The sequence below is a fragment of the Gossypium arboreum genome, chromosome 11 (assembly GCF_025698485.1).
Source record: "Gossypium arboreum isolate Shixiya-1 chromosome 11, ASM2569848v2, whole genome shotgun sequence".
NCBI classification, from domain to species: Eukaryota; Viridiplantae; Streptophyta; class Magnoliopsida; order Malvales; family Malvaceae; genus Gossypium; species Gossypium arboreum.
Window position 1 is genome coordinate 5,378,522 of NC_069080.1, and position 101,705 is coordinate 5,480,226.

The window sequence follows — 101,705 nt, forward strand, 5'->3', positions numbered from 1 at the left end:
TGGTTTGATGGAAGTGCCAGTTTTTGCATGTTACTGAGCTTAGTGTTAGTGATACTTGTGGTGGGTGATCAATGATCTAGAGACAAAATTGTGTTGTTGATTTATGAAGCTTTCAGCTAGCCACATCCACGTTGATGTTCTAGATGGAAATAGATGGCGACTAGCGGAATTTTATGGCAATCTTGAAAAAAGAAGATGACATAATCGAAATGAACAAAATTGAAAATGTGGTTTAGGTATGAGATTGGTTATAGTATCCACCAATTGCATTTGCGTTGGTAAGACAGTATTTGTTGTATGTAATGTAAACTTGTACTAATGATTTTAAAGGATAAAACATCGTTAATCAACATGTGGTGGCTTTAATTTTGGAATTGATTGGAAGATTCTCTTTATAGGCGATGTGTTTATTTATGATTAGCATAAAAATAATAATAACGATGATATTACATATTATAAAAATAAGATAAAAAAATTAAAACATTCCCTAAAAAATAAATGTCTATCAAAAAAATCCTAAAATATAAAGTAGTGGATCACTTTAATTTTAGATTTGGGTTTTAATTGGATAGAGGACATATGACTAAGTGAAAATGATTGAAACAATTGAAATGATGTATGGTTTTGATTTGAATGATGCAAATGTAAAAAGAAGAAGAAGCAGGGGCGTAGTTAAGGGGGGTTGCATGGGCCTCGACCCCCTTAAAATGTAAAATTACATTTTAAGCCCTTAAATTTTTTTAAAAATTTTAAATTAGTAAAGGTAAAATTATACTTTGGCCCCCCTAAAATTATAAAAATTTAATTTAATCTTTTACAAATTATAAAGATATAAACTATAAAAAATTAAAATTTCTTACATCCCTCTAAAAAAAATTTTTTGGGTTCACGCTTGAGAAGAAGAAGAAGAAGTTGGAATAAATAATGGCTAACTGCTTATGCTATTGAATAATGCAGTGCAATGATCCACAGGAATGCCATTTGGCAAATGATGAAGATGCATATGCATACAATGACGGGATGTATAATAATAGTTATAATAATAATTTATATCAAAATAGCTTACAAAGGCCGATCACAGCCGGTGGCCCACTATAAACTGGATCCAGCCTAATGCTAAGACAGACAATATTACAGTAATCGAAAAGAGAAAAAAAAGTAAAAATTCTCGAACAAAGAATAGAACCGCCAACAAAAATAAATTTCCAGTGTGCTCTTGCAATTTCAAGCTTTAGAGGTAGAAAAGAGATATTTGGAAATTCTATTTCACCCTTTAATTTTATGAAATTATTATTTTAGTTTTTTACTTAATTTTAGTTTTTTTTTTAAATTTGTATTATTTATCAAATCGTTCAAAATGAATAAAATTAATGTTTATTAATTTTACTGACGTGACATTCACGGAGTAATCTACGTGTATGTCATGTTAACAAATAATTAATCTTTTAAAAATTAAAAAATATATTTGAAAATTAAAAAATAATTAATTATTAATATGACATTCACATGACAATCCAAGTAAATATTAATAAACATTAATTTTCATTCACTTTGAGGTAATTTGACAAACAACACAAGTTTAAAGGTTAATAGAAGAGAAAAATTAAATAAAAACCAAAATATTTTTTTTGTAAAAATTAGAAAACTAAATAAATCATCATATCTTTTAAAATAAAATTTATTTTGTTCAACCCACAATATTATTTAAAAATAATAAAATATAATTTATATAAATGTTTATATGTATTGTAATTAAATTTAAATAAAATATTTAAAAAAAATCAAATTGTTTAAATGTAGATCAATGCACAATAATTCGATACCAGATCTGATCTGGTCAACTTATGATAATTCAAATTAGCGTGTTAAACTTAGAAAAATATTTGTAAACCCTTAGAGAGTAGGGCACAATATTTCCAACATTTTGTATACATAAATATAAAAATAATGGTTCAATCGTTTTAGAGATCCCATGGTTTGTGAGCCCCTTATTTTAGGATTTATATGCCTTTATTGGTTTTTTGCGGAGATCGTGCCCTCACTTTCTCATGTCCATGGGCTTCGCCGCGTTGGGTTCCTACATAACTCCTTTTTGCTTCCTCTCATTAATCAGGCGCATCTCTTTTATTATTAAAAATAGGTTAAAATATGGAAATAGTCCTTATATTTTTGAAACTATGGAATTTAGTCTTTATATTTATATTTTTAGATTTTAAATTTAGGTCTAACTATTAATATTTTTATTTTATTTTGTTAAGTTTAGGTTAATTATATCATATTTTTAATTACACGACTATTAAGTGGATAGTTTTTTAATTTTAAAATATCATTGCAACAAATTTAATAAAAAATAACACTGTTAATAATTAAATTTAAATTTTAAAATCTGAAAGCGAAAAGATTAAATTCTTAGAATTTAAAAAGTATACGAAACATTTTATGTTTAAAAAATAAATAGATATCTATAATAATAATTCAACTAAAAGATGATTCCAAATTACAATCTTATAGGAATTAAATTAAGGATGAGGAAATGGATGAAGCAATACGTATCTTCATAATTAACTCAAAAGTTATTATATATTATTATTTTATTTAATCCTATTTTTACCAAATTTATACTATGGATGGAATGATGTCGGTTTTATCTTATTTCAGACAAGACCACAATGTCAATGCCAATGAATTATCAAATCAAAAGTCAAAAGTTAGCTTCATGTATGGAACCGGAATTATAATTTATTTGGATAGCGGATATTTTCTTTCTTTTTTAATATAGTAATAAATTAATGTGGGTTTTCGCAGTTGATTTTGGTAAGCTTCCCACAGCAAAAAGAGAACCTTTAGTTTATAAATAACCATGTTCCCTTTCCTTCATTTTCTCCTTTAGTAAGCTAACACGCCATTAGAAAACAGCGATTGTTTTATCTTTTTGATGGGTGGGAAAATGGAGTTAGAGCAACCCGTGGTTATAGAAACAAGTGAAGCAGTCACTAAAGTGAAGCCTGCAAATGATCATAGTAAGAATATGTCGTCGTCACCATCAGCATCAGCATGGTCCCATGTTTCAAGCAGATTGTGCCATGGCTCGGAATCATTCAGGAACCTAGAGATGGGGGTACCTAAAGTTAACTCAAATGACAAGAAGCTGTCATGGTTACGATCCCAAATCATTGGTGGCGATGCCGAGTTTGAATCTCCTTTTGGAACCAGGAAACTCACTTACGCTGATAACACTGCATCGGGTCGTTGTCTTCACTATATCGAAAATTTCATCATTAACAATGTTCTTCCCTTTTACGGTAATAAAGAGATCTCTCCAGTTTTTGTTTTTTTTTTTTTAGTGATTTGATGATAAGTGATGGAAGCTTTTGTCGTGTGTTTTTAGGCAATATCCATACGTGTGACAGCTATGTGGGGCAAAGGACGACTAAAATGGTGCATGAAGCATCGAACTACATAAAAAGATGCATGGGAGGCGGCGAAGATGATGCAATCCTGTTTTGTGGGTCAGGAACTACGGCGGCCATTAAGAAGCTACAAGAAGTTATGGGCATTACAGTGCCATCAATTATGAGGGACAAAGTAATAAAGTGCTTAAGCAATGAGGAGAGATTGGTGGTTTTCGTTGGGCCATATGAACACCACTCCAACTTGCTCTCATGGCGTCAAAGCCTTGCTGAAGTTGTGGAGATTGGTTTAAACGAGGATGGGTTGATCGATATTGAATCACTAAAACAACAGCTCGAGTTGTTTAAATACAGGAATAGGCCTTTGCTTGGTACCTTTTCAGCTTGCAGTAATGTCACTGGGATTCAATCAAATACACGAGAGATTGCTAAACTTATGCACCAATATGGAGGTTTTGTTTGCTTTGATTTTGCCGCAAGGTGACTACAACTCGCCATTAATTTTTATAAATTAATCAATTGAATTAAATTTTGAATATTTGGTTATTTATGAATAGTGGTCCATACGTGGCAATGGATATGAAGTCGGGGGAGATTGATGGATATGATGGTATGTTCCTAGGCCCACATAAGTTTATAGGTGGACCTGGATCACCAGGCATCCTTTTAATGAGCAAAGCTCTGTACCAGCTGGGAAATTCTCCTCCATCAACTTGTGGGGGTGGAACTGTTGATTATGTCAATGGTTTTGATGAAAAGGTACTTGATTGATTACTCTTCTATTGCCTTTTAAATTCATGTTTAATTATATATATCCATTGAAGGAGATGAGGAGGGTTTGACAGGCTAATCCATTAGGCATTTTTCTTGGCTCATAATTTAGAGGTACACTGCTGGTTTACATCTTTGATACTGACTACCGAGTGAATGGAAAAGTGTCGTTAAAATGGACAGATTTTTATGTATTTATGCCACGTGCTATATGATAAAATTTTATTTATGGGATATCGATGTGAACCAACCGAGAGCAGACCATTTTATTCCTTTAAAATAATTTTAATTTATATACAGTTCTAGACATTTATATAGTCTTGATTTAAAAAAGAAAAAAGAAAAGGTAATTTAATATAATGTTTTCATTATTAAGTGCAGGTTTGATGACATGATCAAATTTAATGTTTAGAATGTGAATTTTAAAGATAATATTTTCATAAATTTAATGTTTAGAAAGTGAAAGTTATTTAAAATGATTATAAAATCAAAATTTAATATTTATAAAAAAATAAAAATCTTGTATTTAATACTTGGAATGTATTTAGCAACATTGCCATCAAATGAAGACAAAAGCTTTTGAAACAGTTAAGTTTAGAGTTTATTTTATTATTATAAAGCGAAAAGGGAATGACGGCGTTTGAATTTGTATTATCTAGATGAGAATTCTAATAATTCTTTCAAATAATTTTGACTATTATAAGAATTATTAATAAATTGTTGAAATTAATATTCATCATTTAGTTATTACATGTAATGCGTGTAATAAATAGATCTCTTTTTTACTAAATATGATTAAGTTATTAAGTATGTGACAAATGCAGGACACATTATATTTAAGTGACATAGAAGAAAGGGAAAATGGAGGGACTCCTCAAATAATACAGATGATAAGAGCAGCCTTGGCATTTTGGGTGAAAGAATATATTGGTTATCAAGTGATTGCAAAGCAAGAGAAGTCATACATACAACAAGCTTTAAACAGGCTTCTCCCCAATCAAAACATAAAGGTTTTAGGGAATACAAGCAGCCACACAAAGAGACAAGCCATTTTGTCTTTCCTCATTTACTCCACAACCAACTCTGCCCCCATTAGTAACCAAGAAGATGAGCTTTTCATGTGGGGTGAGACTGGGAATAAGAGGGATAAGCCCCTCCATGGACCATTTGTTGCCACTCTCCTAAATGACCTTTTTGGCATCCAAGCTCGAGGTGGGTGTGCTTGTGCTGGACCTTATGGTCACTGCTTGCTTGGTATCGACCAGACTCAGTCCCTTGCCATTAGAGAAGCTATTAAAAAGGTATTTCTACTCTGCACTCAACACCCCCCATTGGGGTTTAAGTACTATAACATTGATTAGGTTCATAATCACTATAAATACGATGCAACTGAAAATGCGTTGACTTTTTCTAAGAGACTGCGATATTTGATTTTGCAGGGCTATGTTGGAGCAAAACCTGGGTATACAAGAGTTGGGTTTCCTTACTACATGTCAAATGAGGAGTTTGAATACATTGTAGCTGCATTGGAGTTTGTCGCCTTGTATGGGCAACGATTTCTTCCTCTTTACCATTTTGACCTAAGAACAGGCAACTGGACATTCAAGAACAAGGCACTCATCAAGGACACCTGTGATGATGGCATCCCTGTCCTAGATTTGGCTACTGCTTTTCAGGCGATAAACACGGATCGTGAGAGAGACAAAATCGATGCCAGAAAAAAGGACAATTCTTCTATCGTTCTCAAGTATGCATCGTATTTGGAAAGTGCTAAAAGGATTGCTGCTTTACTTCCCAAGTTTCCATCTCAACGGAGGTTTCACGAAGACTTTGACGTTGAACTCTATTTCAGGGTTTAGTATGTAAACCCTGAACCATACTAATTAAAGAATTCATTCCACTTCATAATCATATACTATTACTTAATTTTTATCTCACGATGTAATGGAATGTTCTCACAACGCATATGCAGAAAATAAAATTAAATTATTGCTCAAACATGGTGTCGTAACCATTTTTTGAAATAAAAAACGGGAATCGACTTGGATTTTGAAAATAAAAGAAGCGGAGTCATACGATCCTTTTGACGAGGTATGATCGGGTCACCTCATAAAAGTGGTTGTTTTAATAAATAGTTTGGTTTATTTAAACAACAATTTTGGTCTCGAGAATCAAGAAAAGCAGGTTCGAGTCGGTTACATACGAGGAAGGATTAGCACCCTCGTCGCCCAAAATTGGTACCTAGTTGATTAATTAGTGTCTTAGTGTCGAAAATTAAAAAAATTTGAAAGAATTTTAAAATACGATCCTTCTTTATAAAAAGCTCAAGTGTTAAAGACCCTCTCGTCTCAAAATATAAAATGTCACACCCAGTAAGTTAGGACACGACATCTTAAATTTTCGAGAGCGAGCTTGCCTTTTATGAAATCTGTGTATTTTATTAAAAGGGTATTCGATTATTTAGAATAACGAGAGAAGTCGAAACCCAGTAAGTTAGGGCACGTTTTCTCGAATTCTCAAACACCGAATATTGCCTTTATTTCTAAACAAAATTCTTATTTCGAGATGACAAAATATCATACCCGGTAAGTTATGGCACAACACTTCAAATCTTCGAGAATAAGCATTTTTCAAAACTCGTATAATGATTTAAAAAGAATATATTCCGTTATTTAGGTTAAATGAGAAAAGTCGAAACCCAGTAAGTTAGGGCACGATTATCTCGAATTACCTAATAACGGGTTTTGCTTTTATGAAAGAATTGTTATCGGGTAGGATAAAACCTAAATTTGTAATGAAACGAAATAATAAAGAATGCATAACAAATAAAGATTGACAACCATAACAGGATAAACATAAACACAAATGGGAATGATAACGATAAAAATGAAGATAAAATAAATGCGTCAAATGAATAATAAGAAAGGGAAATAATAAACAAGCTAAATGTTTGAAATTATTTTTTAAGAAAAACTATAGATAAAATAGATGATGAAATAATAATAATAAGAGTAAATGATAAATAAATAAAATAAATGTGCTAAAATACATATATATTAAATTAGTTAATGTAAAAATAATAACATATAATAAATAAAAAGGAAATATAATAATAATAATAATAATAATAATAATAATAATGATAATAATACAATAGTAATAATAATAAAGAGGTATCGTAATATAATAATAATAATAATGATAGTAGTGATAATAATAATAATAATGGAAAATACTAGTACCTTAATAATAACATTTGTTGATAACAATAATAATATATAAAGAATAGGAAATAATAATGTGGTAAAAAGGAATAATATGCTAACAAAATAATAGTAGTAGTAATAATAATTAATGGTAATAAAAATACATAATAATAATAATAATAATAATAATAATAATAATAATGTAAATAAATACAAAAGAAAATATATATATATATAGTGATAATAGTAAAGTTAAAATAACAATGCTAAATTAGTGAAAGTGAAAAATAATAAATAATAATAATTTAGTATAAAAATATTCGATGAAAAAAAAATTATGGTATATAAAAATAATATAGTAGGTCTATTAATAATTATTAAAAATTTAGCGAAAATATATATATATATATAAATTTTGGGGTAATTTGAAAGTATTTAAAGAAAACAAAAAGGACTTGATTGAACGTAGGCACACAGGACAGGGACTAATCGTGAGAATTTCCCATTTAAAAGAAATGTGCACATTTCCATCCCTTGAATGCACGGTCAGCTTTTCCCTTCCCCAGGCTCTACTTTTGAGGGAAAAAAACAAATGAAGCCTACTTTTGTTTTTATTTTTAAAACATTGAACACCCTTTTTGAAAACCAAAAAAATATTTACCCATCATCTCTCTTATTTTCCTTAAAGAAAAACAGAGAAAGCTCTCAAATTTTCTCTTAGGCCTGCGCCACCCTCATCGAGGTCCGGCGAGCCGAGGTCGCGAGTTCGTCGGTAAGTCCCTCTCTCCCTCTCTTTTTTTTTTGCCCACTTTCGTTTAATAGATTTGTAAACAAAATAAAAAGAAATAAAAAAAACTAAAGAACAAAATGAAAACCAAGAGAATACGATCGAGAATCAACCTTTTTTATTTATTTTTTCTGAAAATCCTCGGTACAAGAATGGGGATCCCTCCTTTTACAATTTCTTTCGACCTCTATTTTTAGCCAAAAAATCAGATCGAATCCAAAATCCCCTCTATTTACAATCGGTTCCCCTACAAATGAGAAGGTTCCCCTTTTAAAGCCAAGTTACAAGACTTTTATTTCTATGTTTTTGTCATTTTCTTGTTGTTTGCTTCTTTGTTGTTTGCTACTTGCGTGCGAATCTTTCTTTGCGGTGATGTCGACGCGTGAAGGAGCCATGGTGGTGTCTTGGTGCACATGGGAGAAGCGGCGGTGGAGAGGAGGCTAGGTTTTTGTGTCTGCTGAAATTTTTTTTTTTTTAGGTAGCGGGCTTGGGTTGTTAGGGTCTGTAAATTGGGTCATTTGGTTTTGGGTTTGGGTCATTCAATTGGGCCAGGCGATTTGGGTCCCTACAATTTGCCCTCTTTGCTTCGTTAATCGTGTAACGAGAATGGAGCAAAGACTATAAAAGGACCTATTTTGCCCGGGCTTGAGTTCTTGATCCTTGATCTTCTTTAAATGGCCTCTTGATGGCTTCAATCGCTTCTTCTTGCAACTTAGAAAAGCGATATTTGCTATCTTTGATCTGCTCCCGTCTATCTGAGACGCCAAATCATCATCTTTGATCTGCTCTCTGTCAACACAGAGACGCGTAAATCTGTTTTGATCGCTCTCTCGCAACTTGGAGAGATAAGATCCGTAATTTAGCTTTAATCCATTCCACTGCAACTTTAGGGATATAAGATTTGCTATCTTGATCTGCTCTCTCGCTTTCTCTGCAACTTCGGAGAGATAAGATCTTTTGATCTTCTTCCGTTGAAACTTCAAGGAAATCTCATTGTGGCTTTTAGCCGCTCCAACGCCATTTAGGGAAAAGAGATTTGATTTCTAGCTGTTACCCTACTACTTTGGGGTTAAGGCCCATCGTATTCGATCGCTTCCCTACTACTTAGGGTGATAAGATATGTGAATTTAACCTGTTACCCTACTGCTTAAGGGTTTAAGGTTCTTCGTCTTCAATTATCTCCACTGATGCTTAGGGAGACAAGATCTGTAAATTCAACCTGTTACCCTATTGGTTAGGGGGTTAAGATCTGTAAATCTTCAGCCTGTTACCCTACTGCTTAGGGGGTTAAGGCTTGTAAATTTGGCTTGTTACCCTACTGCTTAGGGGGTTAAAGGCCATCATCTTCAATCTGTTTCCCTCTTGCTTAGGGGTTAAGATCTTCATCTTGATCTCTTTCCCTACTTGCTTGGGAGATAAGATCTGCAATTGATGCATTACCCTACCGATTAGGGGTTTAAGACCTTCGTCTTCGATCTGTTTCCCTCTTGCTTAGGGGTTAAGATCTGTAAATCTTGACTGTTACCCTACTTGCTTGGGGGTTAAGGCTTGTAAATTGGCTTGTTACCCTCTGCTAGGGAAGCCCATCATCTTCGATCTGTTTCCCTCTCGCTAGGGGTTAAGATCTTCATCTTCGATCTCTTTCCCTCTTGCTTAGGAGATAAGATCTGCAATTCGATCTGTTACCCTACCGATTAGGGGTTTAAGACCTTCGATCTGTTTCCCTCTTGCTTAGGGGTTAAGATCTGTAAATCTTCAGCCTGTTACCCTCTTGCTTGGGGGGTTAAGGCTTGTAAATTTGGCTTGTTACCCTACTGCTTAGGAGAAGCCCATCATCTTCGATCTGTTTCCCTCTTGCTAGGGGTTAAGATCTTCATCTTCGATCTCTTTCCTCTGCTTAGAGAGATAAGATCGCAATTGATCTCATTACCCTACCGATTAGGGGTTTAAGACCCTTCGTCTTCGATCTGCTTCCCTACTGCTTAGGGGTTAAGATCGTAAATCTTCACTGTTACCCTACTTGCTTGGGGGTTAAGGCTTGTAAATTTGGCTTGTTACCCTCTTGCTTGGGGGTTAAAGCCCATCATCTTCGATCTGTTTCCCTCTTGCTTAGGGGTTAAGATCTTCATCTTGATCTCTTTCCTACCGCTTGGGAGATAAGATCTGCAATTGATCTGTTACCTACCGATTAGGGTTTAAGACCCTTCGTCTTCGATCTGTTTCCCTCTTGCTTAGGGGTTAAGATCAGTAAATCTTCACTGTTACCCTCTTGCTTAGGGGTTTAAGGCTTGTGAATTCATCGATTCTAGGGACATCACCGTAGAATCGGTTCCATGTATCTATGCTTATGTCAAATGATTAGGATGCTATGATCGAAATGAATCAAATGCTCCTAACTAAATGTGATGTTTTATGTCAACTAATTAGGATGTTATGAAATGAATCAAATGCTCCTAACTAGATGTGTTATTATATGAATGTAGAAATGTCATGAGCCCTTTTTTTTTAAAAAGGCTTAAGGTATCATCGTTCGTTGTTCATTAGGACATTATCGCTGATGTATTACTGCGGCATCTTGTTGGTGATATTCTTGACAGAAAAGTCAAAGAAACAATCACATTTTGCTCAGCAAGCTTGCCCCGCTGTAATTTCAGAGTCCCTTTCACTGTACCTTTTGGGACATAAAGTTTGTGCCTCCTACTGCAATTTCAGAGGAATAACATTTGGTTTCTTCCATACATTCCACTACAACTCAAAGGCATAGGATTTGTATCATCTTCAATCAGTTTGATCTGTTACACTATTCCCTGGGTGTAATGACCAGATGTATATGAATGCAAAGTATCATTTCTTTCCTCGAGAATAACCCTCTTTTACACTTAGGTTGACATTACTCGTCATTTGTCGAGGTTATATCACTGACGAAATGTCTTGTCTTTTGGTTCAACCAATAAAGAGTCCAAAGAGATAATATTTCCAACCCTTAGGCTTGGTGAGTTCTAAACCATAGTCCTGTTTCAGGTTCTTGTATTATTTAGAAACTTCCAGAGTAATATGCAAAACTTCTTTTGTGGAAGTGTTATTAGTCCATTAATCATTATTTCAATGCAAAATGCTTGAAAAAGATCAAAATATGACAAGAAAGAAATTGGGAAATTGATTAGGAGCATAACTCAAAATGAATAAATTAATCAAAGATTGCAAATGCCATAAGAAAGAAATTAACTCAATAAGTTAATCAAAGATAGCAATGCAATGAGAACAAAATTTATTCGGACATATCTTGAAAAGAATCAAAGATAACAAATTCAAGATGGGCAAAATGGAAGCTAGATGCCCCAGATATCGCAGCTTGAGCTTCTCTGTACCAACTTCTTGAGGACCTTTCTGAGCTCAATATGTGCTTAGGAGATCCGGAGTACTTTGTCGATGCCCCAAGATGTAGCATACTTCTTCATTGTTAATTCCGGCATGGCAAGAACGCCCCCACTTTGATCCAAATTTGAGCCGCCTTTTCGGTTTTCAACTCAAATCCCTTTGGTCTCAAAGCGCCATTCTTTGGCTTTCGCCTTGGCCTCTCCTTTTTCTTCTCTTTTTTTTTTTTTTTTTTGGGAAAATTTTTTGACTGAACTTGAATTCATGAGATTAGGCAGGTTCTTGCCATCCATCTCAGTTAAAATTAACGCTTCTCGAGAAAAGGCCTTCTCTGCCACATAAGGTCCCTCCCAATTCGGTATCCATTTTCCTCTGAAATCCTAGGATCTTTTTTTAACACTAGGTCTCCCTCGTACAATTCTCTGGTATGAACCTTCTTGTTATAAGTTTGCATCATTCATTTTTGGTACATTAGACCACAACAGATAGTTTCAACCTCTTCAAATTCAACTGGTCCTATCGGAATTGGATCCATTCTGCCTTATCCAACTTCAGCTCTAATAAGACTTGAAGAAAAGAAATATTGTCTTCAAAACTGTTTTATCCCATAGACTAATGAAATATGTTGCCCTGGCAAAGGTCTTGGCCAACGTTCGATGAGCATAGAGGGTAAATGATGACTTCTTATGCTAATCTTTACAAGTCTTAGTTATCTTTCCATGATCCCCTCTTTTTCTTTTTTCTTTTTTTCTTTTTCTTTTCTCTCTTTTTTTTTGGATTGAATGATTGGCATATGAAACGACTCTCACCCTCTTGGCAAGGTAATTGATGCCTGCTAGAAGCTTTCGACTAGATTAGCCCAATAACCTCCATGCCCTACATAGAGCAAATTGAAAGAATGAAGGGACACATGAATTTTCTCTCCATACATTTGGCATTTACTGACATCTTGATGCAACCTCTTTCTATGATGGACCAGTGAGAACCCAAATCTCGTGATTAGCCCGGCCATCGTAAAACCATTAGCATATGTCATTCAAAACCTACAACATCCTCGTGTCTTAGTAGCAGCGTATCTTGATAAGATCGTGCAAAAATCTTTAAATTCTTGGAAGTGACTCAATGACGTCTCGCTTTGCCTTTGTGGTGATCACGGACTCAGAGCGTTTTGCCTCTTTCTCTTGTCCTAGGCTTCTTGTCTCTTGACTTTTTGTAAGAGAAGATCTGTTTTCATCTTACTCTACCATCCTTAACAAATCGGGGAGTAGTCTATATCTCTGTCATCTTCAAAGTCTTTGAGATCCTTTGGGCCCATATTTCGCTCCAAAGAAGACTGAGTCGATGTGAGTTACTTAGATCATTGATATCTGGGGACCCGCTGAAGGCAGGTTCCAAAGAATAAATGATTCTAAGGATGATTATTTGTATGGTATGATCATGAATGAAGTATACATGAATATTTGAAAGAAAGTCTAAAGAACAAATGAATCTAATAACGATTATTTGTACAGTATGAAATGAAATCAAAGAATATTTGCTAAAAAAGATGCATTTTATTGAAATAAAGACTTAGGACACAAGCCTATTTCATAAAAGGAGTTTAATTGCTTCTAGGCTTAAAGCAACAAGCGTGTTTTGAATATTACTCTAGATTAGCTCTAAAAATAAAGGAATCTCTTCCACAGTCCCATTGTTCAAAACACTTCCAGGTAATGCAAGGGTTTGAAAACTTTCATTCCCTGATTTCTTCTTCGGATAAGTCATTCAGATTCCCTAATATTCTTTCTAAGCTCTGTTCAAGGCATTGCAACTCTCTTGCCCCCACTTTCAAATCGTATTTACTGCATTGTCAGAGCGATTTGGTTCTGAGGAATCGTCAAACTTTACAACTCCCATTTCAATAAACCTTTCGACCAACTTTTTAAATGTAGTGCAGTTTTCGATTGAGTGTCCTGCTATGCCCGCATGGTACTCGCATTGAGCATTCTCATTATACCATTTTGGGAACGGAGGTTGCACAGGTTCTGAGTAGAACGGAGACACCACATGTACATCAAAGAGATTCTGATACAACTCCTTATATGACATCGGGATGGGTGTAAACTGGAGCCTTTCTGTATTTGGCCTCGAGTTGGATTCTTGCCTCGGCTGGCCTATGTTGACCAATTTGGGGTACCCTTTGCTCATATTATTCACTTCATTTTCATTTCTATTTGGGGTTGACCTTTTGGCGCTTTCTCTTGCATCTATCTTCCCGCTTCGATTGCGTTTCGATCATCTCACGGACATTACTATATCGAGAAGCTCATGGTAGCGCTTCCCAACATATGGGTAATGAATGGGGCTTTCAGGGTGTTGACGAAAAGCATCATAGTTTCTTTCTCTAGAAGAGGTGGTTGGACTTGAGTCGCTACCTCTCTCCATCTTTTGGCATATTGCCTGAAGTTCTCACCTTGCTTCTTTCCATATTACGTAATGTAATTACAGCCGGTGTCATGTCTTTCACGTGGCCATATTGTTTCATGAAAGCTTGTGCCAAGTCCTCCATGAATGAATTTTGCACGGCTTAATTGGTTGTACCATTTGGCAGCTGTCCCAATCAGACTATCTTGGAAGCAATGAATTAACAGTTGATTGTTATCAACGTAACTTTGTCATTTTTCTGAGAACATCGTGATGTGAGCTTCGGGACAACTAGTCCCATTATATTTTTCAAATTCAGGGTCTTGAATTTGGTGGGAGTACTAAATCTGGGACTAAGTTTGAGATCTTTGGCGTCAACCCGCGATGGTAATCGGCATTCTCCATCACTCTAAGTTTTTCTTCCAACCACTTGTATCGAACTTGAGTTGTCTTGCAGTTCAACCTTTACTTTTCTATTCACGCCATTTCGTTTAGATCGGGAACTTCATGATTGGTTGGACTGTTCCTTGGATTGGAACTGAGCCGTCGGGTAGTTCATGGGTGCTTAGAGATACCGACTGGTGTTGTTGTGATCTGGTAGCAATAGGTATATCTTGCGGACATGTTTGATCGTCTATCGGGGTGAAACCGGAGGTCTGAGGCTCCTCATTGTTCTCCCAGTATTGAGCATGGGGCTTTTTCCTTTTCCTAGCCCTTAATCGAGAATTAGGATAAGCGATTCATCATGTCCCTTTGGGACTCTAACATTTGGTCCTCATGTCTTCTTTGGATCTTCGCTAGTTGCTCTTGCATTTGCAGTTGTAACTGGTCTTGCATCTCTTTTTGAAGTTGTTCCAGTCTTTCCAATCTTTGATCCATATCTTTTATCCTTTTCCGTGTACTGTAAAGATGCCTAGTTGTTTGGCTTTTGTCGGTTCCCAGGTTAACTGAAATAATTGTACCTAATTAGGTTTTTTTAGGGAAAGTCTAATGCAAATGATACAATGCAATGCAAATGCAAATACATGGAATGAATGCAAAAGAAAGGAATGCGTTGATTCTGAATTCAATTTCATTAGAATAACTTTTCTAGAAAACATATTTCTTTACATGAAAATAGATTACATATGCGGTATTGCCCTTCATAGTCCAAGTAAACGCTGATATTTTCTTCATGGCTGAATCTTATAAATTCTCCAAGAGATGCCTTTACTAGTTTCTTGCTGCTTAATCTGAGCCTCGATCTCTTGCTCGCTTATCTCCATGATACTCATCAAAAAGTGTCGGCTCTTGGATAATCTTCGTCGACAATTAAATCAAGTCATGTATTCCTTCGTAGACTTCTGGCTTTCTCTCGTCATGCTCTTGGATAACTTTTGTTGGCTTGAATCTCCGGTAATTACATCATGCATTCCTCCTTGGACATCAACTTTCTCTCGTTGTGTTTATTTGGACTATATTCAGGCGATCGCACTATAATCTACTTTATCAAGAAATTCGTTTCCTTATGACAAACTATTCTATTTAGGAATTGAATTTCGGATCAACACATTCTTTTTTTTGATGTAATGTAATGCAAATGCATGAACGCAAAAAAAAAGGAAGGCATTGATTCTAAATTTAATTTCATTAGAACAACTTTTCTAGAAAGCAAATTCTTTTACATAAAACGGACTACATATACGGCTTTTCTCTCGTATTCCAAGTGAAGACACCTATCTTCCTCTTCATATCCGGATCTTGTGGTCGAGTCTGACGAATTCTCCAAGAGATGTCTATATTAACTCCTTTTTGCTCGATCCAGGCTGCGACTCGTTGCTCACTTATTATTGTGATACTTGTCAGCTCCTTTAATAAGGTCAAGATGTGACGGCTCTCGAATAATCTTTGTCAGTTTCTGTCTTCAGACAATGAAGCGAAGTCTTGTATTTCTTCACGGGCTATCAGTCTTCTTTCATGTGTTCACTTGGATCATATTTAGACAACCGTATTATAATCCACTTTATCAAAAAATTCGTTTTCTTATGACAAACTGTTCTATTTAGCAATCAAATATGAATCAACACCTCCTTCCTAGGATGATGTAATGTAATGCAATTATAAACAAAACAAAAATAAAACACGTTAGTGCAGGATAAATAAATAACAAATAAAGCAATTCGGGTGACCACTAGGGGTTCGGAGTGGCTCTACCTAGGGTGGGCTCCTAGGTCTCTATATGTGGTTCGGTTCTAGAGTAAAGGTACTGAATGGCAGATTCCTCGATCTTCACCCATTATAGGCTCATCTGGACCGAGTTCAATTCGAGGAATACGTTTCCCTATGGCTATCTGGAGATGAAAATCTCACGAAGACATAGAATACGGACGTATTCAAAGCGATCCACTATCGCACGGAGGTGAAAACCTCACGAAGGAGTAGTTTCTCACTCTCACTTAGAAGGGTGTGACCATAACGGTCATGCAATGCAATATGCAAAATTATTTAAAGACTCGAACCAACATAACGGTATTATATCGCAAATAATAGATGAAAGCGTGATGAAAGGATCATATTTGAAACCAAATTTTCAATTTTCGATAAAAGACAAAAGTTAATCACTTGTGGCTTGACTCTCTTATTTGCGTCCCCGATTAGAGTCGCCTAAGTCGTCGTAACCATTTTTGAAATAAAAAGCGGAATCGACTTGGATTTTGAAAATAAAAGAACGGAGTCGCCACCGATCCTTTTGACGAGGTATGATCGGGTCACCTCATAAAAGTGGTTGTTTTTAATAAATAGTTTGGTTTATTTAAACAACAATTTTGGTCTCGAGAATCAAGAAAAGCAGGTTCGGAGTTGGTTACATACGAGGAAGGATTAGCACCCTCGATCGCCCAAAATTGGTACCTAGTTGATTAATTAGTGTCTTAGTGTCGAAAATTAAAAAATTTGAAAGAATTTTAAAATCGATCCTTCTTTATAAAAGCTCAAGTGTTAAAGACCCTCTCGTCTCAAAATATAAAATGTCACACCCAGTAAGTTAGGACACGACATCTTAAATTTTAGAGCGAGCTTGCCTTTTATGAAATCTGTGTATTTTATTAAAAGGGTATTCGATTATTTAGAATAACGAGAGAAGTGAAACCCGATAAGTTAGGGCACGTTTTCTCGAATTCTCAAACACGAATATTGCCTTTATTTCTAAACAAAATTCTTATTTCGAGATGACAAAATATCATACCCGTAAGTTATGGCACAACACTTCAAATCTTGAGAATAAGCATTTTCAAAACTCGTATAATGATTTAAAAAGAATATATTCCGTTATTTAGGTTAAATGAGAAAAGTCGAAACCAGTAAGTTAGGCACGATTATCTCGAATTACCTAATAACGGGTTTTGCTTTTATGAAAGAATTGTTATCGGGTAGGATAAAACCTAAATTTGTAATGAAACGAAATAATAAAGAATGCATAACAAATAAAGATTGACAACCATAACAGGATAAACATAAACACAAATGGGAATGATAACGATAAAAACGAAGATAAAATAAATCGTCAAATGAATAATAAGAAAGGAAATAATAAACAAGCTAAATGTTTGAAATTATTTTTAAGAAAAACTATAGATAAAATAGATGATGAAATAATAATAATAAGAGTAAATGATAAATAAATAAAATAAATGTGCTAAAATACATATATATTAAATTAGTTAATGTAAAAATAATAACATATAATAAATAAAAAAGGAAATATAATAATAATAATAATAATAATAATAATGATAATAATACAATAGTAATAATAATAAAGAGGTATCGTAATATAATAATAATAATAATGATAGTAGTGATAATAATAATAATAATGGAAAATACTAGTACCTTAATAATAACATTTGTTGATAACAATAATAATATATAAAGAATAGGAAATAATAATGTGGTAAAAGGAATAATATGCTAACAAAATAATAGTAGTAGTAATAATAATTAATGGTAATAAAAATACATAATAATAATAATAATAATAATAATAATAATAATAATAATGTAAATAAATACAAAAGAAAATATATATATATATAGTGATAATAGTAAAGTTAAAATAACAATGCTAAATTAGTGAAAGTGAAAAATAATAAATAATAATAATTTAGTATAAAAAATATTCGATGAAAAAAAAATTATGGTATATAAAAATAATATAGTAGGTCTATTAATAATTATTAAAAAATTTAGCGAAAAATATATATATAAATTTTCGGGGTAATTTGAAAGTATTTAAAGAAAACAAAAAAGGACTTGATTGAACGTAGGCACACAGGACAGGGACTAATCGTGAAAATTTCCCATTTAAAAGAAATGTGCACATTTCCATCCCTTGAATGCACGGTCAGCTTTTCCCCTTCCCCAGGCTCTACTTTTGAGGGGAAAAAAAACAAATGAAGCCTACTTTTTGTTTTTTTATTTTTAAAACATTGAACACCCCTTTTTTGAAAACCAAAAAAAAATATTTACCCATCATCTCTCTTATTTTCCTTAAAGAAAAACAGAGAGAAAGCTCTCAAATTTTCTCTTAGGCCTGCGCCACCCTCATCAGAGGTCCGGCGAGCCGAGGTCGCGAGTTCGTCGGTAAGTCCCCTCTCTCCCTCTCTTGTTTTTTTTTTGCCCACTTTCGTTTAATAGATTTGTAAACAAAAATAAAAAGAAATAAAAAAGAAACTAAAGAACAAAATGAAAACCAAGAGAATACGATCAGGAATCAACCTTTTTTTTATTTATTTTTTTCTGAAAAATCCTCGGTACAAGAATGGGGATCCCTCCTTTTACAATTTCTTTCGACCTCTATTTTTAGCCAAAAAAAATCAGATCGAATCCAAAATCCCCCCCTCTATTTACAATCGGTTCCCCCTACAAATGAGAAGGTTCCCCCTTTTAAAGCCAAGTTACAAGACTTTTATTTCTATGTTTTTTGTCATTTTCTTGTTGTTTGCTTCTTTGTTGTTTGCTACTTGCGTGCGAATCTTTCTTTGCAGGTGATGTCAGACGCGTGAAGGAGCCATGGTGGTGTGCGGTGCACATGGGAGAAGCGGCGGCTGGAGAGGAGGCTAGGTTTTTTGTGTCTGCTGAAATTTTTTTTTTTTTTTAGGTAGCGGGCTTGGGCTGTTAGGGTCTGTAAATTGGGTCATTTGATTTTGGGTTTGGGTCATTCAATTGGGCCCGGGCAGATTTGGGTCCCTACACATGGTATGTTAGGTACACAAGGAAGATGGCAGAAGCTATACCTGGTGAGATGCAACTTGAATACCCTATGAAAAATATTAAAACACACGCAAATACAACAAGATCATTCAGGTATATACGAATATATTAAAATTTGTATAAGTTGAATTATTTACATGTCAAAATCTTTATGCTAAGTATATCACATGCTAATACTTTAAAAGCGATTATGGTAGAACATGACATGTACTCATGAAATGCCATGTTAGCAGACATTCCAATTACGCGAAATCCAGAAACTCAATTTGTTTAAACCAGTCTAACAATGGCCTCACTTTGTGAAAATAAAGGCGAGCGACAGGATATGAATGGCAAAAACAATACCAGTAAACTTTCAGTTACTTTTATAACTAAACGGATACAAAATAAAAGAATTTCCATTTGGATCACTCACAAAATTCATTTAGAATTCTACAGCTAGCAGCAATGATTCTATTTTGAATGCTTTGAAAGGTCAGGCCAGCTCTACATGCAATGGTGTGCTGTATATCTCTCTTGTAATAAAAGTATACAAACGACTGAGCTCGGGAAAAAATCTGCCCATTGACCAGATATCTAGCAGATGTAGAAAATGAGGATGGCTCAATTGATTAACAGTATGCAATCAAGGGATTTTGCAGAGAAGCAAAATTTGCCTTCACTGAGCATAGATCATGCAGAAACGTTAACTCTCTAGGAGATAATGTAAGACCAGGATAAAGCCCATTGTAACTTTTCAGCAAAACTGTTTGGTATTCCCCAAAAAGAAAAGGATCTACAGTTAAATTCAACATATAAGAATGCTTTATAACATAGACTAATACCATTTATGTTGCAAAAGAATTTCGAGAGAGAGAGAGAAAAAAGAAAAGGAACAACTCAAATTGAAATATTACTCATGACTAAGAAGAAAAACATTACCATGATTTCAAAGGAAATGAGTGGCCATCAAAAGTTGTGGCTTTTCCTTCTCTTCTTCAACCGCCATTGAAGCTTCAGCTTTTATTTCTTCAACCCTCTTATCCCAAATATTATCTATAAGCTTCCACGTTTCATCACTAACCGTTTGAGTCTGTACAAATAAAATCAAAAAGCATTTTTGTCAGAACTCAGAAATGAGATATATGATAAAACTAAGTCTTGTCCAACTTGCCTCCTTGGGACGTGGTGCGCCAAAAGTTGAAAACCCAGAATTTCCAGGTGCAAACGTTACCCTCCCTGGGAGTGTGATCCCATGGATTCCCCATCGCCCAGCATAAATTAGGGCTCCATATTCGTCAACTGGATTGACAGTAGGCTGCACAATGGGCAAAAGCATCAATCATGCATTTCATTAAAAATAATGAACTAGTAGTCATTAATCAATAAGCATTCCACCATTTAAAACTGCACCTCTATAGCTTAAACATACAACTCTGACATGTAATGCTCAAATAGCAAATCAAAACAATCATACAAAACCAGAATCAGAGTCATATCAATACCAAGGTACAGTTATTTCAAAGGTCGGCTCATATTCAAGAAAATTATTATGGATTCTCTTATGTATTTTCTTAATGTAACTTGATTTTCCCTAAAACGACTGCCATGAGATATTATCAAGAGACTATCATATGTTAACCTTTCGGACTCCCACAAGATATACAGTCAATTGTGATACTAGTTCTAAAACTAGTCTCATGCAAAGTAATTATGCCCAGAACGGTTAAAAAGAATGGTTCAAGATGGAATATCCTAATTGAGAGAATATTTTGGTGCTTTATACTAATTATTATTTTACTTCTTTTCCAAGTATTAGGGTTTTAACAGTTATAATTTGGTATTTGCATTTTATTAGGTTTCAGGTTTAGTTATAAACATTTATGCTATTTTAGTATTAAGGTTTTGAATCATGAATTTAGATAGTTTGGTATACTGACATATTGATTATTGAGATTTTCTCCACATTGCTTCTGTGGTTTTCTCCCTCTAGTTTCTATGTTTCTCCCCTAGTTTCCTCTATTCCTTCCTAATTGCTCCTGTCTTATCCTGCTTTTCTCTTTGTAGTTATATCATTTCCCCATACTTGCTCTCTTATATCAAACAAGCAGTATATCAGTGGGGAAAAAGGTTATATTTTAATTGAAAACAACCAGATCAAAGAGAATGTGTATAGAATATCTGTCAATAAATAATTGCAAATGTTCATAAATTTCCACATTAGATTCATCTAAGAAAGCATAGCACCTTTTCACAAAAAAGAATGTACAAACCGAAGCTAGGACAACCATAATAGAATAATAATTATTGAATCCTAAGCTATAGAGCCTTTTTGCATTTAGATTTTCTCTAAACATGCCATTCCTTGAATCAAAAACTACCTGAGGTATTCGAGGTGCTCTATTGTATATATCCCAGATTTCCTCTGCTTTAATCTCTCCCTTTTCAAGTAAAATATCTGCAAAATGTAAAACATAGAATCAAGCATTTAAGTACTTTGTTGTACATGGTCCATTTGTTTCAAAAATTCAAAATTTCTCAGTACAATTAAGATAACTGAAATAATTGTGTTAGCCCAAAAATTTTATGCAATATAGGAATTAGTTTAAAGAATAATGAATGGACTATGTATAAAAACAATTAACCTGTGATTGTCTCTACAGCTGAATAGAACTCCCTCAGCACAGATGCACATTTTTCCACAGAAAAACGCATGTATTCGTCACGAAGTGCTTCAAGTTTCGCCGCAAGCTAAACATGAAGTTAATAATGCAATCTATGTCAATTCATAAAACATCTTCATGAAGTGCTATAAAGATTTAACAGCTACATACTGCAAACATACATTCGGCACAAGATCATTTTGATTTCTGTAGTAAGCTTTTCCAAAAGCTGTCATCCCTGTCTGCAAAATTAAAAACTCTGCAAGCCTAGAAGCTTCTAATGTAGCTTTTGCTGAGATCCAACACATGTTATCAACCCCAAACATCTCCTCCTCAATTACTCTAGCTGCAAATTTCAGCTACCAGTCAGCCAGACTGTACTTATTGTCGGAGGGGAGAAATAACAAAGTACTGTAAGGGAAGTTATCGAGATTAGCATTTGATAACATGTAAGACCAGACAGGATTAGGGACCAACATACAGCAGCAAGGAACCTTACTTAAGCAGGTTGAGGAGGGTGGGAGACTTAACCATCTTGTTTTCAAATATAAACTATAAAGAGCTCTATTCTTAGAGTCAAGCTTACTACCATGGAATTGGAAACTACATGACACAGAGTTCAATTACAATCTTCACTTTCTAGGGCAGATTTACTTTCCCCTTATTTTTACACAACAAGGTGGAAAGTGGACATTTCAACTTCAAATGCACTTAACTTCATGGAAATCAAAGACACGAATAATACACAAAATTCAGCTAGTAAACTAATAAAAAACTCAATTATGATGATAATGGATAAAAGTTTTCATTACTTACGAGCACATGCACGCACTATAGAGCTTATGTAATCTGATTTTCTCAAGAAAACCTTGCCCGAAAATTCAGCATAGCGCATATTTGGCTGGCTACGGATGGACTTTATATCCGTCTGTAGGAGATAAACATGAAGATTTGATCAATAACTGTCAAAACACGCTGAGCAAAAGAATAAAAACTGTGAAAACAGAAAATATCACAGAAGCAAATGGTACTACAAATATATGAACAGGTGATGTTATCTTAACGCGGTGACCTCTGTGAATGGGCGGTAGGGATCTGGAAAGTAGCATGCGAGAACAGCAACAGCTGCTTCTCGATATGCTAATCTCAACTTCAACTCCTCTGGAATTTCTGTACTATCTTCTTGGCCTGTTTCAAATGTGCCCTTTTGCTGGAAAGTAAAATTATGAACAAAGTGAGAAAGTGACAATCAATATGTTGAATCAATAGCCATATGTAAGGAATGTAGCCTAACCCTCTTCAAAGCCTCTAGAAGTTCTTCACGTCCAATGTAATCAAGATCTTTTCTGGCAGTCAAAATTCCAGCCTCATTCCTATCATCCCAGTTTGGAAAACATTAGTCCTCCCAAATGTTAAGTGGTATAATTAAAAAGTAATGAGATATATAGTTATGTACAATATATTTTGAAGCTCAGCCCCAGTGAAATCTTCTGTAAGCATTGCAATTTCCTCCAGGAGAGCCTCTTTATCCTCTTCAGACCGAAAAAATTTATTTCTAGCATGGACCTGTGGGATACAAAAATGAAATAATATAATAAGACACAAAAGCATACATGAGAACATAAAGGCTTTTATTACCATCACATTAAACAAATACCTTCAATATGGCCAATCTGCCATCTTTAGATGGCAACCCAACTCTTATTATCTTGTCAAACCGACCCTTTCTCAGGAGAGCAGGATCAAGAATATCCAGTCTATTTGTTGCACCTATGACCAACACCTGACAAGCCCAAATTTAGGATTGCATCAGAAAAGTCCACTTGAAATCCAAGTAAATACAAAATTTAATACCTGTGATGTAGAAACTTTAAATCCATCCATCTCAGTCAGTATCTGAAGCAGACCCTGTTCCCTTTCTGCACCACCCTATATAGAAAAATTACATTCACAAAACCATAGAGCAAAGTCAGACATTAATACGAGAGCCAATAGATGATAATACAAGGCTAAGTTAGGACATTGCTATGACAAAAGAGCTTTATAGCCACATCTATCCCGACAATATTTTATACTAATATGGCAACAAAAAGATCAAAGGTTCAAAAAGCAATTTGTGTGGCAATCCATTTGAATTAAGAAGCCTAGCATGAGCTCTTTAGTTGGCTGTCGAGAATATGTGGATAGAAAAGATCCCATTGCAAAGTTTTATGATAATGTTACATGCATTGTCTGACATCAAAATCAAGAAGCTAATTTCCAAGGATACATGCAAAGTTTTTTTGTGTGTATGCTATACTCAAGCTAAAACTTTTCATTGAAAATGGAAGTAAAGGAAACACTAGCAAGTGAAAGATTAATTATGATAATACTTGATATCCGGACCAAACTAGACAATGCAATGAAGCAAACTCAATAATAAAATCATCTACTTTAAGATTATCAGCTATGATGAGAGAATTTTCTTTGCTTTATGTTATTTAACATACTTTAGGAAATAGTGCTTTACTTCACTACCTTTTTCTTTCTTGGATCTTCACCCTCAAGAAAAGTACAGATTCAATATACTTTCAGAAACTATTGTGATTATGATGATTAATAAGGAAAAAGTGATCTTAGTTTTGTCATCTTAACATTACATCTTTATCACACTACAGCTAAAAGTAAAAGGATTGGCCTTTTAATGTTATTAGCACTTAAGGGTGCCAGTTGCTCAAGTAGGAAATAGCACACCTCTGGCTGACCTTTAAGCTTTTCCCCAATAGATAAGAGAAAGAAGATAATAAAAGTGAGTTATCCATTGACAACAACAACAAATAAAAGGTAAATTGTCTTACACCACCGATATCAGGCCCCCCACGCTTACTACCGATAGCATCAATCTCATCAATAAAAATTATGGAAGGTGCAAATGATCTTGCATTGGCAAACAGGTCCTTCACACGTGATGCAGCGACTCCAACAAACATCTGGCAAGTTATATCACTATATCAGCCAGATTTCCAGTTCCAACAATTTCAGATAGGCGACAATAAAAAAGAAATAAATTACAACATGAAAATAAAATTCAATGATATACCCTGACTAAGAGACTTTAAAAAATTCAGGGCCATTAGGGAGGCAACATGAAAAAAGTTACCAAACGATGCATGAACATTGAGATTTTAAAGTAGCAGAACTCGAGGCACATTGCATTAAACAGACTAGAGGAATTGTGCGGTTAAACAAGGCTTCAACAGATGAACATTTAGATATGTGTAAAGGTTAAAACAAAAGAATAAACAAGAGAAATTACCCAGAGTCAGTGCAAAAAGTAGTGGGATGACACAATTAAGGTATGGATTAAAGTAAAGAGAACAGCTATAGACAAGATGAATGATCAGACCCATTCAAGATTTCCCTATCTATGACCCTTTAAAATAAATATAGCAACCGGATTTAAAAGCAACCAAGAATGAAGAAGTAAAAAAAAGAAAGAGTAAACAGTTTCAGGGGGGAAAGGCAATTAAAATTTCTCTTCCAATTTCACTAGATTTAAGGCCATAATTTTCCAAAGATGTTTAGGATAAAGCCTAAATATAAAGCATCTGAAAAATCCAAAAGATAACTCAGATAAATTAAAAGAAATGAATTTTTTGTGAAGAAACCAGCCTTCACCTCTACGAAATCAGTGCCATTTGCTGCAAAGAATGGTAGTCCTGCTTCACCAGCAATAGCTTTGGCCAGCAGTGTTTTACCAGTCCCAGGAGGCCCATGAAGCAAAACACCTTTAGGGCAGTAAATACCTTTGTTTTGGAACTCCTCATCATTTTTTAAAATTCGTACAATCTCTTGTAATTCTCTCTTGATATATTCTTGGCCAGCGAAATCGTCAAAAGTAACACCAGTTCTTTCCTCTGCTGATATAAATTTTGCACTGGTTAAAGGCAGTAAAGTTAGAGCCTGGTAGAATGATTTTGTTATACACCACCCAAAACTACATTCACAACATAATCACCTAAAACTCATTCTAACCCAACAATAAAAAACCTTATGGAAAGAATGTAGGCATTACTAAATATTCATGAAACAATTGAATGTGAAGTGGAAAATATATCTTTTGAAGGACTAAACAAATTAAAATCTTAAAATTCAGCAGTTTTCAACCATCATTTAAATTGTAGTTTAGAGTGATTACACTATTTATCTAGATTATAACAATGCCTCCTTACCTGGAACATTAAAGATGCAGACAAAGCAACTTCAGAAAAAGATAGTTCAATAGTATTAATATGCAAAAAAGCAGGTTTCTTGCTATAATGTATAGACAAACAAAAACAATGCAATAACTCTAGAAATTCGAAACTTTGATAAAATTCCCACGATGAAACAACAATTATAACAACTAGAGAGCAATGAAGAAAAGACACATGCATTTAATATTATAAAACAGAGGGAAATAAAATAAAGAGAACAGAATATATAAAAGGAACGGAGAACTGCAAAAACAAGATTCTATCCAGCACTCAAGGGACAGTTTGAATATTACGGGTATCATACTGTTTGATACTAGATCCCAAGTCAAAGTTAACATTTAACAAGCACAAGAATATGGACACAGGTGGAAAGGTATCTTGAGTCAGAATCAAGTAAATAGTGAGGCTGACAACCTTTCCTTACCCAACTAAATATCTTTCTTCATGCAACACTACCTCAACATTTTAATCTAGGTAAAAGAGTGAAGAACATATTCTAAAGATTGAGCAAGCGGCATGACTAAAACCATTGAGCTGAACATTGGTAAAAAAGGTCACTGGCCTCGAAAATGTAGCCAGGTTTCACTCAATCTACTGATGACTTGAAAAACACAAAGCAGTTAATTAACTAAATAAAACCAAACTTCAATTAGGGGGCACTATAGAAAGAGAGCACCTAATGTTCATCTGTCATGAATTAATAGAAACAGTAAACAAGCTAGGTGATATCATAGGCTACCATACAGCAGAATAAAAAATAACTTATCAACAACTAACCCAATGAAATCATTGTTTGCTTACCGACTCTGGCCTAATGATCCAAGGGCACGGCGCTTGAGTGGTTGTCTAATTTTTTTGTTAGGAGCTCCCAAATCACAAGGTATTAGCTTTGCATAAATGGGCCTCATCATATTATCAATCCAGAGATATAATGCAATTGACAAGGCAAGTCGCATAGACCATATTACTGCAGTTGCAACAGACGAGTAGACCTCTGCAGGTACAGTATCAACATTCAAGACATCAACATTCACAATTTGTTGGTGAAGCTTCTGCCAAACATCATTCCAACAATCAATAGGCATGCGATCCACCACATGGCGCCGAAAAACTATTTCATTCTTTGAATTCCCCCCTGTTCCGTCCACTTTATTATCTTTGTAGTATGGCAAAATCACTGCAGGAAGCTCAACAGAGTTCATGAAAAAGAAAAAGAACAAGTAACTATAGACTTTGGCAATCTGCAGGATGATGCAACAATGGTTCAATCAGGCCAACCCAAGTCAATCCAGTGAAAGCTCCAGTGAATGGTTAATGAATGACATAACTAACATACATATACACAACCATCATGTGGATCAACCAAATTAACAAATAACATTTAGTTCAAGCCATTGAGAGTAAGAAAGCAAGTGGTTCAAATCAAATATCATATAACCAAACATGCCTGAGATATGCAATAGAACATGAAAAGATGATCTATGTCACTCAGACTCGGGGGATAAATGTAAGATAAAACTATGCGTTTGGCACAGGGACATTCAGTTTTAATTTTTATTATACTTTGGGAGGGTCAGACCTCCATACCCATGTCTATCAAATATGTGTTTGACATGATTACTTGAAGAAAAATGGAGATATGGATCACTTAGGCTACAATGTTATTGAATGAAGTAAGCAAAAGAAAACCTTTAGGATGTAAAAATATGAAACAAGCTTAACAAATACCCAACAGAAAGATCAATGTCTCAGTCCAAAACCATATACCCAGAACTCATGATGATACCTAAGGGTACTGATCTAGAATCATAGGGTACAAATTGAGTATACAATATTTAGATCATTTCATTCCAGTTATTCAATAGGCATCCTAAACTTCAGGTACCAATAGCAATCCCAGGGTCAGTAAAATAGAAAAACTTTGTTAGCTTTGATAACTGAGATAAAAAGCAGTATACCTAAGTCTACAGTTTGCTTCCATCATTTGGTTCACAATAAATAAAATGATATCCAAGTTCTTTGAAAGGCTTTAGATCTGATGGGTGTTACTCAAGTTCATTTTGGATTTAGGACAATGCGATTCTTCAATCTGATTTACTGATGTGCTACAATCTTAAAATTGAAGAAATGAACAACAATAGTTTAAGTGAGGAGCAGAGTTCTAAAGGTTCAATGTAAACAACAAAACTTCATTACCTGAAACTGTCTGACCATAATTCGAATACTCCATAAATTGGACATTGTTTGAGTTAAGAAGTCCCATAAAGTCACTGAAGTCAATTCTGTGTGAATTCTCAGGATCCCACTCTGTCCCCTTCAACTTTCCACGCAAGGTCAACAGGGCTCTGCTCCAACAGGAAGCCATGACAAGCTGTCTTTCTAACTGCAAGTCAGCCTTCCTCTCAAGCTCTTCCAGTTTATTTATTCTTTGCCTCTCTGCATCTTTTAATTTCTGGAGTATTGTTGAAATCAACAAAAGTTAATAATAGATAAGGGCAATGTAATTCTACAGTCCATGGCCCTAGCTCCTTAAAGTGTAAATTCTGGAGGGAAAAATGCCAACACATTAAGTATTTGATTCAAGCAAGTTTGAACTATACTTTTGCAAGAACAAAATTCTATGAGATAGAGAGTGGTTTTACTTGCAATGTTCAGATACCACATTGTAGCATCATATTTATACATAACAAAAGGGAAGCACCCATATCAACTCGGATATACCATTTTACTGTTCCAACGAATAGATGTAATAATTAAAGAACTTAATTCTTATTCCATTTGAAGAAAAAGGTTCCCATATAATTAGGAAATTTTGTCCATCAGTGCAAAAACATAGAGCTGATAAGATGTAATACTGGCTATTCTTAGATTAATAATTACAGAAGTATCCATGTTAACATAGGATGAAACTTCATATATATCCACTGTAATAATTAAAAACCATACAAATAGATGAAGTATCCCACATATACGAAATCAAAAAGCATTTCATAATCCTGAACAAACTACACAACCTATTCAGATTCTTTAATTTGCATTAAATATCATTAGACTTATGTCGCTAAATATAAGGTAAAGAACTTAAATTCTTTTTCCATTCAAAGAAAACCATTACTATATGATTAGGAAATAATATTTTGTTCATTAGTGTGAAAACATAGAGCCGTAAAAGTGTTCCATATGAAAGTAACATATGTTGTTGCATTTCCTACTTGCTCTTAATTGCTCTCTCACCTCCAGACCTAAGTGTCCCATATGAAAGCAAAACGAAGCCTATCATCATAAACAAAATCTAAACTTTTAACTTCTAATCTTTCAAAATTACGTTTTGATTTCCACTTTCCGCACCCAACATTATTTTATCATTGAGAAAACGGACTATATCGTTAGTAAACAAAGAAAACTGGAAATGAGGAAATTATAAAAAGAGAAAAAGAAACCTCGAATAACTGAGTGGACTCAGCATCTTCTTCCTCGACAATGTTGGAAGCGACAGCTGAGTCGGAACTCGAACAGGAAGTGGAATGGTTGGAAACATCAATAGTGATGTTTTCGCGTTTAATAAAGCTTAATTTAGGTTTGAGAGTGTTCTTACGGAGTGGTTTATTGCGAGAAGAGGAATAATAGGGGAATTTATCGAGAAGAGGTTTAGATGAGTTGCAGAAGACTGTTGGAGCTTCGACGAAAGTAATTGGTTTAGAAAGATAAGAATTCATTTCCTTTTCTAAAAAAAGGAAAATTATGCTTCACTTTCTCTCACTTTCTAGTGCGGGAAAATGTTGGGACTTTATCTTTGCCTCGTCAAAGCATGCTGGGAACTGGAGTCGATTTTTTGGGTTTTGGGAGAAGATCAAAACGCTGAGTTTTCTATATAGGCCTCTTTTAAAATAAAAATAAGAATCATTAAGAAACTCATGATTCAGTTGGGTAATATTTGGGGCGGGGCCCAAACATACTGGTACTTATTTTGCTTCTTGTTTATCTTTTACTTTTTACTCTAAGGTGAATAATTTTACTAATTTTCTATATACAATAAATTTTATTTATTCTTGAATAATTTCACTAATATTCTATTCACCCCTAGAACTTCTTCTTAGTGGCTCCGTTCCATGCCTCATTTCATAGGGAACCTCAAAGTGGCTCTATTTCATTATATTTCATCCAGATCCCAATCCTATTTTTATATTTTCATTGACATGACATAAGAGATATCGGTTGTCGAAACCATTTTTAACCGTGTGAAAAAAAAACGGGGATCGACTTTAAAATAAGGTATGGAGTTGCCACCGACCTTTTTTGAGGTGTAATCGGATCACCTTGAGACTGATCATTTTAATAAAACATTTGATTTATTAAAATAATAATTTTAGGTTTACGAAAATTGAGAAAAAGGGTTCGGGAGTCGATTACGCACGAGGAAGGGTTAGCACCCTCGTGACGCTCAAAATTGGTACCGATTGATTATTGAATGTCTTACTGTTGAAAATTTGAAGGGGGAAAAAATTAAAATACGATTCCTTTAAAAATGTATGAACAATTTGAATCGGATTTTAAAATTCACTCGTTCCAAAGAAATAAAATACCACATCCAGCACGTTAGGACACGATATCTTAAACCTCCAAAATTGAGATCACCTCACGCAATGAAACCTTAAAAGGGTATTCCATTATTTGGCCAAACGGAAAAAATGAAACCCAGCACGTTAGGGCACGATTTCTCGAATTTCTAAACACGAAACATTGCCTTGTTTTGAGGAGTTTCTAAATAAGCAATTATATAAAACCAGCACAAAGTACATTTGTTGGGTTTGATTAAAGGTAAAAAACAATTGATATTAGGAAAAATTTTGAAATTTAAAGTCTGATAAAAAAAATCATACAAGCGTTGATAATAATAAAAATGTAACCATAATATTACATGAATAATAAAAAGAAAATACAAAGAAACAAGTTACATGCAATAGCAACATATCATATACTAAATAAATACAAACACTAATATCCAAAGGCTAAATTTAGAAGAAATTCCAAGTAAATTATACAAATGAAATATCGAGTTTTAAAACAATAAAAAGAATAATAGAGAGGAAAGTAAATTTAAAAACATTACTATACGACAATACAAAGATTTTAAAACAAATCATAAATACAAGAAATTAAAATAAGGAGGAAAAATATAAATAAGTAATATATTAAATAGTAATATGCAAGTGAATTTTTAAAATAAATGTCATAAAGTAAATAATTTACATGAGAATTTGAGATGTATCAAAAAAAAAAAGATAATATAATAATGCATACATGAAATTTCAAAATGAATGATATATAAAAGGTTAAGTAATATGCAAAGTAATATATATACAACATTTAAATAAATAATATCTGAAATGGAAAAACCTAATATAGATAATATATATATATATATATAGAAATATAATAGTATATGAAAGTGTTTGAGACAAATAAATATGCACATGAAAATTAAAATAAAAAAATATGAAATCAACTAAATAATACAAAATAATATGTTAAAATAATATGCTCCTTTTTTAAAAAAATGAATAAAAACTTAATTGAAAAAAGTTAAAATCAAAAGAATAATTTGTAAACCAAAAAAACTAAGACCAAAATGCGAGGCACGTAAATAAATAGGGACCAAAAAACAAATAAACCAAACGTCCAAAATAAAATATTTAAGTGCGGACTGATTTGTAATGGCGCGCAAATTCTAGGGATAATTTAAAAACAAAAAAAATATAAAAAAAGCTTAATCAAAAGTCAGCGCGAAAGGGAAGGGACCAAACGTGGAAATCGACCATTCAAAGTGAAAAGGCGCACATCCCCCCCTTTCCCAAACAGTACCGTTTTATTATGCATAAAAAAACAAAAGAAACAATTGAAGTCCATTTGCCCTTTTTCTGAAAAGATTAAAACAAATCTCTAACCCCCATGTCCTCTCATTTAGGGATTCAGCCGCACCTATGCTAGAAGTTTAGAGGGAATTTCTCCCTCCGAAGGCCAACTTCGACGACAAAAGGAGAGTTGCCGACAGTGGAGGAGCAAGTCAACTCAGGTATTCCTCTCTCTTTTTTTTTTTACACACAAATAAAATGAATAAAAAATTAAAAGAACAAAGCAATCGAAAAGAAAAACTAAAAACACCTTCAAGATTTGATTTATATTTGTATATTTGCCTTTGTTTTCGTGTGTATTCCTTTTGCTAATGTATTTGTAAAAAAAAGAAAGAAAACGACCCCCCATACAATGCAAAATTGACAGCTTTTATAGCCAAATACAAGTGGTTTCCTGTTGTTTTCTTGCTCAAAATGCAGGTTGTGAAGACATGGGAGCAAAGCACACGAACGTGGGGTGTACAACGCGTAAACCAGGGTCGTGCGTGGAGCGTGAGTGGGGCTGCTGCGCAAAAGGGAAACTCAGGGTTTCTGAAACCCTAAAAATTTAGGCTTATCGGGCCGTTGTAAAATTTTGGGCTTGTAAACCAAACTTATCTGATGGACTGTTTAATTTTTGTATTTGATTTTGGTTTCCCTATGGGCTGGGCAAAATTCGGGTCTTACAGCTGCCCCTCTTTGCTCGTTGTCGTGTAACGAGAATGAAGCAAAGACCACAAAAAGGCCAATTTTGCCTAGTCTTGCCACATATCGATTCCTTTATGCTCACCTTCTTCAAGTATCCCCATTCCAACCCATTGCATCTTCAGGGGTATAACAATTGTACTCGCTTCACTCTGCTCCACTCTATGTAACACCCCTTGCCCGCATCCGACGCCGGGAAGGGGTTCGAGGTGCTACCTGACTTTTACTAACACTTTCATACTAAACAAGGCCATGAAATCTCAAATAATTAAAAAGTTTTCTTTTCACATGCAATCTGTCCCTTATGCGAGCTTACGAGGCCCAATACATGCATTCGGGGCGGTTCGGGACCCAATCGAGAACTCATGAAAAACTTAGAAAAATCTCTTGCGATAAGGCTTCACACGCCCATGTGCTCAGGCCGTGTGGCCAGAAATAGGCTAATTATCAAGCCTTTTGTCACTCTCACACCACATGCATAGATACATACTTATCCAATAACATACAACGTGGCATAAATGAGCTCTTAAACATCTACAAACATGTTATGCTCAAGTTATTTTCTTATGCAATAAATATTATAGAATTTGCCCATATCATTACCACATACTAGACATAACTATCATTACATCACAAACCATTCATGAAGCATTATTAACTATTTACCAATCACTTAATCTTGCATTAGTTACTAGCTCATCAATGAATCTCAATTCAATCTCTAGGCATACATGTTGTAAGCCACATCACAAGAGATAATAACATACATGCATAAGAATAATCATATGGGCCCATAGCGTCATTAGCCGACATAGGCCAATTTACATGACTAATACTACCTTAATAACAAGCCAATGTCTTTGGCTAAATCATAATATTACATACTCACATTAAAACCCTATACATGCCATAGACTCGAATCACTTGAGTTTACTTACTCCGATAACGTTAACTCGATAGGGTGATAATATCTCTGACGGCCTCCAACCCGAGCTAACCTAGAAACTCTAGAAAACATGGGAAAGAAGGGGGGTAAGCTTTCGCTTAGTAAGTTCATATAAAAACAATAAGCAACTCATTAACTTGTTTTATCAATGTTTACAACATATTCTCAAGTTCACTACAAGCTGTCTTCCTGAGCAATAGTCACTAAATTATTTATATCTGGAGCTACGAAACTCCAAATTAAGTTCCGTTAATTTTACCTGAAACTAGACTCATTTATATTTCTTTCATAAAATTTCCAGAATTTTTTACTTATCCAATTAGTACAGTTTATTCCTCAAGTTTGCTCCTAATTCACTGTCTGACAGTTTCAACCCTTCTGTACTAAAGTTCAATTATCTCATAGTACAGGATTCGAATAATGTTCTCGTCTATTTCTCCTGAAACTAGACTAATATTTCTACTAACTAATTTTTTTCTAGAATTTTTGGTCAAGCCATTTAGTACATTTTATTAGTTAAAGTTTCCCCTGTTTCAGGGTATGACTACTCTAACCCTTGTGCACTACGAATCGAATTTCTCCATGTACAGAATTCAAATGACCATGCCATTTGTTTCTCTTAAAAATAGACTCAATAAGGAATCTATGCAGGTAAGGTATGACTCTTAATAATTTTTTTACAATTTACGGTGAATTTATAAAATCAGAATAGGGGATCTTAAATTCATTCAGACCCTGTTTCACAAGAATTTAAATATCACACAATATAGAATTCTTTTTCTTCCTCTATTTCTTTCATGTGAAAATAGACTCATTAAGCTTTAATCCCATATTTTATTCTGCCTATAACTTATTTTCCACTATTTTTAGTGTATTTTTAAAATTACACTACTGCAGTAACTCAAATCTGTCAAGGCTAAGTTACTCATTCATGGTCATTGTTCATAATATTAATACAACACCATTTTATCCATCATGGTAAGAACACATATTATGCATCATAGATCATCACATATCAAGGAATTCTCATAGGATTAGTATACATACTTGCACGACTCGTAACATAACTCGAGTGCATAATCACCAATGACTTACCTCATTGGGACCATCATCAACTCTTTCCTTGGATTGCCCGTTGAACACTTGGAATACTAATTGGATACTCGGAAAAGCCTTTGCACATAAGTGCCTCAATTGTAGCTAAAGCTACCTCATATCTCATGACATTTCAATGCTCACTCTCGAGCTAGTCATCTAGACTCATAATTCCTAGTGACATGTCACTCGTATCCTATTCTATTCCTAAGGTTCAAACGGGATTTTTTCTCGTCTATTAAGGCTTTGTCTTATCATATTTCTATTAATCACATACACATTAATATATGTGCAATTCATGTAATGATAACATTTAAATACATGTATAGCATGGTATTGTTTACATACGAACTTACCTCGATACCACAAAGGTGAAAAGGACATTCTCGTCTATAAATCGATTTCTTTCCGTTCTAGGTCCAAGTCTCAATTTTCATCATCTATAACATCACATTTAGCCTACCAATCAGTCACAATATTCATATGGGTCTAAAATCATATTTTTACAAATTTTCATTTTGACCCTAAACTTTTGCATATTTGCACTTTTTCCCCAATGCTCGTAAATTAATTTTTATCACATTTATTTACTCCTTGAGTCTAGATGAACCATTTTCATAACTATAGCAACTCATAATTTCAACTATTTTACACATTTACAACTCATTTTACAACTTAGCAATTTACCCTTTTAAGGTATTTTCATGCAATTTCTTTCACAAAAGTTGTTTATTAGACAACTAGGACTCATAATCTTCCATAAAAACACAGCAAACAACACATTTACTCTCATGGTAAAACCCTAGACTCTTCATCATTTTGCAAAATAATCCCCTCTTATGAAAGCTTATGCTTTAGGGGTTCCAAAAATACAAAAATCATCAAGAAAAGACATTAAAATCACTTACAAGCAAGGGAAATATGTTGCTGAAATTTTCCAGCTTCAAAACCCTTTCTTTGCTGCATATTTCGGTGAAGGGGAAGAGAAAAATGATAGCTTTTTCTTTTTCTTTTTTTTATTTGTTAATAATAAAACTATTTTGTCTAATTTTGACTTTTCAACTATTTTGTCTCCCATGGCCGCCATCACACTTTCAATGGCCTAATTTCACTTTAAAGACCCCAATTTAAGATACAAGGCAATTTAACACCTTTAGCTATTAAAACACAACTTTTACTTTTTACGCGATTTAGTCCTTTTTCGAAATTGGACTAGAAATCGCTAAAATTAATATACCAAAATTAACATGCACTTATAAAATCATATTATAACACATAAAATAATACTAAAATAATTTTCTCTGGCCTCGAAATAGTGATCCCGAAACCACTGTTCCGACTAGGCTCAAAATCGGGCTGTTACACTCTACATCCTCAGTTTGCTCTATTGCGACTTGAGGAAGATAAAATTTGTAATTTCGAGCTTGCTCCACTGCCACTTCAGGGAGATAAGGCTCACCATTTTCGATCTGCTCTATAGCCGATACATGGAGATAAGATCTGTAATTTTTAGTCTGCTTCCTGCAACTTCAGAAAGATAAGACTTGCTATCTTCAACTTGCTCTTTTGCTACCTCAGAGAGATAAGGCTGGTGGCTAAAATCTACTCCATAGCCGATACATGGAGATAAGACTCGCCATTTTCGATCTGCTCCATAGCCGATACATGGAGATAAGATCCGTAATTTTCAGTCTGCTTCCTGCAACTTCAGGAAGATAAGACTTGTATCTTCAACCTACTCCACTGCAACTTCAGAAAGATAAGGCTGGTAGCTAAAATCTGCTCCATAGCCGATACATGGAGATAAGACTCGTCATTTCCGATCTGCTCCATAGCCGATACATGGAGATAAGAAAACGACAGGAAACCACTTGTATTTGGCTATAAAAGCTGTCAAATTTGCATTGTATGGGGGGTCGTTTTCTTTGTTTTTACGAATACATTAGCAAAAGGAATACACACGAAAACAGAGGCAAATATACGAATATAAATCAAATCTTGAAGGTGTTTTCAGTTTTTCTTTTCGATTGCTTTGTTCTTTTAATTTTTTTATTCCCTTTATTTGTGTGTAAAAAACAAAAAAAAAAGAGAAAAGAGAGAGGAATACCTGAGTTGACTCGCTCCTCCATCGTCGGCAACTCTCCTTCTGTCGTCGAAGTTGGCATTTGGAGGGAGAAATTCCCTCTAAACTTCTAGTATAGGTGCGGTTGAAACCCCAAATGAGAGAACATGGGGGTTAGGAATTTGTTTTAATCTTTTCAGAAAAAGGGCAAATGAACTTCAATTGTTTCTTCTTCTTCTTTTTTTTTTTTTATGTATAATAAAATGGTATTGTTTGGGAAGGGGGATGTGCACCTTTTCACTTTAAATGGTCGATTTGCGCGTTTGGTCCCTTCCCTTTCGCGCTGACTTTTGATTAAGCTTTTTTTATATTTTCTTTGTTTTTAAATTGTCCCTGGAATTTGCATGCCATTACAAATCAAATATTTTATTTTGGACGTTTGGTTTATTTTTTTTTTGGTCCCTATTGATTTATGTCTCGCATTTTGGTCTTAGTTTTTTGGTTTACAAATTATCCTTTTGATTTTAACTTTTTCAATTAAGTTTTTATTCATTTTTTTAAAAAGGAGCATATTATTTTAACATATTATTTTGTATTATTTGGTTGATTTCATACTTTTTTATTTTAATTTTCATGTGCATATTTATTTGTCTCAAACACTTTCATATACTATTATATTTCTCTCTCTCTCTCTCTCTCTCTCTCTCTCTCTCTCTCTATATATATATATTATCTATATTAGGTTTTTCCATTTCGTATATTATTTATTTAAATGTTGTATATATATTACTTTGCATATTACTTAACCTTTTATATATCATTCAAGTTTGAAATTTCATGTATGCATTATTATATTATCTATTTTTTTTATACATCTCAAATTCTCATGTAAATTATTTACTTTATGACATTTATTTTAGAAATTCACTTGCATATTACTATTTAATATATTATTTATTTATATTTTTCCTCCTTATTTTAATTTCTTGTATTTATGATTTATTTTAAAATCTTTGTATTGTCGTATAGTAATGTTTTTAAATTTACTTTCCTCTCTATTATTCTTTTATTGTTTTAAAACTCGATATTTCATTTGTATAATTTGCTTGGAATTTCTTCTAAATTTAGCCTTTGGATATTAGTGTTTGTATTTATTTAGTATATGATATGTTGCTATTGCGTGTAACTTGTTTCTTTGTATTTTCTTTTTTATTATTCATGTAATATTATGGTTACGTTTTTTATTATTATCAACGCTTGTATGCTTTTTTTTATCGGACTTTAAATTTCAAAATTTTTCCCAATATCAATTGTTTTTTACCTTTAATCAAACCCAACAAATGTACTTTGTGCTGGTTTTATAATTGCTTATTTAGAAACCCCTCAAAACAAGGCAATGTTTCGTGTTTAGAAATTCGAGAAATCGTGCCCTAACGTGCTGGGTTTCGTTTTTTTTGTTTGGCCAAATAACGGAATACCCTTCTAAGGTTTCATTGCGTGAGGTGATCTCAGTTTTGGAGGTTTAAAATATCGTGTCCTAACGTGCTGGATGTGGTATTTTATTTCTTTGGAACGAGTGAATTTTAAAATCCGATTCGAATTGTTCATACATTTTTAAAGGAATCATATTTTAATTTTTTCCCCCCTTCAAATTTTCAACGGTAGGACATTCAATAATCAATCGGTACCAATTTTGGGCGTCATGAGGGTGCTAACTCTTCCTCGTGCGTAATCGACTCCCGAACCCTTTTTCTCAATTTTCGTAGACCTAAAATTATTATTTTAATAAATCAAATGTTTTATTAAAATGATCAGTCTCAAGGTGATCCGATTACACCTCAAAAAAGGACGGTGGCGACTCCGTACCTTGTTTTAAAGTCGATCCCCATTTTTTTTTCAAGCGGTTAAAAATGGTTTCGACAGCTCAACGCGCAAACCAGGGTCATGAGTGGAGCGTGAGTGGGGCTGCTGCGCAAAAGGGAAACTTAGGGTTTCTGAAACCCTAAAAATTTAGGCTTATCGGGCCGTTGTAAAATTTTGGGCTTGTAAACCAAACTTATCTGATGGACTGTTTAATTTTTGTATTTGATTTTGGTTTCCCTATGGGCTGGGCAAAATTCGAGTCTTACATCGATTATAGTCTATCTTTTTTTATTTCTATATACGTATATGGCAAGTTAAAAAATCATCATAAAATAATCCAGAAATAGATAAGAAAAAAGAGAGGTTAATGATGATTTTAAAATCTTTTATACTAGGGAATCTAATATCCTTATACTTGACGATAATCAATTCAGTCGTTATGGTCTGACTCTATTATGGATTTCTGACCACAGTATCCATAGGTCCCTCTTATATCTTTCTTCTACGAGCTCGGGTTATGGAAAAAGGAGAAGAAGGAACCGAGAAGAGAGTATCAGCAACAACTGGGTTTATTGCAGGCCAGCTCATGATATTCATATCAATCTACTATGTACCTCTGCATTTAGCATTGGGTAAACGTCATACAATAACTGTCCTAGCTCTACCGTATCTTTTGTTTCATTTCTTCTGAAACAATCACAAAGACTTTTTTGATCATAGACGTCCTACTATAGATTCAATGCGTAATCTTAGCATTCAATGTGTATTCTTGAATAATCTCATTATTCAATTATTCAACCATTTCATTTTACCAAGTTCAATGTTAGCCAGATTAGTCAACATCTATATATTTTGATGCAACAACAATATGTTATTTGTAACAAGTAGTTTTATTGGTTGGTTAATTGGTCATATTTTATTGATGAAATGGGTTGGGTTGGTATTAGTCTGGATACAACAAAATAAATTAATTATGTCTAATGTACTTATTCGATCTAATAAGTATCTTGTATCAAAATTTAGAAATTCTATGGCTCGAATCTTTAGTATTCTGTTATTTATTACCTGTGTTTACTATTTAAGCAGAATACTGTCATCCATTCTAACTAAGAAACGGAAAGGAATCTCCGAAACGGAAGAAGTGGGGAAAAGTGAGGAAGAAAGAAACATAGAAATAGAAACTATTTCCGAAGGGGGAAGGGTTAACCAAAGTCAGGGGACCGAAGAAAATACTTCTTCTTCCCCTTTTTTTGGAGGAAGAGGTGGATCCAAGCAAAATCGACGAAACAGAAAAGCTACGAGTGACTGGAAAGAAAAAAATAATAATAAAGGGCGAACTCCACTTTCGCCGGTTTATGAAACTTCTTATCTGGATGGGAATTAAGAAAGTTCGAAGTTAGAAATATTAAAAAAAAAAAAAGATAAATATTTTTTTATGGATTGAAAAACCTCTTGTGACTCTTCTTTTTTATTCTAAACGATGGAATCGACCTTTGCGATATATAAAAAATGACCGGGTTGAAAATACTATAAAAATGAAATGTCACAATTTTTTATACATTACTATTAAATTAAATTAATTTTTTATGATTAATATTTTAACAATTTAATTATAATCAATTATATATTTTATGCTTCATTCATCTGTATATTAAGTTTACTATAAATTAAAATTTTATAATTATTTATTGTACATAAAAAATTTCAAAAATTTATATTAATACAGACATGGATTCGAAAATTTACTTTAAATAAAATATTTGTTAACATTGTAAACTATATAAATGCATTGGAATTCATCAAAATGGAGTAATTAATTATTTACTATTAAAATTAAAATTAATATCTTAATTAACCTAGCAAGTTTCATATCAATCCTTGGCAAAATTCAAAATAATAATGTAAAAGGAAAAATCCTAAACAATGGCTTCTTGAAGTTGATCTTCCTTTTTTTTTTCTTGTTAAAAGGATAAGATTTCTTTCCAAATTGATGGAAAGAAATTTAAGAAACTTCCTTTTTAACATTATAACATTTTAAGAAATTTAATATTAATATTTTCAATAAAAAAGATTAGAACTACTGAATTAAATTAAAAAAACTCAACAAACAACTAACTTACAACATTAAAATAATTTTAGTAGTAATAAAACGTTTGTTACTTTAGATTTAATAAAATTTAAAATTATGTAAGTATTAATTTAAGATCATTCCTAATGATATAAGATTATTTTGATGCAATCATTTCTGTTCTACGTGCATTAAGGGAATACTAATCGTTCCCAATGATATAATATATATTCTTTAAAATTTAATTTAATTATTTTAATTACTATTTATAATTCATCCAACTTTTAAATAGGAAAATAAATGTGTTTCAACACGTTCAAATCTATATCCTCCTTCAATATCAACCGAGTTAATACTCAATCCACAATTCTATTTTTCTTTTTTTTAATATTAAATAAAAATATAGATTAATTAATTTAGATGGCCAATTACATTATTGGTAGAGGCTCTATACTTTTTTTTTATAACAGTATATCATACATGATGATAGCACATAGCTTTAGAAAAGATGAGTTAGATGATTTCTTACGCAAAATCAATTAATCTTTTTACGATATTCCAATTTTTGGAAAATTAATCATGAAGAGTTAAAATTTGATTGAAGTAAAATACTTCACTTTTATTTTTGTGGGAAAAAGCTAGTTCATTTTAGAAAAAGCATAGTACTAACTCTTTTTTTTTTTCATATGAAAGTATAAACATACTGTATTTTATCTAATATTATATAATATACATTTATGATAATATAAAAATTTTAAAAAAATATTACTTTATTCGATCTCCTTTTAAAGATGTCTGCATAAAAATATAATTTTTTGTTTTAAAAACTTAGTATCTGTAATTGATTGAGTCTTTAACTCGATTAACATCGACATTGTTATCAGTGTAAGAGGATGTGATTTCAAGTGTGTTGAAACGTATTATCCTTCTGTTTAAGGGTATGAGAGAGATTATAAATAATTTTAAATATTATATAAAAAATAACAAATATGATAACATTTTTAGCAAAATCTGATAACTATAAAAGATATATATAAGACCAAGAAAAACCGACATGAAAACATTAAACAAAGCAAACAACCAAACATTTGACACTGTTCATCACATAACACAACAGATTGGAAATCATGAAATTGCAATTGTTCTTTTCCACGGTCAGTAAAATAAATTGCTTAACACAGACAGATGACATACAAACATAAAGCAAACTAACAGTAAATTAAAAACCAGGCGCTCCAAGAAACACCCTTTATTTTGTTGTTCACTTGTTCATTTTCTCAGTAACAACCTTTTCAATGTCATCAGCAATAGCGGATGCATCCATGGACACACCAAACAGTCCCCTCCTTGATAATCCACAGCAGTACAAGTTCTTTTCTCCTTTCCAATGGTGTGGGAAGTCATTTTTAGGCATCCCGGTTTCATTCAGAACATGTTTAAAATCCTGCATATGAAAATGTGGTTATTAATGATACAACTTGTAAATAATTTGCATTATCAAAGAAGATTTCATCATATGAGTAACTAATTATTTAGTCTGAGTTTAGGTTAATTTTACTCTTGATTTTGCTTTGAATGTGCTGCATGAGGATATTACTAGTTTATATTTTCCTAAATTAATTGCTATGTAATAGTTTTTACCCTCCTTAATAAAAAAAAATGGAGTTTGTGACTTTTTCTTTTTACCTTAAGCCAGTTATTAGCTACACTTCGATAGCCAGTTGCAAAAACAATCACATCGAATTCTCTTTCAGCACCATCTTCAAACAACACCTTCTTCCCATCAATACTTGATATCGCTGGAACAACCTACGTACATAGCATCACAAAAAAAAAAAAAACCATGACAGTCAGAAATCATTTGAAGGGGTTATATTTAATTTCAATTAAGATTGTTATAATAAAGATATAAAATTGTTTTTTTACACTTTCAAACATATTTAAGAACACTACAAAATTCTAAATGCTTTCCTTTCACTAATTCACAAATAGAATAAATCTCTTATATAGCATGTTTATATAGAAAATTGATGTTGTCTTTCATTAAAAAGTGTTTAGTGATTTGAATTAATTAGGGCAAAATGAAATCAAACAAGGATTTCTATATGGATTCACCCACCGCAACACAAATAAATGGTAAGAACAAAATAAGTGTTAAAAAAAAGAGAGCATTCAGCACAATTTAAGCCAAAATTTGTTCATAGTATTGTTGGGAATTTTGATTTAATTGACCTTAATCTCTTTAGACTTGATTTTGGCGACAGTTCCAACATCAATAACAGGAGCTCTCCCCGCTGTCGCTTTCAGATAAAAAGGACCTTTGGTTGGCCTACGGATCCCATACTTGGATAGATCGCCATATAATATTTTCGACATCAGTACGGCCATGATATCCACTATAAAAATGGGGAGATACTTGGAGAATATCATCCCTATCCTCACAGTTTCTTTGGTCACCACATGAACCTGCAACCCAAAAAAAGCTAGATTTCAGTTTTTTTTTTCTCTTATTTAGACAAAATATAAGAAACTGAAGTATTGAATGTCTCAATCCTCACAGGGTTTCTAATAACAATGGCAGTTTGAACTCCGTAATTTGATAGATCATAAGCTATCTCCATACCAGAATTACCACAACCAACGACCAAGACCTCCTTGTTTTCATACTTGGCACCCGATTTGTACTCGCTGGAATGGAGGGTTTCACCGCTAAAGCTATCCAACCCCGGCAGCTCCGGGATGTATTTGCCACTGTTTTCGCCTGAAGCCACCACCAAGAACTCAGCAACATAAACTTCAACACCCCCTGTCAGTACATTCTTGGCCTCGATCCGCCATTTCCCATCAGCTTCATCGTAAGAAGCCGATTCAACATGTCGTTGATATTTAGGCTGGATGTTAAACGTCTTGACGTAGTCATCGAGATAGTCGACGAACATGTCTTTGGGTATGTAAGTAGGGCTATCGGGTGAATGGGGTTTGAACGGCAAGGAACAAAATTCTTTGGCTAAATGGAGTTTCAACCGATCATAAGCTCTTTTCTTCCAAAGGGAAGCATAAATATCTTCTTTTTCAAGGATGATATGAGGGATGGAATGAACTGATAAGCATGCAGAAGTTGCAAGACCAGAAGGTCCAGCACCAACAATCAGTACCACAATTTCTTCCATTCTTTTTTTCTTCTCTCTGGGGCGATTTCTTTGGTGTTTGTAAGAAAAAAAAAAAACTCTCTTTGGAGTTCAAATAATGAGTCTAAAATCTCTTCACTTTGTTAAATAAGGCAGTCACTGAAGAGGAACACTGAATAGTGACAATGTAGGGTTCTTACAGTATTTAATGAGGATGGCAACAGAAATCTGCGTTTCGTTTCAATTTTTTACTTTTAATTGATTTTTCATTGTAGCTGATTTTGTGTAAATCTTGTAGAAAGGATTTCAACGATAGTAACGTGATTTTGGCGTTGTTATTTTCTGCATTTGTTTTTCTTTTCATTTATTTTTACTGGGATAACAGGCGTTTTGGCTCATCAACTTTTAACATTTTTTATAATTTTTTATTCTGGAATTACATTCTCATGTTTTCCTGAGTTCAGTGGCGAAATTAGGGCCACCTGCCACCCTAAAATTTTTAAAAATTTCATATGGATACTTTAAAATTTTAAAATTTAAAATTAATAAAAGTAAAATTATACTTTAATTCTCTTAAAAATATAAATATTTATTTTAATTCTTTAAAATTTATAAAATAAATCATTAAAATAATAAAATTATATTTTTATCGTAAAATTATAATTCAATTTCCACCCTAAAATATTTTTCTAATTTCACCTTACCTGAATTACTAGCATGATAGTATTAACTGTATAAAAATTTAGTGATAAAAGATATAATTGCAATGCCACCTATATTATATTTGACTAATGTGACATTCTTTTACTATTTTACCCATTATTTTAATGATTTAATCCATTAAAATGATATAATAATAAAAAGCTAATGAATTAAAAATTCTCATATATTCTTTTAGTAACATTTCAAAAAAATAAAATTTAGTTTATTAGATTATGCATTTATTTAATAAAATAAAATACTATAAGCCTTCTCTAGTAAAAATTAAAATAAATAAATTTTTAAAAATAATTTAATAAAATATATTTTTAGATAATTTTATATATTATCAATCAAATTAATAAAAAAATTATATTTTAACCAAATTAACTAACAAGGTAATATAAATATGGAGTAATATGAATAAACCCCTTAGTTGAATTGGCAAGTATGAATAAATATTTTATTTATAAATTTGTAACCTTATATAGATATTGATGTTGTTGAATTAAGTTTTCATTTTCAACTTGATAAAAATAAAACTAGTAAGAAAATGGAAACATATATAAATAACATATCAATAAAAAATTTCTTCCTTCATTAACTCTGTAAATTATTTGAATTTAACTATGAGAAACACAAAATTTTTTATTAAACATTGAATCGGATAAGATCAATGTGGTTCTACAAGTAAAGAATATTTGAATATACGGTCCATATTACCATCTAATGTATATGAATCTTTTTTCTTTTTCTTTTTTTTCTAAATTTCTTCATAAGCATTAGTACATTTGTATTTTGTTTTAGTATTACCAAGTTTTCATATAAATATTAAATGATAAAATTTCTAATTTGAAATTAATATAAACTTAAAAATGTGCTTATTTAATTTGTTTTGTAATTTGTACCTGTCATAGAAATAATTAGTACAAACAATTAATGTCTTATAAGTGAAACTACACTGGCGTGGCTAAAATGGATACTTTAGCTCATAATTTACATTTTTTCATTTATGCTCAATGCATGAATACCTCACAAATTTTGTTACAATTATATTTTAGTAATTAATATTGTGTAAAATTTATACTTTATATTAGTGAAATATATAATGTAACTTCATTAAATTTAATAAATTAATATCATATAATACATATGAATTTATATAGTATTGAATATAAACCCTAATAAGATTAACACTCTAAAGATGGATATAATGCATAAAAGAAAAAGTAAAAAAAGAGAAAAGATTAATTTATCTTTTAATAATGGTGTGGGGCTAATGCAAAATATAAAATTAAATATAGTTAATTGTACGTAAATACCAAAATTGGCAATGGCATTAACTTTTTGTTTTAATGAATGTTCCATATTTGGCCTTTTATTACCAAATTATAAATAATTACCAAATCACAATCTAATTGGGGGTAGGTAGGCAAACTTTTCTTTGACTTCCTTTGACCAAACCAGCAACTGACAAGGTAGCTTAAACCATGGTTTAGGGCTAGATTTATACCAGAGTCAAGCAGAATTATCCACCTGACTCGACCAAAATTACCTTGGATAAAGTGATTTTAGTTCAAATCATGCCCACCAAATAAAATTTTAATAACACTGTCCACTATAATAATAAAAAAATAAACCACAAAATATCATTTTATTAAGTTCAAGAAGTATTTGTTTTATTAAAATTAAAATTAAAATTTATTTTGTAGTTTTTTTTTAAATTAATAAAATTATGTTTACCATAAATTTAAAGCATATGTGTTAATCAGTTAATTCGGATTCAAAATAAGATAAAATTGAATTGCGTTGTTAATAGAGCTTTGACGTTATTGGTTAAAGCAAAAATCTTAAATTTTTAAGTATTTAGTTTCAAATTTTATTATGTACAATTAAGATTAGAGAGTTTCCAATCCCACTACGTGCATTTACTATGTTTAAATTTTATCTGCTTTTTCATCCCTTATATTTTATTTTGTGTTTGTGCTGAGAAAACTTTCAAAAATAAAAAATTCAAGGACCATACTTACTAAATTGGGTCAATTTTACTTATCGAGTGTAATATTTTTTCCTTTTTTGGTCTTATTAAAATTTTGAGAATCTGAAATGGATTTGTTTATTTAATTTGTAACTTATACAAATGTCTAAATCCAGGTGCACCATAAGTGCCAAAAAGGAGGAGAGAAACGTTACCATTGTTTAAAAGCTTTGGTGTAACGCATGAATGGCAATTTCCCATTGCCAAATGCCAAAGAAACAAAGCTAAAACCTAAGAAGCACCGCCATTTATATGCTTTGCTTTGCATGCAACAAGTTCCAACACACCATTTCCTTAATTTATTCATTTCATCTTTATCCACAAATTCAAATATTCTATCTCATTGCATTTAGATGCAATTATTTGTAATATATAAGTTTTAAAGTTAAATCGTGTTTACATGTTTTATGCTTCATTATTTTATTCAGAAATTGAATTGATATGATTAATATTTTGAAAAATACATGAAATAAGAAGATTATAATAATTTTAAGAATACAAATTTCAATTTAGATGATGAAGAAATTGATCAAGGGCAAATAATAAAGAGTATATATGTTAGATGTTATAGATATGAAAGCAATTAGATAAAATACATATGATGTTTATTTGTTCTTGTTACTTTTATTAGTAATTGTATCATTGATTACTTCTTTGGACTAACATATTACATACAATAATTTGATATTAAATTTTTTTGAAATATTATTGATAATTTTTATAGTAATTAATATTTTAAAAGAAATTTAAATTATGTAATATATACAATCTGATGCATTACAATATAATTAATTAAACTCTATCAACCAAATACATCTAAAAATTACATTTTATTATAATTATAAAAGGGTTGATTAATAATTCAAAAAATTAATTAAATTATTATTCTTTTAAATAACTTTTATAAAAAGTCAGCAAAGCCCAAGAGCTATACTTAAATTATTATTTTTAAGGAAGTTTAAGCAGCCTCGTATGTAGTTTCTTTTCCACGGGCAGGAAGATGTTTAGTGCAATAATTCGAGTAATATACGGACTTCTTAAAGCATCCTCGAAAAACTAAGATCCAACTTTAAAACTAGCTAAAGACTGCCTAAAAGCTCTTGAAATATCTTAATTTTGAAACCTCAAGCTGAGCTTGTGAACATGCCTCATGTCAGAAGGATTGAAATTTGACATATGCCATTCTCCTCAAGCACGTTCATTACTAACAAAATAAAATATTTATATTCATTCATTCATGCACTACAAAATTTCTATCAGAACGAGAACAATGATTGGAAGCTATACTCGGAAAGCTTCAAGCCCAGTTCCATTTGAATGCACTGGGAACACCTCCAAATCATATTAGGACACTCGTGCAGACCTTCCTCGCATGCATGGCCACCAATACTCTCGTGTGTACCGCTGCCACTCTTGGGTCTCACACGCTGGCCATGACACAGCACACTGTAGATAGTGGAGAGGGGAAAGAAAAGCAATGTAAACAATTAACTATTCAACCGCCAAGGCTGAGTTACATGTTGCCCTTCTCTCTATTAACAGGTATCAGGTTGAAGAAATCCTCTTAACTATGCATCACCACTCCAAACTCTAAAGGCAAAACCAGGATGCATGGCACAAGCACTCTGTATTAACACCACACACCTCCGCAAATGCATAAAAAAATAGTCAGCAAGGCTAATTTAGGGGGATTTCCAATCAAATTGAAGGTTACTAAACCCATTTACGGCTCCAAGCCCATTCAGTAATCTGTTAGCTAATTCTTGCTGCTGATGGTTCATAGCATCTTGAGGCATCAATGGCATGCTCACCCTTCCAGTGTAATTCATAGAGTTGTTCCCCATGGTAGATCTCATAGCAGTTGGATTGGGAGAAAGACCCACCCCTCCATTCATATTCCCAAATCCTCCTCCACTTCCGATGCCTGAATTGTTGTTAACAAACCCATTCCCCATCAAGCAGCTGCCGCTCACCTGTGGAAGCCCATTGTTGTTATTCAAGTCATTCTCCATAAAGCCAACACTGACCATGCTACCAGTCTCACTGAACTGTGATGAAATCATCATTTCTTGAATGATTTTCTCGACAGAGCTCTGAGATTCATTTGGGTCAACCTCACTTGTCTGAGATGACTGCTGTGGTGGAATCTGTGCAGATGGATTCGCTGAATTGACACTCTTTGCTGTAGTTGAAGTACCCAAGGCATTATGAGAACTTTGGGGAGGGAGACTAGACGAGGATGGCATTGGAGAAGAGAATGGTGAAGAAGGATTGGGCTGAGTTAGTGGCAAAGAAGTAGAGGACCCTGCTGATGGGATTGGAACCGGGGTTCCGGCATAGGGACTGTTCGGATTGTTCATCTGGTTTTCAATCCTCGAATTCATGGAATTCTGTCGAAGAAGCCCCACAATGGTGGAAGCAGATGAAGTGGATTTTGCACACTGGGAGTTGTTCACACTGGCAACAGCATTGCTTGTATAAGGCTGCAGAACAGTTGATTGTATTGAATGAGGATCATTATTTGCATTTTCTCTAGTAACATGCTGTTGCTCCTCAATTTGCGGAGCTGAACTATGCTGTGCAGATGATGGGGAACTCCTTGTTGGGAACTTGGCCAGACTTTCTGAAAATGAATAAAGAAAAATTACCAATGTCTCGAGGCAAAAAGAGAAAAGAGACAAGATCAATGATAATGCTACTTGGGACATTTCAAGCTTTCCAGGATAAATTTGATTCCTTAACATATTATAAGTTAAAGGCAACCTTCTTGAACACTATAAAGCTATGTTACTTGAACAGTATGGTTAGATTTTTCTAAGTTTCTCCATGAATTTGGAGGATCCTTAGAGGTCATATCTTCATATCCATGTGTCAAAGATAAGTGTTGGACCCAGGTGGGGATCATTTCGTGCCTCCATTTACTGAGGGTCTTTTGGATTTTTGCAGGGGGATTACAACCAGAGATAATGTCTTCCCAGGTCTCTTGCTGGACTACCTAATTATTAGGGCTCATATAGGCCAGGAAGATGGATAGCATCAGCACACCACCAATTGATCAAAGAGAATGCTTTTCTTAATAAGCAGTGAACATTAATAATGATCATAAATGTTGAAAGATCAAAATTTATGAACTATACCTATTGGCCCCATCCTTGTCTCACGGCTATAATCAATCAAATCCTTCATGCTATTAACGACCTCTGATATCTGCAATTCGAGAATACCAGTCAGATAATGTATGTATAACATAAAGTTCCTCTTAAGCTAAGCTGCAAATCAGCTATCCAGCCATCAACTATTTGTGCTTCATGTAAGATGACATGAGAACCGAGAAAACACCAGCCACAGAAGGTAAATTTGTGGACTAGGATTAAAGTAGGATAACAAGAAAGAATAATAATCTTGTCTAAATCTCATAGAACAGTAACGGCCTTATGGACAACCACCCATGTAAGAATTTGTTTTTTGGAGGGGGTTTTAAAGATGATAAATTAGTATCTAATGATAAATGATCATTGCAACATAGCATGTATATATATAAAGATTTTTGCAGCTAATCATTTCCATTGATTGAAAGGCCTATAAATCCCATCCAATTTAAACCCCATTATGGTAAGACTCATTTTTTTTAGTAATTTGTTTTTCAATTATGTCCCTATAAATGACAAGAAATGACTAATAAACATCACCAACAATATACACATATATATGTAATGATTAAGGTTTAAGCATGCACTTAGTCCCATTATCGATTCCATCTCTATACTCCACACTTTGTTCAGATCATTCCCTGCACATAAATAAATGAAAAACACATTGTTGTACTCTCAAACTTGTGGATTCCAGCAAAATTACTCATACAGACCACTCTGCTTCTATGTACAACTAAGGGTACTGATTACCAGTACTACCACAGGCGTTTTTAGAACTTATGAACTTTTTTTATGCCATTTATTTTCCAAAAGGGAATCCTAGAATTCAAGCCAACTGACCACAAAGGGCCATTCTACTACGTTAAATGTTCAGTCCCCTCTAGTTCCATGTTATAGAATTCCGTACAATCAAGTAAAATCACCAACCCCGTGAATCTCAAACCACTAAGTCTCTCTATCTTTTAAAAACTAGTTACCTGTCTCTAAAACAGGACAGAAAGAGGTATCAAAGCTTGATTCAGTTGTCACATTTACTCATTCAATTATTAGATCTTGTTTAACTACCGGCTTTGGATTAAATAACAAAAAGAAAACGTACATAAGATAAAGATAGCAATAATACAACAAAAAGAGAAGACAAAAGACCACAATATTTCTAGACATAAAAGAATTTTATTTAAAAAAATAGATAAAAGAAAGAACAATAATACGATACTTTGTGCATTTTGATCTTTCACGTGTTAATGTCATACAATACCATGTGACAGGCTTTGCCACAAGAAAAGGTAAATAAATTATATGGCAAAACTTGTCCTATATTTGAACTAAAATCATTAGAGTAGCATGTAGTTTGAACTAAATTTTATTTAATTCATAATGATTGGAAATAATATTTAAGTCTCTAGTACCTGAAGGCACCGTACATATCTCTTTGTGTACCCTAAATCATTAACTAAAGGGACATCCAAGGCTTTTGCCAATTGACGAGCAGATGCAACAAACCTGCAAGAATCACGTGTTACTGGCAAACAAACTAAGGTGAAACCAAATAGTATGCATATGTACAAAAGGTCATGCATGAAATATGTGAATGAGGTAAAGATGAAATGGTCTTTTAGCAAGAACACCACTTCTACATCAACATCAGTTGGATGCTTCAGTACACCACTTTACATGCCATTCAGTAACACAACAGAGGAATAATTCCAAACATGTTCGAGCCATCACCTACATTCAACCCTACCAAGTCTTTTAAAAAGTTCCAAAAAGTTTACTTATTTTCTTTAGCCTACTTGATCTAAGGTTATACCCCTGAAAGATCCAAAGATGTGACTCCTGTCCTTTCTCATCAATTCCCCAACATCATCCTTTACATACCTTTAATCCGTCCTAATTGAACCAAATCGCCTATGGGAGCATGAGAACATCCAGGTCTTTGTTGCACGAGTAAAGCATTTATGTTATCTTCTTTTAATTCACTTTATTTCACGCTACCCACCCATTCTTGTGGATATTTAGCTTTTCTTAAATGAAATTTCTATTTCTCTATTCCAGCTAGACCGATCTTATGGATGTGTTATCCTCTAACTACCCTACAGAAACCAATAACATAGAGCATTATATGGCCTTGTCAATGCATCATACTTCACTTCAAACTGGCAGGCATCTGTATAGTATTTCTACATTTCACAGATAACACCTTATACCCTCAATACTTAGTACTACCAAAAAGATTTGCAATAAAGAATTCCTGATTTTCAATTCAGAACCAGTCTAGGAAGCATGAATAGGCACAGCCCCCATTCCTCAGGCATGCCTCATAACAGTTGCAAATAAATAATTAACATATTACAGAGACTGCTCTAATAAGAGTATAAAACTCACATGTTACAGTTAGTCTGTAAGTCCGGTGCAGATAAGTTGGATGATGAATTCTGTGCAGATGCTTGGTACTTCTGTGCAGCAGCTCCAAGTTGACTTACCTGGAATTTATTTTAGTTAGTTATACTAGTCTAGGAAAATGCAGCTTTACTCCAACACATATCAGGTAAAGGCTTCATTGAATCTATAAAAGAATGCTCTTCAGAGTATAAGGCAAAGAAATCACAGAAAGACCAGAGGGGAAAATTTAAATGACATGCTCAAGTTCGCTCAAGTTCTCTCCAAACATATACTCCGCCCTAAAGAAGGAAACAGAGAGTTTTCCTTTTCAGGATCCGGAATGGAGAAAGGAGAGAGGAAGGGGGATTCTTAAACATCTTCCTTCACCTTCTACTACTTGTATCCCTGTTTCTAAAATCTATGTTCTTTTAGAGTGGAGACGAGAGGAACTTGTTCAGCAATAAATTATGGTTTTTAATGTGCCAGCATGATAGTAAGGAGAAATAAAGTCAAGTTAACTTACATTCATAAATACTCTATGAAAGGATGCTGCAAGACTACTACTTAAGCACATAAATCTACATCTGACATATAAAGCATCCTTTTGTATACCTGAGGTATTATCAATCTCCGAGGGATAAGCTCCTCATGACGCCGTGCACAAAACTCCCAAGAGCAAATCTAGAATGTATAAACAAGATAAGAAAAAACAAAATGTCAACCAAACAGATGTTCCTGCAGTTATACTTACTTTAGCACATGGAATTTAACATCTCCAAACCTTTAGATCTGGAGAGAAAACAATACGAAGTTGACCATCCCGAACTACACGAAGATGCTCGAAAACACTCTCCTGTATTGCTTTTGCATAATCGAGGACAATTTGACCATTTCCATTAAGATATTCACGCGGCATATCAACATAAAGAAGCTCCTCCAAAGTGCCACTATCATATTTGATTTTAAATAATCTGGGCAGAACCTCAACAGTTGTCTCTGAAAGCGCAAATAGAGAGTGTGTTAGAAAAGCAAGAATTTGACATTTACTCTCTCTTCATGTGTAAATTTGTGCAACCTGGGACATGTTATATTAAAACCTTTTCCCCACATAGTCACAAGTTGTATTCTTCATCAAAGAAGACAAATGAAATTCTACTTAGATTTCAGCTGCTTAGAAATTAAAGATAGATATTTGAATGCTTCAGTATGAACCACTTATTTCAATGAAAGCCAAACTCCTCATTAAAAAGAGATAAACTTTTGCACCATGGATGAAAATAACATATTCTACAAGCTTTATAACATTCAGTTTCCTGTTGGAAGCAACTTCAAGGAGTCAAAGAAAATAGACTTCTACCTTACAATCACTGATCATTTTACTTTGAATAGTACTACCGGTCTACTCCTTCCTTTTATATTCGTAAAACTTTTACATAAGGGGGATAGAAAAGTTAAAGAAGCAAAGCAACATTGCATTACCTACAACTGATTCATAGTATAAGAACGTTTCATGGCAGTTCAAGTGCAATCGAAGTAAAAGAAATCTATTAATCCACCTGAGAGTGACCTGATAGGGAAGCCTAGTGTCTCTGATGCATTAAGACTCAGACAAAGAGCAGAGATTGAAGATGCAACTTATCCTGAATCCGTGCTCTAAATGAAGCCCATGCACCTAGATATGATGCATATCCAAAGAGACAATCACTAGGAAGGTAGCATGCACCATTTCATTTTGTAGAGTGTCTTCTTTCATGCAAAGCAGGCCCGGATATTGAATAAAGCAGGTATCAGAAGTATATGTCAAAGGATTGCATTCAGATGCAAATTCTTTATGTATAAGCAGGAGATGTGAGCTTTGCCACTAATTGTTTGCCAAAGGACAGAAAACAAACAGACATTGAATCATAATAATTTCCAAGATTTTCCTACAATCCATAGATGCAGAACTAGATAAAACATTAATTAGGAAGCAAGGACCATTTACATAAAATATAGAATACTTTCTTCACTTAATGGCAAGATGTACATAGCTCCATATTTAACGTGATAAAATACAATCAGCTACTAAAGCAGGAATGATTAGATTACCATAAAATATCAAGTTGAAGAGGTAAAAGACATAACATACCAAAACCACGACCTGGTTTGCGGTTGCATATTTCACAGTGCCATATATCCTGCAAAATCTGCAATTAAATTTCTAATATTTCTTCACAGTGGCAACACATCAAAGCTTAGACTTCGCAGAGCATTCTAGAATGTAGGAACTAGAAAGTATCATTTTATTTGGCCAAAAATCCAATGAGATAAAAAAAAAATATTGGCAAACAAGATCCTAGCAAACTCCTCTGTCAGTCTGCAAGATACTACTAAATTTTCTAACAATAAAATTAAGCTTTCTCCAAGCATATAAATTCAAATCTTAACATCCATAAGAAAATTATCATCACATCCCAACCCAACCTTCTAAAACTGTCAGCTTGGGATCATATAAAGTCGTTCAAAAATCACATAAATTTTAGCACTAGACCTACATATCTCACAAGGAGAACCAAATTCTTCGTACTTATCCTTGAGTAAGGTCAGGGCTATAATGGAAGGTGCAGCACCTTATCTAATAGTTTTCTTCTTCTTTTTTCTGAGTCTCACTGCTCTCTAGAATAGCATAAGCTATTGACATTTTGCACCTCAAACAACAAACAGTGTTCCTCAAAGACATCATTTAGCAAAGCTAGAATTCCCAGAAGGGAGTGTGCCAAGGGTGTTCCACGCCAACCACTGCCCCTCTCTCTTTCCTCTCACTAGGGACACTAAAGTGCAAGTCAATTTTTTTAAACAACATACCTGAGGAAAAACACCATTAGTCTGCCGACTATTTCCATATAACGAAACACACCACCTTTTCTTTGAATTAGGAGCAAAATATTCGGCAACAAATTTTCGCCAGAATTCAATATTGTTATCCTACATCAACAACATGTGTTACTACCAAGGAAAACAGCAAAACCACCAGAAGAACAATTAATCCCACAAGTGAAATTATCTTACATTAGGCCTATACTGTTGCTGATACATGTATTGAGTCAAACGCCGAGCACAAGTGCCAGGTTCATAAGCTGGTCTAACAGCAGATCTTATAGGCAAATTCTGCTGCAGAAACTGTGGCTGTAGTTGAGGCCTTTGTTGAGGAAGTGACTTCAACAATTGGTGGTGATATTGCATCTGCAACATACGCTGTTGTTGCAAAAGATTCATCTGTGCAAGAGCAGCTTGAGAAGACTGCCTGGACAATTGGAGGAACTGCTGCTGCTGCTGCTGCTGTTGTTGTTGTTGCTGCTGCTGCTGCAAAAGCATTGCCTGATCAGACTGTTGACGTTCCAACTTTACAGGTCCTATGCCTCTTCCACCTTGGTTCTGTTGAGGCTCTAGCTTCACTGGTCCAACATTCCGGAATGACTGCAACTGTTGCTGGGGACCAACCTGATCATTTATAGTCTGAGGTTCCAACTTGACTGCACTTTTGGCCCCTAACTCTCCTCGGGTTGATTGAAATTGCTGAAGTGATTGACTCTGTGAAAGAGGGAACTGCTGCATTGACTGCTGACCCTGATGAAACTTTTGCGGCTCAAATTGTCTAACTTGAGATTGCTGTTGATCTAACATTTCAGGGTTTCCAGCATAGTTTGTAATTTGCTGATTTGGAATTTGGCCTGATGACCCAAAATTTGCAATGGTTGATGGTGTGAACGATGAAGGAGGTGCATTAAAACCAATCTCATTTGCTACAGCGGTGAGAGGATCAGACTCAGCAGTGGCATCAAAACCTCTCTGCTGCAAACCACTAGCACCAGAGAGATCAGAGTTAGAACCCCCATTTCCGAAAGTCTGATTGTGAAGTGATGAAACGTTTGCTGTGCTACCTAGCAAATTCATGTTATACTGCACTCTTGGTGAGACAAGTGATGAAAATGTAGCTTGTTGAGGCATTGAACCACCTTGAGATCCCAAAATAGCAGAATTCGATCGCATTAGTGCAGGAGAACCAGATTGAGCGCCACCAATTGAATTTCCAGGCCTAGAAGGTACCATTTCCCAAGAATTACTGCAACTGCTCAAAAAATTCACCAAAAAGAACTACTACATCTCGAATTCACCATCCAGTTGAGCTTCCCTGGGCACCTCGACAAAGAAAGGCCATAATTATATTCAACCAAGAAGCAAAATCAGGCCATACTTAGAACTAGATACTCCAGCTTGTCAACATCTCAGAAAAGAAGTCACAACAGCTTCCATTTGTGACTACTAAAACCTGAAACATAGAAAATAAAGCATTAATTTCCGGCAAGAAGATAGACCTCTATTAAAAAAAATTTAGAACCAGTTCACAAATAAGAACTTCACTGAGAAGCTGAAACCATTTAGTGAAAATTCTAATTAGATTAGAACAATTAAACCATAGAACACAAAATCACAAAACCAAAGCCAAAACCCACCATCAAATGAGTCGACTCAGTTTCGCACAAATTTATGGTTTAAGCTAACGTAATTCTATAAAAAGAGAATGAAAGTAACATATACTAAGTGAAAATATGAAATAAAAGCAAACCAAAATATATGAAGCCTTTTGTAATCTAAATATGGTTGCAAACAAAATAAAGGAAAAAGAAAGAAAATACATGGATTGAAGGCTAAAATTACAATATAAATCTCTCTTAAATTTGAACCCTTTTTTCTCATTCTGAAATAATAATAAAAAAGAAGATAGCAACACCAACACCCACAAAAAAAAAGAAAAAGAAAAAAGTAGAAGTATATAAAATGAAGCTGGATAACAATGAAAACCCACATATTAAGAAAAACACGCGGACACGCACACACACACACAAAATTCACAAACAAATTGAAAACCCAAAGACTGAGAAGAGAAAGATAGAAGAAAAGTGAAGTACTCTTTGTTCTTCACTCAAACAAAGAAAATCCACTGGCAAAAAGAAAAGGGAGAGAGAACTTACAATGTGAAGTGGCACTGTTGTTGAGAGGTAAAAGAAATTTTTTATCATTGCCTATCCACAAAAAGGAAAAAACCCAAAAAGAAACCAAACACAACTTCAAACAAAGCCGAATATAATATCTGGGGGAAAAAAATATTTTGTTCTTAAAAGTTCTTTCCCATTGTATTCGGAAGTAAAATGCGATATTAAAAATATTATCGTCATCGTATTTCAGTAAAATCTTTTATTTAATTTCCAATAGTATTTTATGTTTTCCTTTGTTGGGTATTTTATTGAGTCTCTGCTCTTTCTATGCCTTTTCGTTTCACTGTTTTGTTTCGTTTATTTAGAAAGCAGAGTATTGAGGTTATATGTGTGTTCTTCCGGACGTCAAAATCCCTTCGAATTGGATTTAATTTTTGCTTTTTAGGATTTTTTCTATTTTTATAATCGGGTAAATTACACCAAGCTCACTTAATTAATACTAACTTTATATTTTAGTCACTCAATTTTAAAAAGTTACAAATTAATCATTGAACTATTAATAAATTTACAAATTTAAACTTTAATCACTCAATCTTTGCACCATTACTCTTTAACTCGATAATCCAAACGATACTAACAACTCAAACTCCAACCTTTAGCAAAGTCATTATCAACCCATTCTCAAACCAAATCAACTAAGCAAGTTCCCCCTTCAATTAAAATCATAATTGAAGAAAATCAATAATCAAATTATTCACATACTCTTATCTGGAACCAACAACCAAATATACCGTAAACAAATATACCGGAAACAAATAAACAAGGGAAGCAAGTTTCATGTTTCAACAAAACCCAAACAAGACCCACAAAAGCAGAAGAACAAAAAAACTCAAAAGAAAAATTATCAAAATATTAAAAAATTATCAGTTAAATATACCATATTCAATTAGGAGTTGCTTCAAGAGTGCCATGCAATGATGGTTCAATCCAAATAATTATTATTTTTAACCTCATCAAATAAAATCTCACCACCCATCCGAAAAAACCTAAGTCACCCGTAATCACATAATTCATGGTTTTGTTATTGTCATCACCGAGAGCCATGCAGAACAAACAAAATGAACAAAGAAATGGACTAAAACAAGGAAAGACAGACTGACTTTTGGACTAAATCCAAAAACAAAAGACTTAAAGAATGGTATTGCTTAACTCCCAGGATATATGGTTATAAATAGGAGCAAAAAGTTTCACTCAAATGACAACTCTTTTATCCTTTTTATTGAAAATCGGAGATTTTTCGAAAAGAAAAAACCCAAGACTTCTACCATTAACTCGTGTTAGAAATATTGATAAATCGTTAAATATTTTAATAAAAAAATTCTAAACTTGTTTTTAGTGAAATTCATATTTGATGTTTTCAAAATCAAAATTTTCCTTTTCCCATTTAACCATTAGAAGACATGCTTAACTCAAATTTAGAATATAACAATATAACATAGCACATGCCATGTTTAGATAAAATAAAGGTTTGAATATATGTATTTCGGTAATTTCATATCTAAATACATTCATTTAAAGTTTCGAGAGTTAAAATTAAATAAAATTTAAAGGAGTTAAACTATTAATGTATCGATATTGAAGGGTTGAAAAGTAATCTTACCACCATATTAACTTAAAATATTTAAATTTTTTTATAGGTTAAACGAAATTTATCATTTTAAAGAGGACCAATTACCTAGCTTGTTCTTGTTGATGCCATCCCGATGTCGCATGATTAATCAAAGTACCACTATTCATATAAGATGATTTGTTATCGCAAATCAAAATTTATTTTATACAATTATCATGTTATTTAAATAAATAATTTTGTAGATAATTTTACATATTTCCATAAACAATTTAATAAATTCAAAAGGTAAAACTGTTAAAAACAGTTATTTTTAACATTGTCAATATTTTGAGAATATTATTAGTTAATATTTTTGAAAAACATACTACAATTTTTAGTAAAAATTTATAGAAATTTAAAATTATTAACATGATGTTTTCAAATTATTTAAAACTATTTATATTTATAATATTTTCAATAAAATAGCTTTTTAAACTAATTTAAATTTAGAATCCTATATAAAATGTATTTAAAATATTATACAAAGAATTATGTTTAAAATAAAATTTAAGTAGTTTAATAAATAATCATTTTGAATTCTTTTTAAAAATTTAAACCAATATTCATTTAAAATATCACAATAAAATTACAAAATAATTAAATATTATTTTAATTAAATTATACATATAATATCCTCGAACTATCATCACTAGCGTATAGTCGGCATGCATGCGCGCTACATATACCATCTAATTTCCCTATTTTTATATTATTTCTACTTATATTGTAATTTACCACACTCATAAGATGAAAATAATATTTAATATATGAATTCTATATTTTGAAAAGTAATACATTGCGATAACTTTTAATGATGCTAAGTTAAGTGGAATATAATGGGTAAATTAATCAAGAGTTTGATTGCTAAGTGGGTAGTTTTGAAATGTAACTCACTAATTATTCATGGTTTTTTTCTAATTATTTAGTGATATTTTAATAATTTTTATGTCATTCATACATAATTTTTATATTTTTATATTGAATCTTAAACTCTAAACCTTAAAATCCAAACTCTAAATCATAAACCTTAAACATTAAACCTTAAATTCCAAACATCGAATCTTGAACCATATATGAACACTAAATATTGAACCCTAATCCCCAATTTATGAACCCTAAACCAAGGGGTACAAGGTTTGGGTTTCAAGTTCAGGGGCTATTTAGGATTTAAGAATCAAGGTTCGAGATTTAAAATTTTAGGTTTGGAGTAAAAATTATCAAAATTTTGTATCAATGACATGAAAATAATTACAAAATATCATTAAATAATTAAAAAGAAACCACAGATAATGTGGTGGAAAAGGTTCATAAATAATTTATCGGCTTTGAAAATGTTTTTCTGTATAATTAAAATATTTTTGTATTCACTTGGTTGAAAGTTAGATGAAACACAATTAACAAATTTACAATAATAAGCATTCAAATAAAATGTTATAATCGGGTATCCAAAACACGGAAAAATATACTAATTAAACTACTAAATTGATCGCATGGAAAAATATAATACATTGAAATGCCCAAAGTAGAATCCTGAAGAATGAACTAAATATTAAAAAAATAGAAATATTGTTTGATGCTAAATATTGCAAGGGAAATGGCAGATTCAATGGTGCTACAAACTTAGGTATTAGGATCAATCTATCAAATAATAGAAAATAAATAAAGAAAAGTTAAGATTAAAGTATTAGGGGTCCATTTGTAGTAAGATATTTTCTAGTTCGATTTAATTATTGTGAACTGCTCCCATAAAATGGAACAGAATAATTTAGAAAAGCTGCCTAAATTATGTGATGCCTTTCTTCTTTTTTTTTTTTTTTTGATTAGCAAAGTATGTGATGCTTTCGACCAAAAGATTTATTCTTGCAAAATTATTTTAATGCTTTAAAAAAAAAAGGGGGAATGGCACAAAATAAAGCTGCCAATGAAATTCTACTTCCAAATCAATTAAGAATAAAAAGTTCACCTTAAAAAAAAATAATAAAAAAATTCAGTAATGCTATAATCCAACACTGATTCTACTTAGACATACAAAAGGCTGATTGGAATTTGGATGGATTGGAATTCTAGATTTAAAAGTCAAATATAATCAGTTTTCTTTGGTGACCATGTCCGGCGATGGATAAGCTCGTCGTCGGATTGAGATGTGCTATGCGGTGATCCAGTCAATTCATGTTGGGATGACCCAATATACTGTTGAATCACTAGCACAGATACGGTGGACGAAAAATCCGACTCCGCTAGAATATCTCCGATCGCACCGAGCTCCGGACGCTCACTCCAATCGGTAAGGCCGGTTGTTAATGGCGACATCACGCCATGTCCTCTCCCAACAATGAGCAAATCATGGTAGTTGTCTAATTTCCTAATCGCTGCAACAGTCTCCTCGCTACTGTTTACCACATTCTCAGTGTATACGATAGATTCATCATCATCATTCTTGCTTCTGAAATCGTTTATGTATTCATCATCAAGCCCATTTTCCCAGCTGTTGGTTGCTTCCACTGTTAACACATTCGGGTTGTCTGGGTCATCAGTAGGCAGCATCGTTGAGAGTGTTGCATTGGCACCTGGAACGAATCGTAGCACAGTGAGAGAAATCCCTGGATTTTCACACATTCTCCACCCATAAGCAAGAGCTTCTCTATCGTCTGGACCACCGAAAAACAGGACACAAACTTGGCGAGACACTTCGTTTGCAGCAACCCGAGCTGACCCACTTAGGCCCCGGTCGACTAAAATGCCCACCGAGCAAGGCGCCTTGGCTAGTAAATTCTGGTTAACTGATCCGAACGCTGGGCTCGTCCCTTCCATCCCTCCATCCACCGTTTGTTGTTTATGGAAAGGGATGATTACGAGGGCTACACGTTTGTCCTCGGCCACGCTACATATATCTTCGTGAATGGAGTTGTAAGGGGAAATGGCGGTGCGTGGGTGAATGGAGACAAAGCTCGAATGTTGCTCAAAGCTTTCGAAAGCATTGATTATGTTGTCCGATTGAGCTTGAGTTCGGTTCTTCGCTGTGGGAACGTATTTGGACTTGCGGGCGTTATGGACGATGAGCATCCCTGATGCATGACCAGTGAGTTCAACGAGATGGAGCACGTAGATACATAATGGAGATTTGGCGGTGGGGTTTGAGGCTTCAAGTAGGTTGATTATTGCGGGGACATTGCGATGGGTGTGGATGCATACAAGCAGTCGCAGCTCTCCATCATGCAGTGCTCGTTGAAGTGTTCGACGTTCGTATGACACGGAACTCCTTGTTGGCTTGTACATGGTTGCCACAATGGGTGATATGATGGCAGTCATAACCACCGCTACAATCACCATGACTGAAAATGATTCATCATCTAAGACCTGCAAATCAGTGTTTCTTTTTCAATTGTTATGATGGATCAACCGATAAAGCTCTCATTTCCTTAAATAGTAATGTTCATAATTTGTCAAATGGACTCCTAAAAAGGATAATATGGAACTGTGAGCATGAAGTGGCTGAAGGAATTATGAGAGTGGCTTGCCGGTGTGACATTGGTGATCAATGAAAGGGAAAACATACAAGTACACTACCTTCCGATCTTTGCCAATGTTAAGAACAATCAATTCAACGAGGCCTTTGGCATTCATGAGTACTCCAAGTATAAATCCATCATTATATGGCACCCGGAGAAACATTGTTATAAGCATAGTTCCGGCTATCTTGCCGGCGCAAGAGAGGAAGGTAATGAATGCTAAGACGCCCAATGTTCGAGCGCTATCGATAGAAGCAAAATTGGCCTTCAGCCCGCTGATAGCAAAGAAGAGAGGGAGTAAAAGTCCGTAAACAAAGTCCTCAAGCTTTTCTAATAAAACTACTCCAAGGGCTCCATTGGGAATTACGAGACCAAACACAAAAGCTCCAAAAACAGCATGTGTCCCAATGGCATCCGTAATGAAACCTGAGATCATAGCCCCCGTTAGAATGACGCATATAGTAAATTCGCTCAAGAGTTCCCCTTCTGAGGTTGTTCCAACCATCCATGTAATTGCTGGCCTAACAAAAACAATGCAAACCACAACGAAACCTACACTGGCAAGAAGCACCCAAAGCGAAGCAAAGGACTTTGCATCATTATCCGCAGTTGCAATGGCAAATGCTAAAAGAATCCAAGTGCACATGACGTTAAGAAGAGCCGAAGACATTGCCAATTTGCCGATTTCTGAGTTAATCAGTTTCAGTTCGAAGAGGATTCGAGCTAGCACTGGAAACGCGGTGACCGAGAGTGTGACACCAAGCAAGAGGATGTAGGTGGCTGTGTTTAAAGATTTTGGTTTTCTGTCATGGAGAACAATAGTGAAACAGATGCCAACTACAAAGGGCAATATCATGCCGCCAATAGCAACTGCCAATGCCCTTTTTCCTGTCTTACGAAGCACCGTTAGGTCCATTTCAACACCAACGAGGAAGAGGAAGTAAACCAGACCAACGTTTGCCATTGTTTCAAGCACCATCACACTCCTTGAGGGAAAAATTGTGCTGGCAAATCCTTGAACCCTTCCTAGCACCGATGGACCTAATATTACTCCGCCCTGTTCAAATCAAGTTAAAGTTAAACATAACCAACGCAATATCTAGGATGAATTTGAGCGGTGGAACTTAAAGTAACCTACGAGAATCTCGGAAACGACTCGAGGTTGGCGCAGGGGTTTGAGGACGAACACCATGATGCGAGTGGTGGCAACGACGATTGTCATCTGCAAGATGAAGAGAGGAATGGAATAATCCAAAGGGTTGTCACCTTTCCATATGCCCTTTGCAGTTACCATTTTCGGTGAATAGTAAACTATCAAATCTTCTGCTCTAGTCGTCGCCATTGCCATTCTTCTTCTTTTTTTTTCTTGCCTTTAATTTGCTGTTCTTGCACCCTGAAAACCCTACACTTTTTTCAATTCATATATCCGACTGATATACATGCACACTATGTATTTATTATTTCCACTATTGGTTATGGTTTTTCATTTCAAAAAAACTATTTCCTAATTCTTTTAGCTGTACAAAGCAATGACTTTGGGTTTTTCCTTTTATGAATTTCCTTGTTGCAGAGAAGAAAGGAACCTGGGAGAAAAGGAGAGAAATTAGACGGTTGCCCGCCCCATTTGGTGAAATGTCTTCACCTTTATGGTCTACAAAAAGCCCTCTATTTTTAGAACAATTTTATACCGCAATGTACCCTCGCCAAGTAAAATCAATTAATGCCTCACACTTTGTAATCCCTCTTAAATCAGTCCTCGATCGACATAGTTAATTCTGCTTGAAAAGATTTTGATTTCAAATTATCAAATGAATACAAATCAAAATATTTATATACACCAACTTTTATCACTCTCAATATATATATTGATATTTAGAAGATATTTAGGATAATTTCTTAAAATTTGTTAAGTAATTTTTGTCTTTTATCTTATCAATAGGAGCCTATTTATACTATTGCAGCTCGGAACTTGACCTTATACTATTTTGTTTTAACTCCATCGTTTTTAAAACTGACATTTCGTGTGGGCTTTAGGTCTGCTGGACACGTGTTTCATTCTGGGTCGCTTGCAAAATATGTAATCTCCTTTCTATGAGCGCCTTGGGCCTTTAGCGAGCACCTTACGTATATGCGGACTTGGGTTGCGATCGTTGCTCGGATTGTGCGAGCTGGACCTGCAAGTTGGATTCGCGAACTCCCTTGTTATCCTCTTGTTGTTCGCCTTGCACTCGATTGTTCGGTGGTACCTATTCAGGTCGCGAGTGACAAACACGAGTCTTATCTAGGACTCGAGTTGACTATTACTGATGTATAACAAAACTAATGATAATTTCTTTAAGAGAATATTTTTTAAAATGAGATAATTTTTTAAACATTAGTTTAAGTTATTTTAGTTAAGCATAATGATAAATTTAGCCATTGATATTTACATAGTTTGAGTTACATGTTAGTAATATACTTTTTATAAAAAATATGTAATGGTTATCATGAAATAAAATAAAATTATATTAAGTGAACGAATTTAATTTAAAGATATTATAAAATATGTCTTATAAAGGTAACACTCTAATAACAAGGAGAGTTCGATTATAGTACTTTTAACGGATTGACTTTATCACTAAATAATATTGTAATTAATAAAAGAAAAGTTAGAACTTAATTACAAGTTATTTGAGCCCTAGTCATATATATGTTTCAATTGATCCTTTCATTAGCTCAACGCAATCCTATACAAACTGATACATTGAATAAATGAAAACGACAAATAGAGAAATATCTTGCATGTATCACTATTTGCAATGCATACATTTTCACAAAAAAATAAAAATATTTAGTAATTAATTTAATTTATTTGAAGGGTTATATTTGAAGTTCAAAATGAATTTTTTCTTATATAAATAAATTTTCTTTATTTTTCTCATTTAATTAATTTTATGCTTTCATTACTTTCTTTTCCCGTTTCTCCTCCTTTAATTTTTCTCATTTAAAAATTTGACCTAACTTCAAAATTCTTACAGTGATTGTCTGGTTAATTTTTTAGAATCCCAACAATACGGATTTTTAATATTTGGATCTGATCCAACTTGAAATATTACATATTTTATTAAATTTTATAAAATAAATTAAAATAAATTATAAAATATTTAAAAATCAATCTTAATTTAAAACAAGTAATCAAAATCAAAGTAAACTCTCACAAAACCACAAATTCAAAATAATAAAATCTATAACTTTTTATTTTTCAGTGACTAATATTTCATGTCATTTACTTTAATTATATTCCTTAAATATCTGTTGTTTTTGGCCTAAATTTCTAACATATTTTCTCAAATTGGTATATTTAGTAGAGGAAAGATGTGAGGCAAATAATTGCTTAAAACAAATGTTGTCACTTCTATTAAATTTTACATTATTTTTCTAGTTATTTGTAATTTCATTTATTTTTATTTTTATAATAATTCATCATAATAATTATTAAGTATTAAATAAATTGTAACTTGACAATGATAATTAATTTGCAATTCAAATATTTATTATAAATTTAAATATTTTTATAATTTTAAATATTTTTATAATTTTAATATTTTTATAGTTATTATAATTATTTGAAAACCACATTCAAAGTCAAATAATTACTAAACATTTATTATTTTTAAGGATTGCTTTGCCATGTCAATTTGAGGTACATATGGTTCCCTACTTGGTCCACCAACTACGTCATTATTTAACTGTAAAATCGGATGTAATTTTTAATAAAATGACAATTTTTTGTTTGATCTAACATATAAGAGCTAATTTATCTTCTTCTTTTTTTTTTAATAAATGATACAAAATACAATTCGAGCCTTAGCATAAGGGCCTCCATTATATTTTTACCCCTAATAATATTAAGGGTAAACAATAGAAATAATCATTCAACTATAAGCATGTTTTTATTTTGATCACCGACATTTAAAATTTTCTATTTTAGTCACTAACATTATAAAAAACAATACTCGGTGACTCTTTTATTAAATCACTAATATAATATTGCATGACCTTTTTATTAGCATAATAATAAATTTAGCCTCCAATATTTTTCAAATTCTATATATTTTGTCCCATTTCTAAAATAAAAATCAAAAATTCAACTCTCAACTTTACATATTCTATTAATTTAGTAATTAGTCTTGATTATTAAAAATTAAAATTAAAATTTTAAAAACTTTAAAAATATTTAAAAGTTTAATTTTGATAAAATATATACAAAATTATACAAATATGTATAAATAATTGAATACCTATCTTCTCATGTTCTAACATGATATCTATTTATTAAAAGAATAATTTTATAAATAAAATAATTTAAGGAAAAAACATGAAAACGACTTAGGTAGAACTACAACATAAGGTCGAAAAGAGTAAGAATTAATGTCTTTAGGTTGTTGTTCATAATAAGTTTGTTGCATCTGAAGTTGTGCTTGCAAGCAAAATTGGAAATATAGAAGTGAGGATGTATTGGAGACCTAATAGGTGAAAGGCCATAGCAGCAGCTCCACAACCGATTCTTAGTCTGATGACATAAAGATGTATGATATGAAAATCAAAAAATTCAAAATAAGGGTTATTGATACTGTTGGTTGTGGGCGAAGGTGATGCCTAACGTTTGACAGACTTAACGAAGACTAAGGGATAAAGCCAAAAATAAATTATTATTTATAAAATAAAACTAAAAATATGAAAATTTTGAATATTGTTTAAGACTTTTTTAATATTTCATTTATAAAATTATTATTTTAATAAACAAATTTCATGTTAGAAAAAAATAAGGTATTCATTTATTTATAATTTTATATGTATTTTATCGAAAAATATATTTTAAATATTTTTTATTTTTAAAGTTTTTTTAAATTTTAAGAATCAAGATTAAATTGATAGAATGTGTAAAGTTAAGGGTTAAATTTGTTGAATTTTTAGAATTAGGATCAAATTGATAGAATTAATAAAAATTAGAGGACTAAGTTTAATATTATATCAATAAGAAAAAGTCACACCCAACATTCCACAAATGATCTAATGGATAAGTCACCAAAATATTAATTTATGATAACACTAGTGACTAAAATAAAAATTTCAATATGAAAATGATTAAAACAGAAATAGACTAATAATTTGGTGACTATATAGGAGTTTTCCCTAATATAAAAGAGCATTTATTATTTATTAATTTTTTGAAAATTGTTGAGAGGAAACAAAGGGAACCTAATTAACCCGCTATTTTGGCGGGCATTCCGCTTCCCATTTCCTTTCCCGTGGCCGACTCTTTCTCTTGGTGTTGCATCGTTCACCACTCCCCTCTTCCCCTTTTTTATCTCTCATTTGTTTTTGCTTTGAATATATAATCTCTAAATTTTACACCATTAAACCAACTAGAAAGGAAGGAAGAAAAAACTCTTAATTCCAGCGTTAGCTAAAAGCTGGAATTCTCTATTATATGTATATATTTACAAAAGAAATAAATCAGCATCATTCTGCCGTTGCTTAATGCAGAAACAATCAATAACGACTTTTAAAGCTCTCTTCTTTGCTTCAGATCTTTCCATTTTTGTTTTCAGGTATATTTCTTTTGTTTCCGAGTTAGATTTCTTTGTTTTGTTGTTGATCTAGTGTAATAAGAGTCTTGAACTTGTATCGGCTTATCTCTTCCATCTGTGTTGAGCTAAATTTTGAACAATTTTTTATATGATATCAATTGTTGTTCATTGGTTCAAAATTATTAAATTTATTTAGAAAAAAAAATTATTTTAAAATGTGATAGCGGTTTCTTTCTTGTTTTCCAAGGCATAGATTGTTTTCCTAGATCTTGATGTTCGAACTGTATAATTCTTTGCAATTTCAATTATATGATCCGTTGCTTTATTATTCACACACACACACATATATATATATATATATATATATGAAGAGAGGTATACCTGCACTTGTATAAATTTAGATTTAATATTTTTTAGTGTATGCGAGTAAAATTTAATTTAGTTTTACTATAAGTGGATTTATTTGAATTTCTTAGATATGTTGAATTTTTCAATGATGTATTAGCCTAGTTATGATGTTTGTTTTCATAAACATTTCAGGTTTGTATTTTTGAAGATTTGATTGGAAAAGGAGGGAAATAGTTGCCATGGCTTTAGGAAGATACAATAGGGTAGATAATAATAACAATAAGTCTTCGAGTTATTGTTCCACCGTCACCATTGTGATTTTCATGGGATTATGTTTAGTTGGGATTTGGATGATAACTTCGTCCTGGGTTGTCCCGGTCCAAAACGGGGATGACCCGGCTGAAGAAAAGAAAAATCAGCTCAAGGATCAGGTTGAGACGGTAATCGTGGATAGCAATGACAGAGACAATAAGCCGCAGTTTGAAGATAAGCGTAATGATCTACATAAAGATGGCCTGGAAAAGGATTTAGACGTGAGTCTGGATAAATATAAAGGTAAAGCCAACTTAGCTGCAGAAGAAAATCAGGAGAAAACTGAAGAGACTAAGTGGGACAAGTCTAAGAAGGATAATCAGCAATTCAATTCTGTAGGTGGAGAGAAAAACGTTTACAACAGTGAGAATCTGGGTGGACAAGGGTCTGAAAATGCTGAAAAGAAATCTGATTCTAATAAGGATGACAAGAAATCTGGTTCTGAGAATGCTGAAAAGAAAGGAGATGAAAGCACTTCCAGGACTTATGGGGATAAGGTTGATAAAAATGATGACAAGGTGTCGGATAAACGCTCAGCTGATCAGGTGAAAAAGAAGAGTTCAAATGAAGATTCCCCAAAAGGAGATAAGGTGTTTGATAAAAGCTTTGATGATCAGGTGAAAAAGAGCTCAAATGAAGTTTTCCCTAAAGGGGATAAGGTTGACAAAAATAATGACAATGGGTTCGATAAAAGCTCTGATAGTCAAGTGAAAAAGAGTTCAAATGAAGATGCCCCAAAAGGAGATAAGGTGTTTGATAATAGCTTTGATGATCAGGTGAAAAAGAGCTCAAATGAAGTTTTCCCTAAAGTGGATAAGGTTGACAAAAATAATGACAATGTGTTCGATAAAAGCTCTGATAGTCAAGTGAAAAAGAGTTCAAATGAAGATGCCCCAAAAGGCGATAAGGTGTTTGATAAAAGCTCTGATGATCAGGTGAAAAAGAGCTCAAAAGAAGTTTTCCCTAAAGGGGATAAGGTTGACAAAAGTAATGACAATGTGTTCGATAAAAGCTCTGGTAGTCAAGTGAAAAAGAGCTCAAATGAAGTTTTCCCATCTGTTGCTCAATCTGAGCTTTTGAATGAAACCATGATTCACAATGGATCATTCACTACTCAAGCGGCAGAATCAAATAAAGAAAAAAATGCTCAGTCATCATCAAACTCATCATCAAAGGATTACATTTGGAAGCTTTGCAATTCCACTGCCGGGCCTGATTTTATCCCATGCCTTGACAATTGTGAAGCCATCAGGAATCTTCCTACTAACATACATTATGAGCATCGAGAAAGGCACTGTCCAGAAGTGCCACCAACCTGCCTTGTTCCTCTTCCTGAAGGATACAAATTCCCAATAGAGTGGCCGAAAAGTAGGGACAAGGTACTTGAACTTAATATGTGCTGGTTTAAGTTTTCACTTTGGTTTTGTGACTGATAAGATGAATTAACAAAAGCTTTCCTCCTCCTTCAGATTTGGTACAAAAATGTTCCCCACTCCAAGCTAGTAGAATTTAAGGGGGGTCAGAATTGGTTGAAAATTACTGGGGATTACTTAACATTTCCTGGTGGTGGAACCCAGTTTAGGAGAGGTGCACTTCATTATATCGACTTTATACAAAAGGTGAGTGCTCGAAGTGAACGTATATCTTTGAATTTCTTTATTATATCATACAATTTATTACTGTGTTTCACTCCTTCTGGTGTGGTCACTACTTGTTGAATATTCATTCTAGTCTTTCAATTTGTTAACTATTATTACAGTGGTAAACTTATATAACACATGATAAAAGCTTTGATATGAATGTCATTTGTTCTGAAGCTATAGCTTAAAATGACATTTCGGTACCTTAAAGTGAAACACAATAGCTATTGTTTATCAGTTCCTTCGATTTCCATTATGAGCCAACCGTGATTGTTTTGATAGTAATCTGAATTCTACGAATACAACATATCATCCATGTCAATATTATGCTTACCTATAATGCATTGGCTTAAAATTTGTGTTACAACCAAACTGTTCATTAAGGTCTATTGAGATTTTAATGAGTGCATATTTCCTAATAAGTTAATACTTCCTGTAATTACAAGTTGTAGAAAAAGCCTATCTACCGTAAAAGAAGCAATTTAGTGGATTTTAACTTAGAAACCCTATAGGCAGCTAGCAGAGGCAAACATAATGAGTACTTCCAAGCAGATTTTTATTTTAATAGGTATGTTAAACCCACAATTTTACGTTCCATGAAAGAGGTCGCGAGCTTATACTTGAAGCCTTTCCTAGATGTGAAATTTTTTGTTTTTATTGGAGCATTTCTTCCAATAAGTTGAAATTGATTCATCAACTCCTCATTTCTAATTGCTTATTAATGGGAGTAGGGATTGGAGTATTCATGAATAAGTTTTGTAGTTAACAGGCATGCCCGTAAGGAGAGTCAAGAAGTTCATAGTATCTCAATTCTGGACACATGTTGATATATGTTTTAATGTATGCTTATGTGTGCATATGATATATCTGTTTCATTTCTCTCGAGGCGTTCATCCGCAACTTTGATTGCGTGAATCTTTCTACAAATATTTGATGCTTTAAAAGAATGTTTGTTTACCACGTCTGGAATTACCTGTTGCATTCCGATAATGATGACAATAAGCAAAAAATTACTTTTATTCATGGTCAATATTTTCCTCTCCTGCATATGTTATATCAACTTGCGCTTGATGTTTGATTATTCATGCAGGCTGTGCCTGATATAGCATGGGGAAAACGCTCTCGTGTAATATTGGACGTCGGATGTGGGGTTGCCAGCTTTGGAGGTTATCTTTTTGAAAGAAATGTGCTGGCCATGTCCCTAGCACCAAAAGATGAACATGAAGCTCAAGTACAATTTGCACTTGAAAGGGGGATTCCTGCTGTGTCTGCTGTGATGGGTACTAAAAGACTTCCCTACCCTGGCACTGTATTTGATATTATTCATTGTGCACGATGTAGAGTGCCATGGCACATAGAAGGTATATTTCAACCTACTTCACAAAATTTTAATTATGGGATTGGCTGTGCTTGAATATTTGTTGGTCTTAGCAATATGCAGGTGGTAAACTCCTCTTGGAGCTCAATCGTTTGCTGCGACCCGGTGGTTTCTTTTTGTGGTCTGCTACTCCTGTTTATCAGTTAAAAGCTCAGGATGTTGAAATCTGGAAGGGTATATAATTCCATTGTACCGTCTTTGGCCTTGTATGAGAACTATTTTGTGTCTTACTGCTGCCTAATTTATGTGTGGATTTTGTACAGCTATGATTGAACAAACAAAAGCTATGTGCTGGGAGCTTGTAAACAAAACTTCTAAAGAACCAATAAATAAGGTGGCCATAGCAACATTTAGAAAGCCTACATCTAATGAGTGCTATAAGCAAAGGTCACAACAAGAACCTCCACTATGTCTCGAGTCCGATGATCCAAACGCGGCTTGGTAATACTTTTTTCCCTCTAACTTGGATGTAAAAAGTATATTCCGGCTAAAACTATTCTAGCACTTCTTTATAAGATGACACCAGAAATATCCACTGCACGGTAAGCAAGATAACATGCATTCTTTGAGTAAGCTACGGAAATACTCTTTTTCTAAGTTCAGCACAACTATCTGATTGCCCTGTAGGAACAAAACGCATATCACTAATCCAAAGAATCTCGTTGCTCTTTCCACTGGTACTTTAGAATAAATATGGATCTCTTGCAATATAGCTATTCAAAGAGCCATTCGTTTTATTTCTTATCGACAGGAATGTGCCACTTCAAACATGCATGCACAAAGTGCCTCTAGATCCATCAGAACGTGGGTCTAAGTGGCCTGAGGAATGGCCAGCAAGGTTGGAAAAATCACCTTATTGGTTGTTGAGTTCCCAAGTCGGAGTTTATGGCAAAGCAGCACCAGAAGATCTTGCTGCAGACAATGAGCATTGGAAACAGGTGGTAACCAAGTCATACATGCAAGGAATGGGAATAAATTGGTCATCAGTCAGAAATGTCATGGACATGAAAGCTGTTTATGGAGGGTAAGCAACAATTTCCTTTTTCCCTATGAAGTAGGAAGGAAATAACGGTTTGACAGGCTTCCCTTTTAGTTATTCTGACTGTGGTATGCGCACAGATTTGCTGCGGCACTCAAAGATATGAATTTATGGGTCATGAATGTGATCCCAGTTGACTTTCCAGATACACTTCCCATAATATATGAAAGAGGTCTGTTTGGCATGTATCATGATTGGTGTGAATCATTTAGCACCTATCCAAGATCTTACGATCTTCTCCATGCCGACCATATATTCTCCAGGGTTAAAAAGAGGTTTGTATTTTTCATATTTCTTTGAGTCATAGTTCTATAACCTGTTCTTTTAATAAATAAAAATTCCATTTACCTTTTCATCATGTATGGTTTAGAACCAGGATCCCTATTTCCAGTGTAAGCCATAATATGCTATTAATCATCTGCTTCACCCGTTAACTTTGCCATTCTTTACGAACACGTAGGTGCAATTTCGTGGCTGTGGTTGCCGAGGTGGATCGTATTTTAAGACCGGGAGGAAAGCTTATTGCTCGGGATGATGTCGAAACCATTACCGAGCTGGAGAATATGGTACGGTCCATGCATTGGGAAGTCCGGTTGAGTTACTCTAAGGACAAGGAAGGCTTGCTGTGTGTCCAGAAATCCATGTGGCGACCTACAGAGGTGGAGACGCTCACATATGCCATTGCTTAGGCATGCTATCTCCTATCATCACATTCTCGTTTTTGCCACATTTTGCAATTTTTGGTGATTAGTTCTCTATGTTATAGCCTTTGTAGGCTTGTATCATGTTAAGTAGGCCTTTAGTTTATTATTATTATTATTATTATTATTATTATTATTTTATTCCTTTAAACTCTAAGCTTGGCGTTTCCAAGTTTTCCTGTAATATCATACTGTGAGTTCTTCAATGGAAAATAATGTTCAGGCATTCATGGCTGGAACATTTATAGAAACTAAAGCTGGCAATAATGTTACAAAAACCACTACTAATGAAAGTTATTAAACTAACTATTCCAGTAATCTGGATAATCAATTTTACAATATACGATCAATTAAACGATAAAAAGCAATACAAATACAAAATCTTTGAAATTTCAATACTGGAAAATTTTAAGCTTAAATTCAAGAGCTTATAAGAAACAAAGAACGAAAATGGAAATATGATTCATTGTTACAATGTTTAACCACCATATATTACGAACGGCGTTAAAAAAAGAGATTATATAAGAAATTATTATTATTTTCTTTTTACGATTTTCTTTAGTCGCTCTTTCCTTTCTTTATATTTAATCTTTTAAATTATTTTTATAACACTTCATAATTCTATTTCTTGCATTGCCACATGTCTCGGCTGGGGTAGGGTATAACAATTGTCCCCCTTTAGTCGAGAGGTTTAGGGTAGCGGACTTAAAGACACTCGCGAACGACTCTTCATTTGGTATCATCCGACTGGTCACTCAATGATCAACCACCTGCATGCTTCATACTGCCTATAGGAAGGCCACCTATCTTTTGCACTAGCTGGCCCCTCTATTATTAGGACACCTACTTTTAGCAAGCCCTCCATTATGCCACTCTCGCTTTTACTAACATGCTCTTATCTTTAGAAGGGGACTACTAAGGCTTAACAACTTTGTATTACTTCAACAATTGAAATGTCAGAGTAGGCTCACGCAGTACCACACTTGGTGACAATTGACGTTTAACAAACTTGCCACCTAGCCGATCATACCGATTGGCTACCATTCGTATTGTCAATGACATGGTACTATCAAGCAAGCGGACCTTCCCTTTATATATACCTCAACCCGCGATGAGTGAGGTTCACCTTTATTACTCCCTTAAAACCCTAACTCTCTATAGCCTCTTCTCCTTATCTACTTACTCCTTCCTTCCTACTTCGATTTTTAACCAGTAATAGGTGAACTGACTTTCTAATCACCATATCATTTCCTCCCTATCTTCTTCTTAAATACTAGTATCAATAAGAGGTATACATGCAAAAAAAAAAAAGTAAAAAAATATTGACCTATTTATAATATTATTGGTGTTAATTATAATTATCTTTTTATAAATTAATTTGTTTTTCATATTACAATTTATAAGATTATTTTAAATTACTTTTATTGTTATTGTTTTTATAATAATTTTTTATTCTAATCGTTAATTATAATTGTTTTTCATAAATTTGTTTGTTAATACAAATTTTTATAATAAAAATATTACCATATTTATTAACTATAATTATTTTAATGAAACTTTTCAAATTTAAGAATAAACATATATTTAGTGAGGTTTGCCGTCCTTGGCACGCTACTGTCTGTCGCTCTAGCAAAGTGTTTAGGGTTTTTTTGATTTGTTTTTTGGTTTAGTTCTGTGGAGGCGGCGCTTTTTGGCTGTGATCTCTTGCGCACTGTTGATAGAAGGTACAGTTTGCAATTGGACCTGCAAAGATAGAAAACGAACTGGCTTAACTTTCAATTAATGATGAAGAAGATGAAGTTTTTCAAATACAACCAGATCTGAATAAAGAAGGAAGGGGGGGAGATTATCCAACTTGTGGGTTGTTTTCTTACTGCTAGCGTCATTCACTTTCCAGCAATGATGAGTACTTTGGCTAATTTGTGGTACCCGGTTTGGGGCGTTCAGATCTGAGATCTGGGAGAGAAAAGGTATTTGTTCCAATTTTTTCATATTATGGATCTGGAAAAGGTTATTAAGGGTTCACCTTGGACCTTCAACAACCATTTGTTGCTTCTTTATAAATTGAATTGGAGAGAGGATCCACTACAAGTACCCTTAGTTATGACGCTGTTTTGGGTTCAAATACATGATTTCCCATTGGATTATTTTCTGAGAGTTTGGCTGTTCAAATGGGGAATTTTTTAGGGGTTTTTTTAGAGTATGATGGCTCTAACTTGGGTAAGGAGAATAGGAATTTTATAAGGATCAGAGTCCAAATTGATGTAAGATGTCCTTTAAAAAGGAAGAAGCAAATTCTGTTTTCTTGTAGAAGGTCATATTTCAATTTCAAATATGAACGATTATCTTTATTTTGTTTTTTCTGTGAAAGATTGGGCCATAGCGACTCCTTCTGTGAAGCAAATATGACACTTGGTGTGGAAGTAGCTGAAATGGGTTGGGATTTGTCTCTACGAGCCCAGACTCGTAGAGCGTTAGCAATGAAGAGTATATGGCTAAGGGAGGATGGAGAAGGGAAATGGGAGATGATGGGGGACATATTGTAGGAGAATGGAAGGGGTTTTAGAGGAAGGAAGATAAAAGAAGTTACGTAAAACTTGTGGACCCAGCTATTGGATTTAATTTAAAAGGGGGATCATCCAGTTCTAATCAAAGGGTGATAGATGTATTGCCAAAATAGTTTTATGATTCTATGGAGCATGATTTGGAAGACCCACCACTAATCGGAGAGGAGGGGAAGAAAAGATCTAGAATTGAATATAACAATTTCGTAGAAAATGATGATAATAGTAAGGTGCTGTCCAGAAATGGAAAAGTGGAGGAAAGTAATTTAATATTATCGGCGGCTGCCAAGAGGCAAGCAGACCGAATTTAATAAAAAATCTTAAGTTGGAACGTTCAGGGTTTAAGGAGACCTCGAACAATCAGAAGACTTCGGCATTTGCTGAAGACTTGTAATCCCCAATTAGTCTTCTTTATGGAGACTAAACTTTGTAGTTTACAAATGGAGAGAGTTCGAAGAAGTTGTGGTTTTGCAAATGGAATTGAAGTTGATTCAGATGGAACGAGAGGAGGCTTGTGTATGGCATGAAAAAATGATATCGCGATAACCCTCAAAAGTTTTTTCAAGAGGCACATTGATGTAATAGAGGATGATGCAGAAATCAGTGGAAATTGGCGTCTTACGGGCTTTTATGGTACCCTTTATGTTCGAGATAGAGAAGACTCTTGGGCTGTACTAAAAACTCTAAGTCACGAAGAAGATATCCCTTGGTTTGTTTGTGGGGACTTTAATGAAATTATGTATGGTTTCGAGAAACAGGGAGGCTTACCAAGAGAAGAGAGAATGATGGATTTGTTCCAGAAAATGCTAGAGAAATGTCAACTAAATGATGTGGGTTTTTCGAAGAGGTGGTTTACTTAGGAGAGGGGAAATCTACCTGAGACAAATATACAAGAATGGCTTGATAGGGGGTTGCTAATGCAAGTTGGATGGCTTTGTTTCCTAGAGTGGTAGTCCAACATTTGGTTAATTCGTTTTCTGATCATTGTCCCCTATTGATTGAGACTCGTAAAGAAGAGGTCATGAGAAGAGAAGGTAATTTCAAATTCGAAGCATGGTGGACGCTAGAAGACTCTTTTAATAAAGAAGTTAAAAACCTTTGGGAAAAGGCAGTAGATCTTTGGCAAAAGCTTGAGTTTTTGAGAATAGGGCTGAAAAGGTGGTCGAAGACGATTCGAATGAATAGAAACTGGAAAAAGGAGATGTTAACAACGAAATTATTAGAACTAGTAGATGCTGAAAGGGATGAAGGAAATTTAGCCGACATGATTGACAAAAAAATTCAGCCAAACTTTGAAATTGAAAAGGAAGAATATTACTGGGAACAGATGCTCAGTTGAATTGGCTGCAATTTGGCGATAGGAACACAGCTTTTTTTCACAGTCATGCAACACAAAGGAGGAGGAAGAATCAGATTAAGGAGCTGCACTATGACAATGGAGAGTTCACGGAAGACGTTCAGGAAATAGATGACATTGCACGGGTATATTTCGAGAATTTATTTAAAGGAAAGAGGACTACTTTTAATGAACATGTATTTTTGGGTATTAAACGGTGTATCTTTGATAAAGATAATAGTAAACTCTAAGCGCCTTACGAGGAGGAGGAAATTCAAGCTTTATTTGAGATGGGGTTTACAAAGGCACCAAGAGAGGATGGATTTTCCCTACAAATACACCAGGAGATGATGGATTTCCAGCCCTTTTTTACCAAAGATGCTGGGATCGTTGGGAATGATGTTGTTTCTTTTTGCCTAAATCTTCTAAATGGTGAGATGGTGGTTAGTTCAATTAATGCGACACAGATTGTGCTGATTCCAAAGATTTTTAACCCTTCTAATCTGACTCATTTTCAGCTAATTAGTTTATGTAATGTTATTTACAAAATCGTGGCAAAGGTGATTGCAAATAGATTTAGAAAAGTTATTGATAAATGTATTGATGAAGCACAGAGCGCATTTGTGCCAGGGAGACTCATAACAGATAATACATTAGTGGCCTATGAAATTTTACATTCGATGAAACAGAAGAGAAGGGGGAAGAAGGGATTTATGGCAGTCAAATTAGATATGAGTAAGGCCTATGACAGAGTAAAATGGAACTTTCTTCAAGAAATCATGATTAGAATGGGTTTCGCTCAAAAATGGATTGAATCTATTATGAAATGCATCTCTAGTGTTTCCTATTCAATAGTGGTTAATGGCAATAAAAGAGATATTTTCTATCCAACAAGGGGACTTAGGCAATGAGACCCATTAAGCCCTTTTTTATTCTTGATATGTGGGGAGGGCCTATCGGGTCTAATACGAACGGCTACTAGTATCTCATTTATTATTTGCTGATGACTGCATACTGTTTGAAGAAGCAACAAGAAGAGGTGTAAGCGCAATTAAGCAGATCTTGCGAGAGTATAGAAATAGTTCAAGTCAGTGCGTAAATTTTGAAAAGTCGACAGTCTTTTTTAGCAGTAATATATCTGAGGAAGTCAGACAGATGGTGGTCACCCAATTGGGAATTCGCAACTCCAGTGATTTAAAAAGGTATTTAAGGCTGCCAAGTTTGGTTGGGAGAAGGAAAAAAAATCTTTTCAAGCATTGAAGGATAAAATAAAACAGCGGATTGATAATTGGAGTACGAGATTACTATCTCAGGGAGGAAAGGAGATATTTATTAAAGCAGTTTTACAAGCGATACCGACTTACTCAATGGCATGTTTTCTATTACCAAAGACATTATGTGATGAAATGGAAAGCATTGTCGCCAAATTTTGGTGGCAAAAGGGACGTGGGAGGAGAGGAATTCATTGGTATTCTTGAAGAGATATGTGTTCTTTAAAAGAAGTTGGAGGTATGGGTTTTCGAAATTTTAGCCAATTTAATATTGCGCTAGTAGCTAAGCAGGGTTGGTGTTTCATTAATAATCTGAGTTCCTTATTAGCTAAAGTTTTAAAAGCCAAATATTATCCGCAATCAAATTTTTTGAACACACAGTTGGGTTGGTTACCATCATATACTTGGAAGAGCATCTGGGCAGCCCGAGGGCTCATTCAGGACAGACTGTGTTGGAGAGTCGAACGAGGGACAGAGATTGATGTATGAACTGATTATTGGATTCCTGAATGTGGAGCCATTGGTAGGCAAGATAGAGAGACAAATAGTGAAGTATTATCAGTTTTGGATTTAATCAACAGTACCAGTAGGACTTGGAAGCGAGATCTAATCAACAGTACCTTTCAATCGGACATAGCGCAAAAAATTCTGAAGATTCCCTTAGCAGATACAGAACATGCTGACTTTCAGGTGTGGAGAGAGGAACCTTAAGGGGAGTTCTCAGTCAGAAGCACCTATAAACTATTACATAATTCTAGCTTGAATCCTAATATTTATCTTTTACAGCCTGAAATAAGAAATTTCTATAGGAAATTATGGGATTTACAGCTACCAGGTAAAATAAAGATACTGATCTGACGAATTTCCTAGAACTACATTCATTCACTAGTAAATCTAATGTAATACCCCGAAAATTTATAGTAAGATATTATCCTTGATATAGTAAAATAAGGAAATAAAGTGACAAAAAGGGAAATTTTGAGTTATGTCAAAATTGAGAAGTATATTATGATATATTAATTCAAGAAAGGACTAAATTGTAAAAGTGAGAAAATTTTTGTTGCACAAGAGTAAATACTCAAATTTTGAGGGGTTAAAGTGTAAATATGAAAAATTTGAAGGACCAATAGTGTAAATATTTTAAGAGTGGAATGATCTAGAAACTAAGGAAATCGATGAATTAGGACCAAATTGAATAGGTGAATAACTATGAAGGACTAAATTATAATTTTACCAAATTAAATGGTGACTCAAGGATGGAATTTTAAAAGATAATGAAGGGCAAAATGGTCAATTGGAAGAGAGAGAAATATAGAAAGCAATGATGATGTTGGAGATATTTTAGATTAAATAAATAAATAAATATTAGTTTATTAATATTTTAATTTAATTTTTAAATGATATTTTATTATTTTATTATTATTTTATTTAGTATATATAAGGAAAGAAAGATAAAGAATCATCATCTTTTTCCCATGCACCCAACGTATGAAGAGAAAAGGAAGAAAGAAACTTTCTTTTCTTTACAATTTGGTCATTTTACCAAAAATTCACCATTTTCACCCAAAAATCAAATGAATTGCCATAGCTACCAAGAGAGAAAAATGTTAAGGAGGCTATGGGAAGTTAAAATATCAAGTTGGATTCAAGAAATGGAAGCTGAAGGAGAGAGAAAATCAAGATGAAGATTGAAATCAATAGAACAAGGTAAGAACATCATGATTTCAATATATTTTTAAGTTTGATATTATTGAAAAAGCATGGGATTGATGTTAATGTAGAGTTTCCTTACATATGATCCTATGTTCTTGATATGTTAGTGAAGAGAAAATAAGAGAAAGTGATGAAAAATAGTGTAGAGAAAGAAAATAAGGGTGTTATAAACATGGTAATTAATATCTTGCACTAAAACAGTTTTAGACAGCAGCAGCAGGCTAACTTTGAAAAATCACCATAAATTTTTAGAATCGAATTTGAGGATGAAAAAAATATGGAATTCAATCTTATTGAGTCTAGTTTCTTATAAAAGAAACGGTGTAAGAAATGGAATTTTGAATTATGAGGAATAATAAATTTTGTGAGACAAGGTCAGAGTGAATTCGGGTTCTGCTATTCTGACTTTGGAAAATCATAAAAAATTGGATAAAAATAATTATGAAATTTAATTTATATTATTAGAATTATGAATGAGTCTATTTTCAATGGTAATAAACGGGAACATCATTTGAATCCTGTACGAGGAGATAATTAATTTTTAATGAAGAAGTGTCAAAACTGTCAGACAGCAGAACATATGTGAATTTAAAGAATAAACTGTACTTATTGGATAAATAAAAAAGTATGAAAATTTTATGGCAAGAATATATGTGAGTCTAGTTTCATATAAAATTATCAGATCTTAATTTCAAGTTCTGTGGCTCAAGATATAAATAATTTAGTGACTATGATGCAAATGGACAGTTTTGAATATACACATAAGTAAATAGTGAAATTATTTATAATGTTACTTGTAGCATGTTATATAAATTAAGGATGTGGAATGGAGAGGAGGAGGAGGAAAAATATGTATGAATATTCATTTAGCATGGCTAATTTGCATATTTTAGGCTCAGTGACTAAATTGAATAAAAGTAAAACTTTATGGACAATTTTGTAAAAATGTCAGAAAAGATCAAATTGCATGAAATGGACTCTTTTATTATTTAAGTTACAAAATTGAATGAAATTATTAATTTAGTTCAAGATCGGGGGAAAACATGTTTTAGGGATTAAATTGGAAAATGTTGAAATTATGGAAAATTATGATATTTTATAGAATTCATGGACTGTTATCAATATGTATGAGAATAATAGCTGGAAATAAGGATTAAATTGCAAGAATTTTATTTTCCTGACCCTAAGGATGGAATCGTCATTAATTAAAAGTTTAGAGGCAAAATGGTAATTTTGCCTAAAGCATTAATTAAATGCGTTATAATATGAAATAAATGAAAATAATGATCAAATTTATTTATAAAGATCCGGACGACTCAAATACGAGACTTGACCGTGGAAAAGAAAAGATATCGAATTAATGAAATTATAAACACAAACAAGCAATGAGGTAAGTTTGTGTAACTTGAATTGTATTTTTAAATACTTGAAATATGTGGTTATGTGATGAAAATATGATTTGAATGTTCATTCATGATAAGTGATGAAATATTGATAATACTCGATATAAATTGAAAATAAATCCCAGATGAATGGAATTGAATTCGATGGATCATTGGAAAATGAATTGACGGTAAAAAGGATCTAGCCCGGACGGGTGATCCTATCCTGATATAGCCCTCCCGAAGAATACGTGTAAAATGGATTTAGCCCGGACGGGTAATCCAAATTAGGGTCTGAATTTAGCTTTGGTGCAGTAATTTAGATCCAAGCTCATTAGAGTAATTGTCGCTTGGGATTTAGCTTGGTGGTAATCCCGACAATACTCTATGAGTTTATATTCTGAGGATTTAGCTCGGTGGTAATCCATTTGTAAGGATGAGGTTCATGGGAGTGTGCTTTCTGAAATGAAATGCGTAAGACCGTGGTTGAAAGATACCATGGCAACATGATATGAAATGTGTAAGACCATGGTTGAAAGATACCATGGCAACGTGACATGAAAGAATAAGACCATGTTTGAAAGATACCATGGCAACATGACAGGAAATGAATAAGACCATGGTTGAAAGATACCATTGCAGCGTGACATAAAATGAATAAGACCATGGTTGAAAGATACCATGGCGTGACATAAAATGAATAAGACCATGGTTGAAAGATACCATGGCAACATGACATGAAAAGAATAAGACCATGGTTGAAAGATACCATGGCAACATGACAGAAAATGAGTAAGACCATAGTTGAAAGACACTATGGCATCATGTCAAAGATAAATAAGACCGTGGATGGGAGACACTATGACATCTGTTAAACAATTGATATTCAGGTAATATGTATCAGATGACAAATGGTTATATGAAATGGTTGTATGAAATGTTTACAAGAACTGGTCATATGGAAATATATGTACAAAATAGTTGTATGAAATAATTATGAAGATAGATAAACGAAATAAGTATAAGTACATGGAATATAATTTATGTTAAGTTTGATATAAGCTATTAGGAATAAATATACATAAAATATATGAAAATGATGGAGCATGAAATATTGATATAATGAAATAAATGATATATACTTATGAAGAAACGGTAAGAGAATGATATGTTTCATGACATGTACATATATGATTATCTTTGATATGTTGATACGAGGAAGTTATGTAAGTAAAGACAATTATTAAACTCAAGGGTGATATGACGAGAAAATAGGTATATCAATGTTGAATTTATATGAAATATGTGCAAGAATACTAACAATGATGTTGTTTGACGCTTAGACAAGTGCCAAGCTATCGATTGAATAGTAACACATTTAATTATAAGGAGCATTGAAATGGTAAGTACTTAGATGAAAATATAATTTAAGATTTTGGAAAAAAATAAAAAAATAAAAAAAATTCTATGATCCCGATTTAATTCCGATTGGTTTCTAATGTATGTTTGGGGCTTCGAGGGCCCAATAGAGAGATGTTATGATTATTTTCAAAATATGAATAATAAATGACTCAGAATTATCTGAAAATGTTCAGTAAACTACGGTAAGGCCTCGTACCCTATTCCGGCAATGGATACGGGTAGGGGTGTTACATCTAAGATCTAAGAAAGTAACAGAGAACGCTCGGTGTCCTCGGTGTAGACTTGAAGAGAAAGACAGTAGCCATATCTTTTGTTTTTGTCCTGCAATCAGTGAAATATGGAACCTCATCAATCTCTCTTGTACTATAGTTCATGGTAACCAAAGTTTTTGGGAATGGCTAACCTGGGTTTTTTAAAGGAGTACAATAGAGCGATGCCGGTTCTTTTGCTGTGCGTTATGGTGCATATGGAGTTCTCGAAATCAGTTAGTACATGAAAAGAAGATTATACCAGTTAGGGATTTAACAAGGAAAGTAAGCAATTACATAGTAGAACTGGATGGGATCCGATTGAAAACACCTACCTTTCATACCAAAAGGGCAATCAATCATACTGGGGGGATGGAGGGCATTACAGCTCAGTTTGACATAGCTTTTGACAGAAGAAATACTAGATCTACCTCAGGTATAGTCGTTCGAGACCATATGGGAGATTTAAAAGCCTCAAAGACAGTTATACATGAGGATATCCCCACCCCGTTAGCAGCAGAAGCCCTCGCAGGATTAGATGCCATGAAGTTAGTAATAGAAATGGGGTTAACAAAAGTAATAATAGAAGGGGATTCGAAAACAGTCATTCAAAAATGCCAAATGACAGAAATGGCCAAGTCGCTTCTTGGAGTGATTATATATGACATTCAGATCAGGAAATCCAGGGTTCAAGAAGTTACTTTCAAGTTTATCCATAGAACAATGAATATTCAAGCATACAATCTAGCAAAAGCGGCGTTAATGAGAATGAAGGACACATACCTGGGAGGGGAAACGACGATCCACAGAGTAGCAGATCCAAAGGGGAGATGGAGAGAACCTCCAGATTGAAGACGAAAGGACAAGGAGTAGGGAGCAGTTTAGGATAGCAAGATTTGGATATCTTTGGGAATGGCTATCCATTAAAGCGTGGCTGTTGAGACTTGATGTAATACCCTGAAAATTTTTACAGTAAGATATTATCCTTGATATAGTAAAATAAGAAATAAAGTGACAAAAAGGGAAATTTTGAGTTATGTCAATATTGAGAAGTATATTATGATATATTAATTCAAGAAATGACTAAATTGTAAAAGTGAGAAAAGTTTTGTTGCACAAGAGTAAATATTCATAATTTGAGGGGTTAAAGTGTAAATATGAAAAATTTGAAGGACCAATAGTGTAAATAATTTAAGAGTGGAATGTTCTAGAAACTAAGGAAAATAGATGAATTAGGACCAAATTGAATAGATGAAGAACTATGAGGGACTAAATTGCAATTTTACCAAATTAAATGATGACTCAAGGATGGAATTTTAAAAGATAATGAAGGGCAAAATGGTCAATTGGAAGAGAGAGAAATCTAGAAAGTAATAATAATGCTAGAGATATTTTGATATTTTATAATTATTTAATTAGATAAATATTATTTTATTAATACTTTAATAAGATATTTTATTATTATTTTATTAGTATATAAAGAAAGAAAGATGAGAAATTCTCATCCATATTTTCCCATGCACTAACGTGAGAGAAAGAGAGGAAGAAAGAAAGTTTTGCTTTCTTTACAATTTGGTCCTTTTACCAAAAATTCACCATTTTCACCCAAAAATCAAATGAATTTCCATAGCTACCAAGAGACAAAAATGTTAAGGAGAGCATGGGGAGTTAGAATATCAAGTTGGATTCAAGAAATAGAAGCTGGAGGAGAGAGAAAATCAAGTTAAAGATTAGTATCAATAGAACAAGGTAAGTATATCAATATTTCAATATGTTTTTAAGTTTGTTATTATTGACAAAGCATGGAAATAATGTTATAGTAAAGTTTTCTTACATAAGGTCCTATGTTTTTGATATGTTAGTGAAGAGAAAATAAGAGAAAGTGATGAGAAATGGTGTAGAAAAAGAAAATAAGGGTGTTATAACATGGTAATTAATAGCTTGCACAAAAACAGTTCGGACAGCAGCAGTAGACTAAATTTGAAAAATCACCATAAATTGTAAAAATCGAATTAGAGATGAAAAAAATATGGAATTAAATCTTATTGAGTATAGTTTCTCATAGAAGAAATAGTGTAAGAAATGGATTTGTAAATTTTGAGATATAATGAATTTTGTGATACAAGGTCAGAATGAATTTGGGTTCCCCTGTTCTGACTTTGAAAAATCATAAAAAATTGAATAAAAATAATTAGGGGCTTAAATTTATATTTCTAAAATCCTGAATGAGTCTATTTTTAAGAGAAATAAACAATAACATCATTTGAATCCTGTATGAGGAGATAATTAATTTTTGGTGAAGAGGGGTTAGAACTGTCAGATAGCAGAACAGGGGTAACTTTAAAGAATAAACTGTACTTATTGGCTAAACCAAAAATTATGAAATTTTTATGGTAATAATATATATGAGTCTAGATTCAGGGAAAATTATCGGATATTAATTTGGAGTTATATAGATCCATATATAAATAATTTAGTGACTATGATGCAGATAGACGACTTGAATATTCATAAAAGTAAATAATAAAAATTATGGATAATGTTACTTACAAGTGTGTTATCTACATTAAGGATGTGGAATGGAGAGGAGGGGAGGAAAATATGTATGAATATTCATCTAGCATGGCTAATTTGCATATTTTAGGCTCAGGGACTAAATTGAATAAAAGTAAAACTTTATGGGCAATTTTGTAAACATGTCGAAATGACCAAATTGCATGAAATGGATTATTTTATTATTTAAATTACAAAATTGAATGAAATTATTAATTTAGTTCAAGATCGGGAAAACATGTTTTAGGGATTAAATTGAAAAGTGTTGAAATTATGAAAAATTTTGATATTTTATAGAATTCATGGATTTTTATCAATATATATGAGAATAATAGCTGGAAATAAGGATTAAATTGCAAGAATTTTATTTTCCTGACCTTAAGGATGAAATCGTCATTAATTAAAAGTTTAAGGGCAAAATGGTAATTTTACCTAGAGCATTAATTAAATGCATTAGAATATGAAATGAATGAAAATGACGATCAAATTTATTTATAAAGATCCGGACTACTCAAATATGAGACTTGATCGTGGAAAAGAAAAGATATCAGATTAATGAAATTATAAACACAAACAAGCAATGAGGTAAGTTCGTGTAACTTGAATTATATTCTTAAATGCTTGATATTGTATGTTATTTATGTGAATATGATTTGAATGTTCATTGTATGAAAATTTATGAAACATTGATAAATTTGATAAAAGGATAAGAAATCCCGGTTGAATGAAAGGAAAATTCGATGGATCTTTGAAAAGGAATTGACGGTAAAAAGGATCTAGTCCGGACGGGTGATCCTATCCTGATATAGCCCTCCCGAAGAATATGTGTAAAACGGATTTAGCCCGGACAGGTAATCCGAATTAGGGTCTGAATTTAGCCTAGACTGGTAATTCAGATCCAAGCTCATTAGAGTAATTGTCGTTGCAGGGGATTTAGCCTGGACTGGTAATCCCAACAATACTCTATGAGTTTATATTACAGGGGATTTAGCCTGGACTGATAATCCCACTGTAAGGATGAGGTTCGCAGGAGTGTGCTCTCTGATATGAAATGTGTAAGACCATGGTTGAAAGATACCATGGCAACCTGTGTGTAAGACCATGGTTGAAAGATACCATGGCAACCTGATATGAAATGTGTAAGATCATGGTTGAAAGATACCATGGCAACCTGATATGAAATGTGTAAGACTATAGTTGAAAGATACCATGGCAACCTGATATGAGATGTATAAGACCATGGTTGAAAGATACCATGGCAACGTGACATGAAAAGAATAAGACCATGGTTGAAAGATACCATGGCAACATGACAGAAAATGAGTAAGACCATAGTTGAAAGACACTATGGCATCACATCAAAGATAAATAATACCGTGGATGGGAGACGCTATAACATCTGTTGAACAATTGATATTCAGGTAAAATGTATCAGATGACGAATGGTTATATGAAATGGTTGTGTGAAATGTTTACAAGAACTGGTCATATGGAAATATATGTACAAATGCGTTGTATGAAATAATTATGAAAATGGATAAACGAAATAAGTATAAGTACATGGAATATAATTTATGTTAAGTTTGATATAAGCTATTACCAGAATAAATATACATAAAATATATGAAAATGATGAAGCATAAAATATTGATATAATGAAATGAATGATATATGCCTGTGAAGAAAAGGTAAGAGCATGATATGTTTCATGACATGTACATATATGATTATCTTTGATATGTTGATACAAGGAAATTATGTAATTGAGACTATTATTAAACTCAAGTGCGACATGTCGAGAAAATAGATATACCAATGTTGAATTTATATGAGATATGTGCAAGTATACTAACAATGTTGTTTGATGCTTATACAAGTGCCAAACTGTTGATTGAATGGTAATATATTTATTTTATATGATGCATTGAATCGGTAAGTATTTTAATTTTTTTAAGTGATCTGCAAATGGTAGTAATGCTCCGAAACCCTGTTCTGGCAGCGGATACGGGTTAGAGGTATTACACTTGAAAGGACGAGTAAAATATTAAATGGCCAGGCCCATTTTTTCATCTTTTTTCTTTATTGTCTTTTATTCTCCGTTTTCAGTTATGGGCTAGGTAATAGGTACGCCTAATTTTTGTTTTGTTTTGTTCATGTGGGCAAACGGACTTGAGCCCAATTGTTAATTTGAATATGTTTTTATTATTTTATTATGAGCCCAGTCATATTATTCAAAAAAGAAAGAAAGAATAAACATATATTTTATATATTACTTATATGAATTATCAATTATATATACGTCTAATATGTATTATCAATTTTTAGCTTAAGATTAAATTTACATTTGTTTTATTCTTTAAAATATAATTACACGGACAATCATTATTAATCTATGCATTACAGCAAATTAATTATTAATATATTTTATATCTTTTAATATGAATATTTTAAAAATCAAATATAATCTAAATCTTGAATATTGATATAGGCTATATAACTACTACCTATTTATAATATCCAGAATTTTAACAGATAAATAGAATTATCATATAAAAGATTGACTATATTATTATTTCCTTCTTCCATTGTATTAACTTCACAAACCTTAAAAAAAAAAAAAAAAAAACACAAAAATTCACACCCAGATTGATTTTGCAATCGTTGATGATTGGTTGTGGTTGATTTAAATATTGGTTTTTCTTGGTAGAGAGGTCGAGGTTATTTTCGCTATAATTTTTTTTTCTAATTTTTAAGGAGTATATTTGAAAGAGAAATTTTAACATTTTGACCATTTTTAAAATCATGATATTTCACAATTCATCAATTCAAAATATTAACAATTATAGTTTTATTGTTTCATTAAATAATTATTTTATAAAACTTTATGTTTTCGAATTTTAAAATTTTATTATAAAATCATTAACATTATTAATTTATTATGTTATCATTACTTAATCGATAACTCCTATTAAAGATGTAACAATAATATGATGTAACACTAAATTTTATCACTTTATCAATTTTAAATCAAATTGAAATTTGTATAGCTAGTAAAATTTTAACTTTGCCCTTTTACTCTCTTTAAATTTCTTCTTTTCTTTTTCTCCTTTTTTTTTTTTTCTTTTCCTCTCTTTTCTGTTTCATAACCCTACCTGCCACCAACGTAGTTTCTAGCTCCGATGAATAATTTTAAATTCCTCCATTATTTTTATCTAAATAAGTAAATTACTTTCTAGAAATTTAAAATTTTGAAAGAAATGACATTCATTCAAACACATTCTAATAGAAAATTAAAGAATAATATTAAAATAATAATAAAGGAAAAATAATTTATTTTCATCTTTTAACTTAACAGTTTTTAAAAGAAAAGGGTGTCCCAAGTTACATTGAACTTAAAATTAACTGTTCTCGGATCCGGAACTTTTAAACGTAAAATCCCCTCAGTAACTGCATTTTCTAAGGTTCAAACTTTTGTTTTTACCTGTATGGAAGCAACGTTGGTAGCTACCACCTCAACTATCAACTTGTTTGTAATTTGAATTTTTTTTACGACTACAATCACAAGTAATACATATCCTGATAAATGAAACAAATGTAGACAATACATACATATAGTAGGATTTAAACTCGAAATAAATCTAAGAGAAAATCTAAATATTTTATTTATGTACGATGAGATTTAAATATGAAATTTTATTCATAGAACCTCAATTTTACTAAAAAAAATTAAAAATAATTATTTAGTATATTAGCCGTGAATTTTTTAATTTTAAAAGTGAATTAAAATTTTAGTTGTATTTAAAAATTAAAAAATAAATAAAAACATGTTCAAATTTTAAACTCAAAAATATTTTATTGAAAAGAAAATGTCAAATTCCCAATTACACTTCCTAAACAAAAAGTAATGTTAGTTAATGAGATACGGTCATAGCCTCATAACAACTTCGCCGGAGCGAGTCCAGGGGACTCATTCGGTTTAAAATAAGGCCCTTTTTTTTTTTTCAGTTTCAGCTTCAACAGCCTACTTTTATGCAAATGTTTCCATCTATTTTCATCCAAAATAAAAATACCAAAACATCTCATGCTTCTATCAAATTATTGTCTCTTAATAATTTTTTAATCTTTGCTAGAGATATTAATCACTTAGAAAAATAAAAAGGAGAGAAAGAAATGGAAGATGAAATTAAGCATGGAAACGTGACACATGTGCCTAACAAAGGAAGCCCCGAAAGCCCACATGTAACATGTTGTGATAGCAATAACAATAACAACAACAACAATCAGAACAACAATAATAAAGAACAAGATCGTTTCCTTCCCATAGCAAACGTAAGCCGGATTCTGAAAAAAGTTATACCAAGCAATGGTAAGATCTCCAAAGACGCGAAAGAAACGATTCAAGAATGCGTGTCGGAATTCATCAGCTTCGTGACGGGAGAGGCATCGGACAAATGCCAAAGAGAGAAAAGGAAGACCATCAATGGAGATGATATCATATGGGCAATCACCACATTAGGGTTTGAGGAATACGTAGGACCCTTGAAATTGTACTTAAGCAAATATAGAGAGATGGAAGGGGAGAAGCTTATTTTCCCAAAGCAACAAAGATCGGACCAAAGGCGACAACATTCGGAATATGAACAAAATATAGTTTTCAACAACAATAACAATATTAATATTAATACTAATAGTAACAACAATGTATATTCTTCAATAAATGTTTACCCTTCTTTTGTTCCTTCGGATCAACCATTTTCCTTGCCTTTCTCCTCCAATTCCTTTCAAAAGCAATTACAGTAGCCAGATTTGATTCAGTGGGACATTGGTAAGAACAGTTGATTTTTTTCTTCTTCTTTTTTATTTCACTGTGATGTTAAATTAATTTCATATATACATTTGTTTACTATTTGTTATGTAATATATTACTAACTTTATATGTTTTTGAGTAATTTAATCAACTCATCTCTTTATTTTACAAAAAAAAAAAGAGTTTTTTTTCTCTTGAAATGAATTTGACTAACATGTACCAAAATCAAATGATATGAAATATGATAATAAGGTAATTAATTTCCTTTGTATAACCCAAATGCAGTAGATCTTAATTCATAAATACATATAGATTTTGAATTTATATGATGGTCTGATGGTTAAAGGTATTGGTGTGGCCTAAGTTTGAATCGCATAGTCGCGTTGGTTGTTTGAGTTTTACCCTATTATTGTAATTCATCAAAATAAAATATATATAGATTTTTTTTTGTTTTTATAAATTTATAATTTAATTTGATGTCACGAATCAAGTACAGGTCTGACCCTAGGAGTTATTTGAGAGTGCAGCCGCGTAGGGTTCAGGGTTGGAAGGGGCCAAAATTTTTCTTTTTCAACTTTTAACGTGAAAAAAAAATTCAAACTAAAATAAATTAATTAAATGCCTAGAAAGCTTAGTACTTTCAATTTTTTACCATAAATGCTTCATCTCTTAAGACCCAAAAAATTTTCAACTTTTATTGTATTGCATTTTATATATATTTTTAAAAGGCACAATTTATTGTTTCGCTTAGGGCTCCAAAAATATCAAGAACGAGCCTGAAAAATAATACTATTAAAAATATAATAATACTAAATTTATAAATTAAAGAAGAGAATATATATAAATAAAATATAATTATATAGCTTCTCATCAATAACTCACTCTTTTTAAACTATAATTATTTATAAAAACTAAAATTTGTACATAAATATTGAATTCACCCGTGGGTGTCTAAAATTAATTATTATGAAATGTTATATATAAATATCTAAATAATTTTGTTCCCATGTGTTTATCTTAATAAACTAGGATTTAAGTTTTCATCTCCTAATTAAGACCTTAACAATATGAATTTAATCTTTTAATTTTCAGAAATAAAATAATAATAATTCCTCAATTTTAATTGGTCAAAATTGAAATTTATTATGAAAACTGAGAATTTAGTTTAATATGATAAAACTATCTTATTAAACTTTTTCGATAAATTATTAATATATAAATTATCGGTTTAGAAATTTATATGCATAAAATAAATAAAAAGTAATAATTTAACAATCTATATGTAATAAATTAATAAAAAAATAGCAGATGAAGTTTATGTGTTTATCACCAATTGCACTGACTTTTCAATTTTAGTAAAATATAACTTTTAACTTTTTAATTTTTATAAAATAGGAGATGAATTTCAAATAGCACCCAATTGAAACAATAGAATGAATTTTATAAATAAAAATAAGTATGTCATACCATCTACGCTAAGTCTTTTATATTTCGTAAAATATAAATGAATATTATTATTGTAATATTCTATATTATTTGTTAAGTCTGCTACTATGTTAGTGTCACTCATCAATTAGGTCTCAATTCAGTTAGAAATGTTATAAAAATATCCTTTCGTAATTAAAACAAGTTATGTTATTTTGTGACACTTTAGTCTTTTTATTTTTTAAAAATTAATAAAACATACATATGGTAGGATTTGAACCTATATCAATTGCATCAATAAAACATTTATTTATCATTAAACTAAAGCTTTATTTTAATATTTCCATACATTTTAATTTTATTATGTACATTTAGAGGCTTAAGTCGAAAATTTTTTTGGGGCGAGAATTAAATTGTAAATATATACGATAGTTAAAATATAATTTCATCATTTTAATGCTCTATATAATTATAATTTTAAAGGATCAAATTAAATTTTTATCATTTTTGGGGATAATTTAATTTGAAATTTTATAAATTATAAAGAGGCTTAAATGAAATATTTTCTATTTTAAGGGATTGAGGCCCTACCAGCCCTTGACTTCGCCACTATGCACACTTTATTACATCTATTGTATATATTTCATGTGGTATTAATTAATTTAATTATTTATTACATATTATTTTTAAATACATTTTTATGTTCTAGATAGTGATTTTCATATGCATACACGTGAATTTCTAATAACTTTTATCTATTTTTATACATAATCAACTAAGTTTATTAATAAAAACATATTAAGTGAACTAATAAAAATTATTTTGAAAAGGAAAAAAAAAGGCATTTTGTGGAAATTTTAATCTTCCATTGGTTTCATAAAATAGAGGTCATTTTTTTATTTTTTGAAAAATAAAAATATAGAAGAAAATATATTTGGTTGAAATTTTTAAAATAAAAATATATAAAAATTAAACACTAAAAATATTTTATAGAACTGATAAAAACAAAAAGTTTTAATTTTAAATGAAATCAGCCCTTGTTTAAATTCACGGAAATGCATATTTTGTTAATAATTTTCTTATATTAAATCTATAATACCTGTTTTGAATTTATATAAATACAAAAAAATTATTTCTTCTATTTCTATTATTGAAAAATAAATATCGAACATATTTTCATGTTTAAAATAAATTTTATTTATTAAATATATTTTTAATTTAAAATATTAAAATATTTCCAAAAGATGCCTCTTCCCTAAATATTTTATACTTGCTTCCCAAAAAAAAAAAAATGTAATGTGATCAATTACTTGCCCATAAAAAATTGAGTTAGTTCTATCAAATCTCTTATACCTTTTATTAAGGGTATTGAACAAAATGTATCTATGTAATCACGATTATATGACTAATTATATATTAAATATATTATTTTATTTAATAAAACTTTTAAGGATTCCTTTTGAAAATGAATTTAATAAGTTGAAATTTTGTAAAATGAATAAAATATTTATACAAAAGGAATGTTGTAAATCTTTCAAACAAGCTATACATATCAAAAATTGTATTTTTAAAAATTTGATAAGAAAGTCGATTGAGTCATAGTTCGATTGGCATCGGCATTGTTATCCTGCAGGACATAGGTTTGAGTGCATCTGAATCGCATTATCCTCCTATTTAAAGATTGAGGAGAGACTATAAATAGTTCTAAGTATTGTATAAAAAAACAGATATGATAAAAAACTATAATGAGATTAATGTTAAAAAAATTGATAATAAAATAATTTATAGAGCACAATTTTATTGATAATAAAATGAATTGACTTGGAGAGATATTTTTTCAACTAAAAGTTATTAGCTTATAGGTAGACCTTTCTACCTCATAAGTTATATTTTCATTGATCATATAATCTTGTATAAGATTATATTTATAGAAATTTCAAAAATAAATTATATAATAAATATATTTATTATAAATTCACATAAAAATCATTTGAAGTTTTAATTACATTATATTTATTATGATAAAACTTTTATTTATTCGTCATAATCATAAAAAATATAAGGTAATTTGTATATATGAGGTTATTTTTATAATTTTATAATTGAATCGATGATTTGTTGAGTAAATACTTAAAATTAATATGTAACATCTTAATTTTGGGCCTAGTAGGAACAGTGGTTTCGGGATCATAAATCCGACGATGAAAATTTTATTTTTATTATATTTTTATGGTCTACGATTTCACGAAATAATTTAATGAAAATTTCGTTCGAAAATTTTGACATTCGGGCACTTAATTTAGTTAAAAGAACTAAATCGTAAAAAGTGTAAAAGTTGAGTTCTACATACTAGAGGTGTTCAATTGTTATGAAATTTTAAATTGAGAGTCCTTAAATAGTAATTAGACCATTAGTTAATTGCTGGACAAAAATAGACCTGAAATGGGTGTAATAAAATATTTTTAAGTTAGGGTGTTACATAATATAAATAAATAAATAAAACTTGTATCAAACACTGTGAAGCAGGAAAGAAAATTGAACGTCAAATGAAGTCAGAGAGCATCCAAAATCATTAGACGTTTTCCTATCATCACAAAAAACATTAGGCAACGGACCAAAACCATAAAAGAAAATCAGCCACAAACCTGAAAATCCAAGCTCGTGCATTGGATCGAGCCATGGGGCTAGAAGTAGAATGGTATAAGAGGAACCCCAAGAGCACATGCACAGGACCAAAACAAGCAAGAGAAACCAAGTCAAACCCTATTCTAGAACTGCTCTAGGAGACGGAGAAAGGCCAACAAGTTAAAAGCCATATAGAGACAACAAAAAAGGTCTCGATCTCCTTCAAGAAACAACAAAGAGAAAGTTTGACCTAGCAAGGGACAACCCTCTAAAACATCGATTATCAAAGATGGTATTAGCTAATAAAATGACAAGATTAAACTTCTTCTTCTTAGGTCTAATGTGCATTTTCATTCCAACATCAAGTTATGATTGTATAAACAAAAGACGGCTAATTAGCTCTATATTGAATTGAATTGAAGCAACAATTTGGATCTTAAAAGCCTCGGTATAATTTATCTACAATCATGAAACAAAGAAAAAAAATACTCTTTCCAGGTGAAAATTTATCATCAATTGACTTGAGAGACCCAACCTTTTTGGAATTAAATTTAGCAAATGGTTCACCAAATATTTTTACATCACGCTGCGATGGATGAGGCCAAGGCCTTTTCATTCTTATCATTGTTTTCTTTTTCTTGGCTAACACCATCATCTTCATTCTCGAAAGTTCTCACATTCACATCCACAATCTTTGCATCTCCGATATCGTTAATGTCTTTAGCTGCATCGCCGTCGCCGACGCTAGCAACTTTCGCGGTGTTATTACCATATAAGCAACCAAATACCATCCTGAACCCGAATGCCCTCGACATCAACCTGTACACTGCGGTTAGGATCCAAAATACCCAAGGCGTGCTAATGAAGATAAAACCAAGGACAGGGAGCAATTTTGAGGATTGAAATTCGGGGACGAAAATATAACACAAAAGGCAACCGCCTCCGGCGAGGACGCATATAAACAAGATGCAAGAGATGGCCCATATGTAAGTGCAGCTAGCAACTTGATCTGGTTCAGACATTTGGGAAATGTACAAAGAAAGGAATTATTATTATTATGATTATTACAAACAAATATGAGTATCTTCCCGTCGTGATGATGAACCATGCTTTAGACTAATGGGATCGAAAGGACCCATTAGAGATGGGATTTTGCCTAGGTTGTTATGTTGTTGTTGCAGGCTGGATGAACTATGGTGGGATTCTCCGAAGTTAGGCATGTTCAAAAGTTTGTTTACGTAAAACATGGTTCATTTTTGTCAATTTTACAATGTGGGAATGAGGATTAAGAGTGAGAATGACAACGTGTTCGGTTTATATTTTTGTTACATGGTTGATGCTCACCTTTTAAGACCATACATATTTAAAATTATTAAATTCAACATTAGGTTTCCTCAACCCAAATCCAAATCAAGTCGAACATGAGTTGATGAAAGATAATATATATATATATATATATATTAAAAATTAATAATAAAAACATTTTGTAATTATATTTTAAACTATCATAAAATATTTGAGATAAATATTAAATTTATACATGAATTTTGATACGATTTGTAATGTTACACATTAACCTTAATTTGATGTATTTATATATATTAAAATTTGATTTTAATTCAATTTTCATATTTCACTGATCCTATATCTATATAGCATAGTTTTCTATAAAATCAAAAATAATTATTGCCATAACATTTTATTAGATTAAAAAATAAAAAATTAAATTAATTTATTTTCACTTAGGTTAAAAAATAAATATGCTTGAAGAAAAGGTATTTTATTTTCCTAAAAAACTGTTTTTCCTTTTTAAATTAGGTGAAAATAATTGTCTCGTTTTCGTATGAGTAAAACTCCAACAATTAAAAAACGCCTATGTAACTCCAACAAATTAAAAAACGCCTATGTAACTCCAACAAATTACACGTATTATACAATACCCCATTAATAGTCTATATATTACTTGCCCCAGACTCAACTGCTGTTTGAATTTTTCTGTTTGACAAGCAAAATTAGAGTTGTTTATAAATGTGTAATTATCTTTTTCCGCCTCCAATTTTATAAAAAAATTATCTATTTAAGTTTTCTTATTTTTAGTCTTCAAATTTATATTTTAAATCACTTTAAATTAGATGAAAAAATTAACGTTTAATTTTATCGAGAGATATATATGTGTATGATATGTTAACATTTAATTATTTTTAAAAATTTTAAAATATTAGAAAATATTTTTAAATAATTTTAATGATTTTAATTTTTAAAACAATTATATTTTTGGAATTTATTAAGCAATTCATGTATATTTCATGTCAGGAAAATTAAAAGCTTTAATTTTTCATTTATTTTAAAATGATTTGATAAAATAAATAAATTCAAGAAAAAAATTAAATAAAATATTAAAATAATTTTTATAGATAGTTGAATTCAAATAAGTATTCATAAATAAAGTTGAATTCCAATAAACAAAGTTATCGTTTCATGCCTAACGCCATCAAGGCCAAGATAGCAAATCCCAAATCAGCAGATCGGGAAAAGATGGCAGGATTGTTCGACCAGCAAGCAGATATTTACTTAGACGCAAGGCCAACGTATCCCCTCCAGTGGTATTCTATGCTCGCCGCTCGCACTCTCCACCGCTCTCTGGCTTGGGATGTGGACACAGGCAATGGTCAAGCTGCTATTGGTGTCAGTACTATTTCCTAAGTTTGACACTGTTTAACCTAATAAATTATCAACATATCCTTTGCTATATAATATATCCAAATTACTTTACTGGGTAAAAAGAAACCTAATAGGTTATGTTTTTATGTTTAATTTTCCAGGTTGCTGAGCATTACGAGCAGGTGATCGGCACTGATGTGAGTGAAGCCCAATTACAACACGCAATACCGCACCCAAAGGTAAAGTATCTCTACACTCCGTTGTCAATCTCCGACGAGGAATTGCTATCTTCAATCGGAGGTGAAAACTCAGTCGATTTAATCACGGTGGCTCAAGCAGTCCACTGGTTCGATCTACCAAAGTTCTACTCTCTGGTAACCAGACTTCTACGGAAGCCCGGCGGTATCGTCGCCGTCTGGTGCTACAACGACATCGCCGTTAACCCAACATTTGATCCCGTAATGAAGCGGTTCCACGACACCACGCTTCCTGATTGGAACCCCAACATTCAGTACGTTTTTGATGGGTATAAGTGTTGGTTTGGGATCTGAAGGGCAGCCATTGGCGTTGGACATACCTAAGAAACTGTCGTTCGAGGGATTTTTGAGAATGTTGAGATCTTGGCCGGCGGTTGTTACAGCGAAAAATCAGGGCGTTGATTTGTTGTCTGAAAATGTTGTGAAAGAATTGGAGACTGCATGGGGTAGGTCTAATTTGGTTAGATCAGTTGCTTACAAGGCTTTTATGCTCGCAGGGAAAGTCAAACTATGATTTTCTTTGGGAATTAAGATTGTAGCTTAAGCTGTTTACTGATAAATAGTTTACTTATGTCTTAAAATAGATAGTTTATGATATATTAGTAAGAATTAAATAAATAAAATAATAATATTTATGAAAAAAGGGTTTTTGAATTAAGGAAAATTATTTCATTAGTTGAAAAAATATTTTCATAAAATGATAATTAGCTAAACTTTAATTAGGCACCAAAATGATAATTTAGACTTAAATCTTGATTATAGGTAGAATTGTTAATTGAGTCTTAATTTGATTGGCATCAGTATTGTTGTTAGTGCAGGAATAAAGGGGATTGAGTGCGTTGAAACGCATTAACCTCCTATTTAAGAGGGTTGGAGAGAGGCTAAGGGTAATTGTAGACATTGTATAAAAAAAAAAAAACCAAATATGATAAGAACCTATAATGACATTAATGTTAAAAATATATAATTTGATAAATTTTAAATTCTTTTAATTCAACTTTTGAATTAAACTATTGCTTTAATCAAATCTTTCAATTAATTTAGTGGTTAGTCATTTTAAATATATTGTTGTTTTATTTTTATTTTTATTTTTAAGATACATACAATTAAAACATATATATTATGATTAATCGGTCGGTCATTAAATCTATTCGATTGAATATAGATTAATGGTTAATCTGATTCAAAATTAAATAATTAACCACATTATTTGTTTAACCAATATTATTAATAATAAAATATTATAGGCTCAATAATCAAATAGGGTCCAATATATCATGTAACTCAAAATATAAAAATTAAAGAATACGTTTAAAATCAAAATAGATTTATATATTTTAAACTAAAAATAAATGAAAAGTAAAAAAATTAAAAAGAGAGAAGTCCTACTTCTTTCCATCGCCAAACTCAAGACAAAGTTTAGGTGGGCACCGCTTGACAATAGAACATCTTCTATTTTTCTTGACTTTTTTTGAATTTTTTCTTCATTTTCAAACTTTTTTTTTTCATTTCATCACTCAAGTCTCTAACTTTATTGTTTTTAATTCAATGTTTGTTACAATGATTTTAAATTAATGTTTTTGTGTAAATTATTTTTTTTAATCAAAAGCAAAGAAAAATAACATTGCAATTATATTTTTGCATGTTTTAAACTTATTTGAACAAAGTAAAAATAAACATGTAAAAATTTCGATTAATTCGATTAATCGCTCGAATTAATCGAAATCATTTCGATCGGTTAAAAGATTTTGAAAAAAATTCGGTTCAGTTAACGATTAAGACTTTTATGGTTTCGGTTAATGGTAATTCGGTTCAGGTATTAATCTATCCAACTGTTTGAACACCCCTACCCATTGATGAGTAGAATAGCATATTTTAAATCCAAGTAGACTCGACTATCAGTGTCAGAAATTGAAGAAAAAGTCTATTTGGATTTTGAATCGTAGGTTTGTGACGTTTAAAGTTGTTTCATAAACAAAAAATTGAGTTGTAGAAGAGAATGGAATGAGAGCTTTTAATTGGTGCAAGCAATATGAATAAAGAATGTCATACAACAATGATTTTAACAACTTAGTGACTTATGTAATAGGCCCATTTCGCCCGAGCCTACACCAAAACCAAAACAAAAAACAAAACAAAATAATAATAATAAATTAAATGTCCACTGTCCAATTTACACAGCCCAAAATCATAACCCGAGCCCAATTACATAATACCCAACTAAACCCAAAACCTAAAACCTAGCCCAACAAATACATGGCCCAACTGGCCCGAAAATTAAAAACTAAAAAAACCTAGGTTTTCTTTAGGCGCGCCACAGCCTCCAGCCTACAGCATCACCTCCGTACGCCCTCCACGTCACCCCCACGAGCGTTCTCCTCCGTACAAGAGAACCTAAAAGAAGAAAAGAATAACAGAAAGCAATAGCAGTAGAGAAAAAGGAAAAAATAAAAAAAATTGTAATTATACGGCTAAAAAGCCACACACGAATCTTGTATTTTTTTACGCATACAGACCAATAAAATAAAATAAAATAAAAACAGTATTTGTTAAAGGTGATTTCCATTTTTCCCCTATTCGTTTTTTTATTTTATTTTCATTTTCTTTTACTTTGATATGGATCTAAAGGAGGGAGATAGGAAAGATTTACATTAGCGATCGGAGCCCGTTTTCTTCGCTGCAATCGAAGTAAAGATGGGATTTCGAAGCCAAAATAGATCGCCCTCGGGGTTTTGGCCTCACATGGCTCCTCTGCGAGTCGCCAACCATCGTTTACAGTGGTGTAAGTGCGTCCGAATGCAGGGACTATGGGATCGGCCGAATATAAGAATTAGGTTTTTTTTTATTCTTTCCCTCATTTCATGAATATTTTAGGGTTTTGTTTTGATCATAAAAGAGGTGAAACAACATCGTTTGAAGCATCCGGATATTCTAAAACGGTGTCACACAGGTGATATAACCCGAGAACCCAACCCAGACGCAGTCAGATCCGCACGTTTTGGTCTTTGAGCATTATTTGCGTGATGAGTCCCTCCCCTCCTGCATTGATCCTTAATTGGGCCTCGATTCTGTTTTATTTATTTTTATATTCTCCCTGGAATTTGTGCATTGTTTCAATTTAGTCCTTGTTTAAATGGCATGTTTCGAAGTTTGAGATATTTGTATTTTAGATCCCTAATCATTGGTACATGTTTCATTTTAATCTAATTTTTGGTTTTAGAAATTTTATTTGTTTATTGATGGTCCTCTTAACCTTATTTTTATTTCAATCAAGTTTTTTTAGTTTATATTTTTACTCGTTTCTATTTAGGATTTTATTATTTGTTTTTAAAATTATCTTAACATACTTTTTTAAATATTGCTTTAATTTTTATATCTTTCATTTGTATAATTGTTTCTTAAATTGTTCTATTATGTTTTTTATATATCTTTGCTTTAAAAATCCATTTGATATTGATTTAAAATAATTTTATACATTGTTATTATATTGATGGTGTATTTTTGTATATATTTTCTTTTAAATTTATTTATGTTTATATATTGTAATAGGCCAATTATGTCCCAACCCTATTCACAATAAAAATAATAAATTAACAAAGAAAACCAAATTATAAAGTCCAAATTTTTTAACAGTCCATTAAATGTCTAATTACATAACAAAACCCAAAACTAACCAGCCTAATTACAAATCCCTAACCCAAAACCCTGATGGCCCAATAGGCCCAATGCCTAAACCAAATTTCAGCCAAGACTAACCCTAGCCCAAAAACCAAAAAACCAAGGCAGAAACCCTAGCCTTTGCTTAGCGCCGCAGCCACCAGCAGCTACCGTACGGCCACCACGCGTGCCTCCGTACGCCTCACGCTAGGTGCCAACACACGCTCCGTACCTGCAAAAAAAAACAAGCAAACAGCAGCAATAATAGCCAATATGAAAGCAAAAAGAAAAATTGTATTTTTATTTGAACATTCGGCTATAAAGCCATGGGGGAATCGATTGTAATTTTTTTTTACAGAGATACACGCATACTGAAATACAAAGAAAAAAAGCGTTTTCGGAAGATTTTTTGAAAGAGGTGATTGTTTTGAATCTAACATCTCCTTCGTTTTTTGCTTTTTTCATGATCTATGTTCATTTAAAAGGGAGTAAAAAAAGGGGGATTTACCTTCATATTGGCTCATTCGAATC

The 101,705-nt window shown here is 32.6% G+C and overlaps 9 protein-coding genes, 3 long non-coding RNA genes and 2 pseudogenes across 15 annotated transcripts; 8 read left to right on the forward strand and 6 right to left on the reverse strand.

Annotated features, from left to right (window-relative positions):
* The first annotated feature begins 2,782 nt into the window (after window positions 1-2,782).
* On the forward strand, window positions 2,783-6,235 carry LOC108472482 (uncharacterized). The gene is made up of 5 exons (XM_017774023.2): window positions 2,783-3,302; window positions 3,389-3,890; window positions 3,968-4,169; window positions 5,006-5,482; window positions 5,621-6,235. The coding sequence occupies exons 1-5, from the start codon at window positions 2,936-2,938 to the stop codon at window positions 6,038-6,040; spliced, it is 1,968 nt and encodes a 655-aa protein (XP_017629512.1). The 5' UTR covers window positions 2,783-2,935; the 3' UTR covers window positions 6,041-6,235.
* A 12,015-nt stretch (window positions 6,236-18,250) lies between these two features.
* LOC128283813 (uncharacterized) lies at window positions 18,251-19,325 on the forward strand. The gene is made up of 2 exons (XR_008274222.1): window positions 18,251-18,572; window positions 18,977-19,325. It is a non-coding gene; the product is annotated as an uncharacterized LOC128283813 (long non-coding RNA).
* Window positions 19,326-19,544: 219 nt separating this feature from the next.
* LOC108473726 (probable inactive ATP-dependent zinc metalloprotease FTSHI 4, chloroplastic) lies at window positions 19,545-29,963 on the reverse strand. 2 transcript variants are annotated; one of them, XM_017775450.2, is made up of 17 exons: window positions 29,520-29,963; window positions 28,276-28,531; window positions 26,881-27,256; window positions 25,502-25,760; window positions 24,682-24,813; window positions 23,699-23,773; window positions 23,502-23,627; window positions 23,301-23,410; window positions 23,139-23,217; window positions 22,917-23,054; window positions 22,661-22,772; window positions 22,027-22,190; window positions 21,827-21,932; window positions 21,563-21,639; window positions 20,356-20,499; window positions 20,124-20,274; window positions 19,545-19,977 (listed from the first exon to the last, which is right to left on the reverse strand). In XM_017775450.2, exons 1-16 carry the CDS (start codon window positions 29,793-29,795, stop codon window positions 20,131-20,133), a joined length of 2,574 nt encoding a protein of 857 aa, XP_017630939.1. In that variant the 5' UTR covers window positions 29,796-29,963; the 3' UTR covers window positions 19,545-19,977; window positions 20,124-20,130. The 2 variants fall into 2 exon arrangements, with proteins under 2 accessions (XP_017630939.1, XP_017630940.1); XM_017775451.2 differs by having other exon boundaries at window positions 19,545-19,947; window positions 29,520-29,958.
* A 2,020-nt stretch (window positions 29,964-31,983) lies between these two features.
* On the forward strand, window positions 31,984-32,612 carry LOC128283617 (uncharacterized). The gene is made up of 2 exons (XR_008274009.1): window positions 31,984-32,152; window positions 32,412-32,612. It is a non-coding gene; the product is annotated as an uncharacterized LOC128283617 (long non-coding RNA).
* A 714-nt stretch (window positions 32,613-33,326) lies between these two features.
* LOC128284293 (uncharacterized) lies at window positions 33,327-35,734 on the reverse strand. The gene is made up of 3 exons (XR_008274681.1): window positions 35,625-35,734; window positions 35,073-35,156; window positions 33,327-33,682 (listed from the first exon to the last, which is right to left on the reverse strand). It is a non-coding gene; the product is annotated as an uncharacterized LOC128284293 (long non-coding RNA).
* Window positions 35,735-39,011: 3,277 nt separating this feature from the next.
* Window positions 39,012-40,025, forward strand: LOC128283448 (uncharacterized mitochondrial protein AtMg00370-like; annotated as a pseudogene).
* Window positions 40,026-41,743: 1,718 nt separating this feature from the next.
* Window positions 41,744-43,913, reverse strand: LOC108472922 (probable indole-3-pyruvate monooxygenase YUCCA10). The gene is made up of 4 exons (XM_017774488.2): window positions 43,268-43,913; window positions 42,942-43,175; window positions 42,396-42,518; window positions 41,744-42,153 (listed from the first exon to the last, which is right to left on the reverse strand). The coding sequence occupies exons 1-4, from the start codon at window positions 43,877-43,879 to the stop codon at window positions 41,971-41,973; spliced, it is 1,152 nt and encodes a 383-aa protein (XP_017629977.1). The 5' UTR covers window positions 43,880-43,913; the 3' UTR covers window positions 41,744-41,970.
* A 3,843-nt stretch (window positions 43,914-47,756) lies between these two features.
* LOC108473565 (transcriptional corepressor SEUSS-like) lies at window positions 47,757-57,443 on the reverse strand. 3 transcript variants are annotated; one of them, XM_017775224.2, is made up of 10 exons: window positions 57,121-57,443; window positions 55,157-56,417; window positions 54,953-55,072; window positions 54,237-54,285; window positions 52,890-53,104; window positions 52,721-52,789; window positions 52,112-52,209; window positions 51,136-51,229; window positions 49,712-49,781; window positions 47,757-49,197 (listed from the first exon to the last, which is right to left on the reverse strand). In XM_017775224.2, the coding sequence occupies exons 2-10, from the start codon at window positions 56,195-56,197 to the stop codon at window positions 48,257-48,259; spliced, it is 2,697 nt and encodes an 898-aa protein (XP_017630713.1). In that variant the 5' UTR covers window positions 56,198-56,417; window positions 57,121-57,443; the 3' UTR covers window positions 47,757-48,256. The 3 variants fall into 3 exon arrangements, with proteins under 3 accessions (XP_017630713.1, XP_052877051.1, XP_052877052.1); XM_053021091.1 differs by having other exon boundaries at window positions 57,058-57,133; XM_053021092.1 differs by lacking the exon at window positions 57,121-57,443 and adding an exon at window positions 56,955-57,074.
* Window positions 57,444-60,713: 3,270 nt separating this feature from the next.
* LOC108471649 (cation/H(+) antiporter 15-like) lies at window positions 60,714-63,899 on the reverse strand. The gene is made up of 3 exons (XM_017773235.2): window positions 63,401-63,899; window positions 62,321-63,319; window positions 60,714-62,110 (listed from the first exon to the last, which is right to left on the reverse strand). The coding sequence occupies exons 1-3, from the start codon at window positions 63,608-63,610 to the stop codon at window positions 60,830-60,832; spliced, it is 2,490 nt and encodes an 829-aa protein (XP_017628724.2). The 5' UTR covers window positions 63,611-63,899; the 3' UTR covers window positions 60,714-60,829.
* A 3,581-nt stretch (window positions 63,900-67,480) lies between these two features.
* On the forward strand, window positions 67,481-73,509 carry LOC108472987 (probable methyltransferase PMT26). Its single transcript, XM_053022327.1, has 9 exons — window positions 67,481-67,856; window positions 68,376-69,874; window positions 69,965-70,114; window positions 71,226-71,496; window positions 71,577-71,687; window positions 71,777-71,954; window positions 72,265-72,537; window positions 72,633-72,827; window positions 73,013-73,509. The coding sequence occupies exons 2-9, from the start codon at window positions 68,423-68,425 to the stop codon at window positions 73,239-73,241; spliced, it is 2,859 nt and encodes a 952-aa protein (XP_052878287.1). The 5' UTR covers window positions 67,481-67,856; window positions 68,376-68,422; the 3' UTR covers window positions 73,242-73,509.
* A 10,052-nt stretch (window positions 73,510-83,561) lies between these two features.
* LOC108471648 (uncharacterized) lies at window positions 83,562-84,041 on the forward strand. Its single transcript, XM_017773234.1, has one exon. It carries the CDS (start codon window positions 83,562-83,564, stop codon window positions 84,039-84,041), a length of 480 nt encoding a protein of 159 aa, XP_017628723.1.
* A 5,714-nt stretch (window positions 84,042-89,755) lies between these two features.
* On the forward strand, window positions 89,756-90,542 carry LOC108471647 (nuclear transcription factor Y subunit B-3-like). The gene has a single exon (XM_053022259.1). It carries the CDS (start codon window positions 89,913-89,915, stop codon window positions 90,540-90,542), a length of 630 nt encoding a protein of 209 aa, XP_052878219.1. The 5' UTR covers window positions 89,756-89,912.
* A 4,423-nt stretch (window positions 90,543-94,965) lies between these two features.
* Window positions 94,966-95,869, reverse strand: LOC128284260 (uncharacterized). Its single transcript, XM_053022193.1, has one exon. It carries the CDS (start codon window positions 95,619-95,621, stop codon window positions 95,181-95,183), a length of 441 nt encoding a protein of 146 aa, XP_052878153.1. The 5' UTR covers window positions 95,622-95,869; the 3' UTR covers window positions 94,966-95,180.
* Window positions 95,870-97,036: 1,167 nt separating this feature from the next.
* Window positions 97,037-98,160, forward strand: LOC108473186 (uncharacterized; annotated as a pseudogene).
* Window positions 98,161-101,705: the final 3,545 nt, after the last annotated feature.

Excerpts from the sequence above, each read along its gene's own strand:
- LOC108472482 (XM_017774023.2), top strand. The coding sequence starts at position 2,936 with ATGGGTGGGAAAATGGAGTTAGAGCAACCCGTGGTTATAGAAACAAGT. Across the intron at positions 3,891-3,967 it reads TGCTTTGATTTTGCCGCAAG|TGGTCCATACGTGGCAATGG; the intron begins GTGACTACAACT and ends ATTTATGAATAG. Across the intron at positions 5,483-5,620 it reads TTAGAGAAGCTATTAAAAAG|GGCTATGTTGGAGCAAAACC; the intron begins GTATTTCTACTC and ends TTGATTTTGCAG.
- LOC108473726 (XM_017775450.2), bottom strand. The coding sequence starts at position 29,795 with ATGAATTCTTATCTTTCTAAACCAATTACTTTCGTCGAAGCTCCAACA. Across the intron at positions 23,218-23,300 it reads GCTGAGCTTCAAAATATATT|GAATGAGGCTGGAATTTTGA; the intron begins GTACATAACTAT and ends CTGGGATGATAG. Across the intron at positions 21,640-21,826 it reads AGCTGTAGAGACAATCACAG|ATATTTTACTTGAAAAGGGA; the intron begins GTTAATTGTTTT and ends TACATTTTGCAG.
- LOC108472922 (XM_017774488.2), bottom strand. The coding sequence starts at position 43,879 with ATGGAAGAAATTGTGGTACTGATTGTTGGTGCTGGACCTTCTGGTCTT. Across the intron at positions 42,519-42,941 it reads TCAAGTCTAAAGAGATTAAG|GTTGTTCCAGCGATATCAAG; the intron begins GTCAATTAAATC and ends CTATGTACGTAG. Across the intron at positions 42,154-42,395 it reads TAGCTAATAACTGGCTTAAG|GATTTTAAACATGTTCTGAA; the intron begins GTAAAAAGAAAA and ends TTTCATATGCAG.
- LOC108473565 (XM_017775224.2), bottom strand. The coding sequence starts at position 56,197 with ATGGTACCTTCTAGGCCTGGAAATTCAATTGGTGGCGCTCAATCTGGT. Across the intron at positions 53,105-54,236 it reads CAAACCAGGTCGTGGTTTTG|AGACAACTGTTGAGGTTCTG; the intron begins GTATGTTATGTC and ends TTGCGCTTTCAG. Across the intron at positions 49,198-49,711 it reads GACAAGGATGGGGCCAATAG|AAAGTCTGGCCAAGTTCCCA; the intron begins GTATAGTTCATA and ends ATTCATTTTCAG.
- LOC108471649 (XM_017773235.2), bottom strand. The coding sequence starts at position 63,610 with ATGGCAATGGCGACGACTAGAGCAGAAGATTTGATAGTTTACTATTCA. Across the intron at positions 63,320-63,400 it reads GAGTCGTTTCCGAGATTCTC|GGCGGAGTAATATTAGGTCC; the intron begins GTAGGTTACTTT and ends TGATTTGAACAG. Across the intron at positions 62,111-62,320 it reads ACATTGGCAAAGATCGGAAG|GTCTTAGATGATGAATCATT; the intron begins GTAGTGTACTTG and ends ACTGATTTGCAG.
- LOC108472987 (XM_053022327.1), top strand. The coding sequence starts at position 68,423 with ATGGCTTTAGGAAGATACAATAGGGTAGATAATAATAACAATAAGTCT. Across the intron at positions 69,875-69,964 it reads GGCCGAAAAGTAGGGACAAG|ATTTGGTACAAAAATGTTCC; the intron begins GTACTTGAACTT and ends CTCCTCCTTCAG. Across the intron at positions 71,688-71,776 it reads GGATGTTGAAATCTGGAAGG|CTATGATTGAACAAACAAAA; the intron begins GTATATAATTCC and ends GATTTTGTACAG.
- LOC108471648 (XM_017773234.1), top strand. The coding sequence starts at position 83,562 with ATGGAGGGCATTACAGCTCAGTTTGACATAGCTTTTGACAGAAGAAAT.
- LOC108471647 (XM_053022259.1), top strand. The coding sequence starts at position 89,913 with ATGGAAGATGAAATTAAGCATGGAAACGTGACACATGTGCCTAACAAA.
- LOC128284260 (XM_053022193.1), bottom strand. The coding sequence starts at position 95,621 with ATGTCTGAACCAGATCAAGTTGCTAGCTGCACTTACATATGGGCCATC.